General features: G+C 32.0%; 3 protein-coding genes and 1 long non-coding RNA gene across 9 annotated transcripts; 2 read left to right on the top strand and 2 right to left on the bottom strand.

Moving 5' to 3' along the window:
• Positions 1-9,322: 9,322 nt before the first annotated feature.
• On the top strand, positions 9,323-56,677 carry LOC146997602 (lysosomal proton-coupled steroid conjugate and bile acid symporter SLC46A3-like). Of its 3 annotated transcripts, none has more exons than XM_085815173.1 (6): positions 9,323-9,416; positions 23,815-24,885; positions 40,759-40,926; positions 42,087-42,170; positions 45,621-45,777; positions 51,521-56,677. In XM_085815173.1, exons 2-6 carry the CDS (start codon positions 23,913-23,915, stop codon positions 51,642-51,644), a joined length of 1,506 nt encoding a protein of 501 aa, XP_085671299.1. In that variant the 5' UTR covers positions 9,323-9,416; positions 23,815-23,912; the 3' UTR covers positions 51,645-56,677. The 3 variants fall into 3 exon arrangements, with proteins under 3 accessions (XP_085671299.1, XP_085671298.1, XP_085671300.1); XM_085815172.1 differs by having other exon boundaries at positions 40,690-40,926; XM_085815174.1 differs by lacking the exon at positions 40,759-40,926.
• An 841-nt stretch (positions 56,678-57,518) lies between these two features.
• LOC118198240 (proton-coupled folate transporter-like) lies at positions 57,519-86,322 on the bottom strand. Of its 2 annotated transcripts, XM_035369868.2 has the most exons (5): positions 85,078-86,321; positions 79,173-79,415; positions 73,997-74,080; positions 73,215-73,371; positions 57,519-57,876 (listed from the first exon to the last, which is right to left on the bottom strand). In XM_035369868.2, the coding sequence occupies exons 1-5, from the start codon at positions 85,961-85,963 to the stop codon at positions 57,744-57,746; spliced, it is 1,503 nt and encodes a 500-aa protein (XP_035225759.1). In that variant the 5' UTR covers positions 85,964-86,321; the 3' UTR covers positions 57,519-57,743. The 2 variants fall into 2 exon arrangements, with proteins under 2 accessions (XP_035225759.1, XP_035225760.1); XM_035369869.2 differs by lacking the exon at positions 73,215-73,371 and having other exon boundaries at positions 57,734-57,876; positions 85,078-86,322.
• Positions 86,323-93,365: 7,043 nt separating this feature from the next.
• LOC118198238 (uncharacterized) lies at positions 93,366-96,747 on the bottom strand. Its single transcript, XM_035369866.2, has 3 exons — positions 96,467-96,747; positions 94,146-94,208; positions 93,366-93,871 (listed from the first exon to the last, which is right to left on the bottom strand). Exons 1-3 carry the CDS (start codon positions 96,662-96,664, stop codon positions 93,806-93,808), a joined length of 327 nt encoding a protein of 108 aa, XP_035225757.2. The 5' UTR covers positions 96,665-96,747; the 3' UTR covers positions 93,366-93,805.
• A 1,956-nt stretch (positions 96,748-98,703) lies between these two features.
• On the top strand, positions 98,704-105,874 carry LOC118198235 (uncharacterized). Of its 3 annotated transcripts, XR_015040711.1 has the most exons (3): positions 98,704-98,841; positions 99,329-99,613; positions 105,378-105,874. It is a non-coding gene; the product is annotated as an uncharacterized LOC118198235 (long non-coding RNA). The 3 variants fall into 3 exon arrangements; XR_015040710.1 differs by lacking the exon at positions 98,704-98,841 and having other exon boundaries at positions 98,850-99,613; positions 105,643-105,874; XR_015040709.1 differs by lacking the exon at positions 98,704-98,841 and having other exon boundaries at positions 98,850-99,613.
• The last annotated feature ends 23,639 nt before the right edge of the window (positions 105,875-129,513 follow it).

Below are 129,513 nucleotides of genomic sequence, written 5' to 3'. Positions count from 1 at the left end.
CATTTAGGCATGCTGAAAACTGAAGAAAAAGTTAAACTTTCTTCTTATTGTCCAAACATATTGTTGCGTTTTTCTTTTCTGACACTAGTTGTTACGCTATTTTCTTCCTTCATGTTCGTACGGGGTTCGTGTCGGAGTGAACAACGATGACACCTTGATGAAGTATCGAAACACAATTTATTTAGCCAATATTAATCAGGACAGCTCCAAAATCTTCTTTTACAGTCGTCGAAGATCTACTATACACTCGCTGGAACAATCAGCATCATTGTCAGGCAATAACGGTGGAGATAGCTTCACTACAAAGCACCAGAGTACAGCTCTCGACTCTGATCAGTTGTTCTCGGAACTCCACGTACTCTCAAGACTCTCCGCGCTACAACTCGCGATGTACTCGACGACATACAGAGCACAGCTCCCGACTCTTCGGTTCAGTCGTTCCCGCAGCTCACCACGCTCTCTCGACGATGCACTAACCGCAATACACTACGAGACTCTTTCTGTGCACTCGACGACCCACTCGGCACTCGCTGGCCGGCTCTCAACTCGATCGTTATCCGCGCGGACTAACTAGATGACACACACTGACTCGCCCTCTCGACGAGACACACACTCGATACTAACTAACTCTCCGCGTACCAGCAGGGTTTATATAGCTTTTGGCTGGTGTTCGAGAACATTCTGGGCTAAACCCGTAAGAATTCGTTCCAGAAGGTTCTCCATTCGTCCATGGCATACCGACAATTTTGTCGCCAAATGGGCGATTTCCAGCCAAATGTGGCAACCCGGCTTTCCCTTGCCATTTTATGGCAACCCTAAATCTGCTTTGCGGGGAAGCCATCTTACCGCGCCTGTACATTTCGTAACAATATCTAAAGGTGTAGAAAATTATTGTAGAACATGCGAAAAATGTCAATTAAAAGTCCGGAAAGACAATCGGACAAAATTCCGATTATTTCAATTGCTCGCGCGCCATAACCATTTCATACAGTAAATATAAATATTATTGACAGTAAATATACAGTAAATATAGCACAACAATTGTAATAACTAATATTTTTTTTTTTTTCATTTTAAGGCATTTTATTAAAATCATGTAACTTAGAAAGAGTTTTTATACATTTTATTTGGTAATCATGTAGTAGAAAAACTACTGCTTTTATTTAGTTGTTTTTTTTTTTTTTTTTTTTTTTTTTTTTTTTTTTTTTTTTTTTCCAGATGGCGGAATTTAATTGGTTGTTATTTTAACCATTTGTATCACTTCTTTTTCCAGCCATCTTACCACGCCTTTTCTTTTATACTTTTATTTCACAGAATGGAGGAATGAAAAAAATAGATCTTGGGAAAGATTCTTTTTAACAGCATATTAAAGATGAACCCGTTGCGTAACCTTTTTCCACTAAAATCTTCTGATTTATCCTATGTCATAAATTGTCATTCAACTTGATGTAAAAATCCTCCGTTGTTAATATATATACAGCAACTAAAAAATCGGATTTTCAAAAAAACCATCCATATACAGTAAACTGTGGTATAAATTCAGTAAAGACTTCATTCGAAAATCTATCTCTTGTGTTAAGATAGCAAATTTGCAGTGATTAGTTTGATTATTAAGGCATTTATGAGAAACATTTAACACTAAATAAAACAAAATCTATGTCGAATCTTTGATTCCTGTTGAATAATGCACATTCTTCACAAGCACATATGTGTAAAACATTCCACGAAAATCGAGTCGGAAAAAATGGGCTCAGAAATTAATTTGAAGATCTGACCAAGCAAGCAAACTAACAAATAATACCATATATAAGTTAAGTTATGGGTTATTCAATTATGGCAAACCACACGAGGGCTATCTGCCTAAAGGAAGGGATGCCTTCGTGGAGGACTTTCTAAGGGAAACTGGCTCTATACAAGTTATACATGGGGAAAACCACGAAAACGCCCATGCAGCCAGCCCGTTCGCGGGATTCGAACCTCGGACCGAAATACCAGCGTTCAGCGTCTTTAACGCTCGGCCGCTGGTGGGCTATATATAAGTTAGGCATTTTGGTTTTAAAAATTATTTCGATATTATTATTTATTTTCAATAATTAATTTTTTTAATTTTAATTAGCAATAAAAATTTACAAAACAAAACAATGTACACTTCTCTCTAAAAGGAACAGCATGTTTTTCAAAGCTCATCATTACAAAAATGTCAGTAACATTTAAACTCACAGTTTATATATGCATGACAGTAATGAAGTTTAAGAAAATAAAATGCAAAAACAATAGCTACTACTTTTAATTTATAAAAATGAATACTTATGTAAGAGTTGCAGAAAATATGCAAAAATTGTAAATTTTGTTCGCGATTGTTGGTTTTCAATTGTTATGATGTCCCAATTACATTATGCTTCGGCTACGCGGGACGTGACGTCGAAAGGGACAATTCTCAGAACCCTCACAATTCCAAGAAACCCACGTAGCTAGGTAACAGTTTCACTTACTACAAAGACTTGTACGCCAAACACTAATCGATTATGGCTCAGACTGGGATCAAGTGATGCTTCAGAAGCAGAACCTTCGTCTTATTGTATTGTCTCTACCCGGGACAGAGGTCCGGCCGAGAAATTTTTAGTATGGTTTGAAAAAATCCCGCGTAGCCGCAACATAGTTTTCATAGCTAGGTGGAACTTCGCTTCAGGCGGAGCTCTTTTTTCTAGGAATCCTCCTGGTTAAATCAGTGCCTCCAGAATCTCATTTCTCAGAAATGTTCCGTCTAGCCGGGACTGTAACCAAGTGTGATAACCTCTTTAGCAGTTTCGTTGACAATATCCAAGAGAGTCTGTCAATGTCCTGGAGGAGTCGTTTGCCCGATTAGTTGAGGTGGCGGGGGATCGGATGCGTGAAAATATGGATGTCACAAGCTGATGCTACCAGACGTCTTAATGTCTCTCGTAATGTGGTCTACGTACTATGGAATCAGTTTGAATCCGAGGATTCTGCGTCTAAAAACATGTTCTAGGCAGACCAAGAGTTGTAACACTTATGGGAGACCGTTATTCAGCTCTTTCGAGCCGAACGAGGAGCAACATTACTGTGACTCAACTCATGTCAGGAACAAGTCAACAGGCAACACGAACAAGAATATCATCTACTACAGTGCGCAAACGCTTTCACAATGCAGTTCTGTATGCGAGCCGACCAGTTGTTTGTGCTCCCTTCACCCGAGAATACAGAGGGGCCACTTTATGTTAGGCAAGGGAACATGTTTCTGGAACCAGGCAATAATGGGCGTTTGTTCTCTTCCCAGACAAGTCCAGGTTCCTATTGTTCCATAGAGGAACATTGACCAGTGTGTGATATCGAGAGGAGATCTTTGATCAATATGTGCGCCTATACGCCGCTGCTATTGTTCCTGGATTCATTCTGATGGATGACAATGCGCGAGCACACAGAGCTCGGGCTGCTAAAGAATATTTGAAAGTCACGGTATGGAACGGATGGAATGGCCAATTCAGTTCTCAGACTTGAATTCGATACAGTATCTTTGAGATTACCTTGGATTTGGATAGGTTGCTGATTTAAGTCCTCCTTCACGGTCGGTAGAGGAACTTGAACAACAATTACTCCGTGCCTGGTCGCTGCTTTCAATTTCACTTATTGACAACTATATTGACAGCATGGAACGTCGCTCCCGCCAATGTATTGCAGTTTGGAGTGAACAGATTCCTTATTAGAATCCATTTTTGTAATATTACTACCACATTTTTCCTTAAGAAACTGTGATGTGCTGTTTCTCCAAGACTGGATTTTTCTGCCAAGACTAAGCATCTTAAGTCCCATTCATTAAAGAATTGTGTAAGATTCTGTACTGAGTACTTTAAGTTACAATTGAATGTGAAGAATCTTAAGAAATAGTAAGCGAGTAATCGCTTGAGTTCGTGAGACAGTAACCAAAACTTGAAAAGTGTTAAAGACCTTTTATTATTCAAAGAAGGTTTAACAGAACTCCGTCTTGGAGTTTTACAATAAAGCCGACACTCGGGCTTGAATGTAGGAACTATGAATTAAACTAATCTAATCTTAACTAAAAAGATATAGCCGAAGCTATCAAACTTTTAACGGTGTTGGCCACTTAACACTAATTGACTGCGAAGCTATCAAGGGCCTAAAGTACGGCCAAGCGTAATAATAGTTTAAGAGAGAATAGCCTAATAAAGCGGAAGCTTGCTATCCAGAATCTCTGGTTCTCTCTAACTAAGACAGTAGAACTTCGCGGTTAAATGCAGCTCTTCCTCAATTTGCATTAAAACGTGATTCTGAAACTACGTTTTGGCCGGAAGTTGTATGTTGAAATTAAGAAGCGATAGGAAAGGAACTTTAACTCAAAATTTAAAGGTTAAGAAAATTGACATAATCCTTACAACTGTTTAGTGAGCATATCCTCTAAATTTCTTCTTTCTATGTTGCTTCATTGTCAAATAAGACACACATGCTATTCCTTAACTTTTGAAGGGCACTGTATTTCATATCATTATTTAAGCTTTTTTTTTTCTGCTTAATATTTACAAAATCATTGCATTATAAACAAGAACATTAGAGTCTAGAAAGACACAATTTTAAATATCTAAGCATGAGATGCTATCATGAGCATGAAACGTAAATTTATGCATGAAAAGTGTAAAAAAAAACGAAATTTTCTTATGTTTATGATAAATTCTAACTTTCAGGTAAAACGTATCTGTTTTAGGATTTAGTTATATAGGCCTAGCAATTATACATCAAAGAAAGACCGCTTTATTAAGAAATGAAAACATATGACACTTGAAAAGTGCAGGTTTTAACTGTTTATTTACACGAGAATGGTTTTTTAGATAAATGTATCGGAAAACGTTTATGCAAACATATAATGTTTTAAAAATTTCATAAACACTCTTCATAATGCAAAAATAATGAAAATCAATTTTAAAGAATGGCTAAATGTATGAAGAATGCTTAAATTATACGTAGATAATAGTGTTTATTTTTTGCTATCATAAAGTGTTCACAAAAATTTTACAAAAGTCATATTGCGTTAAAAAACGTCTTGTTCTCGCTTTTTTGTTTCATTTTTGAAGCGTCGTTGAATACTATAACAGCTACATCTTTTTACATTCATATAAGAAATCATTCATAAAAATACTAACAAGTGAGTCACTCAGTTTACAAGTACAAGATGTAAATTTAATTATAAATAAATATATTGCATAAATATTCTTATGAGTCTTTTAGTAACATTCTGTCTTCTGTGACTTACTCTACAACAATGATACATTATCTAGCACACGTAACATGTAAAAGTAAGTTTTTGTTCATTGCTTATGATATTCGAAAGTTTTTCGATCAGCAGTCGGCTTTTATACTTGAAACCAACATAAACTGGTAACATTAAAGCTATATATACTAGCTCTAATGTTACCAGTTTGTGTTGGTTACACAGTATACTAGTATAAATCTACAAATTTTCGAATTTAAATATGCATTTTATTCTATTTAGAAAGACTCTATACAAACTCTTTCTGAATGTTTACCAGAGAAATTTTATTTTGATAATGTCCGTATCAAATTTTCAGCATCTGGTAAAACGTTCGATTCGTTCTTTCATCCGTTTGATATCGGAATGAGAACAAAGTAAAAGACAAGTATTTATAAATATTATTTCTTCTGTTTGTAATCGTGTCAGATTTGTAAAACGATTTTATTATGAAAATTTAGTTTATAAACAGTCCAGCATTATTTATTATTAAAATCATTCTTTCAGATTTATGCGCGACATTAATGTCCAACAATCGCAAAGGGTACAGTAAAAGTCTAAAACTCGTACGACAAAACGTAAACAATAGCTTACGGATTGCTATTATCATTGGCGAATATCGCAAATATCAGACATACACTTGCAGTCACAAGGTTATTTTCGATAAATTTATTCAGTATCTGATAAAATATTCATATCATTTCAGATAACGTCTTGAAAATCCATAACAAAGAATACGGAACATTATCAACAATATCTAAATCAGATGACTTCTGTGACACAGCGAACTATGATGTCCTGATACCTCCTACTCACTTGAACATCCGAATTATCTTCCCTCTCCATCTTTATTGTAGGGATATCTTACCATTCGATTATGTCTACAAACATATACTTGCAGACATATCCCTCGCTAAATTGATCATCCAAGTTCAAACTGCATAAAATACATTTCCTTCCAGTTGAAATATTTCATTATTGCGAATTAAAGTCTTAAAATGTTATTAAATATGCTTTTATGTTCTTGATTACTTTTGGAAAGGAACATAAGCATTGTATTAATTCGTGCATATGATCCTTAGTTCTTCTCAACGAATTTTTTTGCTAGCTCAGTTTCCAAGTGCCCCGGGCAGGAAATTAAGTCAGAAGATACCTTCTTTAAATTTCCACTTTTGTTTCAGTTTGCAGTAGTTCCTGTATTTGAATTCATTGTAGAATATGGAATCTAAGTCTTTCTTTCCAAGAAGGTACAAAATGAACCAAGGCCGGCAGTTGTGCATTCCCAAAGGTACATTAGGTATCGTCTGCCGTTGCTAACTGTTATAAGCTCCACTCCAATATTGATGGCAAACACCCCACGAGCGGTTTGAGGATCTCTCAACCTTCTTCCCCTACCTTGAAGTACTCGAGAAGGCTTTCGACTCGCCGTGTCTTTTTCGTCCCCCTCTTCCCGCACAGACATTATACACTAATATACATGCTTTCTCCAGGATTCAAGGCTGGACCCATCGGTACGACAGTCAGCGTAATTAACCACTGCATCGACTGGGCGGCTTTTTGACATGTCTTGTGAATAAAAATGTGACTAAAATATTCCTTTCTAGAAGCTTCATTGAAGCGAAATTTCTCCGGAAAAAAAAATTATTTTAATCATGAAATAGTTGTAATTTGTCTTTAGCTTATAATCAAAACACCAATATGTGTGATTAGTAATGATTTATACAAAATATTTGAAATTATTTCAATTAAATCCTTAGTTCTTCATTTTTTGCAGTTTTTGGATCCTTAACAATAGGTAACGGCTACATAAAAGTTTACAAAAAATTCTATTTAAACTCTTTTTTCCCTTGAGGAGACGGTACTTTAAGAAAACAAAATTGATACATATTAATAGTCATTTTAGCTAGTTATTAATTGGCAAATCTAACAAGAATGATTGAAAATATTTTGTACTAATAAATATTCTGTGTTTATAAATCACTTTGAATAACCATTTCTAAACAGTTTTACGCAGTTGCCTACATCTGAAATAATACACCTGAAATTTTTATGAAGTGAACAAAAAGTTTCAGTCTGATATCAAATGGTATAGTTTGGCTTTCAGTCTTTATTGGAGTAGTGTTTTACTACCCATGCCAGAAAAGCAATGACACATGCATACGAATAATTAATCTATGCCAAGGACAGTGGTTCAAAAAAAAAAAAAAAGCGAAAAAGCGCATTTAATGGCGTAGTATTATCTAAGTAATTAAAAAAGAGAAATTATAATGATTCGCCTCGGTGCATTGCACGTAAAAAATAATTGATTAATATAAATCTCATTTTTTATATCAGAGACATTTTCCCCTCATATTTGCCAAGAATATATTAATAAGATGAAGTGAGCAATTTTTTCGTAAAAAAATAAAAAGGATATTATTAGTTTCAAAACTTAAGAATAGTTTTAATACAACTTAAAGAAAATTAAGTATATGCATCTTAACCACAAGCATTTTTCAAATTCTGTTTTTAAGACTCAGTAGATGATAACATAAGTTAGTAATTAAAAAAATGTATGAATTAGATATTGCAAGGGTAATGTTACACAATAGGGATAATGAGCTGCTGAAGCCACGAAACAGTGGTAGTTCAGAAGATCTCTACTCCAAGTACTAAAACAGGCTAACAGTATGAGGTTTTCACAGCTTTTCTTAGTAGGTTAAGTAAGGGCCAGTTATATTCTATACATTTTACCTGTTCTCTTCGAACCTGTTACTTCCATATCCATTGTACTGACATTTGAGACCGCCTGCTTGGCCAGGCTGTCAGCCCTCTCATTACTAGTAAAGCCTATATGGGCTTTAACCCAATGTAGCTTAATATTTAAATAGAACTCAAAGTTTCTAAATAACTCTTAATTTCGACTTCTATGTATTATTAATTTAATAATTAATAATGCATAGAAGTGTATCTAATTTAGTAAGAAAAGAAGTTTAGGAGTTTGAATTAGTTTAGAAAGTGTATCTATCCACTGTATATGAAGTGGTGTATGTGTCCACACAATATATTTTACATGTTCTTTACTTCAGAGTAATTGTGTGTGAAATATTTGCTTAGAAAAAACATTTCAGAAAATAATTTTTTTTGCATGCACTATTCGAAATCAAGTAAAGCAACTTTCGTGATTTTATGCTTCATATTCATGGTATTTAAACCTTAATTAGAATCCTAGCGAATGGAGTGGCTGATTGGGCATTTTCATATTTTTCCTTATAAGTAACATAAGTAAAAAATATTTTACCTCCGAAACTCCGGCCGCCAGCGGCCAAGCAATAAATTTGCTGAACACTGATAGTTCCACTTGGGTTCGATTGCAGACGAATAAGGTGGCTACATGGAGATGTTTTTCCCATCTGTAATCTAGATACGAGCCAGTTTTAATTATAAAGTCCTGCACCAAGGCATCTCTCCCATTAGGCAGATAGCCTCGCATATTTTGCCATAACCAAATAAACCGAACCAACCTTCAAACTTTTATACACAGGCTTCCATTCCCTTAGGCCAAAGCCTTGGTGTATTTTAACGCAACATAAACAAAACAAATAGTCAAGAAAAGAAATAAAACAAAGAGCCTGGTAAAATAAGTGAAACTTCTAATCAGTTATCCTGCTGTGTTTGATTCAAATATAGGTCAATAACGCACTGCTGCAACTAAACAACTAATTATTATTAAAGATAGCAGTGCATGTTAATAACGCAAATGTAAGACATGTCATTTATAATTCATGCATTTGCTGTAAGAGGAATTTCAAAGTACGTTCAGTTTAACAAAAATTCTAAGAATTGTAATAAAATGCTCCCGGAAAAAGAATTCGTTCAAATTTTTTATCACCTTTATGGAATTATTCAGTTTAAATCAGGATATTGAAGCACAATCTAAGAAACGATAAGACCTCCCGCGGTAGTTTTAAGACAGAAGTAAAATAAAGTATTTATATGTTTGTTAAGAGAACAAAACTTAATGCTTACGTAATATAAATCTTTATCTGCTTTAAATTATGGCTGAAATATGTCCACTGTTATCTGTATCCATTTTCCATTCATCTTTTTGAAAAAATACGTAGAGCAAAGCATGTCTTGTCGCCTTCTAACACAGGTCAGTATTTTGTTTCCGTAGTATGTGATTCTAATTTATTCACTGTTAAATAAATATGTTGAATGCTCAGCACTATCTACGAACCAATTATGAAAAAAAACCATCAAACTAAATAGGAACTTACGTAAATTGATGAAGAATGAATCGCGCTTCGGGTAGACTGCGTACTTCACTGGAGTGTTATAACGTCTGTAATTTCAGTGTTATAATTCTTAAAATGTGTATACGTGTTTTGGTATCAATCACATATAAAAACTTGCATTTAAAGGCTTAAATATCAAAAATGTTACATGTCCCGCTTTCTTAGAATAAATATGCATTTTTCAAAAATAGTAGTCATAGTAATAATAATAATGTTTATAAAAAATATTTTAAAAAGTATTTTGATTGTATTGTTTTTGGGTTGAAATACATAACATTTTATACTTGATTAATAATTGTTTTTGTTAGACTCATTTATAGCATAAGTATATAATAATTAGAGTAGTAATTTTATCGAATTTCTGAGATTAATTTCGCGAATTTTGGGGAATTTTTCTACCATTTCACAAAGATAACTGTTTCCATGGGTTCACGAAGATGCGTTTATTTATTGAATAAACTTATAAATTTAGGAAATATTTCTATATTTTTTTCAGATTTCTGTTACAACTGTTAGATTATTTTTGAATCACTTTTCTTTAGTTTCCTCAAAAGTACATATAAAGTCCTCTAAAATGGGTAAATTAAGAATTTGCGAAACAGAGCTCAAGCGTTCAAAACCTATCGAAAGATATTCGAACGCAAAAATAAAATTTTAAAAGCAAAAAAAAAAAAAAAAAAAAAAAAAATTAAAGAAAGAAAGATTACTAAAATGTTGAAATAAAATTAATATGAACCAGAAATGTTTTAGTCCTTAAAAATGAATAATTTTTAGGCTATGAAACTACATTAATTTTTTTCACTAGATTATTTTTGCAAATTATGTTAGATTTTGGGGAAACATTTTAACACGCACATGCATGAAGTTTCATAGCGGCATTAAATTAGTGACTGTCCATCCAGTAAACCTACTTTTCATGTTTTTTGCATCGTGAATTAGGGTTGACGTGAAAATTAATCGTGAATAAAATTTATAGTTTTCTTAATACTTTTTGAGACAAAAATAATAACAGGTTGACTGTATTAAGACAAGTATTTCCTGGTTCAGTAAAAAATGCAAGGCAAGAATTTTATTAATTTTGTAAACAATATACATAAATATGTATTTAAAAAGTCTTACTAGAAAAGATATATATGTCTGTTTACAACGGTACTGTAAAATTATGAGTAAAAGTGTTTGCTTTATTTTAAAATGCTTATAAAATCCTCATAAACGTGCATGAAAGTTTCATAATGACCTATGCACATGTAAAGAATATTTAAAAAAGATAAGCGCATTTAAACAATAACCCAAATTTAACTTTTATTGCATACATCTCAGTCCCCTTATCTCATACTTCTAAGGATTACCTGCACATGTATTTTTATTTGCCGTGTTTAGTCCAAAGAGGCTTTGTCACTAAGAAACTATTGTTTTTGTTTTGCGATTTTGCGTCGAATCACTCTGAATGTCCGTTTCACTTTACAAACTGCTGCCACCAAATATTATCGACCTGTATTATATTTGAAGAAATTAAATAATGAATCATCTTCATAAATGTATGTTTCTCGCATTGTGATAAAACAACGGTACCTAGCGCCATCAAATTTTGAATGACGTAATCCTACTGAGAATTTGGGCATCTGGAAGCCCAAATTTGAAATTTGGAATTTGTTTTATTATCAATTTCACATTTTGTAAAACTTTAACTAAATTTTGATTAGAGAACTCAAGTATTTCAAAGCGAAAAATCACAACGTTGTACAGAAAAAGCATTTTTATCTCCAGCGCGTGAGACTGTGTATCAGAAATTCTAAAGAGATGCTCAATTTAAAATTATTTGGCGATATTGCTCTTGAACTTAATTTTATGGGTTAAGTGTGTGAAGAACATGATATTTAATAAGTAAAGGTAACACAAAAAATGTTAAAAAACGCCACTTTAGGCGTAACTCAAAATCTGAAACCTTTCAGTTTTTTGTTTGTTTGTTGTTGTTGTTGTTTGTTTTAAAAATGCGCTTGGTAAATAGCAAAATATACGATGTTATTTAGATTTTCGAATACATCATCTGACCATAGTCTCGTAGGAAAAAGTATATTTTCTAAAAAATATTAAAATTTGATACTGTATATGCCTAAAATTACGCAGTTTTAAGCAATAAAACATTGCAAAATATCGTACTATTTCTTTAAATGACCTTTAGTTAGAACTTTCTAAAAGGAAACAAGCATCGAGACGAATGAATGCATTTTAACCTAACTGACAGTAAAAGACAATTTATAGAAACTATGCAAATTTTATTTTTTTTTCTAAAAAATACCTTTTGTGTGCAAATTTTCATTATGAAACATACTAAAGGAGCGGGAAATCTCTAAAACGGGGTTGAATTAAAAAGTCACTAATTCCACTCAGGACTTAATAATTTAATTTTAAAACTTGTTTAAATTTTCCTTGAAGGTTTCATGTATTTTAAACTTCCTTATAAGATAAATATTGTAAGAAATTTATCAAGATAAAACTTTAAAAGAAGAGATTAATCTTGCAATAAATTTGAGCACTAAAAAATGTCTGTATAAAAGCACATGTCTAATCGTCAAGTAAAGTTTTACGAATTGCGTAAAAAGCAAACTCTTTCTGACCTGCATAAGGGAAGTAAGACCAAATTAAACTTCCAAAAATAGATTTTAAAATTTTGATTTTAAAACATAAATAAATATGGCTGATTCTAAACATAAATGACATGTGTAGGTTTTAAATGCTTTAGCATTCAAACCTACACATGTCACCTACACTAGTGAATTAAGATAAATATGCCTCTTTTTTAAAAAAGATAATTTTTTTTAATTTCTTTTAAATAGATTTTAACTGAGATATATCAACATTTTTTTTTCTAATTATCAACCTCTTTTAACATTTCCTTTCAGAATTATGCATGTTTGCAATAAAAATACTTTCAGACATTTGAGTCTGACGGAACATTTATTTGAGTACATTCATAGGCAGGCTGAAGCTTCGATAAATAGTTTTTCTGGTGTAAAATCGGTCATCAAATTAAAATAAAAAGTTGTCATCAAACTAAAAAAAGATCCGAATAGAATCTTTCAATAATCTTAGTATTTACTTCGACATCTTTTTTCCCCCATGGTCAGCTGAGCGTCATTCTTAATAGAACTAAATTCAAATTAAATCTGAACATTTTTATTGAAATTGTTATTAAAAGCGGAAAACATGCTCCCTTCCCTTCTCCAAATAAGTTCAGAGACTGCACCAAAAACGTTGTCTAATAACAAAATATTTAGATAATACGAAAAGTGAATCTGGTTTTGAAAATCACTGAACAGTTGTTCGCATCTCCATATTTCCATTTCAAATACATACCTGGCAAATATTATTCTAGATAAAAATTACATTTTTTAAAATTGTTACTCATTTTTGATAGTTTTATGCTAATATGAACGTACTACAGAAAACTTTAGAACAATATTTAGTAATCGATGGACAAATAAATATCAAATGAAGAAATGACATATTTGTAAATAACATAATCTGTTGTATTGAAATTATTAAAATTTATATAAGCATCAGACGACAAATGATTATTGCGTTTATTAATATTTAATATCTTATAGAATTTGAGCACTTGTATATTCGTTCATTAAATAAGTGTTAAAAGAAATATCTTTATATAGAAAAATAACTAATTCTAACTTTTTGATTGCCCCAAATCAATGACTTTATTTTAAAATTTTTTAAAAAAATGCCCTTTTTATATTATTCCATGAAAATAAAGTTATGATGAATCAGTATTTCAGAAACACAGATTTTTCATTACATTCAAGTTAATATAATGGGAGAGAATTATGCTTGTTTAAAATTAAAAATCAAAATTCAGTCTTAAAGGAACGCTGATCTTATAGGAAAATTCTAGGTAATTTGAGAGAGAATGACGCATTTTATCGAACTGATTTCGAGTTATTGGTAAAATACTGTATTTTATACGAAACATTACTCAATTCAATAAAATCACGTATATATGAGTTTAAATCTTTCATAAAACTGTGAACAGTTTTGTAATTCCTTTTTCAGCATTAATTTTTTTTTTCAAAATAACGTTGCCCGTGCTTAAAAGATTTATGTATTTAAACCTAAAGCATCTGTAAAATCAATTAAAAGATGGACTTAGTCCTGAAGGAAAAAATGCATCTGTATTTGAAACTTTTAGCTTTCCAGAGAAATTTTTATTTTCTGTCTCACAGAGTTCTTCAGTTTACATAGCGCAGATGATGAACAAACGCTGCATCTTTAGTAATAACTTTTGACAAAAAATAAACAAATAAATATAATAAAAAAAGAAGTGAAGAAATGATAAAATATATGAAAAGGGCGTACTTATACTAGCCTCTGCTAACAAACTAAATCTCAAAACTAATTGCTCAATAAAATATAATTCCTTACAGATTACTAACCGAATTTCAGCTGAAAGCTATTTTTTGGCTTATTCATTTGGCTCAATATTATTAATCAATTAATCGTCAGAACTCTCATTGCCTCAAGCGATGACTGCGATTTCAATATGCACAGCCAGAATCTTTTTTTTTTTTTTTTTTTTTTTTTTTTTTATTAATTTTCTTCTATTACGAACTCGACCATGTGATAGCACTACACATACCCCGTGGAGGACGTTTTAACTGGAACTGGCTTGTATCCACGTGAAAACCACGAAAACGCCCATGCAGCAGCCACTCGAATCTCTGAACTATTCGTGTTCGGCGGCTTTTATCGCTCGGCCGCTGGTCAGCCTTCCGAATTCGATTATAATTAGAATTTTGTTAACACTCTCCTCTCCCTTATTCCATTACCATCTGATTGAAGAGGAAGTATGACGGTTAAAAGAGAAAAAAATGGGTGTAGTTTCTTCTTTTCTTTTACTTTTTGGACAGGGGGGAGACTTATTTATGTTTTTGAAATACTTCCTACCTAATTCCCAGAGCAGGCTTTCTTAAAGCATATATTTGACTGCATATCGCAAATATAGTCTCTAGAAGTACCCGCTAAGTAATTACTTTGCAATTTTAACTGATTTAAATAATTTTTGATTGACCTCAGTTATGATTTCAAAATCAGTCATTTATCAAATCAGCATTTCCAAATGGAACTTAGTTCATACCTCATAATTCTGTTACGATGAGTACTGTTTTTCAAAAAAAGGTAACGTCTGTCTGATGCTTTGATGAGATCTTAAAAATTTAATTCCATTAATTAAAATTTATACTGAGATTTACTGTCGATTTGATTAACATTTACAGCACGATTTCATACGACTTTTTAAAATTTTCTCCTAATTACACTTTTTGAATAAATTGTACTTTACCCCCCTGGTTCAAAATTTTGATAGGATATTTTAAAAGTTGAATTCATAAAAATAAAAAATAAAAAACTTTTTCCTTTCCAAAAAATCAAAACGTTACTAACAAAAACCCGTATAAAAAGCAGCAATTCAGCTAACGAAATACCTATTTAGTAGAGTAGAGGTACACGGCGTAAGCAGGATAGCGCTAGCAGAGAGCATTTTAGAAAGATGTGCATTGGACGCTTGCCAAGATTCATTTTCCGTTCTGAGAAAAGTAATATTTATCTTTCCATAACAAAGTGACATCCGGCTTGAAACAAAGGTTACAAAAAATGACAATGCATCAGCGATTATATAAACCCTTAAACAAAGGTAACAGTCAGCATTCTAATGGAAATTACAACAAAAATCGATTCATTTTTAGCTCTTCAAACTGGGTAGATTCTTTACCTGTACAGCGTAAAAATAAGCTTAATTTCCTACCAAGCGCTCAACACGCAAGTATACAAACGACACACAACTTCTCTTTTTTTTTCTCTCTCCCTCGTTCTTTTTCCCCCTTTCCTCCCCATCGTGGATTTAATGTTACGATTATATTGTGCCCGTGAAATAAGAAAGAATGCAAAAAAATCCCTTAAGAATAGCCCTGCTTAGTAATAAAGTAGTTACATATATTACTCGACTGTTGCCCATAGCCAAAGAAAAACGGCCCCAAAATGACGCGTTTAGCAAGTAAATGGTCTAGAAATAATGAGAACGATCAAGAAATAATGAGATCACTGTCCCTTTGTACGAAGAACATAATCTTGAATTGTGCGAAATCATCGGAGACGAAAATTTTAATTTTATAGAAAAATTAAAACACCAGAAAGTAACTGAATATTTCGTCAATATTTTTAATAGCTTTTTTAAATATTCAAGTATAACTTCATATGCATATTAAATAATGCTAATAAACAAGATATAAAAAAACTGTCGATAAATCGTAGAAGTGATACTGATTTAGGTAGACATATATATATATATATATATATATATATATATATATATATATATACTATACATATACGAAATCACATATAATTATTAGCCCAAAGAAGCATTATTCCAGGGCTATTAATCTCAAAACGGGATTTTGCGTTGAACCACCCTAAAAGACTGGATCACTTTTCAAATTGTTTGCACGAAATATTATCGCCTTGTTTTATAATTAAAAAAAATATATAATGAAGAATTTGCATAAAGGTATACATGTTTTTCGCATTCTGGAAAAAACAAGGGTACCTAGAGCCGTCAAATTTTGCATAACATAGTCCTCCAGCCGAACCTGGAAATCCGAATTTCGAATTTTTTTTTTATCTATGTCATATTTTTCAAAACTTTAAAGAACTTTTGATTAACAAACTCCATGATTTCAAATCAAGCAATGGCAACACTGTACGGGGAAAAAAAAGCATTTTTATCTCCAGCGCGCAAGACTGTCTGTCAGAAACTCTAAGTTGTTTTTAAATATTTTTAGCTAAAAGGAACATTAGCGTCCAAATGATCTCGAAACGTGTATGTGTATGTAAATGAAAAAAAAAAAAAGCCTCTTCGGGCGTAATATATATAATCTCAAAGCTTTCAGATTTTTAGCCCAAAGGAGGGTTAGCTCAGAAGGGCTCTTAATGTCGAAACGGGATTTTGCGTTGAATCACTATGAACGGCTATATCGCTTTTCAGATTGTTGCCGCCAAATACCCTGTGTTACATTTAAAGAAATTAAATAATAAAGAATTTGCATAAATGTATGTATATTTCTCGCTCTGTGAAAACTCTAGGGCAGATAGAGCCATAAAATTTTGAATAATGTAATATAGTTTAAAATTGAAACATAATTATATTTAAAATCTCAGCCATATTACCTTAAAAATAGCATGTGAGAAACTCCACAATGATATTTTTCATTTTCACATACACACACCAAAGTTAAATAAGTAAATAAATAATAAAACGCAATTTCAGATTTATGCTCGAAACGTTATAGTAGAAACTTATAGTAGAAACTCACTTAATCAGAGAGTAGAAATTTTGCTTTCAACCTAATAAATTAAACGAATAAAGTAGTGATAAAATATACAAACAGACGTAAATCTGAGACATTAAAATTCAGATTTGAATACTCCATTTATTATAATTAAAATTATAAATACACGGTTTAGTAATAAAAAAACATAAGTCCCTTTGGATTATGCGCGCTTTTATCAGTGTGGGCTTTCATCAACGTGGGCTTATATCTATGTGGGCTTTTAACAATGTGGGCTTTTATCTGTGTGGGCTTTTATCAATGTGCGCTTTCATCGCTGCGGGTATTTGTCATGTGGACAATTATCGTAGTGGGCTTTTTTTTTGGGGGGGGGGCTTTTGTCGTGTGCGCAATCGTCCAGTGGGCTTTTGTCTGGGAACCGCCCAGATGATATTTGCGGTGGTCGGAAACTTTCGTTAAAACCCGATATTTTTAGCCCAAAGGAACATTAGCCCAAATTCTCTCGAAACGTATATGTGTATATAAATGGAAAAAATGCCCCTTTGGACGTAAGATAAAACTGAAAGCCTTCAGAATTTATTTTATTAAAATGTTTTTAGAAAACTTCGATTTTTTTTTTTTTTTTTTTTGTCTTCAGCAATCTTGAAAGAGTTGATCCCGCTTGTAGTTAAAATATTGTTTATCTACGTTCTTATATTCTCAATAGTTGGCAAAAAAAATTTTCTATGATAAATGATTTCGTAGTATTATCTGGTAATAATTAGTTTGCCAAAAAATATGGTAAATTATTGGGTGTTGCAACCCCAGCGAAAAACGTCAGTTATCATATTACTGATTGTCAATCAACATCTTTCATTTCCAAAGTGTATTCCTCTTTATCTTTAATGCAAATAACCTCTGAATGTTTTGCCCTAATAAAGAATAAAAAGAACAATAAAGAGGGCATTTTTACTTCTTTGTACGAAATAAAGGATGCATTGTAATCTCGACAAATTTCGGATATCATATTTCAACCAAAATATCGTTTTGACTGCTCTCAAATCCATTTGAATGATTTTGCATGAAATCTGTACGAACGGACAGAATAAAGGACTCATTTTTCCAAAACGATATGTAAAATGGATTCATAAAAAATTTTTTTTCGTGACGGCTGTACGTACGTACGCATCTCAAATAACTCAAAAACGATTAACCGTAGAAAGTTGAAATTTTTTATATGGGACTGCTATAACATCTAGTTGTGCGCCTCACTTTTTCGTTGCAATCGGCCGCACTAAACGTATATATATATATTTCCCCCCTTTACACGGTTCGGTGAGCTCTGCTTTTACTTCCTTGTACGAAGTAAAAAGGAAGTATTGTAATCGTGAAAAATTTCGGGTATCATATTTCAACGAAAATATCCATTTTAACCGCTATCAAATACAATTTAACGATGTTTTTGAGTCACATTATAAGGTATTTCTCCCACTTCCCTAGCGTGCCTTCGTGGTGTAAAGGTAGCACGCTGGGCCGGTATTCCATAGGTCCATGGTTCGAATCCCGGTGAAGGCGATTGTTAATTTTTCATCTCTCCGGCTTCCAAAAAAATACCTAATGTCTCTACAGTGGCGCCTGAACTAAAAGGGTTGTGAATGATGATTCTCCGCACCCAGGATTTGGCAACTAGATCCCCTAAAACCCTAGTCACCCTTTAAAAAGGGGAGTATATAAGGTATTTCTCCCTCTTCCCTAGCCTGCCTTCTTAGTGTAACGGTAGCATGCTGGGCCGGTATTCCAGAGGTCCGTGGTTCGATTCCCGGCGAAGGCGGTTGCATATTTTTCATCTTTTCTGCTTCCAATTAACCTAATGACTCTACAGCATTATAAAAAAATTATAAAACTGATTTAAAATGAATTCTGAAGAGAATATTTCGTGGCGCCTGTGCGTGCGTACATTACGGGGGAAAAAGGGGGAGAAGACATTTCTAGTTCTCCCGTTCTACTGGACCGATTGACGAGATTCAAACTGCGTTTTCCATGTCTCGAAAGAGCGATATAGGATATATATTAAATTTATATATAGCATTGTTCAAATGTGCTATATATAAATTTATATACAGCATTGTTCAAATATTTGGACACAAAATCAGAGTTTTTCCAAAATGATATGCCAATTGGTTTCCATATTTCGATTCTACGGCTCAAATTATGCCAAACTCCCAAATTTTGTAAAAATCGCAAGAGTAGTTTTTAGAATATAAGCTCTCAAAATTTTAGCTCCTCAATCTTAATTCAGTTTTGTACGTATTTATTAATACCTCTATTTTTATGAAACTTATTTGATTCGTTCTTACACAGTTCGAAACTTAGGTTCATTATAAATGAAATTCACCCATTTTTTATTATTTATTTTCCAAATTTGTATTTTTAAATAATTTTTAAAATTTTTTGGAAAATATTTTGAATAATAACCTGTAAAATTTTTACAATTATCTTAAAGTAGATGTATTTCTAAGCATACTTTCGAAAAATTAGAGCTTTTTATTACAAATTTCCGGAGATATACGTGAATTTATATATTGGCGCATTTTAAAATTTGGCATATTTGTTGAAAGCGATAATAATGAAAATGTGGTTTACGCACTTTGTTAAAATTTTTTGAAAGTAGGAACGACGTGACATTTTATCCGCTCCTGCACAATGAGAGAGAAAAGACAATAGGTTGCCATATATTAAGAAGTTCGCTAAGTGAATTATCCTTGGTTCAAACCGAAAAAAATGCGCCAAATTGAATTTTTGAGTTTTTCCGTAAATTTTGCACCAGTAAATTTACAAAATTTAAGATTTAGGTATAATTTGAGTCGTAGAATTGAAATATGTAAAAAAAAAAGTTTGGTGTGTTATTTCAGAAGCCCTATTTTGTGTCAAAATACACCTATATTAGAACAAAGCTGTATATAGATCTAATGTATATCCTAAGTCGCGCTTTCGAGACATGGAAAACGCAATTTGAATTTCGTCAATAGGCGCAGTGGAATGGGAGGTATGGAACTGTCCCCCCTTTTTTTTTCGCAGTGTACATACATACGTCTGTGTGTGTATGTATCTCGCATAACTCAAAAGCGAGCGGTCTCACAGCGATGAAATTTTGTATATAGGACTGCTATAATGTGTAGATGTGCACATCCTATTTTGGTTGCAATCGGCCACACCCAAACTATATTAACTTTGTTACTCGGCTCAGTAATCTCAGTTTCTGTATTCTTATATGTTTTTAAATCGTGCATTTCTTGTTTTAAAATGATAGAATTATGTTGTTCCTATCATCCGGTTAAGGTTTTCATACCTTTGGTAAATCTGCATGCATTATTTGCAATTGTTATCAACAATTTAAAAGTTGTTTATGTGCGGCTAATTATTTTTACTATAGCAGCCATGTTTGTTTACATTGGAAACTTATCAGAATAGCTAATTTGTTGCCATTCTAGAGAAACTAAGCTTCGCAACAACAAAGATAACGCCTTCTTTTATTATAGCGACTTAAATCATGCTTAATCCATTCTGGAAATTATTCGAGGAAAGAAGTGTTTAAGATTTACTTCGTAACGTTTAATATAGATATTTTGAATTTTTATGTATTTTTGCCTTGTCTTGAAGTGAGAACTGAATTAATTGAATGAGAAATACTGAATTCTATATAAATTAATAAATTATGATGGGACTTGGTTATTAGCTTGAACATTAATTAGCTTTATTATTCCTTCCTTTAAATCTTCTATTTCAGTACATATATATTTTATTCTGATTATTTGGCTATAAAAAGTGCTTCTTATTACATTTCTAGAGATATTAGAGTTCCAATTAATTAGTTTAATAGTATTAAACTGGAAATTCCTCCTTTTATCATATAATTTAATTTTGCTGTGTTTAATTTATATATATCCACACTGTTACTCAAGTTGGTGAGCTCAGTTTTTTTTTTTTTTTTTTTTTTTTTTTTTTTAAATATATATATATATATATTCTTGTTGGCAAACTATGCATTTTTTGCTTTAAAAATGATTGAATTATTATGTTCTTATGTTCCGGTTAAGGTTTTTATTACTTTAATTAATCTGCTTGCAATAGTTGTAGAATTATCAATAATTTAAATGCTGTTTTAGTGCGGCTAAGCTTAACTTAGCAGCCATGTTTGTTTATATTTGAAGCCTTGTAGAATAGTGATTTAAGTCACTTTCTGCACATTCAGTGTCTTCTTGGCGAGTTGACTAAAAGTAAACTTTCAGGTTTGTGCACTGAAAAATCTGCCTTTTTGCACGTTGGTCGAATTGCTTGTTTTTGCGTAGAAACTCTAATTGTAAAAACTGTTTTAGCTTTATTTTGTGCTTTATGTTTTTTTTAATTATTTTTTCAATTTTTAATGAAGATAGTTTGAGGTTTTATGTATTTTTGTCTTGCTGCCAAGTGAGAACTGAATTAACTGAATGAGAAATATACAATCGCTTCCAAAAGTGTTCGAACACTTCAAGAATTTGTAGAAAAGCTGTGTAGCCCGGAATTAAATTCGAATATAATATTTTTTCATATCACCTCTATGCAATTTTGAATAAAACCAAAACTTTCTTTTTTTTTAATATTGACCTATTTCTTTTACTGAAATTGAAAATATAAGGAGTCATACATAAAACACGCCAGAAAAGTTATCGTACACCAAATTAATCAGAGTATAATTTCATAAATAAAATTATAGTCTAGCACTTTTTTGTTTTGCATTTAGTGACGTTTAAAGTTCGTTTGGCTTTATCCTTTGCTTGCTTATTTCGTTATAATTTAATTAACATTTAAAAATTGTCGTAGTCGTAAGGGAACAACAAATATCACTCGAAAATTGATCATTTTTCATCAGAAGGGTAGAAAATGGATCCGGGATGTCGCTAAATTAGTAAATTTATCCCATTCTACGGTGCTCTACGTGATAAAAGGCTTTAACGAAGAAAATCGGATCGAAAATGAAGTAAGAAGACATCATCTGGCAAAGTTAATTCAATGTGATCAGATATTTATTGTGAGAAAATATGTGAAAAATCCACGTTTGAGTGCTTTAATTTCTACAGAATATACTGAAACATTTCCTACTTCAATTTCACCTGAAACTGTTCGACGAGCATTCAGGTCAGTTGAATTACATAGGCGCTCTGCTTGAAGAAAGTTTTTTGTAAGTGCAAAAAATAGAAAGCTTATTCTTTCCTTCGCAAAATCAATAGTAAATAAGCCCAAAGTGTATCGTAATCATGTCTTATTTTCAGATGAAAGCAAATTTAAAATTTTTGGTTCCGATGGGCATATAATTTTATGGAAAAAAAAGTGAGGAACTTAATCCCAAGATTTTGGTTGGTACAGTAAAGCATGGCGGTAGAGGTGTCCTTGTGCCAAGGGGCATGTCATCATCAGAATTAGGTAATTTAGTATTTATTGATGGCATAATGAACCATAACCCTCTATTTAAATATTTTAAGAGGTAGTTTAAAATTATCCTCCCAAAATTTGGGTATTGGAAACAACTTTTTTTATCAGGATAATGATCCTAAGCACGTGGCCCTGAACGTTTGCCTTTAGTGTGTCTATAATTATCCACGAGGTCTAAAAGCACCACCTCAGTCACTAGATTAAAACTCGATAGAACGCATTTGGAGAAAATTACAAGTTAGAGTACGAAGACACAAATTAAAAACATAAACCGAACTAAAACCAGGAATGATGGAGGAATGGGGGAACACTAATGCACATATTATGAAAAAAAAATCGTGAACTCTATGGCCAGATGTTTGAAAGCTCTCATAAGGGCTGCAGGATATCCCACAACGAACAGAAATACTACAATATGTGCAGATAATCTACAAAGACATTTGCGGGCTAACTTTTCTGCTACTTTGTGATCATTGATTTATCCAAAAAAAAGTTTTAGCATGTTCATAAAATAACTAATGTATTTTTGTTAAGAGAAATGTATAGATATTAAAAAATTCTCATGCTCAAATATTAATTTTTATTAATGAATAAAGCAATATTTTACTGAAACTTGTAGTGTATGATTATTTTTGTGAGCCATGTATCTCTAATGAAATTCCAGGAAGTAAGGTTAAATGAAATGCAGCAGAAAATGCGAATAATTTAATAGGCAATACAAGGAAGTCACATGGTGGCCGCATCAGATTTTTTTTACTTTTTACTTTCAAATTTTTTTAGATTTCCGCATTTACAATTATTCAGTGTTTTCCTCTTCTGTAATTTTAGTTTACCTAGTTGTCTTGTTCTAAGTAACTTGTACATTCTGCTTCTTCAGAATTTTAAATTACTAATTTAAAAATGTTCTTCCTCTTGTTGCAAAACTTTGACGTTTTTTCTTTGTATATTATGTACATATAAAATATCTTTCTTTAGCCTTTTAAAATTTTTAACTTACTTTAAATTTTGTATTAATGTACTCTCGTTTGATTATTTAAAATTTAAATTTTAAAAAGAATTTTTTAATGTTTTCTTTTGGAATTTATCCAGACTTAATTTAGGAACTTGGATGTTCCTTTACAAAGACCAAAGAATTATCAACTATTATTTATTAATTATTATTTAATGGATAATGTTTATTGTTTTATTTTTGTATGAATCCGTTTTTACTTAAGTTTTGTATTTTATGTTCTTGCTTCATTTCTTTTCAGTTTATGCTTTCGTGTTAGATAGTTTGCCACTGTTGTTTGACATTAATTCTGTATATTTCATTCTATTTCTCGTATATATACAAAGTGGGAAATTTGTAGTTTTGAGTATTATAGTTAAATATATTTCTAGCACAAATTTGCCATAGTTTTCATTGCTGTTGGATTTTCTGGACAAAACTTCATGTTCTTTATTTTTCTTTCAGAAAGATTGTCAGAAAGTCATCTAATTTTAAGCCCTGACACGGTTTTAAACGCAAAAGAAAAACAAGCAAGTATTATCACTGATTCGAATACTTCATAAATGTCTCCCGGAAAGAAAATATCCATGAAGGAAAATCCACCAGAAACAATAGAATTGAATGAAACAGATACAGTGGATGAACCTATCAAATTCTCTGAGGATAGTGGCAATAAAGCAAAGACTACTGACATTATAATTTCTAAAGCAGCTATTATTTTATCAGAAATAAAGGATTTAAAGATAGAAGTGGTCTTATTCTTATACATGTTCTCTGCCGTTATGAGATCAGTTTCATCTACATCTATGATTATAGACAAGGTATGTCTCTTTCATTTGCACTATCCAGAAGAAATATGTTCAAATCTTGGAAATTACACAGATATAAACATAAAAGTTGAAAAAATGGCTAACAACTACCAAGTAGGACATACACTTATTCAGATGTTACCGGCTGCAATTCTTGCTTGCTTCATAGGTGCGTGGAGTGATAAGTATAGCAGGAAATTGCCAATAATTTGTGGTCTCTTTGGTATAACACTCGATAGCCTAGGAGCTGCTCTCTGTGCTGGTATCTTCTCTAGTAGAGTAGAATATTATCTCCTTAGTGCTATATTTACAGGAATTTCAGGGGGAATCATTAGCGTTCTCACTGTCCTCTTCAGTTTTGCTTCGGATGTGACGACCCTCGAGAAAAGGACCATGAAATACACTTTCATGGAAGTGGCTTTCGGTTTGTCAATGCCCTTAGGACAACTTGCTGGAGGATGGGTTTTCAACTATTATGGTTATGTAGCTGTGTTTTTAACATCTACTGCGGGAACGGTTCTCACTTTGGTTTTGGTCATTTTCCTGCTGAAAGAAACTAGAGGTTTGGAAATTAAAGAGAGTTGGAAGACAAAGGTACGGAATTTGTGGTCTACGGATTCAGTAATCAGCAGTTTCAAGGCAGCAGTCAAACGCCGACCCAACAAAGGAAGAGAACAAATATTGTTGCTGATAATGGCAATGAGTTTTGCTCTCCTGAACACGTCGGGTAAGTCCTGTGCAGTTAGAGTTTTCTCTTAAAAAGCACTCGTTATAACTGGACGCTTCTTCTGATTTAACATAACCTTCCATGATTACCGAAACAAGTAAACTGGGAATGAAATGCTTTCAAAATACAGTTTCCAAGCTCTTCAACCTTTTTATCGTATTATTTCGATTCTTGAATGCCAGCCATTAGTTTCAAAATTTCAATACCATGCCTCCCCCCCCCCCAAAAAAAAAGAAAAGATTCCTAGAAAATTAAAAATAGTAAAATGCAATTCTAAAATATCCTTCATTTATCAAATACTTTTATTGGCAGCAATAATACTTATTTATCAAGAACTGCCTGATTCATTACTTCCTTCTGCATCAAAATCGAAACTTGATTCTGCTGAATTATCACTAACTGCAGCTTAATCAAAGTAACGTCGATTTCACTATCAAAATAAAGTATGATCAATAATCACCAAAATTGCCTTTAGCTTCAGCTGAAATCCAAATTTACATGCAATCTTCAGATTCGCATGTTCTGAGAAAATGATTAGCAAGTTCAGTAACATATACCCGATATTTTTAAGTTCGAGTTCTAAAACGAGACACTTTATGACCAACAAGAAAAACAACACACTTATCACAACCTCCAGACTATATATATAAAAACTTAAAGCATCTAAATTTATTTTTAAATTGGAATCAAAGAAAGGCAATTCCTCTACGATATTAATAATTACGATATCGTAACGATATTAACATGTTTCGTTCTCCTGGTCTCTTGGTTTATTTGAGATCAAAAACAGAAAGAAGATTCAATTAAATTTTCATTTGAATTAAATGAAAATTTATATAAATACGAGTATTTTTTCGGTTTTTAATCTCAAATGAATTAGAAGAACGAAACGTGTTTTCAAAACATATTAATCGAGTTTTATGAAGCTTTAATTCATTTTTTCTTGATGAGTTCTGAATTGGAGTTTCATTAAAGGGAGATTAATTTTTATTTGTATAATTTTGTATATTTGCCCTTCCGCATCTATATTTTTCGAGTTTGTTCTACTATGAATTCTTATTTTAAATTTGATTTCTTTAGATATTGTGTTAAACCTTTTATACACGGTTGCAATTATTAATATTGGGGAGGAATAGCCTTGCTTTTATTCCAATTTAATAATAAATTTAGATGTTTTAAGTTTATTCCACTTCAAACCTGCAGTTATAGCGCAGGACGGGTTTAATTTTTATTTTTTTTTTTTTTTTACCCTCTTATTATGTTTCTTTTTGTGTGTGTATATATATATATATATATATATATTATTCCAGTTGCAGTAACTACATTACATCCATCTTTTATAGTCACCAGCCTTCGTTCTAAATCCTAATTCATATATAATATAAAGCCTCATTGCCACACAATAAAATAGAGATTACACATTTATAAATAAAATCCAGATTCAAAAATGAGATAAAAGAATAAAAAAGACTATCGAGAGAAGTTGCGTTCCCCCACCTCTCTTCAGTTCCTCTGGTGAAAAAGACGATGACCCAATTCTTGCTGAAAGCAAGAGAGTGTCGCGACAGCTTCGTTAGACCATCATATATATAGTATATATATAGTCTTCTGAACACAATAGATATCAGGAATATAATAGCTCAAAAATATAATATAATAGCTACATTTTTGAGCAAACTCATATTATATAATAGTATCTAATAGCTAATGACGTAATATTTCTTACATGAAAGTTGTATTATTTTTCAAAAATAGTTTCCAAGCTGTTTATAGCCATTCTGACAATTTTAATGGCCTTTTTATTATTATTATTCCTAAAATTCCCAGCGGAAAATTTTCATTTGGGATTCACATTCTTTTCTGTTGTACTTTTGAGATGATTTAAAGGTTGAAATGGCTAGAGTTGGCTTATGATATCCACGGAAATCCTGATCAAATTACAAACGTTTTACGATGCCATGAAGATGATCTGCGATTGTAGTGTGCTATCGATGCGAAGACATACACCTTTTAAAAAATATTTGCATGGCTTAATAGATGTGCGGCTGAATACAGTAATTAAATTTCCTGGAAATCTTCTTGAAACTGTTTTCATTAAGCTAATTTCCAGCGGCTTCGAAACCCAGTAAACACAAATACAGGAAGAAAAAAAAGCGTAATGCGTAGAATTCCTATTAGATTTAAATCGTTTCCATCTTAATATGGATTTCCTGTTTTGCACGATATCAAATAAGTTTCTAAATGTTTTTAATGTATTCTCTGAGAATCTTTTTACCCGATATTTTGTCTTTAAATTAACTGTGATTTTAAATCGCAGTCTTTCATATACCGAATCCTTAAAATGTTACCGTTATAGGTTCACTTTTATTTAGCTTTGTGATCATTAACTTCTTTCACAAAGCAAACCTTCTATATTAACAACATTCTTCCGTGCGACTCCATAACAGAGGTAAGCGATTATCAACAGAATTATTTCTTACACAGTTTAAAATTGTCGTTAAAGTTTACTATAACAGCAGAAATGAAAGCCTTTGTATAAACGACACAATCTTTAAATGTTTTGCTTCATTTATTAATAAACAGCCAAAACAATTATACACTTCTAAAAATTTAGACCACAAGAATTTTAAAATAAATATTGCTAATTTTCAGCAAAAATACAATCCAGAAATTTGTTTTACTCTGGTCTGTTATGAACAAATAATGTCACATGCCATTTTGAATAATGATGCATTGATTTGAATGATATAAAGTGTTTCAGAAAAATGAAATGACCAAATATCTCTTTAAAGGCCGGCCCTCTCTAACTTACGAGATAAATTTAGTAAGAAAAGGTTTCAGTTGCGATAATTCCAGTTTCGTGACACCACTAAATAATTTTTAAAAAATGCAAAATCAGAATTTTTATGCACTTTTCATAAAGAAAATTCGATTTAGTAATCCGCCCTTATTATACTGAAGTCTTTTTAATAGGGGAATAAAAGTGTGAAATAATTCAGATTTTAATGGTCTCCCCAAAAAGCTCTTTTAACGTTTATATATATATGATTTATCAATAAAAGTGATCTAGATGAATAGCGAAACATTTCATAGGATCCCAGATGAATATATATTTAGATTAACATGGGAACGTTGCATATCTTCTGTATATTTGCAAAGTGAAAAATGTATAACGTAATTCTATTAAAAAAAGTAAAGTTTTTAATTAGACAAATTATTAATTTTTATTTAAGTCAATCTGATTAAAAAGTAAAAAAACAATACTAAGAACTGCATCTATTACTTTTAAAGTGGTTAGCTTAATAATCACAGATTAAATTTGAAAGACAAATGTCTTACATTTTGCCGAATGGCAACAGACCGGAATGAAAACTGAAACAATGCAGTTATAGTAGATGCCAGTTTAAAGTGAATCAAATCAAAATCGTGTCTCGAGACTAAAAGCCCTTCTGGGCATTTAAAAAAAAAATCTGATGGATTTTTAGATTTTAACGGTCGCTCAAAAGGGTTTGTTAATGTTTTTTACGTGTTGACTGAGCTCGCAAGTCTACCAGTCTGCTGTTGCACTCACTCCTGCTAACTATAAGTTTTGTCTTTTTACTTTATTATTACACATCGTTTTCTTCGCACATATTTCATATACTATTCAACAGTAAAATCATAAAAATTTTAAATGCAGATGTTTAGAATTCCCGATGCAGTGTTAAATGTTGGCATACATTTTTTATTTTTTTTTTCAGCTTACCCCATTAATGTTCAACTTTCTTAGTAAGATGGCTTACAAAACATTGTTGCTACAATCCACATCCCCCTCATCATCCACAAATGAGGATTTCATGCTGCTACACCAAATTTTTACCCCTTACGAAAAGTCTTTTTTTTTTTTTTTTTTTTTTTAATTTGTAAACTAAATAGCTATTTTAAGTAGTATTTGTGCAAGATCCCAAAAAGATATAACTAACACTACTTTGAGTAATTTTAATAGCATGAGAATAAAATTGTTGTTTGTTTGTTTAACCATTTCTCCTTTAAAATATATTTCTCTCAGTGACATTATTTTTCATGGCAGTCGTTCAAAATTTACTCTAATTTATTTCACAAAAACTTCCTGTGAGACCAAAATTTCCTTAGTTCTAGAAACTAGATCATATTTCTTAAGCTAAGACCATATTTCTTCAATCAGTTGTCCAAAGAATATTCAATCACATAATATTTTAAGAACATCCTCTGTAATGCTGTTTATTATAAAACATTACAAACAATACAGCAAACATTAGAAAACAATACAACAATTTTATTAGCATTTATCAGCTACTAATAAGCGTTAATAATCAATCGTTGATAATTCACTAATCATCAAATCTTTGTCAGCATTAAGAGTAAAAAATGCAGCAGCAGCTTAAGAATAAAAAAAATAATGCTATTTCATTATAAAGAATGACATATAAAGAAAAAATAGAAAAGAATTCTAAGTTATGTTAAAATTTCATTTTCGGCTACGAAATGGGGTTTCCAATCACACTGATTTTAATCATTCACTCATGTGGACCAATAAAACAACTTTCACTGTTTCCAATCATTGATTAATGACAGCTTTAATCATTGATTCTTTCGTATAATTTTTATTAAACTCTCGGGAAGAAATGATTTATTTTTATTCCATGAATATTGTAACTGGTACGTGTTAATTCTTTATCAATCGGCGAACTCGGAATAATCATACTTTTTCCGTATTGAAATCACAGAAATTCCTGACCTCATTTTTTTTTTTTTTTTTTTTTTTATATATATATAAAAGGATATTTTTTAGACTCTACCATTCTAATTATAAAAATTAATTTAACTCTTACTTACCCATATAATAAAAAATATTGCCACATTAAAACCGCAATGCTTTTAAAATACGTAACAATTTAATTCGACTGGATTAAATTGTTATTATGGAAGATTCTTGCAAAAATGCGGCAATCTGTAGGAGCGCCTGGCGGAATTTGCAATTAAAGATGAAAATGCTTTTATTGGTGTTTTAAAAATGCACAGAAAATTTTCAGAATTTTGTATTTAAAAAGTTAGCTTGAGATTTGTCTGTATAATCTCTCTTTACTGCTTAGTGGAGCCTTAGAAGTTTTGGACTGTACCAGGAAGTCGACAATGAATGTGCGCGGTCGTGGCGCCATCTGCCGGATTTTCTGTAATTACGCTGTGGTCGAAAGCAGCTTATCTATTCCCTCCTAAAGGCTAGTAACGATTTCATAAGAGAAAGGTGCAAACACCGGGACATCTGTGTCGAATGCCCTACCCCTAATCGAACAAATTAAGTCATTCTTAATTTTGCACAGCATAAAAGTTAAAACAGTAATGTAAAGTTGGCGTGAAATGAGTTTTTTTTGCTAAATTTGAAGCCAGAATTAAGTGAATAGATGAGTTAAATACTTAATTTTGAGCCGAAAATAATAGTGAGTGTGAACCGGTACGAAAATGAAAATGCAAAGCATCTGAGAAGCCGTTAGAGCTGATGACAGAAATGGTGACAGATTTCCTGAAGGATGAAGCAGAAACAAGAAGTAGGTGCAAATCCTTCGGTGAATATTTTAACGGGGAATAGAATTAAAAGATAGGTAAATAGAGTGTAAACCCGTTAAATGGTAGCGATTACATGATCAAGATACAGGTAATTTGGAGTTGTTTTTTTTTTGGGAGGGGTGAACTTTAAGTTGACACTGGTACTGTCAATAGGCATAACAAAATAAGTGTGCATACATAAGTAAAGATAATATACAACATAACATAATAAACAAGGAGACAATATATAATACATGCACTCAGTAATATACAGGTAACAATAAAAGAAAACATTAATCAATATTTTCATTTAGTATTGCCATAGGGCGTTTATAGTTTGCAGGATCATGTCGTAGTTACAGATTTTTATAGCAGGGTTTTGATTTTTTTTTTTTTTTTTTTTTACTTTTGAAAAATTTTTGTTCTGATTTACAATATACAATTTTAAGCTGATTCATTTTGAGTTCAAAATGGGTATGGTTAGTACGGATGTACCACGGTAAATTTTTTATTTGTCTTAGTGTAGAATTTTGAACTGTTTGGAGCCTCTTACAATCAAATTTACAGGAATATGCCCATACAAGGCAGGCTTAACAGAGCATGGGGCGCAATACGGATTTGTAAATGAGTAACTTGTTGTATATGGATAGAACGCTGTTTCGAGCAATTAAGGGTAAAAGCTTTGCTTTACGAGCTCGAAACTTATGTAAGAAAGATATGTGTGGGGTCCATGTGAGAAAATAACTGAGAACCACCTCGAGATAAGAGACCTTCTTAGCTCAAGAGATAGGTGCTCCGTAAAAATGCACGTTCTTATTAATTTTCTTTTTCTTGATAAACAAGATGGAATGCGTCTTGTCTACATTAAAAAGGATTTTCCATTTTTCAACCAAATCTCAAGTATGTTTATGTGATCTTGTAATGTTGTATGACTGGTCCAGTAAATGCACATTGCGTCAGGACTGCTGTGTCATCTGCGTACATTGCGAGTGCCATGTTGGGTGTGGTGATAGTGTTGTTCATGTAAATATTAACCCTTTAACTTTCAAGTTATTTTGATGATTTGGGTATACAAATTGTCAAATTTTTTTATTGGAAAAACCAAATGTAGCCGAAATAAACATCTCCCGATATATATTCGGGTATGACAATACGATGCACTCAAAAAAAAAATTACCCCGAGAAATACTCGGGCGTGACATTTTCGAACACCAGTGCTGTGCCCGAGATAATCTCGGGCATGACAGTTAAAAGGTTAAAATGTGTGGGTGCCAGGAGAGACCCCTGGGCTACACCAGCTAAAATGGGATGACGTGTAGAATGGGAACCTAAAAAATGAACGACAAAGTGTCTACCGGTCAAGTAGGATTTAATTCTGTTTGTGATGTACTCTGGGAAACCCAGATTGTGTATTTTGTATAAGAGTGCTTCTAGCCATATACGATCATAAACCTTGGAAATGTCCAGAAAAATTCCTCCTGTGATCTTTTATTTTTCATTCCTTCTGCTATCGATTCTACAACTCTGTATAACTGATTTGTTGCACTGAGATTCTTTCGAAACCCAAACTGAAGCAGGATGAGGATATCGTTGTCTTCAAGGTGCATTCAGTTTATGCAGAATAACTGCTTCAGTTATCTTCTTAAACATGACAGGAGGCTGATTGGCCTGTATGAATTCGGTTTATATCGTGGTTTGCCAGGCTTTAATATTGGGGTTATTGTAGCGAGTTTCCAGTCTTGTGTAAAATGTTGCCACTTCAGAATCAGATTTATAATTTTGACGAAAACAAACACAGTCTTTGGGAATTTCTGTATCATGTGGTTTGTGATCTTGTCGTGCACTGGGACTTTCTTCTTCTTGAGTCGTTGGATGTAATTAAGGACTTCCGATGGCATGACTGAGGGTATGTTGTCAGTGTGTGGATTGGGAGAGTAATTGTTCTGAAAACTAGTGATCATATTTATGTTGTTGGGTCATGTATGTTGTGAAGATGAAACTGAGATTCCAGATGCTGAGCAATAAGTTCTGCTTTCTCAGTTTCAGTGCAATGGATCCTTTTGGGTCTTTAAGAGGCGGAATGTTGTTGCAGCATTTCTTATAGCTTTTTACTAAACTGTCAATGTCATTCCAAAGCTAGTGGCGTTAAGAGGAGAACTTTCAAGAGGGGAAGGGAGGGCAGCGCATTTTTGAGGGTTACATTTTTACATGAAACATTATGTTATCGGTCTTAAATATGTGAATTGTCCAGGTAAATTAAGTATTTTTATACTTAGATAGATTCTGAATTGCCGTACGGAATTAAATTGAGAAACAAAACAATTTTTGCTTCAGATATATGCAAACAAATTAAAATGTAATTTCAATAACTATATACCTTTTTCACTCCGAATTCTTTTAACTCAAAATTTTTGAATGAAAAATACGAAAGTTCACTCAATATAATCACAGTGACATTAATGCGAAAAAGTTCCCCATGAAAAGAGAAATAATATGTCAGAGTTTTATTTGCGTTATTACTGGGGAAAACGAAACAAGGAACGTGTAAGGGCGGTGCTTTTGAACTTTTGAAGTTTGTTTTAAAATACAAACTCAAGATATTGTAATACTACTGAGAACTTCCCTCACAGTTGCTGTGGATGTGAGAAGGGTTTCCTAAATAAAACTCCATTAAGAAATTTTTGAATCTACAAATGTAGATTTCTCATTTAAGGCTATGCTGTTTACAGAACAGCAACTGGAGTAATCAAGTGCATCTCTACAGTGCCACAATGATTTTTCGAACAACAATAACAATGATAATAATAATTTTAAAATGTTAGAATTAAAATTTTACGTCAAATATAAACGCTTAGTCTTAATTATTTCCCTATGGGACATTTTAACCTTTTCTAGTTTGCTTGCGTATCGGGAGAGATGCATATTTAGGAGCTGCCCGGGACGGCAAAAAAGTCTGAATATGTCACTGTGAAAAGATTACAATTAGAATTAACCAAGTCAAACCCAAAAGTGTGCAGAGAAATCAAGCTGAAGGTTCTGATTTTAATAACTTTTAAATGGCATTATTCAATGAAATTCAGAGAATCTACTCAAAAAATTTTAACATGTAAATGTATCATTTAAAGCTTCCAAAAAGATATTCATAATGTATTTTATGTTGTTTCCAAAAGATAAATAAAATGATACAGAAACAAGAAAGTAAACAGACTAAAAAGACAGTAAAACAAACTAAATTTTCCATTAAAAACGGCAAAATGTGACTAAATAACGGGCAATGCGTCTTTATTTAAAATTCTCCATGATGTCAAAAGAGTGGATCTTCGAAGTTTCTTCCTTGCTTTTCTTGTCCCCGATATCGTCGAAAGACAGCAAGCATTGTATTCTCTCCATTGCTGTTATCAATGCTGATTTCTTATTTCACCGATTGATTGTGAAGATTGATGTAATGCCACGAGATGACATTAAAAAATCTCGGAATTATCATTACGAGTAAAACAGCCATGCTTTTACATGCAGAATATTTTAAACACTTTAAATTTCTTGAAAAACTGTAATGCCTGAGAACCTATTCACAACTCGGGGGAAATTTCCGATGCAGTAAAATATGTTACGTTGGTAAAGTAACTCTGGCTTTTAAGAATGTTATCATATTAGCTTACAGAAAATTTACGAAATTATTGTTTTTCCAAAGGAAAATAAAATTATTATTTGAGAGCTTTAGATGGGGTGCCGGGATCGAACGACAGATGGCGTAGATGCCAATGGATGGAACTTTTATGAAAATAAACTCAGACGAAGTCGCCATAAAAATAGCATTATCGAGGCGGTTCAATTCATATTTTAAATGTAAAGAATATTTTTTAAAATGTTTGATCTGATAACCCATTTTCTGGACTGTATATCTGCATCGTGATTTCTATGACAGAAGGACTTTTCGTAAAATTTCCCGGGTTATTGATTTCCATTTCTCTTCCACAACTTTATGGAGTCCAACAATCGTAGTGGGTGAAATATCAGAGGACTTTGCAGGCATGCGTTGAAAAGGTATGTATGCAGTAATTGTATCAGTTTTCATTTTGTCAAGATGTAGAAACATTAGGTACTTTTTTGGACGCAGGAGAGATGAAAAATGAGCAACGCCTTCTCCGGGAATCGAACCGCGGACCTCTGAAATACACGTCCAGCGTACAGACCACCACACCACGAAGGCTCGCTAAGAAGGCGGGAGAAATACCTTATATACTCCCCCTTTTAAAGGGCTACTGGAGTTTTTAGGGGACCCAATCGCCAAATCCTGGGTGTTGAAGAATCAGCATCCACGACTCTTTTAGTTCGGGCGCCCCTTTAGAGACATTAGGTATTTTTTTGGAAGCAGGAGAGATGAAAAATAAGAAACACCTTCGCCGGGAATCGAACTGCGGACCTCTGGTATACTCCACTAGCGTACTGACTACCATACCACGAAGGCTCGCTAAGAAGGCGGGAGAAATACCTTATAAAGAAATGCAGTCTTACTTTTCGAAATATGACTTGTTGCTTTGTCTTGTTGAAGCTTCGCTCTTTGAAAGTCACTGAGATGAAGAAATGAAATTTCACCTGTAAATATCGGATGCCATCTTTTATTGAGTCGTAAATCTTCGTTTTTTATTCTATTTATTGTTGATACAGATGTATTTAAAGAATTTACAACTGATTTCTACCTAGGCGGAATATCTGGTGCTACCAACAATTTAAATTTAGAAACATTAGAACATTTTCGGGTATTCCTTTTGAGTCTTTTTTTCCACGTAGAAATAACGATCGAAGGTTTTATACATTTCAGTTTCCTTTGGAATCTTCTTTCCACGTAGAACTAACCATCGAAGGTTTTATACATTCCAATTAATAATGTTTCTTATTTTGCATTTAAAAGTTTTAATACTATGCATTTCACAACGTTTTGGAATAGGAATATTTCTCTTCGGAAAGGGCGACATAACCTTCAATCCACACCTTTTGACATGCAAAATTTTGCAAGGAATATAAATTTAAAAGTACGCAAACGATATTTATCATTTCAAATAGTACTGTATACATACAGATTTTTTTATTCAAGCAGTAAATTTTTTAAAAAGGATCATCGCTCATCATCGAAATTGTTCAGCCAACGGAAAGTAACTTTATTTAATTTCATGAAACTACTTTTGCACGCCTTTCAGAAGTCCTGCAAAACTTCAACTTGAATCTTCTCATTTTGATTTCGAAATAGGACTACTTTACAGTGTATTTTTATGGACATTTTTTCGAAAAGTAACATAAAACCGTTTTTTACTTCCTTGTACGAAGTAAAAAGGAAGTATTGTAATCGCGAAAAGTTTCAGGCAGCATATTTCAACGAAAATATCCATTTTGTCCGCTATCGAATGCAATTTAATAATGTTTCTGCGTGATATCTGTACGTAAAGATAGAATAAATGTTGGCGTTCCTCCAAAAAAATTATAAAACTGCTTTAAAATGAATTCTGAAGAGAATTTTTCGTGGAGTCTGTACGAACGTACGTACGTACGTATCTCGCATAACTCAAAAACGAGTTGCCTCAGAACGTTGAAATTTTGTATATAGGACTGCTATAACATGTAGATGTGCACCTCGTATTTTAGTTGCAATCGGCCGCACCAGACGTATATAAATATATTTATACACTGACTGCTAATAAGTATTTGGACACCTGTGATAGAAAAGAAAAACTAACTTAATTCAAAACCAATAGTTGGTAGAGCCTCCACGAGAGGTAATTACAGCGTGGACCCTCCGGGGCATACTTTCCACAAGTCATTGTATGACAGCTAGTGGTATATTCTTCCACTCGGCTTGGAGAAGACATAGAAGTTCCTTCGCCAATTTTGCACGGGTATTGCACCCTTGAATTCGGCGATGCAACTCGTCCCAGAGGTTTTCGATAGGGTTCAGGTCTGGACTCTTGGCAGGCCAGTCCATTCGATGAACTCCATTGGCACCATACCAAGGCTTGGTTAACGTCGAAACATGACAACTGGCATTGTCGTCCTGAAAGTAACAGGGGTCCAACCCGTAAAACTGCCACAACGTAGGAAGCACATTATCATCCAAAATAGTGCAGTAGGCATCGGAGTTGAGCTTACCATGAATGGGGACCAAGGGTCCCAGCCCATACCAGGAGAAACACCCCCAGACCATAATTCCACCTCCGCCGAACTTGACTGTTGGCACAATGCATTCTGGCAGGAGACGTTCTCCAGGTAGACGCCAGACCCAGACCCTGCCATCCGAACGGTAAAGGGTGAACCTTGATTCGTCACTCCAAAGAACCCGTTTCCACTGATCTACGGTCCAATTTCGAAGTGCTTTGCACCACATTAACCGAGCAGCGCGGTTGGACTTTGTGATCAAAGACTTATGGGCAGCAGCACGACCGTGAAAACCAAGCAGATGTGCTTTCTTACGGATGTTATTCATTGAAACAATACTCCCGGATGCCTGTTGAAACTCCTCGCGGATGAGGGCCATCGGTTGGGTGTGGTTCTTCCGAATTTCTCTGGACAGCACTCGTCGGTCTCTATCTCCCAGTTTCATTGGTCTGCCGACTTGGGGCACATTCCGACAATCACCGCTCACCTTCCACTTCTTAATCACATAGGCCACTGTCGATTTTGGGTACTTCAGACCGCTAGATATGTTCCTTAAGGATCGGACACATTTGTGATACCCGATAATTATACCTTTCTCGAAATCAGAGAGCTCCGAACTGCGAGGCATCTTCCATGCGACTAAAGCCGATGCTGTTTCCTACACGATATATACCGGCGGAGTCCGTGACGTACCTTAGGACCACAGATATCGTCATTCGCATAGGTGTCCAAATACTTATTGGTAGTCAGTGTATATATATATCCACTCTGTTACCAGGCTCAATGATCTCAGTTTCTTTACTCTTATATGTTTGTAAATTGTACATTTTTTGCTTTAAAAATGATTGAATTATGTTGTTCTTATCTTCCGGTTAAGATTTTTATGCATTTAGTAAATCTGTATGCAATATTTTTAGAATTATCAACAATTTTAAAGTTGTTTAAGTGCCGCTAAGCCTAATAATTTTTCTGATGGCGTCCATTACTTGTTTACATTTGAAACAGCAGGATAGTGGATTTGTTGCCAATCTAGAGAAACTTTGCTTAGCAACAACAAAGATAACGCCTTCATTTATTATTGCGAATTAAATCATGCTTAATCCTTTCTGGAATTTTTTCGAGGAAATTAGTGTTTAAGATTTACTTTAATTCTTAATACAGATATTTTGAGTTTTTGTGTATTTTTGCCTTGTAACGAAGTGAGAACTGAATTAATTGAATGAGAAATACTGAATTGTCTGTGAAAAAACGTTTTTTTTTTTTTTTTTTTTTTTTTTTTTTTTTTCGAAAAGCAGCATAAAACCGTTTACTTTTTTAAATAACAGTAAGCGACACTTTCCTACTTTTCTAGTAAAGACCACACACTCATACACACACAAAAAGCTTTTTTCCTGAGCTCGAGAAGTTGAAAAATCTTGTAACCCATGATAAAGCCTTTCTTGTGAGCAACTCGGGTTCATAAATTGCTGTCACCATACCCTGAGAGATGTCTTTTAACTTTTATTTGCATGAACAATGAGTTTTAATGCATTTAAATTTTAATGTATAAATTTTTCGATCTTGTTTCCCTTTGAACGCAATTCACTTGATTGTTAATCTATTTCTAAAACTGTAGATCCCAGTCGCCTTGTGAAACATCTTCCTGGTTGTTGCTTGAAAAAAATGCAACATTTTTTGGTACGATTCAAGAAAGCCCAGATGATCTTTCTAAGTTACTGGACAAGATCCGAATGATACAAAAACATGCTCAGCGATATTCCTTTGTATCCTTCCAATTGTATCTCTTCTTTACATTCCTTCCAATACATGACGATCGCTTGGTATAAAATCTTTGCCTTTCATATCCATCTTACTATTCAAAAACTCTTCTTTCTAATAAAGTATTGTCTTGAAAACTCTTTGCAACATCTCAGATACTTCTGTAGCAAAATTTTCCTTGCGAAAAAAAAATTACCGCATTTTGTTTTCAAATATTTAGCCATTTTAAGATATTGTCACAGCAAAAATTCTTTATTCATTAAAAATAAATTTCTTATGAATTATGGACTGCTGCTAGATGTCAATAAAAGTCATGACATGTTCTAAAAAGGCTTTGCACGCTTGTTTTTTAAATGAGTCATTTCCATTATGTTTTGATTATAGTAATATTTTAATATATTATAAAAACTTTTGATTATATCATTTTAAATAAATCATTTCCGATATATGTTGAGTATTTCATAGTAATATAATATAAAATCCTCTGTCAACTGGACCATAAAAGAAACATATTCTTTAAAAATTAAAAAATAAATATTCTTCTAGATAATATTCCTTTCAAGGAACTTAATTAAAAGATACAACGGAATTCCTTATAAGAAAAACATTCATTGAAAAAGCAGACTAATTTTGTATTTCAGTGTTCCGAATTAAAATATTACAACTAGAGCAAACTCGTTCGTACAACTCGTTCGTTTAGAAATTTCATGAATAGCTTATATGAATGTTTCAGCAATAATATTAAGATCGAATGCCGCCCATATGGTATAGTGGTTAGGGGAGTCTTCTGTGGTAGCGAAGGGCTCGGGTTCGAATCCCGGAGAAGGCATGGATGTTTGTAAATGTATAGTGTCTTTTCAGCATGGGAGTACTCTAAATATACAGCGAGCCCAAAGTTCTCTCGTGTGATTCGATGGTAGGAGAAAGGGGTGGGTGACCCTCGAACGTTCCCTCGGGGTGCTCTCCCTCAAAATTGTGTTGGAAGTAGAAGTCTAGCCTCCTTGAGTCTCTGGCAACCATTTTTCCATGAAATACAGGAACAAGACAACAACACTATATATATTAAACAACAACAACAATGTGTCCGATGTATTAACTCTGACCGGCCAGGGGTTTTACTATGAAAGTACAAATTTCCCAAAACTACTATAAGAAACAATTATTTTCTTGATTTTAATGTAAAACTTCTCTTGGCATTTTTGAGATACCTGGATTTGGGTACTTTTAATATATCTTTTAATATATTGCCTTAATTTCTTTGACATATTTTAATATGCACGTATATATACGTCCTTACAGATAACGCAAAAAATATTTTAGGCCGTATATATACGGCCTTGCCGGTTAGAGGGTTAAAAGATCTTTTTAAATTTATTAAATAAACAAATATTTCTAAGGCTATAATTATCTTAAATTTGGAATTAGAAATTATTTAATGCCACAGATTCTTTAGAAAATAGGAATAAAATCTGAAGTGAAAGATGCGCACTAATTTGTTCAAACTTTCGTGTGTTTCCTATACATGAGGTTTCCTTGCCTTAGGAACGTTATGAGAGATTTCAAATCTGATTAAAAAGAAATACAAGTAAAATCAAATATAAGTATTACATTTCACTAAAATGAGCCGCACATAATAATCAGTTAAGTTTTTCATTTATTTTGCTCATTCGATATTTTAAAATTTCCTGAGATCCAAAAAGCACTTGAAGTAACTATAGTAAGAAACTAAGCTATTTCAAAATATTTTTCAGTTCATTCAAATTATATTCATATATCCGTCTTCTCTCGTTTATGAATTATACTGATAGCAATGACAGAGAAATGCAGACAAAACCTACATAATCAAAAATATCATTATCAATTATTAATTTACATTCCCGGTAGGATTTTGTGACAACGTTTATTGTAATTTCTAAAACATTTCTTGCATTTTGTTAAGACATCACAAAAACTTTAAAAATTTTTATCTCTCAAATAATGTGTACCTAGTTAATAAATTATTGCCACTGCATACTGAGTTTCAATAAGAGATGATGAAATAATGCTGCATAATATAAAACTGCAATATTTTCTAGTTAAATGCATGAAAATGATTATTTTTCTTCTCATAATCGAGTCTCCAAACACTAATTACAAAGTTCCGAAATTTCTATCACGAGGATTAAGCGATGGTTTATAATTTACAGCAAACTTGTATTTATATAAATGATTTCTTTTTTATTAAGTTTAAAAGAAAAGCACACAGAGATTTCCATTAAATCTTTCCAAAAGCAACTGTTGCGAAATAAGTTTATGTTTCAATAAATTAAACACCTCTACCTTACTTTGAAAATATAGGAGGGGCCACTATTAGCTTCATGTACGTCCATCATATGTACCAATGGGATAACACAACTTTCTCAACAGTATCTGCAATTTTCAATGTCATCAGTACACTGGCTGTGCTCATTGCTGTACCCCTCTTCAGACGATTCAAGTTGAATGATCCAGCCTTGGGAATTGTTGGCACAGTTTCCGTTTTGCTCAAGAATGTCGGAACAGGACTTGCAACTTCCAAAGGGGTTTATTTTCTTTGTAAGATATTTTCACACCTTTCGTTTATTCTTTTCTCTAACTATTATCCATCGAAAATTGTGCAAAACAGCAACTCTAAATTGGTGTAGATTTTGAATAAACAGGATTTATGCAGAATTAAGCAGAAAGAAGCTGAGAAATAGAAGAAATTATGCCGAATTTTTTTCTTACTCCTGAATACGAGTTATCGTTGTCAAATCGCCCAAGAAATCGATAGAGTTTTATTCAAAATTTGTGCCAAAATAAGGTTGCTGTTTTGCTTAATTTTAAACTTTACATGATTTTTTTCATAGTACATTGGTTACACTAGTTTCTCTTCCAATATTCCATTTAATTTTTATTCTAAACAAAAGTCAAAATTTTTGGTTCTATGAAATGTGTTCTATGCTCGTGAATAAAGGAAAATCATTAATAACTGGTAATGAAAAAAATTATATTATCATCTTCTAAACTATCCTAGATATTTTATTTCGTTATATGAAGAGCAAATGCTGTCAATGATTTGATTAGAATCCATTAAAAAAATTATTAACTTAGCACGTGACATACCAAATATAACTAATTTCCTACATTTTTTTTTTTTTTTTTTTTTCCTGCTCAAACGAATACAATTTAATTTAATACGAAAAATAACTAGCAGTCAGCAATAACTCCCACTTGTTAACTTTAGTGCTTTAGGATAAATTATTTAAAAAAAATTTTCAACTTAATTTTGAATAGTTTTCTTTAATTATATTATATAAAAAATTGTAATGGCCTTATATTTTTGTTTTAAGTATTTCGTTTTAGGTACTTTAAATTTGTTTGTACTTGACATGTTTATTAATCTATTTCATGAATTTATTTTAATAATCTTCCAAATATAATTCAGAAATATGATTCTGTTGAAACGTTTTCGGCTGCTCCTGGGAAAAGACCAAAGAATTTTTAACTATTCTTTATATTACATTAATACATTTTAGGTTATATTATTATGTTATTTTGTTTTTGTTCTAATTTTGAGTTTTATTCTTTCTGTTAGCTAGTTTTCTATAACTTTTTATTTAATGGTTACCTCTTGATTATATATATGTGTGTGTGTGCGACTTCATAATAATTTGTCTTTTTTTATAAATTGTCTGTTAAAATTATTTTCTAAGAAATAATTGAAAATCTTTTAGCGAACTTATTGGGATTATTCCAAGGTTTGAGCACATTAGCTGGACGGGCAAGGATTTCAAAAGTAGCTTCCAAAAATGATTTAGGTAATTACAAATTTAATGAAATTACATTAGATTTTTGATTTTCTGAATATATGAAGTGAATAGAATCAAGATATATACAGACAATGGAATATTTCGCATAATCGATGCCTAAACTTACAAGTAGAAGTTTCAAGCAAACAATTCATTTATTATTATTATCTTAGTTATCTTATTTAAATAGAAATTCCTTTTCATATATTTATTTTATTTTGAATATTAAATAGTATCATTCTGCAAAACGAACGAAACATTTAATGGAATAAAGTCTTTTACTATGTAACGAAACTTCGCTTAAACTGTGGAAAATAGCAAATATTGAAACAGTGAGTTCAAAAACCAAAGCAGATCAATTTTATTACGTTAATTAAATTAAAATTTGAAGATTTTCTTTTAATGCAATGCTATGTTTAAATTTCCCCATAAGCTGCCAAAATGGCTCAAAGCTTACCTTTTGATATCTAATTAACATTTTAACATGAAAAAACTGTCCCCTCTAAATTATATAAAAAAAGAAAAACACTTATGCCATATTTAAGCTATTAACAAGTGAAACTGAAATAAAATATACACTCCTAAATTAGGGACAAACTGTTCAGATTCGGTGATTACAATTTCAATCTTTAGTACACTACTATGAACTCTCAAATCGCACTCCACGCAATTAAATTATAAAAATTTGGTACTGTTACTTCGGATGCAATTTAACTGCTATTCAATGTTATCAAACATATTCCCGATATTATTGAAACAAAAACTTAATTTTCGAAAATATAAGTTACAGCGAATGAGCGAAATCTGGAAAATGTGGACATTCTCCGGTGAATGTCAGCATTCACATAGTTGCTTGGCCGAAATGTTTGCTAAATATTCTTACTTCTCACTTACACCGGCAAATGTCGATATGCACCATGTACTGATAGTGATTGTTGAATAAAAGTATTCTTGCAACGTTTTTAAATCATACTTTATTATCAAAACATATTATGATATATGTCAAACTAGGAGAAAGCTTAAGTAAGAGCATATGTAAATAAATCGTTGAACTTAAAGCGAATAGTATATTCTAAAAGAGAAACGAAAACACCACTAATAGTGAATTTAATTATGCGATTGACGTTATGCACTCATTGTAATGTCAACAACTTAAACTTTTATGACACATTGAATTGCATAAGAGTTTTTACAACGCTTTTCTGCCTGTCGTCTTCTCGTTTCGACATCCATTAGAGCATATCTGTATTTGTTGAAATATATAAGTGATAGTCCGAATGTATAAGAATATAGCCAAATATTCGGTCTTTCACCGACGTATTTGGTATGCATTGACACTCACCGGAGAATGTCGACATTCTTCAATTTCGATCTTTTACGATAACGTATAAAATAAAAAGGTCGATCCGAAAGTAATCCACAGTCCACTATAGTTCTGTACTGGTACGTAGAAGATAGATGAAATTTTGTAGATAGAAGCATTTGTTCTTTACTATCTGATCTGTTCCTAATTTTTATTCCCTGTTATTTACAAGTACCTGTATGGATGATCATCAGCGTGACACTCATTACGTTAAGGTGCAATTATCGAATTTCTCTACAAAATTTCCGGGTATAATTCAGTAACTTCGATTCATAGCAAGAAGTCATTATCTATGGAAACAACATAGTAGAATCAAAGTATAATATATGTGTTGATGGCTTCAAATGTTTTGGCGTGGCGATTGCAACATCCGGGAGAACTCACAGTCAGGCAGATTGGTTAACAGTCACAACCGATAAAAAGGGGTCAGTCATTAAGGAACTCATCCTAAATGCGAGATACATTACTACCAGATAGTTCATGGAGCACACAGATGCGACAAAAGGGTCTGTATTCACGGTAATCTAATGACTGGGATAACAGAAACATTTGTGCTAGTTGGTTACACAGCTTTTGACGATGAAGATGATGCAGATTAGGAAGAACGCATGTGAATATCTGCAAAGTTTTTCTGCAGGTTGTCCACAATACTCTCAAGGAGTCATCAAGTGTAATAAAACCTCACTGTTTCATTCCGATCTCGAGGGTAAAAGGTGTGAGATCTAGTGTATTTTGCAAGCATAAGATGGTAACTAGACCTACTTAGAGCTCTTACTTGGCAACTTCTGGCACAGGCGGGAAAATGCACACAAAATAGAAAGGGTGTAAAGGACCCTTTATTTATCCCAGCTGTATAACAAAAGGCACGGACTTACGTGCTTACACAAAACACCGACCACTTGAGGTAGGAACTTAAAATTTAACAATAAATTTAAAAGGCGAAATGTTGCTTACACAATTTAATTTAATCTAACAGACTGACTCAGAAACCTACACCGGCGAAATACTAACTAAAAGGCCAGAATGCGTAGCCGCTACTAAGATTAACAGCTGGAGGACAAAATACCAAACGTGCGCTTCATTAGTGAAATCACGCTCTGTCTAACTTTTTCAATTTAACAGTTTAAATACTCTTCTTCGCCTGCTTAATTTGCATCCTGGTAAGGAAATGCGAGGGGAAATAAGAGAATTCAAGAAAGGCTCGAAAATTAAAATAGTTGTTATTAAAACTAAACAGAACCCTATGAAGGTAGTCGAGGGAATATACGTGTATTCATATTATGGATACAAAGGATGTTGTGAAGCGGCAAAGTAAGCAGACCATATATTAGGCGTCATTTTCAAAGGTCCAATGCTTGTATCTTCAAAATTGTACTTCTCCTCATGCTTACTTACTGAGCTACAGTAGATTATGTGTTACTTTTTGACCAATCTTTTGTATATATACATACATATACATATAAATGTGTTCTACCTAGTATTTTACAAAGAAAATTTCTAATACATGTTCTCAAATGCAATAATATGTTCAAATTTTTTTCCAAGAATTACCGTATTTCCTCACATGTTGTCCTCGCGTATTCCTTCCCTCCGGTTTTCTAGCTATGATTTATTAGAAACTTCTAACTTGTTAACTAATAGTGTTAAATTTATACACCAAATCAGAAAGTAGTAAGTCAAAAAGAATATTATTGAAACTGATGTCTATGAAATACATAGCATAATAGTATTAGTGTGTCTCTGTGTGTGCTATGATTTTTACTTAAGCTATCCCTTGAAAAAGAGCATATTTTTTATGCATATGCACTGCATATTTTTCCCCTCCCGATTTTCAAGCGGTAAAGCTAATAGGAAAAGGAATGAACACGCTAATAAATAGTGTATATGTAAAATTTTCAATTGTTAAAGGGATGCTGAACTAGAACTCGCAATGTAAGCAATATATTTTCTGCAAGAATGAATCTGAAGCATAAGCTATTAATCTCATCTTTAGTTAAATAAATTTGAAAATTTTGACTATTTCATGAAAATTATCGTAATAATTCATTAGTAAAGAAAATAAAACTGTTTTATTTATAACTTCTGAATCTTTACAGGAAAAATATTTTCATTCCTAATCACAGCAGAGGCTCTTCTGCCTATCCTAGCGACATCTGTTGTATCACAAGTTTTTAATGCTACTTTATCATTTTTTCCCGGATTAATATTCTTAATCCTTGGAGGTCTTGCCATACTACCACTTGGAGTGTACATGTAAGGATTTCTTCTTTCCTTTTTGTTTGTTCTGAGAGAAATCATCAGAGAATTGGTGTCTCGAAAAATGTAAAAGGAATCTAGCCTATTTTTGAACTAACAGATGTACATTGCGTAAAAAAGGGGGCTACGGGACAGTTCTATATCTTCCATTCTACAGGGCCGACTGACAAATGCCTAGGTATTTAGTGCGAAATACCTAGGCACAATTTTGGTGCGAAATTTACGGAGAAATTCAAAAATTTGTCTTAGTCCAATTTTTTCCGTTTGCGCCAAGAATAACTAACTCCCTTGGCAAACTTCTTAATATATGGCAACCAATTTTCCTTTCCCTTCCATTATGGCAGAGCGGAAAAAAAAGTCACGCCTTTTCTACTTCCAAATAATTTTAGCAAAGTGTCTAAACCACATTTGATGTTTTACCGCTTTCAACATATATGCCAAATTTCGAAATGCGAAAATATATAAATTCACGTATTACATTTTCGGAAATTTTAAATAAAAATCTCTAATTTTTTGCAAGTATGCTTAGAAACACGTCTACTTTAAGATGATGGTAAAAATTTTATAGATTATAATTCAATTTTTTTAAAAAATTATTTTAAAATACAAATTTTTAAAATAAATCATAAAAAATGGGTGTATTTTATTCGAAATGAATCTGAATTTCGAAATGTGAAAGGAAGAATCAAATAAGTTTAATAAAAAAAGAGAGGTTAATAAATATATATCAAAATTAACATTGAGTAGGAATAATTTTGAGAGCTAAATTTTTAAAAACTACTCGTGCGATTTTTACAAAACTTGGTAGTTTGGCGTAATTTTAGTCGTAGAATTGAAATATGGAAAACAATTGGCATGTTATTTCAGAAAAAGTCCGACTTTGTGTCAGAATACCTATATTAGAACAATGCTATATATAAATCTACTACATATCCTAAGTCGCGCTTCCGAGACGTGTGTGTGTGTGTATGTGGTTATGGCAAAGCCTCGAGGGCTATCTGCCTAAGAGGAGGGATGCCTTCGTGGAGGACTTTCTAAGGGAAACTGGCTCGTATACACGTTACACATGGGGAAAACCACGAAAACGCCCATGCAGCCAGCCCGTTCGCGGGATTCGAACCTCGGACCGAACTACCAGTGTTCAGCGACTTTACCGCTCGGCCGCTGGTGGGCCCTTCCGAGACATGAAAAACGCAATTTGAATTTAGTCAGTCGGCCCAGTAGAAGAGAAGATATAGAACTGCCCCTCTTTTTTTTTTTTTTTTTTTTTTTTTTTTTTTTTTTTTTTTTTTTCGCAGTGAAAGGCTAAATCAAAATTTTTCAAAAATAAGTTATTATTTAGAAATAATTTTACTATGAGAAATAAATTAAATTGTACATTAGTTGGCCAATCCCGGCAGGCAAAAAATAAACGAAAAATATAGCATCTGGTTAAATTTTAAAAAAAAATGTCAGAATTAAGAATGCGGCTTCATGTGGCCGCTACATGTAAATTTTAATTAAGAGTTTTTAAAATTTTATCTAAAAGATTTTTTTTTTTTTTAAATTTTATTCTATAGCTTTGAATTTCATCATTTACTGCTTCATTTCTTAGTTAAATGTCTGCAGAAAAATTCTATTTGGCCTAATTTTCTCTTTGATATAGTATATTTAATCGCGTAAAAATTATGTACAAATGTAAACCAAATATTTATTTTGCGACTTCTTTTCCGTCCATTAGTATTTCTCAGTTCTAGACTTTCTAATGGGATTTACGTGAATTACATGCAAAGTGGTTGGAACTTTCTGAAATAGATATCATTTGAGTCTGACGCCAAAAAAGATGGTAACGTAATTCTGTACGTTATTACTCGTTTTTGATGTCCAGAAATTTAATAAAATTAAATATTGCTTCTGTGTGACATTTTCTTGTCTCCCCCACTTACACGAGGAAAATTATACATTTTTAATCAAAATCTGAGTCTGCGCAAAAAAAAAATACATTTTTTTTCCTCTTATAATTTTGAAATTAAAACGCTGGCGTATATTTTTCAGTTTAATTTCATTACTATGTAAATCGGATAAACTTACATTTTTATACTTTTTATTTTTTGTTTCATTTTAATATGTTACGTTTATAGGTTATATTTTATGTATTTACATGTTATATTTATATATTTACATATTCATATGTTTTACTTTTTGTTTCATTTTTATATGTATTTGCATGTTGTATTTTATACATTTACATGTTATATTTATATATTTACATATTATATATTTTACATATTTACATATCATATTTTATATAATATCACAAATCTTTTTATTTTAAAAGAAATTACCCCAATTCCATTTCCGCGCAAATACTGCTGAAAGTGAATCAGATATAGACAAACAAAAAAAGAAAATATTTGAACCAAATCCATTAAGACGTGAAAGAAATGATATTAATAATAATAAAATCCACATCTCCCCATAAATATATGAAATTCAACCAATATTCATCAAACCAGTAGAATACAGAGAAAGAAAAACCGTTCTAAATTATTTGATTCTAACAATTCACCCGAAAATTCTGAAACCCTCCTCATCGCAGTTGATCCCTAAATATAATGAAATACCACACAAAAATATCTTTATGTATTAATGTAATGTCCAAAATAGGAAAAGAATAATAATTAGACATATTTTAGTGAAATAAAGGTAAATAAAATATAATTATAAACTTTACATAAAAACTAACAGAGAATTGGAAGGACCAACCTTCCAGTTCCTTATGGAACTAGAAGAAAAATAAGAAAGCGCCAACCTTCCTTATGTGAACGAAGAAATAAAAGATCGAAATTCAAAAGAGGGCGCCAATGGTTGTTAGTTTGGAGTCGTTGGCGAAACTAATTGGCGATGACAAGTAGAAATCACCCAAAGTCGAATTTAAAGCAAGTAATTTTTATTTTTATTTTTATTTTTTATTTTATTTTATTTTATTTGTGTGTGTGTGTAATTTGGAAAGCAATCAATAAGAAAAGGAAAAAAGAAACAACGATTAGAAAAGAATAAATTCTTCATATCATGGGCTTATAATGACGACTAAGAATAGAGTAGGCGCTCTGTTAATAAAAGTATAGTCAAGAAAAATGTACAATAATTCAAATATATACATATATATACTATATAACCTTCTAAAACTTGCTTCTTTATCCTTATCAATTAGAACTTTCAGATAAAAATTCATTACTTTAAAAAAAATTATATGATGTATACTATTCCAGCTTTTTTTAGAAGGCAGTTAATGAGGTTAATTGGAATCTCATTTTCTTGTAAAATTTTAGTAAGAAGAACTATTTCTTGTTTTTAATGATGGTTTGTAACATAATAACTCAGTTTTTTGTTGTACTTGAAACAGACAATTATTTTAGACTCTATTGTAGGAAATTTTTGTTTAGCTTGTTTAAAGACTTTGTGCAGTTTGAGATCATCAAAACTACTATGAAGAAAGTTGATAGTATAGAAAAGTCTTTTATACTTGAATGAATTACTGTTAAATTAAAATTTGATAAAGTACTAAATCTTTGATGATGCTATTTCCGGTAAACTTATTTTTGAAGAAATTTTGAATTATAAATAGATGCCTGTGAGGGAATGAATAAAGGTAATCAAGAATATTTTTCTTAAACCTGAGCATATCAAACATTTCCTTTAATTTTGATTGTAGTAAAGTAGTATTTATAAGAGTTTTAACTTTCTTCTTTTGTTCTCTGGTACCTCTTCGTGTTCTCCTGCTGAACAACACGGAACTGTTCATAAACTGTAGCATAAAAATCAGATTTATTATTTATTGAAGAGTTTAATCCATATGGATAGAGCATTGTTGGGTGTAAAATATAGAACTTAAAATGTTCTAGTTCCTTAGTAGTAGAATTAATACTATTTATATTGATTGCAAACATTTAATGTGTATTCTATGGTTGTTGATCCTAAAACTAATATTATTTTTAGTTTGTCCAATGTAAATAAGATTGCAGTATTACAAGTTATGAAGTAAATATAATTAAATGTTTTTCAAGGCGATTGCTGTTTTTTAGCAAGTGGGTTGGTTGTCTGGAGTGCCATTATGTCTACAGGTAATCAGTTGGAACTCTGACATTCCATTATTTCTATATTCTTGATACCAGCAAGTATTAGAAGTACTTAGAGATTTAGCCTAGATTACAGTAAAGCTTTTAAAGGAAAAATTAGTCTTTATTTTGGTGTGCAGGCAAGCCTCCACATTTATTCAACGTCAAGTGTGTTCACTGCGACCGCTGAATGACAAGGCGAAATTGACGGCTACAACCAGTTTCTCTTCCGTCTGCTGTTGGGCTCCGAAGGTGTAGGACGGCCTTCTGGCTGTCCTCATCCTGGCTTTTCTTTTGCGTCCTTCTTTTTTGACTGCCATCTCAGCTGCTGGAATGTAGAGCCATGGCATTCAAGTAAAGAAATTCGAACTGAAGATACAACTAAAAAGATCTATATACCTATCAACTGCCGATAATTATTAATGTTCTACAATTTAAAAATCTTCGAAAAGAATTCATGTGCCAGTGCTAGAACTTTCCGGATGATATAACTATTCGCCTTGTGCTTCTTCAAAAATATATTGTAATAACTAGCTAAATTTCCGCCGTCAAAAAATTTGACTTTTTTTATCACGAAACTTTGCTTTGCGTTGATGGAATGAGATCTACTTTGATTGGAATATTACGCACATCTCGTACGAGAGGTTAGGATTCAAAATGGTAGGACTATTATTCTTCTGTCTTGCGATATTCTTAATTTATGCTGGTACTGATTCAAAATTTAATGATGTTAAGGTGTAATAAATATTAATTGATTTGTATTATTTGAATTGTCATCCTTTGGGGGTAAGTTACTTTAATTTTATATTTCTTCCAGATCCCACACCTCATTTATTATTTTACACTTGGCTAGTTCTAAACTCCAAGTTTTTGTTACACTATTTGGAAATTTGGATTTTTTGTTATTAATTTCATTTCTTTGTGGATTTGGATCTGCATTTCTCTCTTTTTGTTTATAATTATGTTTTATATATTTACATTTATATATGTATATAAATATATTCTGAGGATTGGCAGCAGCAACTGTGACAAACAAAAATGTCGTTTGCCGCGCATAAAATTTATCAAGCGTATAACATAATTTGTATATATAACTAAAATTACCTATAAAATGATAGTTTGTTTTTATTATGATTAATTTATATTATGTATTCAATATGTTTTAAAGCAAGGTGAAAAAGTAAGATATTTTTAATTTATTATTTAGTCATGCACTAGTAGTCCAGAATGCTGAAAAGTGCTTACAGACGATATATGAGTGATAATTATTAAAAGTTTTAATTTGATAAATGATTAAATACTACATCCACATTTTACACAGCAATCTAAAATAAAATTCAGAGTAATACATCTAGAAACTGTAAAGCTAAACTTTTTGAATGTTAATACAAGCAGTTTGACTTCGTAAATCACGAAATTCCACTTATAATCAGTTAATTTAAAAATGAATACTGGGCCCTTAAACTAATAGGCTTAATGCGTTTTTAAACAAACAAAGAAGGTTAGATTATCCTTTCAGGAATAATTGTAGGCCTATGTGACACGCATAGCTTCCATTATTAATGAAAAAATTAAACACGTTTTAATAGATATGTGTAAATGATTTTCAAACTAAAATATATTTCATCATGCTTATTTTGCAGATGGGTTGCGCAGCTTCCAGCCGTTAATTACGAGGAAATGCATAAAGATTCTGAAACTGGAGACATTTCTGCATCCTCAACAGTACCCATAGACGGCAAATTAATTGTTTCTCAAAAAAAATAATGGAAATTTTCAGATAAAACTTCTTCGAAAATGGTAGTACTCTTCTACTTTTTAAAGGATGAAATTTTGTAAAATATTTTTCAAGAAAAAAATAGATCTGAAAATTTATTTTCATGTTTATGAGATTTTGGACACCTTTACAAAAAAATTGATTTGTTAACTGTTACAGAAGCTGAATGTGTTGAACCAATTCATAAGACAAGTGTTATGACAAAAGGCAAATAAACCTGGCAAGAAATATACTTTCAAATTCTCCTGGAAAGATTTGAAATTGAAGACAATTGGGAACACTTATTAATATTCAACACACTAGGTCAGTGGTCGGCAAACTTATTAGCCAAAGAGCCAAATATGAACATACAACAATTTTTAAAAAAATTGGGAGCCAAATCTGCTTGTATAGTAAACTTTTATTACACTAAATAAAACTAAATTATACTTAATAAATATTTATTAATGCGAACAATGTGCTTGCATCTCCTTGGAAAGTTTGAGAAAGTCAGGTTTGTATGTTGTTGTTTTTAATTTTAGGCATGATTCCAAGTTCTCATCAGTAAGACGACTTCTCAGTTTACTCTTGGTAATGTTTATGCTTGAAAAAGATTGTTCGCATATATATGTAGAACCGAAAAGGGAAAGAACAGCAAACGAGCGCTTTTTCAGCTGATCGTAGGCCCACGAGCGGTAAAGACGCTGAACACTGGTAGTTCGGTCCGAGGTTCGAATCCCGCGAACGGGCTGGCTGCATGGGCGTTTTCGTGGTTTTCCCCATGTGTAACGTGTATACGAGCTAGTTTCCCTTAGAAAGTCCTCCACGAAGGCATCCCTCCCTTTAGGCAGATAGCCCTCGTGTGCTTTGCCGTAATTGAATAATCCAATCTAATCCATTCAGCTGATCGTAAGAGTCAGGAATACTATTCCAAGCGTTGAAAATGATCATGTCTTCCTTCTCCAGGTCATTCAAAGCAGACGACTTGTGTTGTGAACTAAGATCGCATTTTTTCTTCTCCAGTATTTCCAATTCAACACAAAGACATTCGAATTTAGAACGCCATATCTCCTTGTTTTTTAAATCCAGAAATTGTATTTCAAAGCTACCAATGTCAATTTCAAAAGGAGAAAATTTCAACTCGGTTATCAAGCATTAAGAGGATTTTTGACAAATGCTAAAATTGTTCTGCTCTTTTTAAACTCCTGAAACCTGCTGAGCAATGCTTCCCTCATATTTAAAATTATTTTTTTAAAATGGTGTTTATCAATAGAGGAATTATTTTCTTGGCGATGCTTCAGCAGGCTCGGAAAGTGAAACAATGTTTCCCTTTCAAAATCCTGTGCAAAAATAGATAATTTGTTTTCGAATGTTATTACTTCTTCTAACATCGAAAAAATTAAGTTTCCTTTCCCTTGTAGTTTACGATTAAGCTGATTTAGATGAGACGTAAAGTCTACCATGAAATAAAAGTTTTGGATCCACTGATCGTCTGTTAGTTCTGGATGGTAAACGCCCTTCTCAAGGAGAAATGCTTTAATTTCCGGAAAAAGGGACGCGAAACGTTTTAAGACGTTCCCTCTTGATAACCAACGTACCTTGTTGTGAAGCAGAATATCAGCGTACTCACTCTCCATTTCAAATAAAAATTCTTTGAATTGGCGATGATTAAGAGCTTTAGCTAAAATAGAGTTGATATTGGTAATCACTAATTCCATAACTTTACAAATTTCTTCCGGAAATGTTTCCGCACAAAACGCTTCTTGGCGAATGATACAATGGTAAACAAGTATCTCGTGATTAATTTTTTCTTTCAAAATAGCAACAACCCCTTTTCTTACGCCGGTCATACTTTTGACCCCATTGAAATCGACACAATTTTATCGAGGGGAATATGATGTTTATCCATACACTCAATTATAGCATTGGCGATATCTTCTCCGCGCGTCTGACCTTTGAGGGGCAATAATCCTAAAAGTTCTTCTTTAGGGCATGAATGAGACATAAATCTTACAAAAAGTGAAATTTGCACTGTATCATTTATGTTACAAGACTCGTCAACTGCTATTGATAAAGCCGAAACCGATTTCAGATTTTCGATATGCTGGGTGGTTATATTCGAACACATTCTAATTGTTCTATCTTTAATGGTTTTGGCTGACAATCGTAACTCTTCAATTCTTTTCTGAATATCTGTTTTGCTCTTAAAATCCCTAAATAGCTCTTCGGATGCATTTATATAACAATTTTTTATGTATTCGCCGTCTGTGTACGGTTTTCTCTCTTAGCAATCTCTTGGCTACAAACAAAACTTGCCACATTAATATTGCTGGAAGATTGCATCCAGTTATTAAACACAGAAGTTGACGACTCTTGACTCTTCTGAAGTTCCTCAACTGCTTTCGGCCCACCAGCGGCCGAGAGGTATAGTCGCTGAACACTGGTAGTTCGGTCCGAGGTTCGAATCCCGCGAACGGGCTGGCTGCATGGGCGTTTTCGTGGTTTTCCCCATGTGTAACGTGTATACGAGCCAGTTTCTCTTTGAAAGTACTCCACGAAGGCATTCCTCCCTTAGGCAAATAGCCCTCGAGGCTTTGCCATAATCGCACACACACACACACACCTCAACTGCTTTCTTCCTTGTATCACCGGTAGGATATTTAGTGTTAAATGACGCGTGCTTTCTTGTAAAGTGTCTCTCTAAATTTGACTTCTTGTTATGCGCGAATTTCTCCTTACAAATAAGACATGTCGGAAGTCTTCTGAAGTTTTGAATAAACGCAAAATTCTCGGTTCACTCAACTTTAAATTCGCGGTTTTCATCTTCCGTTTTTCTTTGCTTTTTTTTGGTAGCCATATTAATTGGGATGCCTATAAAAATATTCCAAATATATTTTTTTCTAAAGCCACCAGTAAAAAGTTATTATGATTATTAAATTGATGAAAATAAAAATTAAAAAAATCTTTTTAAAAAATACTATTTTATTAATATATGTAACTGCACTAAAAAGAAAAAAAATAATTTTTTACATCATCAGAATAACAAAACTTTTAATATGACCAAAAATGGAACAAAACTTCCAACATTTGGCTAAAGTTATCGAAAAATCGATTAGAAATTTTGAACCGGAACCACAAACATGCATAGCAGGTGTAATAAAATCGTATAAAAATACCTGTAAGATGTGCAGCTAGATTAAAAATACACCAACTTTTTAATAAGACAGGACAACGGCTGGTAAATAAGACAAAACTGTTCACACTGCAACTGCTGCTCTGTGATGCCAATTTGTATCTTCACTACTTTATAAAAAGCATGCACGCGCATGCCGGTAGCTTGTACATGGTTTATGTTTACGTTTACGAAAACTAATAAAATTAAACTCAATGTTCGTTACATATTTTTACAACAATATAAAATTTTAATTACCTATCTATCTTTTTACTCAAAATTATACATGTTCTCGATTTATAGAAGAATTTTAATTTATCAAAATAAGATGTAATTTTTTTCTTACCAAGTTTTTTTTTTTTTTTTTTTTTTTAATGAAAATATTATTGCGCCTTCCTTGGATATTTGTACCAGAGCCGCACTTAAGGAGCCAAAGAGCCACATGTGGCTCTGGATCCGCACTTCGCCGACCACTGCACTAGGTGATCAGAGTCTTTTTAGACTAGTCAAAAAAGACAGGTTATTTTTATTTCAGTAAATAAAACTCATTAGTTTTTTTCCCTTTACTTTGATAGGATATCTAGTGCATTATTAAGGTATATGAAATTTTAATACCATAGCTAAAGTTAGGATTTTTGAATGGTGCTCGGTATGGATTAAAAGTAATTGAAAAAGTTTCATTCTGATGCTTCTTTCCAACATTTTAAATTAATAAATTTATTATTTTTATTGAGTTTATTATATTTTAAATTAATAATTTATTTATTTAATTAATTATAATCAATAAATGAATTTTTCAAAGTACAACTATGAAAATTTTGAAAAGGACTTTTTTGATCAGTACAATGAAAAGCGAACTCAGTAGAAAAATGATGCATATGCGAATATTAAGATCATGACGTCAGAGGATACGTTTGGGCACGCAAAATGCGAGTAGTTAGAGCGCGCAGTGCAAGGCCATTTACGAAAGAGAAAGGAAGACATGTTTACAGGCATTCTTCTGCAAGTTTAAGTGTGACTGTACGTGCAGTATGGCTACCCGAAAAAATCAGGACGCCTTTGCGCATGCTAGAAACATTAATAAGCTTGAGAAAGGGTGCAGATTGACGTCTGTCGCCCAAGAGTTTGGAAATGAAAAAGTGATATTTCCTGAGTCTGGAAAGGCTTCCAAATGAGAAGTACAGCTGTCAAAATAATTGGTGTTGGTCGGCCAAGGAAAGCAACAGTGATTGATGACCGATTTATCGCGCTGCAGGGGAAATGGACACCTCATCAATGGAGTGACGTCCGCTTTACCGATGAGAATCGTTTCAGTCTGGCAAATGATTTTCGGCTCGGGTTATTTGGAGACAGGGGTGTTTGTATGGAAAGGCATTATGATGGACGAACGGACGCAGCTCCACATTTTCGACAGAGGTTCACTGATGAAGTTTTCATCCCCCACCAATTTCTTTTCCCGGGTGTCATTGCTCCCGACTTTGTTTTTATGCGTCCCGACTTTGTTTATGAATTACAAAGCAAGGCCACACAGGATTCATGCTGTTGAGGAGCTCCTGGAAAGTAAAGAGATCCACATAATAGTTTATCTAGCGTGTACACCTAATTTAAATTCCATTGAACATTTATGAGATACTTTAAAGAGACGCCTAGCAGTACGATTTTATCCTATCCTCCGGAGAACACCAGACAACTGAAATATACTCCAGAAACTGTTAGATAATCTGGAGTTGAGTATCGACAAACGGTGCAACGCAGCCATTGCAGTTAGGAGAGGGCATTTCCCTAACTATACCTTTTTGGTTAGTTGTTCTCTCTCAGATTTTTATACCAACGCCCATTCTGTCAATAAAGCCTTTTTCTATTCGTTCCGTACTGTATGTGTCCTATTCTTTTTTTTTAATTACATTTTATCACCCTATAAGTACTACATTGTGCCGCTGTAATATGAATTTCATGTTTTAAAGATGAATTTTTGAGGAATTACTTCCAAAATCTGAATAGTTGCATAAGTCTTTTCCACAAAAGTATATAAACCGTTACAAATAAACTAATTTTAAAAAAATCCAAATAAAATTAAATCATAATTTAAAACAATAATAATGATGCAATGTAAGCAAAGAATACCAATTTGAATTCTAATGTCACAAAATGCCATACATTAAGAGAAAGATTTTGTTATTATCTCAATATTTCACGTAAATTGCGTCCTCTGTTAGTGATATTATGTAAAATACTCTAAGTCATAGCATCGTAAGCTATACAGAAAATTCAATAAGTAGTCTATCTTTACTATAAGCAAAATGTTGTCAGTGGCCGAATGGATGAGTCATACGCATTAGTTCGTCACGGAAATCAGTTTCCGAAGAAAGCTCTAGCTGTACTGGGTATTAGAAGCATTTCGCTATGTAACGAGAGCAGAAATTAAGTACTTTAAAAAAGTTATCCATTAAGGTAACCTTTACTAAAATAAAAAGCTTTTGGGTGATTTCCCTTAAAATTTAATTGTTTTATTAACATTTAGTCTGTTAGTATTTATCCTATTTTACAGTGGTAATAAAACATGTTCCGTAGACTAATAAACAAGAAATTAGTATCAACAAAAGTTCTATGAAAAAAAATGAGACATTAATTCACAGATACTGTGCAAGACTAACTCGAGTACCAGAATATTAATAAACCACGCAACTGCAAAGTTATTGCTCTGGAATAAATAACAAATCATACTTTAATACATCTGCTCACATTATCCTACATTGTACACATTTTTATAAAAACCATATTTTACATAATTTTGAAAATTATTTTTAGAATTTCCACACTGGGCGTCCAACAAACAAGGGGAAAAAATTCAAATTTCTAACTCTGCGTTTTAGAGTACAACTCCAGAACAAAGAGAATACGTTCCACTTTCTACGCAATCTTCTTAGGTTGTTACATTTCATCTGACTGAGGTAGATTCGGAGTGCATCGATTCCTCTGACTCACTAAAGGATGGCTGACGAGATTTTATTTTCACCTTCCTGTAGCATAGCTGGAAAAGATGTCCTGTGTTGATAGACATCATCTGAAACCTAAGGGATATAAAAATAGCAAAATTTCAGCAATCGAAATACAAATATGTAAAAGCATCAAAATGAAAACGGAATTAAATTTAACAATTTTTAGGAACTCAGTAATGTAATCTAGTCTGTAGAAAGTAATCCTCTTCTCTATTTTTGCATTAATACCACAGAGCTCTTTAACTGAATGCGAATCTAGCACCTCACTCTAGTGATTTGTCCGGAAATATTTTCTGCTCATCACAAGGGACAAAAGTTTGATTCACAATTAAGGGGGCACAAGACCTTTAAATCTTCAAAAAAATCGATTTTCAGATTTTTACATTTTATGAATACATAAACATTTCTGAACAAAATGCAAAAAACCGCGTTGTAAAATTCGCATTATTTCTTGAGTTATGAAAGTTTATATCGTACAGTAAATAAGCGACGCTCGTTTAAAGGGACAAATATGGTGGTTGTTTGCATTTTGGTTACCCTGTATACAAGCTCATATTTTTATTATTATGCAAAGAAATATTTAATACTGGTTTTTTTTTTTTTTTTTTTTTTTTTTTTTTTTAATTTCCTTTGCGTGTAGGAGAAGAAGGATGACAACTACTCAACTTCACTGCTGGTAGTTTGTTTACATGATAATTCTTATTACCACGCTGCTAAATCTAACGTCGTTTGAGGGTTTCTGTTTCGGTCTTTCATATCAAGTTTGTTCTACTGAGTAAACGTTTATGTAAAGATATTTGTTTTCAAATTTAAAAATGAATAATAATATCAAAAGAGCTTCAAGTCAAAGACCGAAGAAAAGGAATAATTTTTGGGGAAATCAGTGCACAAGAATTAATGATAAAGATGCAAATGTCTCTGCATCAGCAAAAAACTTCTAGATCATTTAGTAGTATCAGATGACGGCGAATTTGAAGGGCATGCAATCATTGATAAAAGTTTATTATTTTCTGGATTAGAAGAATACTTATGCTGTCATATTTGCCATAATAAAATTAGTATTACTTCTGAAGTAGTATATGGATTAACCATAAAAATAAATATTTCATGCTGCTCTTGTGGAGTACTAACATCTATAAGAAATTCCAAGCTTGTAGGTGAAAAACAAAATGTTTCTGATTTAAACAGAAGATTTACTTTAGCAATGAGGTATATTGGAAAAGGATTGACAGAATCCAGAACATTTTGTGGAATTATGGATCTACAGCACCACCTGTAACACAGAAGTCATACGAGTCATACGTCATGCTGCTATACGTAATATTGCGGAAAATAGTATGAAGATAGCAGCTGACGAAGAAATAAAAATGACTGGTTCTTCAGATTTGACTGTCAGCGGAAATGGCACATGGAAAACCAGAGGACATTCTTCACGTTTCGGTGTAACTTCCATTATTGGTGGCGAAACGGGTAAAGTTATTGATCGTTATGTTTCAAGTTCCTACTGCAAAGGTTGTGAGACTGGAAAAAAATATATCCTCAAAGGAAAGCTATTTGAAATGGAAAATGGAGCACAACAAAGTATGCAGTAAGAATCATTTAGGTTCATCTGCACAAATGGAAATGAATGATATGTTAAATATGTTTTCGCGATCCGAAAAAAAGTATAATGTTCGTTGCGTTAATTATATAGGTGATGGAGATTCTAAAACTTTCTTAGCCCTTACGAAGGATAGCCCGTATAATGTTCCGATTTCGAAGATAGAATGTGTAGGCCACATTCAAAAACGAATGGGTGCCCGTTTGAGGAAATTAAAACAGGAATTCCGTGGCAAGAAACTGTATGACAAGAAACCTCTTAGCGGTAAAGTTCGACTTACGGATGTGCTGATAGAACAAATTACATCATATTATGGTAATGCCATTAGGAAGCATTCTGACAATTACCATGATATGCAAAAAGCGATATGGTCTATTTGGTACCATAAGCGTTCAAATTATAATGAAATAACTCATGACTTTTGCCCCGACGGTGTTGATTCTTGGTGCGCATACAAAAGAGCAATTGTAAATGGCACAAATGAAAACTTTAAACACAAAAATTCAGTTCCTATAGCAGTTATGGATGCTATAAAACCTGTATTTAAAGATTTGTCCCACCCAGACTTGCTAAAGAGATGCATTGGTGGTCGAACGCAAAATGTGAACGAGTCACTAAATTCATGGATCTGGACGTTTTGTCCGAAAACAACAAACAATAGTAGGAAAATTGTAGAAATTTCTGCAAATTTAGCAGTAGCCATCTTTAATGATGGAAAACAGGCAACGCTGTTCGTCGTGAAAGAACTAGAATGTGTACCTGGAGCTAACTGTGTAGCATTTGAGGCAGAAGCAAATAGAATTCGTATTAAATTCGCACAGAAACGAGCCCAGGGCAATACTTTAGAGGCTCGAATTACTAGAAGAAGGGAAAAAAAGGAAGCTGATGAGCTTCATAAACAAAATGGAGGAGTAGTTTATGCTTCTGGCGCATTTTAAATGTGTTTTGAAAAATAGACATTAGAGAAAAGTGATATTGTATCTTTAAATTCGATTTTCTCAAATTGATAATTTCAAGTTTGCGCGCAGTCTTATTATCAAACCATATATGCTACGCCTATAAAAATTTAATTGTGTATGCTACTGTTGTTATTCTGCATGCTAAAACCAAAAAATTTACATATGTCAATATATATATACATATATTTACCTTCAAAAAGTGATAAAAATTACATATTTTTAAATTTTAAAAATGTTTTCTTAATTTTTCAAATTTAAGATTTGTTTTTTTTATATATTTTGGTTTTACATTAGAGGTTAATGTATTTCGAATATATTTTAACCAAAAATTGTTTTCTATATGCAATATTTTCAAATTTATGATGCGTGCAACATTTGACAATTTTTATTTACATGTCTCTTATGTACATTTTTAAATTTTTAATTTACGAATTATTTATTTATTTACAATGTTCATTTCATTTATTTATTTCATTTCCAAATCTATTAAAGGTATAAAGTAAAAAAAAAAAGTATAACTTTTTAATTATATAATATGAGTTTTGTGTTTTCGAGTTTGAGTATTTTTATGATCGTTTCGACGAGCCCAAAGGTCCTGTGCCTCCTTATAATGGTCGCCGCTTTTTCGGATGGCCCAGACTGTCCTTTCCCCATCGATGACGAATAGCTGATAGCTTTGCGCTTTGTAATCGATTACGAAGCTTCGATACTTTGTTTACGTTTTATGTGGAATTGTGGTAAGATTGTATATGGAAAATCTTGCGGAATTGATAAGGACCGCTCTTCATATGTAATTTTTTTTTCTTGCTGTATACGAGAGTGGACGCAATATGAATAAATCTCTATGCTACAGTCAATTATTTCCATTATTCGAATTAATTCATCTTGAGAACTTTAAAAGTCTTAATAAACAGAAACTTACTCATATTGCTGATACAAAAGTATTGATATACTTTGTTCAATTCTCTTGTTAATAAAAAACAGCAATTGTGCATGTAATTACAGTAAAAAAAAGTGAAAATTTATATATGTCTGTATTGTTGCCTAAGTAGTAATAATGCATGATTATAAAATAAATATTAGAATCTACTGAAGTAATAATTACATATGTTAGAACACAAGAAAAGAATCTGAATTTTTATTTATTTTAGTGACCCGTATTTTTTTTTTTTTTTTTTTTTTTTTTTTTTTTAATTATGTTCACAGAGTTCTTTTTTAAGTTTCCCCCAAACAGCAGAGATGCGTGACCTAAATTTTGTACTGAACAACACAAAATTATGTTCAAAGAAAAATTAATAAATTCTGCATTGCCTAGGATTGCTAGTTAAAAAGAAAAAAAATCATGTTTTCCATTTCTCCACATCGAAAAATTATACTGGGAGGGGGGGGGGGGAGACACCACTTCATTTGGCATTTGATGTTTTATATCAATAAAAATCCCATGGTTTTAACCATTGATTCTAATTTTAATCCTTCTTCATTGTTAGCTTTTAAGGAAATTTGCTTCTTATTTGCATTTTAGTCTCTTTCTGTCAATAGTGGTATTAAGGATTTGGTTTTTATCATTTAACCATACTCTCCAGTTTCTTTCTGTTGCTTCTCTTTCCTTACACCCAGTGTGCATGCCGTGCTGAATGCATTATTTCAGATTCAAAATGTGTAGACAGAAAACTGTACCAGGACGACAAAAGTGGTAATTTAACAACATTGGCATCAATTATCCCCTCCCTAAGACAACCACTTCCGTAGAAATATTTTTATAGCAGCTGTGTCTGGCTGTCTTACATATGGTTCACTGTATTTTGTGATTTAAAATTTATTAGCTCGTTATAATACTGATGCAATTTAAAGTTTTTTCTTAGTTAGTTCAAACATCCCATGTTATGGATCAAAAAGTAGTATCTTATGATTATTAGTCATATTATTAAAAATTTCAAAGTGGCTTTTGGAAATTTTCTTCCTTACGCAATGATTTGCAGTTTGGCAAAAAATCTTTCACAAGTTGGTCTTACTATGGGCAAGTATTGAATTTTGTTTCCGAAACGATAACCAGTAATTTTGTTTAGAGTTAAAAATCATTTCTATGGTATATGTAAATCTTTTTAGTTTTTAATATATTTCAAAAGTTCCTTGTCTTATGCCATAAGGCATGTGTAAAATAAGCTTATTTCCTTGTATTATTATTATTAAACCATTCAGAAGAAGCCTTTCTGATAATTAATCACTGAAACTTACGCCGTACCTTTCTGTTAATTAGAAAATAATTTTGGATAATAAAATAAATGTATTAGAAAATTATTATATTATTAAAATATTTTTAAAAATATATTAAATTAATGTATTAGAAATCTCTGTAATTTAAAGCAAGCTTTCGTTCTTCAACTACATGTCCATTTCCGATACCCAAAGGCTAATTCCATCATAATAACTTATCTTTTACCCGGTCATTATTCAGTGAAACCTTTCTATTTGAAAATTCTGTGATTGAGATATTCAAATTAAATACATTAGGCAATTTGTGTTTATTATCTACATTTGTTTCAATAATAATGTTTTTGTTGGCATTAATTTCTCCAAGTAATTTAAACATGAGGTTGTTTAAGGCCATTTTTTATCTATTCATTTATTGAAATATTTACATTTATTACTTCTTATATATTAATATTTACATTTATTACTTCCCCCCCATTAGATAATACAAGAATTTTATATACTTATAATTTATGGTATAGGCTTGTATATATGCAATATGAATTTTTTTTTTTTTTTTTTAATTTTCCAGAAGAAAAAAATTCTTATCTTCTACTTGTTATCTCATTATCGGATTGTTTTATAAGGTATTTCTCCTGCCTTCGTAGCATGCCTCGGCACATATTCGGGAGGTCCATGGTTCTAGTCGCGGAGAGGGCATTGCTCGTTTTTCACGTCTCTCAGCTTCCAAAAAAATCCTAATGTCTCTTCAATGTCTTCTTCAAAATAAACAAATAATCTGATGGAATGAAAATATTTTGGTCATTAAAACTGTTTAATCACTGCTGTTTACATCTACATTTTTTTTTCACATAATTTGAAGTTTTCAAGTAGTTTGAAGGTTTTCAAACTAAGTTTCAGAGAAATTTTAGATATCGTGCAACTCCTCTGGGGCATCTTCAAGTTAAAATCAAAATTTAAAACTATTTTTAATATCACTGGACATGCAATAGAATAAAAATATTTCTTTAAGTTTTTGTTACAAAAAATATTAAGCAGATCTGTTTTTATGATTAACATTATAATGAAATAATGATTTTCTTTTCACTTTCTGCATAAAATGTACAAATTTTTATATTTCAATTCTTTTTTAACATTTATTTTTTTGAGGATGGAAATGCTTCTCTCTAAAAAATTACAATTTTAGAGTTTTTTCTGAATTTACAGATTTGAAGACAGTTGGATAGAAAAGCCACAATTTTTTAAATGGAGGAATAAATACAGCCCTGGCTTTTGTTATGTTTTATGCATTTAATAAATTTCCGCCCGACTGTTTATTAATTCTACCTAACACAATTAATTGATACTTGTTTCTAATATAGAATTTTAGCATCAATTCTACATAATAACATGAATAATTTTTTTAATTGAATTTTATCAATATTAACAAAATACTTTGGCACTATGAACTGAGAATTTTTTCCTTGACTTTTATCTTTCACTACTTTAGGAACTGGTCATTGATTTACATCTATAATAAAAGAAATAAATGCTTGTATGAGTTTTAACATATTGTTAAAAATGCAATAAACTTCAGCTCCTTTGTTGAATGAATAATGTTAAACTCCCTGTTAAGTATTTTTTTAGCATCTTCTATGTAACAGTATAGACTCCATGATTATTCCTTAAAATTGGAAGTATCAGAAATAGATGTAAATATGTATTGTCTTCTGCATTAACTTACAAAAATAAAAGTGTGAATATCTGAATGGAATTATATGGAAAGAGCTACAGGACGCTATGTTGTCATGATGCTCATTCTACTATACAGGAAATATCAAATCAAACAATAAGTGCAGGAAAAGATTCAGTAAGAGTATATACCCTCTTCTGAAACAATACATTTGGCTGTAGTTGTTCCATATGATATTCCTATACAACATCCCAAAATCTTGGTAAATAACTTTCTAAACCAAGATTACAGTGTAAAAAAAGTAGTGGGAAAATGTTATAGTCATGTAACTGGGCTAACATACATAAAAATTAAGCAGTGTTACAAGTGTTTTTATCTTAACTGCCTGTTACAACCAAATAACAAGCTATGAAAAAGAACATGTAGTGTCAGTACAGCTGGATGATCCCTTTTACAGAGTTGCTAATTTGAAAACAAGTTAACCTGTAAAACTACCCTTCATACTGGTTTGCTTTAGATTCATTTGGTAACAAATATGCCATTAAAGTCTGTACCAATCAATCAATAAACCTTGTTACAAGCAAGTTTTTATTTGCAGGATGCTGTTCATAATTGGCTTTCTTTTGGTGGTATAGCAACAGCGAAGGGAGAAAGATTCCGGGTAATTTAAATTCAACTAACATAGCAAATTCCATTCTTCTGTAACTTTATAATTTGATACAGCTTTATTTTTCAGAATTTTATTCACACCACTATTTCATCCATTGCAGACAAATTCCACAAGTGCATATTTTAAAATTAATTTCACATTTAAAAAAGTATGATTTGTTATAAAAATAAAAATGAGTTATAAAAATCATTGTAACTTCGATAAATACACACACACACACACACACACAAAAAAAAAAAAAAAAAAAAAAAAACGTACAAAAATGGTGATGCTGCTTATTAAAAACTGAAGAATTGTTATATGCACATACACATGGTTGACACAGTTTGGTGCATCCTGTGAAATTTGTTATGGTAATATGGTAGCAAAAAAATTTTTTTGTTATTTTGTATTAAAATTATTAAGGTTTTGACGGCTATGCTAAGTTACACAAAACAAGGTAACTACAGTAAGAGCTATGTACCTTAGGTAAAGGATGCCTTTAAGAAGGTATTTCTATGAGAAATTGACTTGTATTCACATAATACATAAGGAAAAACAGCTATCCCATTCACCAGTATTTGTACCTGGATCAAACATCCAATGTTCAGCTATCTTATCTGCTAGCCTACTGGTACCAGTCAAAATAGACAGTAATGTAATATTATACAAGCTAAGTAGCATTGACTTATACATAACTAAAGAAATAAATACACTTCAGAAAACCTGTTTTAATTATAAGATTATTTTGAGAAACGTTGCTCGTTATAAAACTAAAGAATGGATTTTCTTTACATACTGACTGTTAAATTATTATATTTCAAATCAACAGACTGCATTTATACAATAAGACAGGATGAAAAATACAGTAGTCATTGAGGCAATTGTTGAGTTTCTGAAAAAACAATAAAAATTTTCAAATCTATCATAGTATACCCTGTTTAATGTTTAATATAGTATGGAAGGTTTTGTAAAGCATCAGCTATTTAAAAAAAAAAAAAAAAAAAAAGCATGCAATAGCTGTCAATGAAACCAAATAAAAATCAAACAGAGTTCTATTACACGTTATGCAACAAAATTAATGAATATGATTGTCTATAAACATTTTTTTCTTTTTTTAACTTGGACCAGATCTGGAAACATCAACTAGATCTTAGGCAATAAAATTAATAAAAATTTATGTTGATAAATACTTAAGAACAAAATGGCCAAACTTTCAACTAGATAACCAAATAAAGTGTTTGCGTTCTAGAGAATTTTATTTACTTCACATACATACATACATTATCTTTACATTTACTTTCATAACTCGTATGATATATAACATACTCTTATCATCGAATGGTTATGATTTTCTATAATAATAAGCAAATTTTTTTAACAGTTTCTACTTCGTGTCAGCAAAGTATTCCTTTAAATTGCAAGGTTTCGCGATATTAATTTTCCTTCTGACAAAGTTTATACACGAATCCAAACATTAAAACCTTCGTAATCGATAAACAACGGCCATTTCATTATCGGTGGCAAAAAGCTGCCTATCGATAGTAAAAGGACAGTTTGGGCCATCCGAAAAAGCGGCAACCCCTTATAATACCCTGAATTGAAGCAATACGCTAAATTTCCTAAGGCTAGAAAAGCTACAGAGCAGGAGTGATCCCCATCCTTTTTAACCACGTGCGTCCATTTCACCATTGCTATATGATCACCCCTTTCCAAAACTCGAAACATACATATAATTTTTTTTTTTTTTTTTTTTTTTTTATTTTTTATTTTTTTTTTTTTTTATTTATACGACTTTTAGTGCGGTTGATTAATTCACCAAGAAAAAGCACAAAAAATGTTGACAAATACCAAAACATGAATAAAAGTAGGTTTTATGTTCATAAACTAAAACTAAATATGTAAATAAAAAGCTGAGCGAATTCTCGCTCCCCATGAAACTATTTAAGTCCCCCCCCCCAAGAGTGAAATTCTCTTCTAGCTGAGAACCCTACTGCAGAGTTTACAAAAATACCGTTGATGTTTTATTTTTCGATGTGAAAGGGACTATGAGTGAAAAATATTCCCTAACTCCAAGGTCAAAACTTACTATGATACTTTGAAGCGGTTGAGATTAGCTGTTCATCATAAATGATATCAGCAAACGTAAGATATGAGAACTGTTGATTAGCCACGAATACGCACAAAACTACCATGCCCTGAAAGTGCAAAAGTTTTTGCCGTAAACAAAAGTCGCAGTGGTTTCCTTAGTACCCTCCCGAGGTCGTTTGCGGTACTCGCTGAGATCCATACTCTGACAGACTAAGTTTTGGGAGTACAAAGCACATAAACATAATTTTTATCTGGCTCTCTTCCTTTCGTAGTTTTCTACATTTTTTTTTTTTTTTCAAATACCAGAATAGGTATAACTAGTTTTTAAATTATTGGGATGCACAATAACTTCAATACCTGTTTAAATACATGCACATTTTTAACAAAAAGTATCTTAACTTCTTTGACTAATAACAGAAGTAATTTTTTTCAATGATATTGAAATCTTATTTGATATAATAAGCTAATTAAAATTCGCTGAAAGTATATTTTTAACATTGTTTCCTTATGATGGTTACATTCGTCACAACAATCCTTCACATTCAACAGAGAAAGAACGTAATAATGTGTTGTTGCTATGAGTTCAAATGGATTTAATGTACAGTTTCGGTAGAGCTTTCAGACTGGTAATTATAATGAAATTTTACTTGTAAAAAGTGGGCATAATAACGAATGGCGTTGTAATGAAATTTTACAGGATGCTTGCCTTAGCATTGAGATACTTGGGTATCATCTTCCAAATCACAGAAAAAACTTTAAACGAAAGACAGCATTCTGTAGAGAATTTTCTCCTTCCTCGATGCATTTAACAATCCAAAGAGTGGGAAATCCAGAGTTCGAACCCCGGCCAAGGCATGCCTGATTTTTGATATTTCCTATTTCGGAAGAAGGATAATAGACTCTAAAAATGGTGCCCGATCTAAAATGTAGTAGGCGATGATTTGTTACTACCTGTACTTGACAAATGAACTTCTTCTCTGGTCGCCCTTTAAGTGGAAAAAATTTCTCTTTCGTCATTTCTTTATTGCATACCTCCTTGGTATATTAGATAGCAAATCCAGCTAGCAATCAGGAGATGCAAGGCTAGAATCCCGGAAAGGACATTGCTGAAATTTCGTGTTTCTTGTTTAAAAAAAATCCTAATAGTTCTACTATTTCTATAATTTCTATTTTCCTGAAAAGACCTAACAAGGCTTTTTTCAAATCGAATAATTCATGTGCACGCGATATTTTAACAGCTTTAGAAGCTTTTCTTAAATAATACAGTCTAGAAGAAGTTGTTATAGTTCCTTTAGTTAAGGCAGCTGAAACTAAAGTCTAGTATTTTTGAATTAATGAAAAGTTGTAATGACAAGTATTCTTAAAGAAAAATGTAAATTTTATTATTAAAAAATGAAAACTTTCTCTTTTCTTCATTTTGTGTCTAAATTATTTTTCTCTAAAGTTTTCCTGACAGGTTTCTAAACTTTCTTGGGACTTTTCTCAAGTAAAATTCAGCCTCTAACCAGATGCTGATTTAAATTAAAACTATGTCGGAACAGCCAAATATTCTCTATTTTAAATAATCTCTTTGAGTACTTTTGCTGGTAGTTCTGAGAAGTTCTTGTTTAGTAAACGTCAAGTAGCTTAACTATTTTCTAACTTCACGTTCTGCTTAAGTAGTTTTTAAGTAATATTACGCACTGTAAAATTTTTAAAAACTTTCCCACAGTCATAACAATTTATAAAAACATGTCGCAGCATGTTTCAAAAGATTATTCCTATCTTTATGTATATGTATTTTTTACATGACTGGCTTTTATTGAAAAATGATAAATAACACAAAATAAATTTGTATACTATTCATGTGCCAAATAATGTATATTTAATACAAATTCACTATAATATGTTCAAAGTTCTTTTCGTACTTACACTTATGTTTCGTAATAAATTTGAAATCTTAAATCCAATTCTGAAAATTATTCATTCTTTACAGAAATTTTCAGAAATAATACATTGTTATTGTCTGATAAGATATTTCCAATGTAAGAATTATCCCGAGGAGAGAAGAACAGGAGAATTTGTTGTCTATGCAATGTCTGAAGCCTAAATGCGTTTCAGAAAGCAAGTAGGGATTTTAAACATATATATACATATATACTGTTGCGAAACGCCCAGCTGCGGTAAGATAGCTTCACCGCAAAGCGGTTTTAGGGCTGCCAAAAGGTAGCAAGAAAAGGCAAGATTTGCCAGATTTGGAGCAAAATCTCCCATTTGGCGACATTTGGCAAGAAAATTGACAATACATCATAAACTCAGCGTGAACATGTACGCGGAGTAGGAGTATTTAGAGTATGTTGAGTTCTTTAGTAGCGTCTTGAGTTCAGCGAGAGCTATAGACTGAGTCAGGAGCTGTACATTAGTGCTTTGCCGTGAAGCTGTCTTCACCGTTATAGCCTGATAGTCTGAAGGCTACCTTGCTGATTGTTTCAGCGCGTTTGTCGTAGCTTTTGGACGACTGTAACGCGTCTTTGGAACTGTCCTGTATAATATTGAAATTGTGTTTCGATTCTTCAACAAGTGTTGTTATCAATCACTCCAAATACACGAATTCGTAGAATGCAACAGTATATAACTGGAAGCCTGAGCATTGATGTAAATGGAAGCAATCCTGTTTTAAATAAGAGCCATGAGAGTAGCACTGCATCTGATGAAGGATCCATTACAAAATGGAAAAGTGTTTGGGGCTGTTAAACTCCGAGAAAAATATATTCATATGTTTTTTTCAGTATAACAAGAAGTAGATTCATCGGGTTAGAGTCAATCCTTAAGGAAATGACTTGCAGAATTTTTTCGAGCATCATTCATTGTACAGTAAGCAAATTAAATCAAATTTTTACTTTTTTTTTCAAATACTATGACGAATCTCTACAAGGAATTTATAAGGTATTTTCTTTCTCCTTTCCGCATGCCTTCGTGGTGTAACTGGAAGCACGTTCGTCGCATATTCGGTAGGTCCAGAGCTCGAATCCCGGCGAGAGCCGTGCGGATTGTTTCAGTTTCCAAATATCGAAATTCCTAGCATCTAAGAAATATCATTCCTAACATATTAAAATCTCTACAAATAAAAATTTTATATTCAGTGTTCTTCCAAAGCTTTAATCATTTATAATAAAAATATGAGAAAGCGTTTTTGACCATACCAATAACCATCGATACATTCGAATTCAACGAGAATAACTATCGATGTATTTTGCTCCCAGAAAGCGAACCCAGGATGTGGCAGGAAATTTGCAACAATTTTATTTATTCAGAGATTGGTTGCTTGTAATTAATAGCCTGCAGATTAGATGAATTGAACAAGAAATACATAAAAGTTTTAGTCCGTTATGCATTTCATTTTACTCAATCTTATCATTTTCGTGAAGTTATAATTACTGAGAAAATGATGTCCAGGAATTCATAAATAATATTGTAAGAATGAAATTAGCAAGATGCAAATTTTAACAAATCAGAATTTTTTATGTGTAGAAGAGACCTTTGACCATCAGTTTTATTAATTACATTCATGAGCTAGAATATTACTTTAATTATCAACAACTTAGAAATGATCGAAAGAAGAAAAAAAGTAAAGGATAGGACCTTTTATAAAAAGTATCCATTCAAACAATTTTATTCATGAAATTTCGGATAAAAATATATACTTTATGAAAGGTAGTATATTATTTATATTACAAAAAGGGTTCAAATTAGTCCTTCAAAAATTTTGTATAATTCATATTTTTAAGCTGTAAATTATGGTTTACTAAAGACACAATTTCTTTCTGCATGGAATTACTAACAGCGTAATTTCTTTCTGCATAGAATTACTAATAGCATAACTTTTTTCCTGAACTGTTGCACTGTTTATTTGCCAGTCTGTAACTTAACCAATTATTTAGTCGTTTCCTGAAAACAGTAATCATTATAATAAGGAAATTTTAGATTTACTCAGATTTCGTATAAAATTCAAAATGAAATTGTATATAAAATCTTCGCCAATCTAGTGCTCACATGTCTGCTTCTATACGTTTTCTCTGAATTCTATATTTAACAAGGCATATTTGTTTATTTTCTATACAGATATCTTTCTTTATTGTCAACGCATGTGCCAACGAAAGGAAAATCTCCTAAAACTCTTATTACTAAAAGGCAAAGTTTGATAAGACAAACTGAGGGAGGTACCAACAGGATGAAGTTCCCAGTTTACTCCTTTCTTAAATTTTGTTGACCTAAAAATCCAGTGGGGAGGATGAAAACGAATAAGGTTGGACATTTTACAATTTTTCCTAAGCATAACTTTTATTCCGTGCCTTCAAGCTTGATACCTTATTAACACATTCTTATATTTCTCAATAATTAACCTAATCCCAACAAAAATCATCAGCACTGAAAAATCATAGATTTCTTTTCACTTGTTTCTTGGAGATCCCACAGATGTTTTCTGCCTAGAGGCCCAAGAGCTCTAATTACGCCGCTGATAGCGATTCTAACAAAAGCACTGTAATTAGCACTGTAATTGTATCAAAATAATGATTATGTGGATTAAAGATTGAAAAGATGAAACAGGGTGTATACTCATTAGCACCCTTTACCATCACTTCTGGTGTTGAGCCGGTATGATTATGAGGAACACAAACTTCAAACTTTCGTTTCCGTCGGTGCCTCCACACACCAACATATCGTATCATGATGCTGTAAGCAAAAGCGAGATTCATCGGAAAAGCCATTAAGCTGTTGATGCATCTAAGTGCATTGCTGAATGAAACGTTTTAGGCGTGAATTCCTGTTTTGTAGCGTTAAAAGAAGTCAAAGAAATGGTCACCTCTGTGACAATTCGTGCAGATGTCGTCGCAGTATAAGTGCAGATATTTGGTGCTGTAAACGTACCGAATTTTCTGGGATACATGGTATGTATGTACTAATATTAATAGCAATGTGGGCAAGACGTCTGTCATCTGGGGCACTGATGAGTGGAGAGAGCTGAGATTTCGCATGTCGCTTTGTGTAGCTATCTTGGATTCATTGATTTCAAAATCTGATAACAATCACTGGATACTAACTATAGCGAAAGCAATGATTAAATAGTGCTCTTCAAATCCTGAATCATACCCATAAATAACTTTAAAATATCAAGGATTTGATGCAGATACTAAGAGATAAAGAATTCTCTTTTAGCATGTGATGACTAGATCAACATGAAATATTGTGCATGAGTTGTTATATTGATATGGGCTTGCAGAAGGCCTCTTTGGAGTTTTATTACATTAACGGCAAGGTACAATGGAATGATATCAGTGAGAATTATTACACTTAAGCTAATCTGAAGCTAGTTGATTATGTGGCAAAATAGATGTGTTAAAGTAACTAATATGCAGGCAGCTGTAAAAACAAAATTTGTGTACTAAACAATACAAAAAAAATAGGATCCTTCAGCTTATATCATCTTGGCTACGGATGAGGTAAATAGAAGTTCTCTAAAAACTAAAGACCATTGGTCTATTTATATAGGATTCATTTTAAAGAGAGTTAGCTATCCCGTTTTCTCATCGGGAAGAAATGCACACTACCAGAAAAAAAAACGAAAGATGCGCATTACATAAGTTAGGTTTAGTAACTTGAAACATGATGTTATGTGGTAGTGTACGCTCTAAAGCTAAGTGGATTTCTGGCTTCAGTTTTCGAACGAAACGCATATCCTTGCGGATATTTATGAAAATATGTTTGGAAATGAAGTTTTCAGCTGTATATCATGGGTAGCATATTTATGTCCTTTAAATCCATGAAATATATCAGACGGAAATTTAGGAGGTGGACAGACAATCTGTTTGACTACGGATGAGGTATGATATGTTAATAGGATATTTCTCCTATACCATCGCTTTTATTTACCTTGTTAACAGCATGTAATTAAACTATATCATTTAAATTTCTGAAAAGAGCCTACAGATACCTTTTTGAATTCACTATACTTTGTTCCACAAAGGAAAAGTCTCTTCAGTTAACCAACGGGCATTTTTACTTTTAGCTATTTATCGTTAAGTTCTTTTGATAAAGGCGTTGAAAGCCGTTATTCAAGTGAGTGATTCGTCTTACTGGTGAAATTTGGCTTCCCTAATGTATATTTTGGATATTAATGATTTTCAGAAATTAGATTTAACATTGGAGACTAATATATTTATAAAACTATTCCAATTCGATTGTACTCACATGAAAGTGCAAAAGGGAATGATCAGGAATGTGCAAATAATTAATTCAGGCAGACAAGGGAATGTAGCACCAAGAACGAAATGAAGTTTCACGCGCAAGAAGTATCCAAAAAGGGTTGAAGAAACTTCGCTGGTGGAAAGAAAAAGAAATGCTTTTCCTGTAAATAAACAGAACGTTATAGAACAGAAACGTTCCTGTAAATAAACAGAACGTTATTTTTCATTAAGATTCATTTAATTGATTATTATTGCATTTATTCTCAAGCATAATTTTTAATCTATATTTTTGAAATTTTAGTTAAGACGAAACACATTTTAGTGGATGGTAGTGGTTGTCTATTTAAATTAATATAACTGAAAGAAACTGTGAGTGAAAGCTTATTGGAAACCTAACAACAAAATAAAATAAAAAGTAAAGGTACGTAGTAGTAAAGTCAAGTTAGTGTTTCAGTATTTTCCGAAAAAATGTATTTTGAAAATAATCCACCTTCTTTTCTTCTTGCCGATTCGATCTGGTGAAAACGATCGACTTGTTTCCGCTTTCGCATTTCATTGTAAGCAAACAAAAAGAAGGAAGGTTTTTGTGTATGCAAAGAAAATGAAATAGCTTTAGCTCTTTCAGTGTTTTGTAACATTCATTAAATACGCGAATAGATGACTTAATTCCACATACTTGAAATTAAAAAAGAAGCGAAATTTAAAAGTAGTGTATAAGAAATCAAATTTTAAATTTAAGAACAAAATATCAGTATTCTGCATTGATAAAATGTAGTTCAGTATTACCTCTCTCGTCTTCTCCAATTATTTTTGAGTATGAAGAACGCAGAGCGATTATCGCAAATGCTTTTAAAGGTGCCAAACTCAAAGCTAAGAAAAAAGAAATCTTTTATTTAAAACATACACTTCTAAAATGTAGTATGAATATTTAAACAAAAATAGTGCCACAATAATTTTAATTATGAAAAATATTACAATGAAAATACAACAAATCTTTAATATTTTTTTAACTTGTTCTTTCATGGGGCAATAGAAGCGCTGTTTTACTTTATCCAAAATAGATATTTCGAAGGGCAGGCAGAATATTATAGTACAAGATATATTAGCTCAGCACCTGACTTTATAGAAAATGTATAATGAAATCGTATTCTAAACTCCTTAAATAAAACATAAAAAAGCAATACAAATAAATAATATGTCTAGAAATGTAGGTTACGTTTATTTGATAACTGACTAAGGTATTCCTTCCCTTAAAAAGAAAAGATATTTGAGTTATTATTTCTATCTAAGGAAAGGCCTATCTTTATTTATTATATCTATCTTTATTTAGTAGCTCTCAAAATTTTAGCTCCTCAATGTTAATTAAAATAGATATATGTTTATTAATATCGCTTTTTTATTAAACTTACTTGATTCATTCTTCCAGCATTCGAAATTTAGGCTTAATCTAAATAGAATTCGCACATTTTTATGATTTATTTTTATAATTTTTATTTTTAAATATTTTTTATAATTTTTTCGAAAAACATTTTGTATTATAACCTATAAAATTCGTAACATCATCTTAAAGGAGATGTATTTCTAGGCTCACCTGCAAAAGATTAGAGTTTTTTATTCAAAATTTTATAAAATATACATGAATTTACATATTAGAGCGTTTTAAAATTTGTCTTTTTTTTTTTTTTTTTTTTTTTTTTTTTTTTTTTTTTTTTTTTTTTTTAGTCCAAAGGGGCTTTGTTCCTGAAGGACTATTGTTTTCGTTTTGCGATTTTGCGTCGGACTCATAAACGTCGGTTCACTTTTCAAACTGTTGCCACAAAATGTTAGAGTCCTGCATTATATTTGAAGAAATTAAATAATGAAAAATCTGCATAAATGATTGTCTATTTCTCGCATTGTGATAAAACAATGGTACATAGAGCCATCGAATTTTGAATGACGAAATCCTACTGCGAATATGGGCATCTGAAATCCCAAATTTGGAATTTGTTTTATTATAGATTTTATATTTTGTAAAACTTTAACGAATTTTTGATTTACAAACTCAATGCTTTAAAAGTGAGAAATGGCAACGTTATATAGAAAAAAAAATACTTTTATCTCCAGCTCGCGAGACTGTGTATATCGGAAATTCTAAAGATATGCTTAATTTAACATTATTTTGCGATATTGCTCTTGAACTGAATTTTATGGTTTAAGTGCAAAGAACATGATATTTAACAAATAAAGGTAACACTCAAAACGTTAAAAAAAACGCCCCTTTGGACGTAATTTAAAATCTGAAACATTTCAGATTTTTTTTTTTTTTTTTTTTTTTTTTTTTTTTTAGTCCAAAGGGATTTGAATTCCGAAGGACTATTAGTTTCGTTTTGGCATTTTGCGTCGGACTCATAAATGTCGGTTCACTTTTCAAACTGTTGCCACAAAATGTTAGAGTCCTGCATTATATTTGAAGAAATTAAATAATGAAAAATCTGCATAAATGTATGTATATTTCTCGTATTGTGATAAAACAACGGTACATAGAGTCATCGAATTTTGAATAACGTAATCCTCCAACGAATATGAGCATGTGGAAGACCAAATTTGAAATTTGAAATTTGTTTTATGATCGATTTCCTATTTTTTAAAACTTTGACGAATTTTTGATTAACAAACTCAAGGATTTCAAAGCGAGCAATGGCAACGTTGTGCAGAAAAAACATTTTTATCTCCAGCGCGTGAGTCTCTGTATCGGAAATTCTAAAGATATGCTCGTTTTAAAACTATTTTGCGATATTGCTGTTGCACTGGATCTTATGGTTTAAGTGCGAGGAACATGATATTTAATAAAGAAAGGTAACACACAAAATGTTAAAAAACGCCCCTTTGGACGTAGTTTAAAATCTGAAACATTTCAGATTTTTTTTTTTTTTTTTTTTTTTTTTTTTTTTTTTGAGCGATAATAGCGCCAAACGATAATACACACTTTGTTAAAATTATTTGAAAGTATGAAGGCTGACTTTTTCCTCGCTCGTTTACAATGAAAAAAAAAAGAAAAGAAAGAAAGAAAAGGAAAATAGATTGCTATAAATTAAGAAGTTTGCCAAGTAAATTATTCTTGGCGAAAACTAAAAAAAATATGCCACCCACATAACACAAAAACATCCTTATCCCAAGGATGTTGCTCGCGGGATATGCGCACATCCTCAGGACATTCCAGAATATCCCGCAAACCTCCTAAACACCTCCTCCCGAGTGCTTAATGTCACATCCCAGGATATCCTCAGGACATCCTAACTAAGTCCCATCGACAGCGTGCGGGATGTTATTAGGATATGAACTTCTACTTACTACATCCTCAGGACATCCCGGGATATCCCACAAACCTCCTAAACACATCCCATTATATCCTAAAAACATCCTATCTACGTCTCATCGACAGCAGATGAGATGTTATTAGGATTTAAAGTCCTACTTACAACATCCTCAGGACATCCCGTAATATCCCAATTTCCTCCTAAACTCATCCTCCTGAGTGCTTAATGTCACATCCCAGTATATCCTTAGGACATCCTATCTAGGTCCCACCGACAGCGTATGGGATGTTATCAGGATTTGAAATACTAGTTACAATATCCCTTTTTTGAATTTCTTCGTAAATTTCCCACCAAATTTTACAAAATTTAATTATTTAGACATAATTTGAGCCGTAAAATCGAAATATGGAAAATAATTGACATGTCATTTCAGAAAAAGTCCGATTTTTGAAAACGCAGTTTGAATTTCGTCAATCGACCCAGTAGAACCAGAGATATAGAACCAGTGGCGTAGCGAAGGGGGGCAAGGGGGTATATGATGCCCGGGTGTCATTCGCAGAGGGGTACCAAATGGTCTCCAAACAAGATTTTCCGGAAAATTTCAGTTTTTATTTTGATTGATTTCTGGAAAATATATTTAAAATTAATAATTATTGTTGTATAATTAATTATTTATTTTCTTGGTTTGTCTGATAAAATATTTGCAGTACATCAGCCAAATATCTCCGCATACAAAACGTTCTTTCTGACCACTTTATTTCTCTAAAATATATATATATATATATATATATATATTTTTTTTTTTTTTTTTTTTTTTTTTTAACGAAATGCGCATATAGCTCCCGCTTTTTATTTTAAAACGATAACACGACCTTGTCCCGAATTTCCCAAACATATCCAGCGTCCAAAAACGATTCCATAGTCTGGAAATGACATTTTTGGAAACTCCTAACACTTCCGCTACAATGGATTTCGTTTGACTCTCCAGTAAACGACTGATGGCCTTCCTGACTACCGATTCAACTAAGTCATCTTGCTGAGACGTCGTATATTCACTGCTACAGAGCATTCAACGCGTGTCAGTTGTTTTTAATCTCCTACTACAAAGGAATGCTGCAGGCCGGAAAAGCCCTCTGAAATCTTCCCTCTGAAAAGCGAAGATTTCGCAACTTCCGCAAAGGCATCAGCCGTAACAGCTCTGTCGAAAAACTTGAATGAAATTAGACAAACAATTCTTATGTAACTGCTATGGCTGATAATAACTGCTGCGACACCTTCAGAATTGATAATAAGAGGCCTGAGATGTGAGCTGGCATGTTGTTTCTACACGTTGCCAAAGTTCATCAGATATAACTGCAGTAGCTGTATGCCACTCATTTGCCAATCACGGACGGACCATGGCAAAATATCCGGAGAACGGGCGAACCGTGGCAGCAGTGCGATTAATGGGCAATGGAGAACTGTTGAACGTTACGTGCCACATATGATTACGTATTGTCCCATTGAAATAACCGCAGGAAGACTTGAAAAGAATATTAAAGGTTCCAAGATTTCAGAGAAATGACAGTGATTGTTGACTGTACTGATAGTGCATTAATAGAATACAGGTGTAAAATCCAGTGGCACCCCAAACTATTACTCCAGATGACGGACTGGTAAAAAATTGTATGATGGAAGTGTTGTGATGCATTGCAGCCGCATACGCATGTCGTGTAAAGTTAAAAGTAATGACAGCAATAGATGCCTTATAAAGATTTCATTTCTTGTGCAATAGATCTTTCTTGCTCTAGGATTCTTGATTTTGCTCTGCGATCGGTCATTGCCATATACAAAACATACCTGTCCTCATACCTCATCCGATGGCGTGACGAAAGGCTGGTTAAATATTATTCCTGTCTATGGTCCATTCCTTCTTCACCCACCGACTGCATAGTCGCATCACTGTTTCATCTATCACGTGCATTAATTTCTCGTAAAAATAATCCACAATCCCTATATACTTCTCGAATAATTGCCATTTTTTTCTCGAGAAGGCATATTGAAATTTCTCATGCAAAAGAATAGTGCGGCAACACATAATTTCATGAATTAAAATAACCTTCTTCCTTCCTTTTACAGATTCTAGGCAGAGTTATCGGCGTCAATGCTTTGGATATCTGCTAATACTATTTACATATTCTTTCGCGATCAACGTATAGTAAAGATTTCAAGCCTATTGGATGCCTTCATGGTATTCCATTTTGGATGACCAGCAGTATATTTTCAGAAGACAGTTTTATTTTACGCTGTTGTTTATGACAGCAAATTTCTTATCATTCCAAAATAATTAAATTTAATTATTTATCGATTAATCCGCATCAATGTAAACTGTGTAAATGAAGGGCAGAGAGAATAATATTATACTGCTATTGAAGGATCTAAAATTTTCGGATTGAAGGCTCTAAAATTTTCCAAATACAGAGAATTGCTCTGTTAGCCAATACAAACTATCGTAATTAGAAAGTATAATGCTAAAAACAATTTTATCAGCACACAGTAAAGTTACAAAAATTAACTTCCATAAATTTTTAAATAATGGTTAACTGAAGTAGAATGCATGAATGGAACCGAAAATAGTTTTAAAACTCTTTTAAAACTCAATTATTATAAGGAAAATGCCTTACCTACAATGAAAGTGAGATTATTGGAAGAAAATGCTGCAAGAGAGAAGTAGAGATAGAGGTTGATGAAGCCCAAAACTCCAAGAACTGCGTCGCTGATACGGTAAATGTATTGAGAGAACAAGATGACTACTATTTCAGAAAGGCAGGTGTAAATAGCAAAGTATTCGGTTACTCTCTTGTAGTTGATGATATTAATGAAGAGCATGGAATGATGCGAATTTGTCATCCTCACTCCTTCAATCACTACAATACGAACATCATAATCATAACATAGTTTAAAATTTAAAATTCAGGCACTGACTCTAAAAGGTATTTACAGTCTAACCTACATTAATGGACACTCCACTTTATCTGACTCTTCCCAGTAATAGACAATTCACGAATCCCCGGATCTTCGAAGATGCAAACCCATTTAGCGGACATTATTTAGAAACGGAGAAAAACTTGGTTTAATGAATGACGCCAACAGGAGGTTCGACTGTTCTGGGTTCGAATTCCAGAGAACGCACGTATGCTTGTAAATGCAAGTGCTAGGTATCGCATGGAGTGCTTAAAATACTGATGAGCCGAAATTCTTCTGGAGTGGTCTGGTGGTAATAGAAGAGTAATGGAGACCCTCTGACTAAAATAACTTGTATGATTGTAGGCAATAACAAAAATTTCCTGGGCAGATCCTTATCCCTGAGTATACAGTGATTTTGCAGAGTTCATAATTTAACGTAAGGAGACCTTAGTAAGAATACAATGTAAGAAGATCCTAAACTGGGGAAAGAGGGGTAAATTTACTAAGATGAAAATTAAGCGAGGAGATGTGTGAGAAACTTAAAGCAGTGAACTAACAAAGTGAATAATAATGTATATTATTCAGACTATCAACGCCAGCAAAAATTTGAAGTAACACTTGGAAATTTTCGTATGAAGTTGTACACGTTTTTAGTGCAGCCATATGCTAGCTTAGAATATTGATGACATAATTTAGTTTTCTCGGCTGAATATATGCTGAAATCAAGTCATAGTTTTCATGATTTCAGGCCTTGAATCGTGGCCTGAAGTGTTCTCCATCAAAATCAGAACGGATCTGCACAGTAAGTACGCTTGGCTGTACCTCTACGACAAATGGTGAAATGTTGAATATGTAATAAAATGAATTCATCTTTAAGTTCAGATCTCTATATGTAGTTGTATCCCTCTTTAAAGAACCCTCAAGAAACCAAGGCTTTTTACCATTATCAGGAAATGTCCGCTAAAGTGAAGTGCCTGTTAAAATTTCGATAGCATTCATTTCAAAATTAGACAAATTTTGTATCTGATTTCAAATTATAAAGGAATCTTTGAATTTATCAGCATGATTTTCTCATTTTCAGAATGATATACATTTCTATATTTTGGTGCGCATGATATTTCTAAAATGGTTTGTATTCCTTTATAATGAAAGAAAACTTTCACATTTTTAAAACTACAATGACAATTTTTCAGAAAATCTAATATGGACACCACGTGACTCCATTGTACGGCCTATTTAATACACATTTGTTGTCGCACATCGTTTAAATTCATTACCTCGAATTATTCTAACTTATTTAGGCGATCCCTTAAGAAAAGTTTAAAATGACATAAAAAAATTGCAAATTTTGAAATTAAATGTCGCGATCAATTTTTGTCGTATGGGAGTCAAACTTCTTATAATTTTATTTTTTGTAAGGAATATAAAACTTTATCAAATATTAGTATAGAAACCGACAGATCGCATTAAAAATTAGTTTTTATTACTTATCAAAAAAATTTTTTTTTAATTTGGCATTGCCAAAACGTGAAAATTTTTGAACACTTCGGTAATTGGATGTATACGACTACGACCAACGTTTGCAAAAATGATGGCCAGGTAAGGACTTCTAAGCCGGGTATGGGTTGGGGGCACACACACACTTATATATATAAGATAAAAAAAATGCAAATCAAAATTATAATTTAAAATCCCTCTTAGTTGCTCATTTTTAATTTGAGTACTTTTTCTTTAGTAATAACCTTCTCTAAACTTATCTGAAAGCGTGTTCCGCATTATGTCATCTTGAAACTTCTTTGCATATAAGTTTTAGCCAATCGAACAATTTTACTATAAATTTAACAACGAAGAATTTTACTATAAATATCTTTGCAATCCTACTACCCTCCCTGCCATTTACTGCTCGCAGAATGCATGAGCACAATTTCGTCACTTAAGCACACACTTTGCTGCATTTCTCATTGTAAATATTATTAATTTACACTTTATTTGTTTATTTGTTCATTTTTCTACAACTTGATATCGCTACATTTGCACACGTATGTTTGGGTTACGAATATTTTTCATCACCTCTTTGATAAGTGGTAATTATGTTAACGATTATCTTAGCTTGACTTCGCGCTTCGCGGCCAACGGGTCCTCTTTCCTACCTTGATCCGTTTCCCGGCTGGGATTTAGTTGATAGTTTACACTGTGATGTTCCCTAGGGATTAAAAGAACAGAGCTTATAAAAGCCGCAAGGCTGCATAAGCAATTCGCATTCAAGCATTCATACCCTCCCTCTTTCTCTGCCTATGCTTGTTGGCTGAAGGACAACTCTTGCTCGGCTGCTTTTGTCATTATCAAAATTGTGCCATCATCAAAATTGTGAGGTGCAGATTGCCCCCCATTGTGAAGTGCAACAAGTAATAAAGATATATCTGGAATATCAAGTGATTTTATGATTCTTTAAAAGTTCCCGGCATCTTCTGCTACGTAATTGATATTTTCAGTGATCTTCAAATAGTCAATCTATCCGAGACTGCAAAATTATGTCTTCCCTAGTCAAGCATTTTACTTACTAAATCTTATCATCACATAAACAATAGTATATAATAAAAGTCGGTTAAAGTTGTAAATATAATATATATATATATATAACGTTTGGTATTGCCAATTGCAATAAAGAGAAACGCACAACTAGATATTATATATTTGTGTATATATTACTGTGAAAGACCGAAATTGGAGAATGTCGACTTTCATCGGAGAATGTCAACATTCACCAAATACGTCGGTGAAAGATCGAATATTGCATTACATTCCTGTACATTTGGACCCTTACCGGTGTATGTCGACAATCACAGATATGCTTTGGTGTAGGTCGAAAAGAGAGGAGTATATGTACACGCTGTCATTGCAAAAAGAAGTGTTCCACAAATAAATGCAGTTGTAAAAGCAAGGGCCTCTTGTGCAATTCAAAGTGCCATAATAGTTTAAGTTGTTGCAATAAATAAGATTTGAATTACATAATTTAGAAAGTTTTTAACTTCTATTGTTTTCCTTTCTCATTTTGAATCTACTGTGTGTTTTAAATTCTTATGTTAAGTTCTTATTTTAAGTCTCAAGTGCGTTTTTTCGCGACTTAATTACGGAGAAGAAAATATAATATTCTTATATGTTCAACATTCAGCATTAGTACATGGTGAATGTCGACATTTACCGGTGAAAGTCAGAAATAAGAGTATTTGGAAAATATTTCGGACATACACCAAGCGTCTATGTGAATGTTGACATTCACCGGTGAAAGTCGACATTCTCCAGATTTCGGTGTTTCGCCGTAACATATATATACTATATATATATATATATATTATAGCAGCCCCATTTACCAAATTTCAACGTTCCAGGGCTAATCGTTTTTGAGTTATGCGAGATACATACATACGAACCTCATGAAAAAAATAAAACCTTTTCGAAACCAATCCGTTTTGGAAAAAAAGAGTCCTTTATTCTATGCGTAAATACAGATATCACGAAAAAACAAATCGTCCAACTGGATTCAGGAACGGTGAAAATGGATATTTCCATTGAAATATGTTACCCAGAATTTTTCGCGATTATAATACTTCCTTTAGACCCATCAGCGGCCAAGTGGTAAAAGCCGATGAACACTGGTAGTTTGGTCCGGGGTTCATGTCCCGACTGCATGGGATTTTCCGTGTTTCTTTCCATAACGTGGATACGAGCCATTCTCCTTAAAACGTCCTCCATGGAGCATCACTGCCTTTCTGTGTAGTGACTTAAAGCGGATCACGTAATAAATTAAAAAGACTTCCTTTATTTCATATAAAAAATTTTATGTGGAAACTACATGACTTTCTTGTAAGGCCTATTAATTTGATACATATGTTTGCTGCATTTTATTTAAACTTACTTCCTCGAATTTCATTACAGATACATTTCTCATTCAATTAATTCAGTTCTAACTTCGCTGCAAGGCAAAAATACATGAAACTCAAAACACCTTCATTACAAATTGCAAATTACAAAAACATAAAACAACAAATAGAGTTAAAACAGCTAAAAAAAAGATTTTCTCAATTAAAATTAGAGTTTCTACGCAAAAACAAGCAATTCGGAAAATGGACAAGGCTTACTTTTGGTCCCACTTGGCAGAAAGACATTGAACGTGTAGAAACTGACTTAATTCACTATTCTACTAAGAGTTTTGAAAAGTAAACAAATGGTGGTTCCATTAGGCTTAGTGTAACTTAGACAACTTTTAAATCGTTGATAATTTTACAACTATTACATGCAGTTAACTGTACGCCACGGAACAGGCTTATAGGAAAATACCATCGTGCCTTTGTGGATATTTCCGTGGAATTATTCCTAAGAATAATTCACAATGATCAGACGTTACTAAACCGTTATGCTATTATGCGTACCTATCACATAACGTGGTAATTGCACATAAATAACATACATTATCAATAGCTTTTCCAGGGGGATAGGCGTAAAAACCTCAGCAACTGAACAGGGACAGGAAAAAGTGGACGGAGCACCAGAACTTTGCATATGCTCACACCCCACAGGGCCCAAGAGGATCGAGTGGTGCAACACCAAGCAGCGAATGATCGCTGCTCATATCTCCAGGCCCGTCCCCTCCGGTGCGGATCAGGCCCTTCATCAGTATGCCCGGTATTTATTAATTTTGTACAAAAGTTACAGTTGGTACCATTTACAGTGGGGCATATAACACCGTTTACAATAATTTTGTTAATATAATCCAAATATAATATGATAATATAGATTGGAAATTAATAAATAAAGAATAAAATTAAATAAAAAGGAAATGATAGTTAAAGGAAAAAATAAACTTCATAATATAGTCTTTGAAAATCTTTGTCTTTCTATAAGTAAGTCTTTAAAAGTTCTTACTTTAAAAGTTTTTAAATTGAAAAGAGTATGAAACTGTAATTTACTTACATTAGTCGTATGAACTACAAAGTACAGATTAGTGATAAGAGCATTTAATAATAAATATATTTAATTTCAAAGTGTTTTTTTTTTCTTTTCCATTAGGTCACAACATATATTAATAATGACCTAAAAGGAGCAGAAGACCTACAGTAGTCGAATGGATAACTAAATAATCTAGAGAATAAAACCACCGACAACTCGATTTGCAAATGGCTGCATTGGGCTTTTTCGTGGTTTTCTATATGTGTAACGTGAAAGCATATCCTGTTTCCTTAGAAGGTTTTCCACAAACAAACCGCTCACGTGTCCTTTGCCACATGCATGATGTTTCCTGTTATAATAATTTTGAGAAAATACTTTATACCTAAGCATTTAAAGGTACTTTTCTGTTATCAACATCAGATTCAGAAATGTATGTATGTATGTATGCAATGGTATACATGCGTGAGTGTATACGCACACATACATAGGTACATGCATACACACATAAATACATACATACATGCATACATACATAAATACACACAGACATACATACACACATTTCTGAATCCGGTCCCGATTGCAGAAAAGTACACAGTTAAATTATTCATAAAATATGCCATTAAGTTTCCATAATTAGGCCTTATAAAATATTGATATATAGATTTCACTTACATCCATAAGCAACCATAATTGGCATTGCTGAGAATATGATTAACCTCATCTGTTCTCTACCACACTTCTTTCTCCATTTTCCTATTGAAGCAAAACATTCTTTCGTGTTAGATATCATGAAAAGTGTTTTAAATTTTTTTGAAGTTTGATGTCCTTTCCCATCAAAATTTCTGTCTTCAAAGAAAAACCAGATCCACATTATGGAAAATATCCTTACAGAAATAACATATAGAAAGCTGTCACGTAATATATCTTTCATAGGAACATTTTCGAAAAATCTAACACCAATTATTTCCCCCAACATATATGATACGTCTACTGTTGTGAACTTCAGTGTTCTGTAGTTTAATGAAGAATGATCTGACACGTAGCTGTACGTCATTGCAAATATGCATATAAAACTCCCGAAAAAACCAGAGAAAATTGTTGTTAGGTAAATGGACCACATGAAATATACCATAGGAATATTTCTAAAGAAAAATGATGAGACGTCCAAGTTTCCGCCCAAAAATGCCAGAATTAATGACAGTTTTCGTCCATATTTGTCACTCCAAGAGCATAAAAAGCACGACGAAAAAAATTCAGCTAAAATTCTCATTCCAATCATTACAAAGGTATGTGTTGTAGCAAAATCTAACACGTCTTTAATTTCAAAATACTTTTTCGTTAAATTGCCCTTATTTTGAATTGCAAAACACAGGTAAGTGTCATTATTTAAGTATTCGTTACATATTCTACGGTACAATAAGTTGTCCGTGTAACTGTTGCGAACAGAATTTCCGAATCCAAAAACTACCATCAAAATTTCTAGTGCAATGATTTTAATCCAATATGTATATTTTGCAATCTTTTCTTGACATACATTCCATTTTTTATCCTTGCTCATTTTTTTACCGCAAATCCTTAGGGTGTTGTATTAACCTGGATAAAACGTTCCTGCCATTGAGAAAAAGAGATTCATCCTTTTAAATGAATAATTTCTTTACTTTGGATACCATAAACTGAAGATTTGAGTATTATAGTGAAAGGTACTAAATGATATGCTCCTTAAATCCAAAAGTTTTAAAATCCCAGTTTCGTTTAAAATTTTAGCTGTTCTTTCCTTCATATCAAAGTTCGGCCATTTCAATAAAAATTTCAAAACTAAACACTTAATTTAAAATAGCAGTACTATCAGAAATTTTCTGCGTTGACTATTTGTTTATCCCCAGCAGATGAAGAAATAGATTTCGTTGCCATTAACTGGTGTTAAAATAATTCACTAAACGTGGCAATTACCAGCAACAGTTTTTATTTTCTTAAACGAAGTGAATAAAGTATTGTAATCGTGAAAAATTTCGGAAATCATATTTCAACGAAAATATCCAATTTCTCCACTCTTGAATCCATCTGAACGATGTTTTTGAGTTACATCTGTACGTACGAACATAATAAAGGATTCCTTTTTTCCATACCTGCTTGTAAAATGGATTTAAAGTCTATTCAGTTAGGGCCAAGCCCCCATGCTTGCCTTTCTTTCATAGTTTGAGATTGTAAAAATGGCAATATAGTTTTTTTTTTTTTTTTTTTTTTTTTTTTTTTTTCTGTAAAAGAGTGTTCTACGGAATTTTGAAAATAATAAAAGCATAATGCTTTGGAATGGAAGTTGTTATTTTATTTTTTAAGTTTACAAGGAGAAAGAAGAGAAAGGTTAGCTCTCGGAAATTTCGAACAATTGCTGACATCGGACGTGATCCATAAAAGAAATCAAGATTAGAATTGATTGATTTTATTAAATTTAATTTTTTAAGATTTTAAAGAATTTATTTTTATTGAAATGGAATCGTCAGTTTAGAAACGAAGCACCTGTCAAAACATCTTCTGCGAAAACAATTAATGCAATTTTGCAGGAATTAGAAATGAAAATTCCCGATGAAAAATCTGGGAAAACGAAACTTGTTACTTTAAAATGTTTATCTATTGAATTTAGTACATTTGATACTCAGATACTGAATTTAGAATTTTCTTCAAATGATCGGTTTGAAAGTGAATGGACAAAAGTTAAAGAGTGCAAAGAAAAATTAGATTTGATACGAGGGGAAAACAAAAGTAGGTAAACCCTAGAAATACGGTACGGCTTTGGCATGATTTTGAAAATTGTCGCCAATACAAAAATGACCAGTTTACAGCTGACCATAATGTTGCTAAATCTCGTGTTTACTATATACTAAAATTAAACCCAGAATTAATTTTCAGCCGCCAAATGGCACAGTCTATTGGCAATATGCCGCCAAATTTGAATAAACTGAAACTGAAATTACCTAATATAGAGTTAAAACAATTTGGTAGCGACATTAAGGATTGGTTACCGTTTCGGCGAATACATGAGGATAAGGAAATTCAAAACGGGGACAAGATGCATTACCTCATTCTAACGAGCGTACCCTATTCAAGACCACATGATATTGTTAACAGCTTTCCCTGCAACTGCCGAAAATTATGAAAAGCTTACAGAAATAGGTCGGCACTAAATCTCCGAAAGCGCACGGGGTCACACGGCACCTATGTGTATTAGAGCTACTAGAGATACAGGCTGACTCGTCAGCCATTTTGAATCTAAGCTTTAGGGTTGCAATTTAGGTGTGGAGCGGCAACTTTGGCTCTTTAGCGCTGTCCGCTAAAATTTAACATTCTAGAGAATCCGAATTTCACCTTTTTTCTGCATCCATATAAAAATGTGTGGCTTTTTCCCCTTCTTTTGTCTGCAGTTCAGATTCTTTCTCGTATTTCTTTTTTAAATTGCCAAATTTCCGTATGATTCAAGTTATTTTAAAAGTTTCTAAAACATTTTCACATATCATATTTCAAATTTGTATTTTTAGTTAAAAATACTTTCTTTTTGAATTCCTTTATTGAATTTTCAATTTTTTTTTTTTTTTTTTTTAAATACACGCATAATGTTATTCATCTCAAAATGTATTTTTTGACAAGAGCTTTCCCTCAACCACATTCTTAACATGGTTGAGGGAAATCCCTCAACCTCCATTAATTTAGGATAAGGTTTAATCTTTAATTCTTGTTTTTTATTTTTAATATGTTATTTGAATTTTGCTCACATGGAATCAAACGTCTATTACTGTAGCAAATTTGTTAAAAATGTTATTTTGTGTGTATTTCCAGAAAAAGCTGCTAAACACTTTATGATTTTAAATACTGATTCAGGATATACACCTTTAAATTATAATGCTTTTAGAATGGAGTGCAGAATGCTATAAAAATTACTTCAATGCTCAGATGACTGTGGGATTCATAGATTTAATAGAGTAAAAAATTCCATTAAATTTTTTTTTTTTTTTGGGGGGGTTCTTTATTTAGCTAAAAACAATATTAAAATAATACACACACAAATAAATAAAAATAAAAATAATACCTTTACATACAGAATTTACAGATACTATTTACTTATAAGTTTATTTGTTGTTGATGGTTACTTTTTATTATACTTGGAAAAATTATACTTACATACATATGCTCTTAATATTACACGATCTGAATATTTAAATGATAATTCCATAACATAATAAGATTCAATCTATATCACACCAAAGACAATACTTAAATCACAGTTCTTTTTATTAATTAATTTGCATAAGTAAAAACATAAAAATATTATTCAGCTTCAAATCTATAAAATAAGTCCTCTAGTAACAAACATATGACAAACACATATAGTGAAAATAAAGATAAATAAATAAAAATGTTTTGCTTTTTTGTCTAATGTAGTGCAATTCAGTCTATTATATTCAAATTTTATTAAAACATACTGCAGTAATTGAATTTTTTCCATTATACATCAAACTGCTTTATATAGAATGATATTATATTAGTTTTACTTTTAAAACTAATATAATATAATTAATTCTCATTTATATGCGGAGATGTTTGAATAAATGCAAAAAACCATCTGAATAAATCTTAGCCAACACTATTCAGATAGTATTCTTGTTTTCAAGGTATATCATTTTTATTTTGTTCTTTTTCCATTAAAGGAGCTAACCTAAGAGACTTATTTCATTTACATATATCTCATTGATATTATAAATATAGCTTAAACATGTTTTATGTGCATACTCAAAGGGGGGTGGGAAGTAAGCCTTGATTCAAAATCTGTTTTAAAGCAATAAGTAAATAAATAAAATACACTGGTTCTATTAGAATGTCAAAAAATACTGTTATGTATTCTATAAACAAATACAAATTATCACATCATACTACATAACCCTGGTACAAAAGAAGAAATGTCTGATTAGGAACATACTCTATTTATTTGGTAAAAAAAAAAAGAGTAAAACATATGCAACATCTCATTATGAAAAATCCTGCAAGCCATTACAATACTATAAGACATTGATTAGTAAGGTAAACATCAGTTGATCATTCTTTCACAACAGCAATAAATGTTTCATTCAAAATTCCTAATAACATGCCAAAACAGATTCACAATTGATGCCTCATTTAAGGTCACACAAAAGTAAATCCGATTTAGCTGACTATGAGATCTTCTATTGTAGAGGACTTTCTAAGAACTGGCTTGTATTCACATTACACATGGGGAAAAACCACAAAAAAACCAACCATGCAGCCAGCCTGTTCGGAAATAGAACAGAAGATGGAACTTCCAGCATTCAGTAACTTTAACCATTCAGCTGTTGGTGGGCCTAATTATTATTCAAAGAGACAAGCAGCAATTTTTCACTGACAACTACTCTACTTTTTTACAGACAGAACTGAACAGCAAAAACTTCTTAAACTCTTGATTAGATTCTAGTTTACTTTCTTCCTTTTAAAAGCAGGAGATGCAAAACTTTGCCGCTGATGCCTTTTATTTTGAAGAAGCTTCTTGAGACCAATGCCACGGGCAGTCAAATAATATTTTATTATCTTCGTTTTGATATTGCAACAGGAGGGAATATTTACCTTGCCTGCTTTCTTACAAATCATATTAACAAATTCCACATCCATAGTTACATTTCCATGTATTATTTCGTCTCAAAAATTTTGAATTATTTTTTCACACAGAAGGCACAATTTAAAAATTTCTGGAGGACATTTAAGCCCACCTAAATTTGCAAAATTAATTATGTACTGCTTATTTTCATCCAATGGAAGGAGTATTTTGCTCACAAACTAAGAGAAACTGTGAGCATGAATTACAAGCATTTTTCAAAACAGAATTTACTGCAGCCCCTGCAATATAACAGACGTTATTTTCCTCACTAAGGGTGAGATTCTGTAGAGATACATCAGAAACTTCTGGTATGGTAACAGGCTCTAAAGCTTTTTTCTCCTTCAGAAATTCAAATTCATCTTTTGCATAGTTTAATACATAAATATCTGAATTAGTAGCATAACTGGAGTTCTTAATGTCAGTTATAAACTGAGATAAACAGATAAGCTTTAATGCTTTCACAGCTTGCAAAGCACTTGGCCTCAAACCAGCTTTTCTGCATATCTGAGAAAATACATTTTCTAGAGCATCTTGTGTCAATCTGCTCGTCAAAATAAACTGAAAATCATTCAGAAAACATGCCTCTGCTAACTGTATGGCTGATAAAGTAGAAAGAATCAAACCAGTATGTAATGGTTTCCACCCTTTACCAATTTCTATAAGCTGTATGACATTAATAAATTCAAAAAGTAACTCAATTTTTTTGCTTTTATTTGTCACAAAAATTGAGTTCTTTCTACATCTAGAGGATAGCATTTCAAACCACTGACATATAAATCTTATCCACCATGCTGTTGTAAGAGCATTAGGGCTTATCTCTTTTAAAGCTACTGCCTTCTCCAATCACACAGCTGTTTTAATTGAAAAAAACCTCACAGCAGAAGCAACATTCATTTTATCAAAATGTGAGGGGAAGAGGTCTTCTTTGCTGAGATGATGCATAGTTCTCAAACCACAATTTTGGTTTGTTTCAGTAATCCAGATATCTTTTATAAATCCTGCAAATACATGCAAAGTAACCAAATTTTCTTTATTGCAAACATAACTGGGCAGTTTTATACTATGATTAAGAGTTGCAGACCAGAGATTTTTTAAAAGATGTGGCACATCTGCAAATACATAAATAATTTTGCCCTTAATTTCAGTAGTGAAATTATTTCTTTGGTTTCGAGAAACAGATATTCCCAAAGAATTCCACAGGCTTCTATTTACTGCTGCCATATTGCTAACAATACCAACAACATTAAATCCAACAGAATTGACAGCTTCGATAACATTGACAAGTTGTTTGAGCTGGCATCCTGTTACCTGTCCAGTTATCTCACGGGCAACCACTTGCTTCCATTTCAGCTTCAGACCTCTTAGTAAAATAACTAAATAGTGATTTCCTGCATCCTTTTGATTTCCTAATGTACATTTAACAATAAATTTACGTTTTGAAATATCAAAATCAGGATTGCCAGAAATCTCCATTTCATCCAATGATAAAATACAGTCTTTATCACTAGCATTCATTTTTTCTCCTTTAATTTTCAAAAGTTCAATCATGTCACTGATGACTTCAAAATTCATTTCAAGACCTTGAAGTCTTTTATTTAAAGTGCTGTATGAAGGCAGAGGAAAACCTATTCTGTGCAAGTAATTATAACCATGCTTGCCCAAGGCAAATCTAACTTTGAGGCCTTTTATTATTCCCCCGTTAGACCATTTTGCAATGCTTCTACGAGGAATTTTCAACATTGCTATTTGTTCATCTGAAAGAAATGTTTTCACTAATTCCTCATGCTGTACTTGAAGGTCATGAAGTTGAATTTCAGTGCTATGCCATTTTTTTAAAACATTAATTTCTTTTTTTTTTTTTTTTTTTTTTTTGGTTGCTCTAAGTTCTTTCAGTAATATTTTGTTCTGGCATTGCAGAAGCGAGATCAATTCAGTCTGCTGTTTTATAAAAATTCCTTAAAAAAACATCCTGGAATAAAGAAAAAATCTATATGAATAATCATCAAAGAAGGGGGGGGACACAACAAACAAACAAAAAAGATCTGAAAGGTTTCAGATTTTAAATTACACCCAAAGGGGCTTTTTTTCACATTTTGTGTTTTACCTTTATTTATTAAATATCAAGTTTTTTACACTTAAACTATAAAATTCAGTTCAACAGCAATATTGCAAGATAATTTTAAAATGAGCATATCTTCAGAATTCCCGATTCATTGTCTCACACGCCGGAGATAAAAGTGTCTTTTCTGTACAACATTCCTATTGCTCGCTTTGAAATCCTCAAGTTTGTTAATCAAAAATTCGTTAAAGTTTTACAACATATAAAATCTATATTAAAACAAATTCCGAATTTCAAATTCGGGCTTCCAGATGTCCATATTCACAGTAGAATTAAGTCATTCAAAATTTGATGGCTCTAGGTACCGTTGTTTTATCAGAATGCGAAAAACATACATTCATTTATGCAGATTCTTCACTATATAATAGGGTGATAATATTTGGTGGCAACAATTTGAAAAGTGATGCAGCCGTTTATAGTGTTTCAATACAAAACAATAGTCCTTCAGGGACAAAGCCCCTTTGGATTAAATGCCAAACTTAAACAGATAATAAATCCACAAAATAAAAATGCAACTTCCAGGTCTCTTTTCCTACACTGTAGTGGGTTTTTAATTGTTTTCAGCATTTTCTAGATTATTTTTTTTTATTTTCTAATATTTAAAATTTATTTCACTTAAAAATAGATTTTTAAAATTTATTTCCAGCTTTTCAAGGGATCGATTATCTCCATAATCATGAGCAATTTAATAACACAAATTATCAACTTATATCACAGCCTTCACATATGCTGATGAAATTAATTAAAATTAATTACAATTTGGTTGCAAGATGAGTCTAAAAGTTGTTTTTGCAAACAAAACTGAAATTTACATAGAGAATTTGCAACTATTGATGAAAATAATTACATTCCTTTTACCAAAAAATTACTTTATAGAACATTTTAAATGTATATAAGGAAGCAATTTAATTATACATTAATTATCAACTTACATCAGAGCCTTCACAAATAGATGGTATTTCATTGAAAAATGAGGCTAAAGGCTGTTCTTGCAAACAAACGTGAAATTTACACAAAGAATTTGTAAATGCTGATGAAATTAATTACATTCCTTTTACCCCCCCCCCAAAAAAAAGTTAATAGAAACATTTTGTATAAGCAAGCAATTTAATAATACACTAATTATATACTTACATGAGATCCTTCACAAATAGATGGCATTTTATCACAAGATGAAGTTGAAGCTTGTTCTTGCAAACAAACGTGAAATATATATATAAGAAATTTAGAAATACAGATAATATAAACTACATTCATTTTAAGAAATAATTATTTTACATAACATTTTATAATTCATAAATAGATAATAAATTGTTAACACTCAAAATTCAAAAATAATTCCATAGAACAACAGCCAGATATAGTACAGCTGTTTAGCAACCATAAGACAAACAATTTCATATTTCAGAAATCGTATAAAAATTCATTAATATATGTAAAACATATGACATTTAATAGCTGCTCAAATGAAAACATAGCATAGATTCTTTACTAGCAGCTGTTATTTAATCAGAAGGTAATGCTAAATGTTGTTGCAAACACACCTGAGATGTATTGCAATGTACACATTTGCAACCACTGGTGAAATGAAATAAAGTGCATGATTATGAAGATGGAAACATTTAAAATACTTCAGCAGCAAAATTTATTTCTCCAAAATATGAAGCTGAAGGTTGTGGCAAATGAACCTAAAAGAAATTATAATATATGAAATATGTGGAAGTGAAAGAAATTATAAACTCTGATCGGATACAAATAAATACAAATAATCATTACCATTTTAAAAGTAACTTTCAACTTATAAAAAAGCATAAATACATTGGACTGTTCATAGCATTCATACTTCTTAAACATAAGTAAATATTACGTTAATATATTTTTAAATTTTAGAAACAGTGTTAATACTTTTTAGAAAAAGTTTATAATACTAAATATTTAATAACTGTTCAAATGAAGACTTACAACAGATGGTTCAGCAACAGAAATCACTTCAGTTGATAAAGGTAAACTGTGCAGCAAGCCACCCTGAAGATGCAAAAATTATGAAACACATATAAGTAAGGATACCTGAAAATGCTGATAAATAAAATATACTTAATGTAATTTTAATAATAAATAATATAAATAATCCTAATAAGTTTTGTAAATCTTTAAACAAAACAGACAACATTCAGACAAGACATATAAGACATTAAAATAATACATTTAAATCAATGTATTATAACTATATTATTGTATTACTCAAGATTAAAGTTATTAATTTCAATATTATTTCTTTTACTTACTCCATACATATTTCCCTCTATTTATCTGGAATTTAAAATTAAGCAAAAAAGCAACTTTAGTTTAATACAAATTTTGATTTAAACTCTTTTGACTTTGAAGGCAATCAGATACAGGTTTCTTTCTTTTAGGAGCAAATTTGAAGAAACCAGACCCATGTATGACTGTCCTCGAAAAACTACAAAAACTTTATCCAAAAACTACATCAAATTGAGGTTTTATGCCTAATTTTCAATATATGATTATAATAACAAAGTACATACTTAATTATATATATAACAACAGCAAAATTTTAATTTTTTAATGTAATCTTAGGGACTGTAATTACAGTTTTATCACATAATACCTTAATTTCAAAATTTTGATTCTTTTATAAAGTAATTTAGTCCATTTGTAATAAAAACATATTTGGTTGATCTTTACAATATGGTAACTGGTAGTTTGGCGACATTTTGGAGGCGATAAAGGTTACTACCTGGGACTTTGGTAATAATGTGAGCAGTACTCAGTTCCGATTACGCATTATTTTGTGTGAGGGAAATCAGAGATCATGGGATATGTCATGTGATATTAATGGACGAATTACGGTTCTTGAATCGGAAAAGGGGGGAAATCGGGAAAAAATCTGGAAATTTTGTATTTGGTTTATTCTGTGTTGTGTGAAACAGTGTTCGTGAATTTTTGGATCCCATGGCCGTAACTAAAGAAAAGTTTATTGGACACGTAATCAAGATTCTGAAGAAGATTAGGTAAGTTAGTATTTTTAATTACTTGAGGATATTATTTTTATGCATTGTGTTCTAAATGTAAGGTGGAAGTAAAGGAATTTGGTATTATTGGGAAAATTGTTATTAGCAATGATTTAGTTTAAAGTAATTAGCATTGTAAGGTAATTTTTATTAATTTAATGTATGTGCTCATTTATATTTTAAGTAGTGTTTTTGAATTTAATTATATTTTAATTAAATGATAGTTATTTTGTGAATTTTATGTTTGTAGGAATTTGGTATACGTTATCAGGTAATTTCATATATGTTCTTTTTACCGGGTTTAAAGATTGAGAAAATTGTCATGTATTTTTGTGAAATTTTTCTAATTTATGAGAAAAAAGCAGTGTACATGGATGTTTTGAAGAGTGTGCGCAATGCCATTTTTGTGCAATTCTGGGATGTTTTTTTAAGTAAAAATAAGTCGACGTGTACATGGTTTAGTGATATTTTAATTAAATGATAGTTATTTTGTGAATTTTATGTTTGTAGGAATTTGGTATACGTTTAAGTTGAAGTAAACGTGCATGGAAATAATTTAAATATTTGATATTAAGTACTTGTAATGCTTGCGGTATGAATTCGTTGGTGACGTGTATAATGTAATAGATGATTTGGAGGTAAAAGTTTTTGGATATTTTATTTATTTTATATGTGGAAATGTTCATATTTGGAAAGAGTAAATACTTTTTCGCGATCAGGTAATTTCATATATGTTCTTTTTACCGGGTTTAAAGATTGAGAAAATTGTCATGTATTTTCGTGAAATTTTTCTAATTTATGAGAAAAAAGCAGTGTACATGGATATAGTGAAGAGTGTGCGCAATGCCATTTTTGTGCAATTCTGGGATGTTTTTTTAAGTAAAAATAAGTCGGCACGTACATGGTTTATGTGTATGTGTTATTTTGAAAAACGCGTAAGGAGTATGGTATTGTGCACTTTTCCCCAATTTTGCAGTGAATATTTGTCATGATTAAGTAGTTTTGTTAGATAAAATTTCTAGCATAAGTGTAATTCGGCTAGTAGATTGTTGGAAGAAGTGTTCAGTAGATAAAAAGAAAAGAAACATGTCTTTACTTCGTGAAGACAAAATGGCGGCGGGAAAAAAAAATAGAGGGTTGCTGTAGGAGAGTTGGTCGCCAAATTTTCGCCAAAAAAACGCCAAGTTACCATAATGTAAAGATCAACCACATATTTTTTTATGAAAAACCATAAAAATAAAAAACACATACATTACAAAAATTGGATGTAACTGAACGGTGCTTTGGTAAACCAATGCCTTTTAGACGCTGTGGGGTCAACAGTTGTGGAGGATTAGGCACATTGAAAAGAGTTGGCACAGCATTGGGCTTGAGTTTTTTATGCCCATCTTGCCTAGAGCATTCAAATTGATTTTCTTCAAAATGTACCTGCATATTTAACAAAAGCATGCATGAAATTTAACATTAAAATCAAAAGCACTAGTATTTAATTACAGTTACATATATTATATTAATTTAAGAATGTAATTTTCTGATAAATTTAAATTTTTTTTATGAAAATAGAACAAAATTTTTAAAAAGTAATCATGTTTGTAAAACTACTTAAAACATATTTCCTGCTCACACACTAAAAATAAATTTAAAGTACCTATAGTTAAAAATATAACATTAAGATTTACTACTACAATAAAGGATAATAATGAGATCAAAACGATTCATCGAATATTTAAATTAATATTTAACTTCTTAAAAATGTCTAAAAATACAGAATATATTTATCTTACTATAAAGAAAAAACAAAATCATTTATTATTTGGATCATACCATCCAGTTTTTAACATTGGCGCCAACTATCCGATTTGGCGACAATACATCAAATTCAAAACATAGAATGCTACTTTAAATCACCAATCGTACAGTAAAATTAAAGAAAAAGGCACATCACATTTCTAACTGAGCACAAAGTTTACATGAAATGTATGATACAAATTTTACAAACGGTATAAACTTTTCACGATAACAAAAGAAACAACATGAAACAACGATATTTTACTGCACAAACACATACACATTCCGCAGTTGATTTTGTACTTATAAAATCAGTTGATCGTCAATAAGTGACAGTTAAATGAAAATAAATATTTTAAAGTACCAAGAAGAGTTATTGGTAGATTAATTGTGTTAATATCTGTAATGCATTTCACCCAATAATTAATGTTTTGAGCTTTAATTTCTACATTGTATACTAAAAAGAAATTAATATTTACTTCTTTGTATATTATTCAAATGAAGAAAGAATGAATTTAAAAATGCGCACCTTTTATGAAATAAATGTGACATCTTTTATTGTTTGTGCCCAAACCTTTTAGGCCGAAATAGTTGAGGTCATAAACTTGGTAATTACGATTATTAACAGAATCTTAGTAAACGCACTCTACCATCGTGATTTTAAAGATTTCCTTGAGAAAATAGATAACTTTTATCTGGTTGCATATGTAGTCTCACTTTTATTTTTTGTTTATTATCTCTGTGTCTTTAAAATATATTGAAATCGCATTCTCTACATTGATTATATATATTCTTTATGAAAATTGATATTTAGACAAAATAATGCATAAGACAATTTAATAAACATTATATAACATTACAGAACTAATTCTAGAATGGCTACTATGTGGAAGGCTATCAAATACTGCATTTAAAGTAAATAATAGAAGCATATTTCTATTGTAGTTATATGAGAACTGAATAAATATGAGATTATAGTATAGTTAGTTATAAGAGCATATCTGAAATAATATTTTCACAAGCATACACATAATGTTTCAATACTCGGGTTTTCAAAGCAGAAAAAGTTGTAAAATAATACACATTCAGAAATAAGTGTCAAAAGTAGCTAGTTATCTGATATATATGTAGGGAAATTTTCCGTAACCGGCCCTTGGCTATGTTTTGGCCGCCATCTTGGATTTTGGGTTGCAACAATTATCAGGGTTACCATATTCTGGCGCACGTACGCTCACTTCCGATGTAAACAAATCCGCAATTTCGCCAAGTGCCGGTTATGGAAACATCCCCTATATGTAGATTATATAAGCAGGAATATGATAATTATACATATATGAAATCGGATAGAAAAGTAATTGCCCTGCGTTTTCGCAATAAACGCACATTACTCGACTTTTAATGCTAATATTTAGCAATATAACAGAACCAAATTAGCAATCAGATACCAAACAAATATAAACACATCTTAATCCCACTTTTCCCCATATATTTTCCTTTTCTCCTTAGCGCCTATTCCTCACATGATGTTTACTTCCGTTGGCATAATGAAATGTCGCCCATATTTTTAAAGGAGCCAAGTTGGCGTAAGGCTTCTATATAGAGGAGCCTTAAGTTGGCGCAACTAAGGCTGTTCTCCGGACTATACCCGTCGAGTTTTACAGAATTCCGCAAATCGGAACCCGGAAGTGTGTTCTACGTCATCACCGGATATGTACCTTTGATATCTCCGTTGGCAACAAAGCTTGGCGAGCATTTGGCGTTATTTTTTTCCCGTAAATTTTGCCGCGAGGTCAAGAATTGGCGCTAATTTAGTTCACGTGTTAATTAGCGAGTGTGAGGTGTGTATTTTTTGCGCCATTTTTCTCGCTTTCCTTCAGCTATTTATCTTCTTTTTTTCTATTAATAATTATTTGTTTGTATTTTGTTATATTTATGATTAGTGTTTGATTTTCATTTAATTTATAGTTGCATTTTATTTACAGCATATATAATTATTGATCTGTGTTTCGATTTGTAGTTGTTTGTTTTGCCGATATGCAACCAAAAAAGATGAAATTGATAATTGGAGATTCAATGGTTAAATATTTGGATGAATATTTACCGGCGAATCTTCTGAATTATGAAGTAGATTTACATTCTTTTCCTGGTGCAACGATAGAAAGGTTAAGACGTAAGATACCTTTTTGGACAATCGATACCATTTGATTTTGGTACATGTTGGTACCAACAATTCGAATGACAGTGTTGAAGATATTCTTAAAAAGTACGATTGCCTCTTTAAGGATGTTAAACGTTTGAACCCGAATATCAATGTTATCATTTCAGATATCCTATCACGTGGTGAAGATTTTTTCACAACTTTAAATCAGCGAGTAGCAGCTTTGAACCGTTTACAGGTAATTAATAGAAAGATTGTAGAAATTAATTCTCAACTTGAAAAGTACTGCCAAAATCGAGAAGCGTTTTTTATTTGCAGGTCGTCTCATCATTTTGGAGCTAAGTTATTGGCTAGATGAATTACATCTAAACCGTCTGGGGAACAAGAAACTTGCGGCAGTTTTCCTGGATAATATCAAGATTGTTTTGACTTCAAAGCCAGTTTCTACAAAGGTAAGTCCTTTTGTATTGCCTTGTGTTTCATTTACTACATTGGATTTTCCACCTCTGAGTGATTCTTTTGTTTCTGCAAGCCCTTCTTATCCTCTCTATTCAACTGTTTTAAAGCATGGTTGTGCTGTAGATGCTACTAAGAAGGCTAATTCTGATTTGAGAAATGCTGCTAAAGTTGCTTCTAGCTCTCGGCTGAAGAGGGTTGCTATTTCTGGTGCTGGATCTCGTTTTAAATGTGTTGTCCATGGTGGTGACTCTCATTCAAAGAATGCTGTTAACCACACAGATGGTTTTAGTTTGCATCTGCAAAATGATACCACCCCTGGCTCACATCCGAAAAACGTTGCCAACCCAGATGCTAGCTCTCGGTCTCTTTGCATTGCTGGCCATGGTGGTGGATCTCGCCCAAGGAACGCTTCTGTCCATAGAACTGGTTCTGGTTTGCATGTAAGGAATGGGACTAAACCTAGATGTCATCCTAGAAATGTTGCCATATGTAGTGTTGGCTCTCATTTTAAGTATGTCAATGGTTTTAGTTCACGTCCAAGGAATGCTGCCGTCCCTCGTTCTGGTTCTGATTTGCGTCCAAGGAACGTTGCTACCCCTGGCCTAAGTCCTGAGAATGTTGTCATTCCCGGTGTTGGCTGTCATTCTAGACTTGTTGGTGTCCGTGGTACTGGCTGTCATCCGAAGAATGCTGCTTCTGGTTTGCATTCAAGGAATAACGTCACTACCAGCCCCTGTCATAGAAATGGTATCCTTGCTGATGTTGACTCCTCCAGGCGTGTTGCAGTCCATGGTTCTGGCCGTTTTCTGAGGAGCAGTGCTAGTTCTACTGTTAATTCTTCTACGAACACTACTGTCCCAATTGCTAGTTTTCAGAAGAAACCAATTCGTGCTTTTGGTGATGGTTTGTGTCCAAGGAGGGATTTGACTGTTAGTGGCAGTTTGCATCTGAAGAATGCTGCTTCAGCTGTTTTGCGCCTAAGAAGTGTAATGGCCTACATGGGATCATCACTAAAGAATGCAGTCACTGCTGCTGGTTGTAGTGTACAGCAGGCAAGTGCTGTTTCTTTCAGTGATTGTTATCCATTGTATTGTGCTTCTGTTAGTGGCAAAGGGAGTTTAAAAAATGATTCAACAAATTTTGATATTTCACAACCTAAATTGTGTACAACAAAAGATGATTTTTACTCTGACTTTGCCTCTAGTTATGTTTTGCAGCAAAAGAACATTTCTATGACCAGAAAAAGCACTTCTTGTAGTTCAGGCCTAAGTTTCTTTCACTTTAATAAATTTTGTTTACTAAAAGATCATGTAGAAAGCAGTGAAATTAATTGTTAAGTGAGGAAAAATAAGTCTATGTGTCCTATTCTGACTGGAGGGGGGTCCGAAATTGACTGTAATGCACCATCGCTTTATCCTAGAAAATGTGATATTTGTAAAAAAACTATAAAACTAAAAATTCTTTTAATAATCATAAAAAAAATTGCAAAGAAAAACTTGAAACTGAAAATTTTAAACTTTCAATAACTTCTCCTCAGAGTAATATTCTTATAAACATTGATAATGTATTGAGTGCTAAAAAATTAGAAACCAAAGAATGTATTAGTGATAAAATAAAAATGGCTTATCTTCGTAAATGTCAAATATGCTTAAAAACTTATAAATCGAAGAATTCATTTTATAACCACAAAAAAAAAAAAAAATGTTCAAATAAACAAGTACCTGATTTAAAACAAAATTTTTCATCTGTTTACCCTCGGAAATGTCTAAATTGTAATAAATGTTATCCTTGCAAATTATCATTTTTTAAACATAAGAAATTTTGCACAGAAGTTAATAAATTGTATGTATGCTTCATACCTGATTACCATAAGTCTTTTACATATGTTTTAAATTTTAATAAGCATTTAGCAGATGAACATAATTTAAATAACTTAAAAGAATATTCATTTGAAACAATGAGTTATTTTCAAGATTGGCTAGAACTGGAAGGAACCTCGACATTTACTTCATTCAGAAAGCTTTCTAAAGTAACGAAAAATTCTAAAACTTCTCATTATTATTGTTGTCAGTTTACCACACAAGGTTATTCTGATTTTGAAAAAAAAACTAGTCGGAAAAATGAAAAAGGTACAGTTTCAAAAAGTGTATGTTGTCCGGTCAGAATATGGGCTTGTGAAGAAATGAATAAAATCTCTGTTTTTTACTTTCCTAAACATAATCATGAGCAAAAGTTTGAAAATTGTAAATATCAGCCATTGAAACAAAGTACGCGGTGTTTGATAAAAGCAAATTTACGTTTGTCTGTGCCTCCACAAAAAATAAGGGATATCTTACAAGATGGATCAGGAAATCGCGAGAATAGAAATAATTTCCCTGTAAAGGAAAGCTTTGTCTCCCGTAAAACTATTTCTGCTTATTCTAGATATTTAAACAATTCATTGCGTCCAAGTAGTGATGCAGTTTCTGTTAATTCAATCATTGAAACTTTAAAATGTGAAGCATACAATCCTGTGTTATTATATAAGCCTCAGAATAATTCAACTTTGTACGGTCCAACTGATCTAGATAATCTTCCAAATCATAAAGTATCGTTTGCTCTTGGTCTTCAGACGCGTGAACAAAAAGAAATGATGATAAAAGGTTGTACAGAGATTTTATGTATCGAATCTACACATAAGACTAACCAGTATGATTTTTACCTTCTTAATCTAATAGTACCTGATGAATTTGGTTGTGGCTATCCAGTTGCTCATTTCATTACTAATTTTCTAGATGCTGACACTCTTTATTGTTTATTTAATAGTTTAAAGTGTCGTGTACCAAATTTATATGTAAACTGTGTAATGACAGATGATGACAAAGTTACATATCCTGCATTTTCAAAGGTTTTTGGTCAAGATGTTAAGCATCTTTTATGTTCGTGGCACGTACGCCAAAGTTGGTTCCGGCAACTAAATTCTAAAGTGGTAGATAAGGAAGTGCGACAAAAAATGCTAGGAGAATTAACAAATATATTACATGAAAGAAACCAGATCACTTTTCATGATCAAATAAGTAAGTTTTTGAATGACTATTCTAGGAAAAGTAGAGATTTTATTGAATATTTTTCTGAAAATTATAAAAATAGATTAGAGGAATGGGCTTTGTGTTATCGGAACTTTCCACATGCATTTACTGATACAAACATGTACTGTGAATCTTTTCACAATCAGTTGAAAACTGTTTATTTTAAGAGGAGACATAATAGACGATTAGATATTTTAATTTCTACACTTCTGACAATTGAGAAAGATAAATATTTAAATCATACCTATAAATTATACACTAATGTATCTCCCAGAAATTCCATTTCTTGTTTAAGTAGGCATCAGAGAGGACTAAAAATTAGGGACAGTGATGTAAATAAATGCTCTGATACTTCTTGGACTGTTTGTTCTCAGACAAAAAATAAAATATATACTGTGCAGCGTCTTTTTGAAATTTGTCCGTGTCAGGATTTTTGCTTTTATAGATGCCCTAAAGTATCATGTGTCTCATTGTGTAGTCACTTGTATCACTGCAATTGCTTAGATAAATTGCTGTGCAAACATATACATAAAGTGCATTCATTCCTTAATAGACAAAATGATTGGGTGTTTAATCCCTCGGGGATTAATCTTGAATCGAATCAGAAATGCAATGAAAGTATGAAATCAATAAATGTGTATTCTGTTAATCATTACAATCCACAAAGTATTGAACAGAGAGTAAATGCATGTGAAAAGCTTGTAGAAGAATTACTGCAATTAATAAGACAACCAAAAGTCCAAAATGTCATGTTAAAGTGTGTTCATACAACATTAAATTCATTAGTTTCAGAATGTAGAGGAATTTTAAACTCGAATGAAAATTCAAGAGCAGTTTCAAGTGCATCATGTCCAGTTTCACCAAATCAAAAACTTAACCCACAATTGTTTAAAACTTCTAAAAAGAGAAAATTACAGAAATGTCAGCAGAATAAGAATCAAGATTTTAATGATAATGTAGATGACCCAGAAATAAATGAATGTGTGGAAAAGAAAATTAAATTTAAAGCCGTAGCATTTGATTTAAATGACAGTGATAAATATCTATGTGATTTAACCAGTGTTGATCAAAATAAATCATTTTCCCTTCCATTAAAATCTAGCGAAGATATTTCTAAAAGAATTTTACAAATTGGCTGCTATACTATCAATCGTATTGTTTTAAAGTCTTTAGATTCTTATATCAGTAAAAGTGAAGAATTTTTTATAAAATCGGTTTGTACAGATTTTGTTAGGGGGTGGTTATTTGATGTAATCATAAATGCATAATATTTATTGATTCCTGCTTGCATTGATTCTCATTGGGTTCTGATCATAGCAGATTTAAAGAAAAATACCTTTTATTTATATGACTCGTTAATAAATTCATGCAATCCAAAATACATAAACTTAACTAATAAATGGTCTAATGTAATTAACAGTGAGTTACAAATTAACGGTTCATGGGATATTCAGTGTCTACCGCATGCTTTACAAAATGATGAAAGCAGTTGTGGGGTCTTCATCTGTTATTATGCATTTCAACATGTAAATAAATTAGCCTTAAATCTTCCTTTAGATACCCTTCAATTTAGAAAATATATTTATAATATTTTAACTGAGAATGTTCCACCTTGTACACAGGAAAAGATAAATTTATCATCAGCAGAGCAAAACTTTTCAGTAAATGTTAGAATGAATAAAGATTTGATCAAATCATGTTTAAAAATACATGATATTGAAATTACACCATATATGTTAAAATCTATAGATCCTTTTATAAGTAATGAAGAAGAACACTTGTTTAAATCTGTATCTTCATGTTTTCGAAAAGGATGGCTCTATAATACTATAATTGATGCTTTTTTATTTAAAATATTAAACAGTTATGAAGATTTTGCCTTTGTTAAGTCTAATTTACAAATTCCTAAACCAAATTTTTGTATTAAAGATCCATTACTAACAAGATTGAAATCAGCGAAATTATTTTTTATCCCTGCAAATTTAAATTGTCATTGGATATTAATAATAGTAAATATTCCAGATATGGTTTTTGAATTTTATGATCCACAAAATAAATCATGTGGGCAAGAGTATCAAATTTTTAATTCATACATGGTGTGAGGTTTTAGCTAAAATATTTGCTACTAGCACTAAATGGAAAATAATTTGTCCTTCACATATTTTGCAAACTGATAATATGAGCTGTGGTGTTTTAGTATGCTACTGTGCTTATCAGAGGATTAAAAATCAAAGTTTAAATACGCCAGTTAATATAACTGAATTCCAGAAATTGATATACAAGCATATAATTTTAAGTGATTGATATATTTAAAGAAATTTAAATTAAGAAATGTTTTTCAGGACAGCATTCCATTCCTTTGGTGATGCTTGAAAAATATAAAGTATAATGGACAAATATTTTGCAATTTATCTGTTTCCATACAGTTTCTATAAAAACACCTTTTTTTTTTTTTTTTTTTTTTTAGTTTGCTTTATTTTGTAATGATGTTATATGGCCAATAAACAAATAAAAATGCTTATGTTTGTATGTAACTAGGTAGTATAAGAGAAAATTGTTAAAGTAGGCAACAATGAACCCTTTTGGCCAGGGTGATACCCCCAATTGTGGATAATAGAGAATAGTTCATTTTATGTTAACAATGCATTCTCGGGGACCTACATGCCAAAATTTTCTCTTATTTTTAAAGAGGAATCAGAGAATTTGTACTTAACACTTCATCCCATTGACTGTGAAGGATTTCCTCAGGAATGATTAGTGGTTCTGCACCAATTTTCATGGCCAATGGGATAGTATGCAAGTACTGCAAATTTTTCTGTTCATAAATAATCTCATATCTGATCTCAATCTGATCATTTTTAATATTTCAGGCTTATGTTTGCAAAATGAATAGTGCATTGTTTTCAGTGATCTTGGCTGTTTCACAATTGAATTTAGTCTTCTTTATTTTTCAGTAAACAATTGGCAGGAATCTGGTATGTATTTAAAAGTCAAGAGCAAGCTCTGCCAGGAGAATTTTCTGAAACTGAAACTCATAAATTTTTGAGTAATATGGTTGAATAATAATATTTATACTCTAGTCAAGGAATTTTATCTGATATGTCTTTATTTTCAGAAATAAAAGATGAATAAAAACTTTGTAAAATAATTATTATGTATTCTGAATAAAGTCTGGGGAAAAAATTATCCATTGTTGAATTATTTTTTACTGAAAATTGCTCTACATATTAGGAATTAGTCATATCTATGAAGCATAATATAAGTAGTGTTTCTTACAAGACATTGACTAATACATTATCCCAATTTCTTCTTAAATAAAATATATTTTCATTCTTTATTTCATCATCCATGATATCAATTGATTTTCATTGATTAAGATTAAAAAACACTATAATCACTTAAAAATGTGGACACTTTTTTTTTTTCGCTGGTTAATAAGAGTACTTGCATATTTGTTAAGTTTCAGTACGTAAAGCTGTATACAAATTAAACTTTCACACATTCCAATATCAAAAGAGCTACCAATAATTAGATATTTTAATTTTTCAACATTCAAAAACAAAGAAATAGGGGTACTTTTCTGTTTTGCCGGCGCAAGCGATAAAGTTGCCAATAATGGTACAACCGATGCCAAACAGAATATTCTCGCTGGTAACCTTTTACGCCTCATTTTCAAAACAAGTCGCAGCTTTTTCTTATCAGATTGATTGTTTTTTTCAATACTGGCATATAATTGCATAGAATTTTTATCAGATAGTTCAGCTTTATGTCTAAGGCCATTTTCGGTAATTAAGTCAATTAGAATGCAACCACAGTGCTTACCTGAAGCCGAAAATATAGAAAAGGTAAAGTCAAGGGTTAAATTCAATTCTAATGAGAATGCATTAGCGAAGTAAAGCACTGCAGTTTTACATAATTTCTGAGTAAGCTATTCGTACGAATTGAAATATTTCTTGCATACAAACTTGTGTTCCAAATTAAGATTTAACTTGAAATTAATGTAGATAATTACTGAGAGCATTAGAATTTTGTAGAGTAGTTTACGTGAGATGAGATCGCTTGGGGTCATGTGATATGAACCGGCGAATCAGGATGGTGAACCATGAAAGCATAGTAAATTCTTAAATTAATGTTTTTTTTACAAATTTATTGTCTTTATTTATTGGCTTTTTATAAAATTTTAAGCGATATTAAAATGTTTATGCCTTCAAAAAAAAGAATTCTTAAAACTAACATTTTTTTAATATTTTTTATGTGTATACTGTATGTTGTCGCCAATAAAGTCTGCTTGGCGAGATTTGCGCCGGCGAAACGGAAAAGTACCGAAATAGGAGTGAACTTGCTGCTAATCAAAAAGATGAATATACTGGTCTTATAATAATTATGAAAAATGAGTGCTAAAGTTACAGCCCATTTTTTAATTTTTAACTATTTATTGCAAAATAAGGAGGCTTAAAAGTTTGTGTGTCAGGCAAAGGGCTTGTGGTCTTTCACACAGAAGAGACTTATATTAAAGCATTCAGGAAATTAAATAATTTTAATTCTAGAATAAGTCTTATCATTACTTAATAGTTAGATAATGCCTATTATTATTTCCTGTCATTACAGAAGTACTTGCTGAAATTTCTTTGTTTCCCATTTGCATGGATGGTTTCAAAGAGTTGAATTTTCTGCAGAACTCTTAATATCCATAAATTGTTTGACACATTAAAAATAAGTGAATATTTGCTCTAAGCATATACATAAAATCCAGATTTGATTTAAACATTCATAACTAAAGAACAAACACTGCTTTTACAAAGACCATGTTTTCTCCCATTTTGCATCAGTTACAGTTATTTTCATGCACATGAGTATATTTTGAAGTGTTAAATTAATTATCATTTCTATTCTTGGATGCTCTATGACTCAGAAAATAAAACTTAATGCTAATCTGATATCTAATTATTAATCTACTAAACCAAAATAATGAGGTTCTATAGTGCATGAATTGGGCAAAAGTGTGCAGTTAAATTCAAACTTGTAATATTCTGTAGCAACCATTTGAAGTCACATTTCCTAATGTTTCATTAAACGGAAAACTTTACAATTCTAACACATTCAAATATCTCTTAAATTTGTATCATAATATAGTAGGAATGGTTCTTGGAATTAAGTGTTAATTATTTCATCAATGTTGAACTGTGCTGTTTTTCTCTCACAGCATGAATAAATGTGACTGATTATAACAGCAACTAATATTGTGATATGCAGAATAGGGGTGTAAAAAGCCTACAACAAGCAATTTTAAATATTGGGTCTAGTTGAGCACTATTACAGATTGAAAACGTCAAAGTGTCAAAAGTATATGGAATAAAACCTGCATTTTTAGAAAATGAGAGGTTTCATAAATGAATACTGTAATGATATACGTAAGGGACCAAAAAATATTTTTTAGATACGAGATACTGTTCTGTATTGGTGTGTATGATTTATACTGAGAAACATGACACAAAAATTTAGATCATTTCAGATAGGATTTCACCAGAATATTTTGTGTTATGGTATATCATTTGTCTATGTAGAAGTGATCTGTTCAAGATATAACTGTATTTGCATGCCAAAGATTACACCTGCAAAACATGAAACATATCCTATGAACTTTGCAAGGTATTAGCGAAACAAAAATAAGAATTGGTTTTGTTGGTGCAAATTAAATGCATTATACAGTATCAAGTACATACTAAACATTTTCCAGATTTTCTAAACTGGTAAGTAAAGACAAGAATACGTCCAAGTACAGTTTTAAAATACTACTACATATAAATAAAATTGTTGTGAACTGTTGAAAAAACTACAAAAAAAAATATAGATTTTACTATGTTAAACCACGTTGTGTTTATGGAGTATAAAAATTAACCGTGGCTTCATCACAAACTTAATATATCTATAAAAAAGATTTTGTACTTTTTAAAAACGTTACCATAGGTTCAATGCTATATAAGGTATTTAAAGTAGTGTTGTATTATACATAACAGCCAAACAGATGTGATTAGGGAACCTAGAAACATTTGTATAGATATAATTATTATATTCTTGTCTGTATTCATAAAAATGCTACAGTTAAGAACATGACTGTTATCTTTAATAAAATTCTGAAATAATTTAAAAGTTTCATATGTGCAGAGGGATATTTCTAGATCCTCTATTCAGGCATAATAATAGTTGTGTTACCTTTTGGACGTGAGATCCGAAAGCAGGAGTGCAGAATGGATGCATTTTGTACCAAGAATGGTAGTTACTAAGCACTGGACGATCAGATTTCTAAAAAATTTTGAAATCAAAGAGAACTTTTTGTACCTTAGGTGCAGTGACTGCTAGAAGCAAACCACGTAGTCTGTGAATAGATGTTCCAAATCTTCAGTTAATGTGAGGCTGTTTCCATGAGAAAGGTAGCCCCTACATAATTTATAACATTCGATCCAAAAAAAAGTTAAAGCTTGGTTGTCACTTGTTAACAAACAGATTCACTAGTACAGAGTAGTGCACTAAATTTAAATAGCATTTTTAATTAAAATTATATTGAAGAACATGGATGCCTGCCAAAGTTGTTCATCGCCAGAGACCTACAAGTTAAAGATCCCTGATATGTGATATTGCAGTAAATTTAGATACTTTTTAAAATTAAATCCAAGAATATTTGTACCCATGAAGATCACTACTGGCCTATGAATTGGCAGCCAGTGGAGATGAACGCCTACCTAGTTTACCCCGCGAACGGGCTGGCTGCATGGGCGTTTTCGTGGTTTTCCCCATGTGTAACGTGTATACGAGCCAGTTTCCCTTAGAAAGTTCTCCATGAAGGCATCCCTCCCCTTAGGCAGATAGCCCTCGAGCCTTTGCCATAATCACACACACACTACCTAGTTTACCGGTGTAAGACAGTGAAAAAAAGACTGAACAGATTTTAAAACTAAACTAAAGAACAGCAGTGCCCATTAAAAATATTGATGGTTATTGGCAGTCAGCCAAAAGGTTTCAGATACTGCAGATAATTTAATAACCTACATAACATAACACTCCAAAAATTTTGGAAAGAGTTAATGACTTAAAATAACAAAGTACCAGTTTTTATGAGAAACAACCAGTTCTTTGAGAAATTTTTGTTTAAAAATTGGAAGGTCTCTGCAAACAACAATGAAGAGATTTTAGAAAACTCTAATTCATACACTTTTTTCTTTGTCACAAAAATATTGACATCAAGTGATTCCTCTTAAAAAAAGCAGAAAATATAGCTCTGAACAGAAGTACATTTTCAGTATTGATCTCCTTTTCGAGAAAACCATTGTGATTAGGAAAGGTATTATCATTTTCTTCTAAATAATGATCAAGGCTGCAGTATGCCATCCTCCCCCAGAAGTTTGCGTAGGTGATTCGTTAGTGCAAAATTCTGGCGATTTCGTTCGTTTTGTTTGATTGCAGCTAAACATTCAAGGGCTCTCTGACTAAAGGGAGGGATGCCTTCTTGGAGGACTCTTTAAAGGGAACTGCCACGTATATACGTTACACATGGGGAAAATAAAGAAAACACCCATGCAGCCAGCCCATTTTCCGAGATTCGAACCACGGGCCGAACTATCAGTGTTCAGTGATTTTACCGCTCGGCTGGTGATGGGCAAATATAGTAAAAAGCATTTTTTAATATATAACGGAACATTAATGAAATTCTGACTTTTCCAAGTTTTGTTTTTTGGATTTCTCAATGCCAAACATTAAATGCCCTGCTACAACCTCTATTACAAAGAGTAAGAAGGGAAACTAATAAAAGACTTAGTCAACAAATGCTTCAGCATGGAATTGCTAATATTCTGAGACTAGGGTTTCCCTTATATGTCTTAACTAAAGTTCTCTTCATAGGGTTCTGTTATGATTTTAGATATGTATCTAGGAAGTCTGTCTGATGACGTAGGAATACAGATTTGTGGTTTCTGAACGCCTGGACAACAGATCAGTAACGGCCTTCACAGTATCATCTATTTTTACACACCTTACTTTTTCATTCGTAAGAAAAGCTAGAGAGGGAAACAAGTTTAAGTCTCTCACTCTTAAAGAAACCTTGGAACTCTAAATATGTCCAACATTCATATTCCTTTAAAAGACGCAAATATTGGGAATGGATCACTCTAGATTCTAAATGTATAAAATGATAGATGTAATGGCGTACATATAACCAGATCAGTGCTGTGAAGTAGCCTTTTAAGTTTGTAGATATGGGTTTACTATCTATCATTATGGAGGCATACGCAGTGACATACTTAGTAGCTCTGTTTATATATTTAAGTTCTTATCCTTACTTCCTCAAAGAGTCATTAAAATCATCGGTTAGAACGAATGATGCAGATAAGTGCTATCTTAAGCATTTTCGGTTGATATTATCTATGAGTCCATTAGAAGGCAGGTAAAATCGATACCAGATATATAATATCAGTCTGTACAGGTTGAAGACAGTAGTGAGCCAAACACATAGATGTTCCAGAAGGAAAGCATTTTTCGTCGGACATCGAAATGCACAATGTACTGGCAGTCAGCCTGTCCAGTTCTGCAAGAATTGATAGGTAGTGTATCTGTGGAGCCTGCCTTAGCAACCATACAGAATATAGTAAATTAAATAATTCGGGAATTTACAATGAATAAAATTCATTTATTTTTCAAATAATTCTTATACGTGAGTAGTACCGTCTTCGCGAGATGTCAGAAGACAGAGAGGGACGGTGAGGATGTCAAAAGGATTTGGAGTAGACATCTCATCTCGGAAAAGAGGTAATTAGGATACATGTAAAACGGTACAAAATTCCTAGACTGATCCGTTCTACCTTTTGAAAAGCGACTTGCTGTGTCACACAATCACATGTGATGTTTATGCAGTTCAACTACCTGAGCAGTTTAAGATAGATAAATACAGATTTCGGAAGCTTTTTGTAGGTCTTATAAGATAGTCCATGAGAATCGCATGCAAAACCACATTAAAACCTATATCTTGGATGATTGGCCAGAAATGACTTCTAGCTTCTAAAATTTAAATTATGGCTGATTCTAAATTGTTAAGGACTAATTTGTCTCTTTATGAAAACAAGAGGCATAAAGAAATAATATCAGACGAAACATGTTACTAAGAATTTCACTAAAACAGAGGGCTGAAATTCGGATGAGGCGACAAAGGTGCTCAGTTCTTTCCACCTATACTTTGGAGGTTTTATGAGACATTCACAGGCTGAATGATTAAGACTACTGAATACTAGTAGTATCACCCAAGTTCGAACCCATGCGAACGCTGGTTGCATGATAGATTTTCACAGTATTTACATCTGAAACATGAATTTAATCCAGTTTTCTTTAGAAAGTCCTCATTTCCCCTCAGCAGATAAGACTAGTATGCTTTCCCGTATTCAAATAAGCTATCCTGTTTCTCAGGAGGTCTGTCATTTCTTTTACATTATATAGATGGATCAGTGAATGCTCATGAATATTTCTGAATACACGCAAGTATTTTTCTGTAAGTACATGACCGGACAGACATGTTTATAAGATTACATTTCTGTGGTAGGTAAATAAATATTAATTGTTGCAAATTTCTATAAATATTTAAATTCATTTTATTCTTATATAGATATATTTCTTACATGCACTTGTAGATATTTCAATTCTGAGTTCAAAAATATTTAAACTGTAAAAATAGCTTAAATAATACGTTAAGTATGAACAAGTACGCTTCTAACGCGTCTTGCTGCTGACTTGCTTTTGAAGCCCTAAGACCAATTTTGTTACAGAACTCGTGCTGCACCATATACACTGGTTATCAAAATTAAAGGATAATGAGGAAAAAATATGCTTACTAAGTTAATGTTGCAACCAATGCCCGATGCTATAATTATTTACGTTAATTAACAGTGGCGTAGCTAGGGTGGGGCAAGGGGGACATCCGTCCCCGGGCGCAGCATCCAGGGGGCGGCAAATTGATGATATACATTTCAGAATGAAATGTTTTCCATTCTTGGAATACAGAAAGGGGGCGCAAAATCTTTAGGTGTCCCCGGGCGCTGAAAACCTTAGCTATGCCTCTATTAATTATATACAATTGAACACAAAATTGCATTTCCGCGCATACGTTAACGCCAGAAATATGCAAATTCGGTGACTGACAATGTGGTGCACAATGGATGCATGTTGGAATTCCGGTCTGTTGTACTGTTTAAATGGAATATGGTTTCTGAGAGTGATCAGTATTCTATAGTTATGGCTCAAAGCATCATTTAAGTGAAGGTCAAAAGTGGCGAAAAATTGGTATAATCGAGAGAAGTCAAATACAAATGGAAGTCGCAAAAGATTTGAATCTGGAGCTGCTTTTTTAAGCAATGAATCAGTTGACAGACAGCCTTGGTCAACGGCGACCAAGAGCAACAAGTGCATCAGAAGAGTGTTTTATATCCTTGTTCACGCGAAGAAACTGCAAGGGATTTGGTTTTAGAGCTTCATGCTGCGATAGGAACTCGAATTAGCCGTTCTGCTGCTGCACGAAGGCTTAACGAGGTTGGACTGTATGCAAGAAAACCAATGGTTTGTGTCCCATTCACTCCATCTTCCAGAGGGGCCCGTTTAAACTGGTACCGTCGTCATGTTCAGTGGAGCCAAAACGACTGATCCCGAATATTGTTTACTGAGAAGTCCACACGTAGTATAAACAGTGATTCTAGACGTGTGTTGATCTGCAAAGAGAAAGGAACACACAACTTCCCTTCTCTTGTCCGTGAAATATACCGTTTCCGCGGCTTAATGCGTACGACCAATGGTTGCATCGGAATCTTTCAAGGAGATTCTGTAACCGTTCGTAGATATGTTGACGAGCTACTGGAACCCCAAGTTAGACTGTTTAGGAGTGCTATTGGCCCAGAAGTTTTGCTAATGGATGAAAATTTGTGGCCTGGTCTAGTATATGTGGTGTAAGAATACTTGTAAACAGAAGATATCACTCAAATGTATTGACCACTTTACTCACCCGACTTGAGCATGTGTGGGATGCCTTAGCACGCCGAATTCGTCCACGGACCTTCCAAGAGCTGACAAATCCACTTTTAGATCATTGGCGTACAATTCTACAAGACTTCATCAACACTTTGGTAAAGTCTATGAAATCAAGATGTCGGATGTGCAAACTTGCCCTAGGTGACCATACACCATATTAATGAAAAAATTTTTCTGCAAGAGGGGCTTAATTTTCCCATCAATTTGCTTTTAATTTAAATATTTTGCGAATAATCAACTGCCAAATATTGTAATTTATGTTAACTAATGCTTTTGTACAAATTTCTATTAATAATTTTTAAGTATCAGCTACTTTTATTTCTGTCATTATCCTAAAATTTTGATGACAGTGTAAATACGGCTCTGAAAGACGAGACGAATTAGTTGTTAATCAGCTGTAAGACTTTGAGGTTTAAAATAATGTTAGCGTTTTATAGTTGATTCATGAGTGATTTGGGAATATGTAATATTTCTTATGCACTAAGGGGGATAGCTTAATGTCCACATTCTCTTTCAGCTATTTAATTTCTTGCTGCTCATCTGAAGTTACTGTTTAAAGAGACAACCATATGTATTCATATGTATATGACAAATGAGATTCTCGTATGTATTATGGCATATGAGACAGATGAGTATTGCCATATGTATATGACAAAAATCAGTTTCTTACAGTTGTTTATAGACCAGAAGACTGGCCTGACAAGTAGTTAAAGCCACAAACACTTGTAATTTTTCCTGAGGTTTATTCTGGTAGCTGGAAGAAACTGCTTGCATGCATTTCTGTAGATTTTATCTTGTGTAATGATGTATCAGCTAGTTTTTCTTAGAAAAATCTTCACAAAGCCATTCTGCTTGATAAACAAATAACAATATATTTTGTCACACTAAAAAAAAAAAAAAAAAAAAAAAAAAAATAGCCTAATCAGTTCTTTCCTTTCGGACCCAGAAGTAAAAGCTGGGATCATAGTGTTTCCTACATACAACATGAATATGAGACAGTTTCTTTTAGAAATTCCTCCACGAAGGCATCCCTTCATTTAAGCAGATAGCTGTAATGTAATTTGCTATATTCGAACAAATAAAACAAACAATTTAATGACTTCTGTTTCTACAGCATCTAGTCCCTCTCAATAGTTAGAATTTGCTGAATATTTTTTTCATGATGCATTCAACAGTGTCTCTAGTTTCCTTACAAAGGTCATTTCAAAAATAGACATTGCGCATAATACCTTTCAGCAATTCGCAGAAAACCATTTAGTTTTTTCTTTTTTTTTTTCTTTTTTTTTTTTTTTTCATATTTATGATGAATTCTGAGATTTTTAGCACATTTTTGCATTAGTCTGAATGAAGCAGGTGGATAGATAATTTATTGTGACAAATTATATAAAAGATATGCCTTTATGAGAAATTTTTTAAAGACAGTTAGCCTAAATTTCTCTAGGAATAAATGCAGCTTTTTTGAAGTTAAGTAATTTGTATTTTTATGGGAAAGCCTTGAAAACCATGTGTTTCCAATCTATTTATCTACTGGTTATTGAATCTGGAACAAACTAATAGCATTCCATGGCTTCAGACAACATTCTACCCATGATGAGCCTTTTTTTCTAATACAGTAAAACATGGGTAATTTTTTATTAATGGGTAATGATAAATGATGACCTTTCAGAAAATTTATGAAAATTAATACACGTATGTGTACAGTTGGTTGAATACAAAATGAAGAGCAAAATATTAATGTAATTTACTGTATACCATACACAAAATGTTATAGCTATTTCACAATAAAAAGGAATGGAAAAATTTATTTGAATAAACATTTTAATTTTAAAAATGCATAAGCCAGGCTATTTTCCATATAAACATTCATAGTATTGAGCAACTAATTGAAGTGGGAGACAAGAGTTCATATCTACTTTGTAACATACTTCTGTCACCAGTCTATTGATTGAACAATAAGCAAGTGACAATCAAAATCATCCATTATCAGTCAATGATGTGTGCTAATTTAAGTTCTTATTTATATGAAGTGACACCTGCTTGATTTTTACTCGCTAGAAATACTCTTTCATGTGAAATTAAATATCAAATTACGGAAGTTTATGAAGTTGACCTGTTAAAAATTCAAAATTGAGTCAGTGACATGGAAAGTTCTTGGGTGAAAGAGATGACATGCATTTCTAAGGGAAACTCGCTCGTATACACATTACACATGGGGAAAACCACAAAAACACCCATGCAGCCAGCCTGTTTGCCTTTAATATAAGGTTAGGTACTTTTAATATAAAAAGATTTTACTAAACTAACAGTCTCTATCTTTTTCTTTTAAATATTTTATTCCTAAATGAATACTGCTTTTTGGATTTTTTCATGTATTCATGAATAAATATTTTTATGCTTCAGTTTTGCATGCTTGGATACTGAGCTGCCATTTTTCGAAGTTAATTAACTAAACTATAATTTTTTATCTTTAGGTATCTGACACATAAAATTCTAGTAAATTAAAAAAAAAACTCAACTTTTATAATTACAAGAAACGCATAGTGAACTTTACGAGAATCTGTGGTTATATCTAATCTAATATTATTATAGATTTGTTTAATGGCTAAAGTCATGAACAGGTTTAAGAAATAATTATGTCTATACTTCTCATAGTATATAAAAAAAATAAAAATCTATTAATCAGACCTTAATATAGAAAATGCATAATTTTTGTAAACATACCAAAGGTTCTTCACTAGTTGTTAAACAAATAAAATCTGTTCAGAATTTTAATTCAAAATTCAGAAAGAAAATTAAATTTTGTGTGGTTTCTGCATATATGTGATTCATGCATATTAATGATTCTAACTAAAACTTAAGAAAAGCCTCCATTAAGAATAATAATGATGAACTTTATCTCTTACAAGAATCTCAAAGATAAATTTTACTATTTTATTACAAAAGTGTTACTTTATAACAGCTGCACATTTAAATAACCCCTATGTTCTCAACAATTTTAGTACAGAAATTATCTTTAAAGTAAGAACCCCGAAATTAATCTCTAAGAATTGGTAATTCAATCCAGGTTAGACTATTGATGCACAATTTGTCTTCATAATTTTTCCTATGTGCACAGTGAATATGAATGTTACATAATCTTTCACGAAGGAAAAGATTCCTCTTAAGCAGATAGCCTTTGTGTGCTTTGCCATAAATTGACTAAAAAATACAGCTTCATAAAATAAGTAATTAGGGAAATATGAATAAAATAGCCATCAGTAAATTTTTTAATGAAGTTTTTCTTAAAAAATAATTATATTTTCAATTTTAGGACAAGTACATTTCTGAAAATATTGAATGAACTGAATATTGTAATGAAGGTTCATTGTGTTCTCGATGAAATTAAATAATGCAGAATTTTTAATGTAATACTACTATATTGAATGCTTTAAACTCTTTAATTAAGTTAGCATAAAAATATTCAAATTAATTGCATTTTTATTTGAAATTCCAACAAGCAAACTTAAAACTGTAGTTACTTAAACTGTTTTTAAGTATTTTAAAATTTTAAATGCATTTATTTGCAACAAATATTTTAATTGTAGTAATTAGCTTTATAAAATTGAATTTTGATTCTTGTTTTTAATGGAAAGTCAAAATCCTTAAATAAGTATAGAGACAGACAGCTATGTATAAATATTTACAGCACTAGAGAAAAGTACTCAAAGAAACTCTGTTTCACATTAAATTTACTGGGAGTTAATAAACAATAACTAAACTTTGACAAAACAAATAAATTTCCATTAATTGATGTAATAAATAAACAGAATATCAGAATGAAATGAGTAACAATGCAAAATTTACGAAAATATGCATATCAATGCATGCAAATTATAAAAATAATGGATAAAAGTTTACAATTGGGTGAACTTTGTTTTTTGGGGATTCTTTTTTGACGCCAAGATCGGTGCCAGGAAGGCATAATTTCAAGATGGCCACTACACAAAACCAAAATAAGAAGTCAAAAAATTGCACAAACTCTGTGTCCATGTACACATCAATCTGTTTTCACTTAAAAAAAACATCTTAGAATTGCACAAACTAGGCATTGCACACTGCCTTAAATTTGTCCATGTACACATCAATCTATTTTCATTTAAATAAATTCAGGAAGCTAAAACACAGTTAAAACTATCATGGTAACCAGAAGTGAGGTTTCATCGGCAAAATTTTTTAAAAAATTGTCGCTAATCCATAGCTAGGGTTTTCAGCGCCCAGGGACAACTGAAGATTTCGCGCCCCCTACTGCTTGCCAAGGATGGAAAACATTTAATTCTAACATGTCGTAACATCAGTTTGGAGCCCCTTGGATTCTGCGCCCGGGGATAGATGCCCCCTCTAGCTACGTCCCTGCGCTAATCGAAGGGGCACCCAATTCTACACTAGAGCCAAATAATGAACAGTCAACGAGAAATATATACACTGCATGAATTAAAAAAGAGGGACAAGAAGAAGATGCATGAAATATGCTTTAGTTTTTTCCTTTATTTACCTTTAGTATTACAGCTTTTCAGTTATACAATGAATATTTAAACAATGTCTGGAAAGAATTAAAAAAGTCTAATTATCTGAGCCAAAACTGTTAGTATTGTGACAAGTAATATAAAATTATATAATCAAATTAATAAATCTGAATCAAGATAAGACAAATTATAATAAAAGAATATATAGAATTACAGGAAAATTAGTTTATTTGAAATATGAAAACAGCCTACAGTATAGCATCAGATTAAAACATTAGAAGGGTACCTTGGATTGTAAGAAGTTATTAATATAAATTAGAATATAGAGGAAAGGATGAAATGACAAGACTGGAATTTTAGAAAATTTGTTATTCAATGACAGATTACATTCTTTTGATAAGATGGACAGAAAGCTATTTTGAAGTAAGATCTTATTTGTTCAAAATGTTTTCTAAATCTGGAACACTGCACCACTAGGTAAGGTTTGAGACTGTATATCCCAGAATGAAAATATTAATTAAAATGTAACTGAAATAATAATACAGTAATTTTATTATAATTCAATAAATGCACAAAATTGTGAGATAATTACTTCAAAGTACATCAAATTTAGAACTACAGTATACAAAAGTTTGGAATACAAAAGATCCTAAGTGTGAAAAATGTGAATGAAAAGAGTACCAGCTACACAAAATTCTTTGCTGAACCTAGATGTATACAGACATTTTATGATGAAAAAATGATTTTTAAAACATTCTGATAGAAAAATATGAAACTCTTTGATGAGATCTAATGAAAATATCAACAGAATCAACTTGAAGATGTTTATAAGTTTTTGCAAAACAGTACGTTTTTTATGAAAAAATAAATAATATTTCTTAATTTCTTGTAGAGAGTTTTTATCCATAAAAATAAAAATCAAATATTATTGTCCTAGCAGTTTGTACATGTGGTATATAAATATTGTTAAGAATTAGTTCGATTTTCTATTCCTTATCATTCATTACAAATAACTGTTTTGCTAATAACCGAAATATGAAATATACTGTGACCCAAAATGTTGTTCTATGCCGTTTAATTACTTTTTCTTACTGTTATTTATTTCACTTAGAGTGCAAGTAGATGCGTAGCAATACAATAACAACAGTATTCAAATTATAATAATTTAATTCAATATAAGACACAGAGTAATATCATATGTAAATTTTCTGTCAAACATTGTGAATTATATGTAATAGGGAATGTTTACAAACTAAGAACAATATCTGTGAATTTAAAAATCTTCTGCCTAAAAAACACTCAAGAGTTTAATAGCTAACTCAAGAGTTTAATAGTTTTCCTATATCCTTAAAGTTCAAGTGCATACCATATAACAGCGATAGCAAATTGTTACCGATAACTGCTGTGCTTGTTTTAGTGATATTATTACTACAATCTCAAATCCCAACCAGATCCTTTTGATCTTTGCCGCCTGGTAAAGTCCACTTGAAACAACGGGTGTGGAAGAATGATCGTGGCGAGGGGGAACCGCTAGAAAGTGTGGTATTCATTCTTGCTCTTGACTGTTGCGGTGTGCGCTTCAAAAGTAAAGCACTTTTGCTCTGCTTATTTTTGTAGCTCATATTTAATATTTTAAAATATTCTTTTAGCTGTTATTTAAAATTTTACACGTTTCTTTTCAGAGTTTACGAGTTATTTTTTTCAGGTTTGACAAGTAAATTTTTTTTCAGGTTTTCCTTTCAGATTTTGCTGTGTGCGCTTCAAGTAAAAAATTTGTATTTAACTATTAGCAATTATGAATTTAAACACTTTCTCATTTAATTATTTAGCACATTCAGTTATATTTCTCATAATTCGAAACTTTTATCATGTTATTCGATGAGGGGTAGGGCTATGGCGCCCAGGCACCCTGGTGGTTAAGCACCGCAATTCAACATAGTAAAGCATTTTTACTCTGCTTGTTTTTGTAGCTCTTATTTAATATTTTACAATATTCTTTTAGTTGTTATTTAAAATTTTACAATATTCTTTTCAGAATATACGAGTTATTTTTTTCAGGTTTGACAAGTTAATTTTTTTTTTTTTTTTTTCAGGTTTTCCTTTCAGATTTTGCGGTGTGCGCTTCAAGTAAAGCATTTTTTCTCTGCTTATTTTTGTAGCTCTTATTTAATATTTTAAAATATTTTTTAGCTGTTATTTAAAATTTTACAATATTCTTTTCAGAATTTACGAGTTAATTTTTTCAGGTTTGACAAGTTAATTTTTTTTTTTTTTTTCAGGTTTTCCTTTCAGATTTTGCGGTGTGCGCTTCAAGTAAAGCATTTTTTCTCTGCTTATTTTTGTAGCTCTTATTTAATATTTTACAATATTCTTTTAGCTGTTATTTAAAATTTTACACGTTTCTTTTCAGAGTTTACGAGTTATTTTTTTCAGGTTTGACAAGTTAATTTTTTTTTTTTTTTTTAGGTTTTCCTTTCAGATTTTACAAGTTATTATTTTTTTCAAATTTACAATATCTTTTGCTTATCGGTAAGCTAATTTAAGATTTTACAATATTCTTTTCAGGTTTTACTTTCAGATTTTGCAAGTTAATTTTCTGTTTATTAAGGTGCTTAACTTGATTATTATTTCAGAAGTAATAAGGCATATATATTCAGCACTGTTTTTATCCTTAATTAATTACTGAGCGTTATTAAAGTTTGATTTTTTACTTTTTGGGTAACAAACATTTCCATTAATTACCTTTTTTTCTATGTAAAAAATCTGGTTTGGGAATACTTACTTCGAGTACCAATTTTTATTTTTCATAGGTACAGAAGAAACTGAAAAGTTTTTTTTTTTTTTTTTTTTGTTTCTTTGCAAAACTGTTTCTTATGCTTGGGTGATTTTAAATACAGCGTTATTGATATATATTTCCGTACAATAATTTTGGTTTTTTGTTGTGAATATTATGCGCTAAGCTATACAGCTGCTATTTACAGCATATTTATATATACACACCATGATAATGACTCTGTGTATTGACGTAATTTAAAAATCATCTAAATATTACTGTTTTGTTTTTTTTTTTTTTTTTTTTTTTTTTTTGGTGTTCCTATTTAGATTGCCATTTGTATTTTTCTGATAATTACAGAGTTCTTATGTTGTTAAACTAATAACACTAAGAATATTTTATATACTATATGCCATCGATAAGTTCCAGGTTTTGTAGTGTTTTTTGTGACTGCTCATTTTCTGTTAAAAGTAATTTATATAGACACATAAGATATTTTCATTCTGAACATAAGTTGGAAACTTATAATGAAAGAGATTGCACTCTGTGTAATGAAAGGTTTACTTCTATGAAAGAGTTGCATGACCACATAGATTCTGTCCATACAGATATAAGGTTAAATTTTCAGGAACTTATTTTTAATTCTAAATCTGAATTCGAAAATTGGAAAGAAGATGTTGAAAAAAGTAGTCAGTCCTTTTTTGCCAAACGAACGACTAACGTTTGGCAGATGGGACAATTCGTAGTTATTTCTTATGTAATAGAAGTGGTTCATGTAAAATAAAAACTGACAGAATACATCACGTGAAATGTGGAGGTTCAATTAAAATAGGGAAAACATGTCCTGCTGAAATAAAAGTGTCAGAGAAAGAGATCGGGGATATTTTTGAAATTAAAGTTAGTTACCAATCAGTGCATGTTGGTCATAGGCATGAAGTTGGGAAATTGCCTCTCTCAAAAACTGAAAAATCTAAATTAGCAGGTATGATGCAGCAAGGTATTCCAAAAGAAAAGATTTTAATGTCCATTCAAAGTAATTATTCACCAACAAAAAGAATTGGCGTTACTCACTTAAAAGATTTACAAAATATTTCTAGAGGTATTCAGGTAAATAATGAAATTGTTTTTGACACTAATGATGTAGTATCGGTGGACTTAAAAGTCCAGAAAATGAAAGCTGAATCTGGTTGTCCAATTTTGTTGTACAAGAAAGTTGGTGACGAACTGCCAGGTTTTCAAGGTGTATCAAGGGATGATTTCCTTTTAGGGGTTATGAATGGTGCCCAACTTAGGTTGCTGGAATTAAACAGCAGCTGTATTATGATAGACTCTACTCATGGTATGAATCAGTATGGATTTCAATTAACTTCTGTACTTGTCAATGATGATAATCATGAAGGTTTTCCTGTTGCTATTTTGTATTCATCAAAAATAACAGCACAAACTTTTATACCATTTTTTCAGCTATTAAAGATAGAGTTCCTAATCTTAAACCTAAGGTTTTCATGTCAGACGATGCTCCGGCATTTTATAATGCATGGTGTCAGGTTTTTAGTGAAGTTGATAATTGTCTTTTGTGTAGCTGGCATGTTCGCAGAGCATGGAATAAAAACTTATCTAAAATAAAAAACAGTGACTTAAGGTTAAAAATTGCAAATGAGTTAGTGCAAATAATGCACGAAATTGACATAGTGTCTTTCAAAAGAATTTCGGATATCTTTGTCACCAGCTGTTTGTCTAATGAAGAAACAAAAGCTTTTGGAGAATATTTCTACAAAAATTATATGTCTCAGCCTGAGAAATGGGCCTATTGCTATCGAATTGGATTAGGGGTTAATACAAATATGAAAGTTGAAAGGTGGCACAAGCAGCTTAAGTATGAACATGGTAACGCAAAGGTGATAAAGAGACTAGATTATTCTTTATCTTTGGTGTTAAATGCTATTGCAAGGAAACTGATGAATCGTGCAATATCTTTAGAACGTCATAAATTGACAACTAGGGTCACAGAAATTCGTAAGCGACACAGACAGAGTATGAGTATGCCTGAATATCAGGTAATTGAAATCGAGCCTAAGAAACAGTGGTCAGTTTCGAAGGCTGTTTGTTAGTTCAAGAGAAATTAGATTTTATGATGTTCGGTTTAATGATCCTTGTGCATGTAGCATAAGGTGTGATGACTGTAATATTTGTATTCATGCATTCTCCTGTACTTGTATTGATTATAGTATCCGTTTCAGTATTTGTAAGCATTTTCATCACGTATGTCAAAACCAGGTAACTGAAGTTCAGAGATCTGGTGTGTCAGAAAATAATGAGTTTCATTCAGATAATTTGGTAATTGATGTGACTGAGAGGGATTCGAAGCATGCCGAAGAACGTTCGGCGATAGTTAATGAAATAACGAGTGAACAAAATGCTGAAAGTTGCGAAAGTATTAGACAGGAAATAATGAAATTGTATGAGAATTTATCAAAGAATGTTGAAACTATTGAAGGTCTCAGAGCATTAAGGGGTGATGTGTTGTCGTTATATGCTAAATATCAGTCAAATTACTTTATTCCTGTATCCTCTACTAATAATCGAAATATAAACTCACAAAGGAGATTTTAGAAGATATGTGTGTTTTACGTTAAATAACTTCTGTATTTTATGTAATACGTATTACTTTTTCCTAGGTTATCTGTATACAAATTTCTGTGTTTGATGTTGTATGTGTTACTTTTTCATAGGCTATGAGTATATTATTATGGTATTTTTTTCTTGTTTGTAATATATAGAAATATAGCATATTTTCCAGTATAAAATTTCAGTTAACTTTTACTTAATAGTATGGGAAAGCAGATTTGTTTCATGCGTGATCCTTATAATACTTGAAAATGAATGAATTTTAATCTGTAAACAATTTTTTTTTTTTTTTTTTTTTTTTTTTTTTTTTTTTTTTGGTAACATTGAAATATAGCTTTGTTTTTCTTTTAGATACACTTTTAGGCACATGTGTGATCATATCAGACGACATGCAGTAGAAAAAAGTATGCATAAATTTTCCCATAATATTATTCCATATTGCTTTATTTGAAGTACTGGGTCTGCTTCAGTGAACCTTCATAAATATGCGTTTGAAATTTGACTATTCAGTGCGGAAAGTGGAGTTATACTTTAAAAAATCATGTTCCTTCATTTCAAAAAAACTTCAAGATAGTAATTTTCATTGTCATACTACATGTTATATCTCAGTGTAAAGGGTAACGAACAAAATAAGTTATTATGTGTATCTGTTTTTTAAGCATAATAGTTTTGTTCATTTTAGTAGTGCATGAATAAAAGATGGATAAAGACGATGGAATAAAGACATTCAATTTATCTAAATTTTTCATTGTTATATTGCATGTTATTTCTCAGTGTAATGCTTGAATGAAAGATGGTATGTGAATTCCTTCATTTTAACAAAACTTCAAAAATAGTATTTTTCACCATTATACTGTTTGTTATTTCTCAATGTAAAACGTAACAAGGGGAAAAACCGGTATGTGCATATGTTTCTTAAGCATGATCATTATTTCTTTAGTGATCCATATATAGAAGATGTTTGGTCAAGTTATAACAAATCTAATTTTACTAGACCTCCCCCCCCAGGTGTAGAAAAGTTTCAAGTGCCGAAAGTTTTTTTGCAAAATTAATTCACTTCTGATAAACTTATTATCATTCATTTTTACACATTTTACTACTGTGTAACTAATCTGTATTTATGGCAAAAAATGTACTATAATTTTGCATCTAGTGAGTAATATCATATGCTTCTTCTAAGAATATTACTTTAACTTTTGCCATAATTTGTGTATTTAAGGTATACAGAACTGTTATTCTGATATACTTAAAAGTGTTTAACTCGATCAATTAATGGATACAGATATTTGACAGTTATTTTTCGAAGATATTTGTCATGTCGGTTCTAATTATTCTTCTAATAAAAGTATGTTAAAATGTGGTGAATCATGAGACTAAATGATTTTTATTGTTATGATTTGCCCAGGCTGAAGAACGTACTTTCCGCCCGGTGGAAATTGTCAGCAAACTGTCCTGAACAGGCATTTTGTTGATAATGACTTCCAGGCTTATCGGTACCTCCTTTTGAGTGGAGGGTATGCAATTGTAGTACCCAATTTAAATTACATTGTAATTGTATTATGGTATTAATAAGTTATTGTAATTGCATTGTAATTATATTGTATTTGTGAACTCTAATTTCATTACTTTATGCGATTATGCTGTAAATGCATAGTATAATTGCAATGATATAATCTAATCACAATTACGAATTAATTATAATTCCAGTTATACCTTAATTAGAGGCCATTTTAATACTTATTTGTAAATTTTTGTGAAAAAAATTCCCATTAAGGTTCATTTGAAGGAAACTATGCACAAATACTAAAAAAGAAATGCTACATTTACATATTTTGTACAGTTACTTCAGCAAACATGTTGAGGCCACAAACAAGTTGGCACATTAATTGTGCCTACTCCAAAAAGCTTACATTTTTGATAACTTTGCACCAAGAAGGAAGCAGCAGTCTGGCTAGGCCAAAGCGTTTAACCTCCCAGCACGCGCGCTTGACAATTTTACGCGAGCACGCGCACGTCGTATTTTTCACGACAACTGTTACTATACCATTTTTGGCACGAAAAATGACAGAAATGAGTGAATGTTGGTAATAAATTTGTTAAAACATAATATATTAACTTTATTATTGTAAACTACAAATGATGTCACATTTAAATGATAATAAATTATGGTACTTTTCCGTTTTGACGGCGCAAACGATAAAGTCGCCAATAATGGTTTAACTGATGCCAGACGGAATATCTTTGTTGGTAACCTTTTACGCCTCAGTTTCAAAACAAGTTGAAGCCATTTCTTATCAGATTGTTTCTTTCAATACTGGCATACAATAATATAGAATTTTTACACGATATTTAAATTTTATCCCCTAAGACAATTCACGGTAATAAGTCAATTAGTTCTAAGTCAATTAGGTTCTAAGTCAATTAGAACGCAATTACACCGCTCATCCGAAGGCGAAATCAAGTGTTAAATTCATCAATTCTAATGAGAATGCACTAGCGAAGTAAAGCACTGCGGTTTTACATAATTTCTGAGTAAGCTATTCGTACGAATTGAAATAATTCTTGCATTTAAACTTGTATTCCAAATTAAGATTTAACTTGAAATTAATGTAGATAATTACTGAGCGAATTAGATTTTAGTAGCGTAGTTTACGTGAGATGACATCACTTGGGGTCACGTGATACGAACCGGCGAATCAGGACATTGAACCATGAAATCATAGTAAATTCTTAAATTAATGTCTTTTTACAAATTTATTGTCTTTATTTATTGGCTTTTTACAAAATTTTAAACCATATTAAAATGTTTATGCCTTCAAAATAAAAAAAAATTCTTAGAATTAACATTTTTTATGTGTATACTGTATGTTGTCGCCAACAAAGTCTGCTTGGCGAGATTTGCACCGGCGAAACGGAAAAGTACCTAAATTATTTTTAAATGCTTATATTAGTCAGGTGGAAAAGAAATGATGTATTTTATTATAGAAATTTAAAACTTTATTATTTAATAACTATATTTTAAAATCAAAGTTAGTTTTAATGTTCATCTGTCCTGTTGATTTATCATCGAATCGAAGATAACTTATCAGAAATTAAAATCTCTTGTAGCTCATCACAGCTCTCGTTATTTCAATTCCAGTGCCATCACTTGAGAACAATTCTTCCGCATTTGCATGGTGTCCTTTTTTTATTCCTATGGTATATAACAATCCAAAGTAGGCCATCATTTCCACTCAGTGCAGTCTCTATCTCTTGAGTATTTTAGCTTTTAGTAAACTTGTATATTTATTTGACATTCCAAAATTTCATCAAGCATATTTATATCAACTATTTTCAAAAATTTTCCTACTTTATCCTTTATAACCTTAGCATGGTGTTGTAGGCCAGGTTAATGCTCACAATATTCGTCTTTGAGCAGTTTGTATACTTCTGATTTTGCCACTGATTTTGTCTACAGTAGACAATTAAAATAATATAAAAGAAAAACAGAGAGATGAGACTAGTCGGAGTAAAATACTAGTCGGAGTCATGTTGAATTAAAATGGAAAGAGTTTAAAATAATACAGCAGTTCGGTTTAAATTATTCTATAGCAAGAAGAAATGCCTCATATGAACATACAAAATGTCAGAATGGTAAAAGCATGCAGTATCATTTTTTTTTTTTTTATTTGAACACTTTTAAAGATTTGATTGATGAATTCACATCAGTCAAATACTTTATTACTTACTCACCTTTGTCTATCCATATTTATACGTGTCTCACCAAAAGAAAAAAAAAAAAAAAAAAAGCTGAAGAAAGTTGCTAATGATCCCACCAGAGAAATCAAAAATAGGCTTTACATCTAAAATCATCCTGCACACTTTCAAGAAACGTTTCAATTTTTATTCTGACATTTATATTTTTATTTTGTTCAATCAAATGTCTCGTAAATCATTCCAACATGTCAATATGCGGTTTCTTGCAAGCAGGAAACACAGCAGTGGTTGGGTGAATATGATTGCTGAATAATGGAAGTTTGTTCCCATGCTAACGGGTTGGCTTTCTGCATATGTAACATGAATACGAGCATGTTACTCTTAGAAAGTTCTCCACAAGGGCAGTGGCACAGCAAGGAGGCGAGGGTTCTATCATGACCCGTGCATCTCTGGCAGAAGATATGCAAAATGGTCTCCAAGACAAACACGATTTTCTGGAAAATTTCAGTCTTTATTTTGATCGATTTCTAGGAAATATATTAAAAATTAATTTAATATTTCTATTATAATTAATTATTCCTTTCTTTCGTCCCTACCTGACAAAATACATTATAAATAATGTTTTCGCAAATCGGTTAAACATCTCCGTTTACAAAACGTTCCTCGTTCTTTCTGAACGCTTTATTTTTCTAAAATAGTGATATGTTTTTATTTTCTAAACGAAATGCACATATAGCTGACACTTATTTTAAAACGATAACAAACAATGCACTATAGTCTTTTATTATATTAGAAGCCCTTTGACCTTGAACAGTGGCGTAGATAAGGGTACGCAAGGAATGCAGTCGCATAGGGGGCCCATGAATGTCCTGCTGAACTAAATTTACATATTTAAACTTAAAACACGAATAAAAATCATGTATTCGAGTAGTTTAGTATACCAAAAAGTTTCCTGAAAAGTGTGTGTGTATATGTGATTATGGGAAAGCCTCGACGGCTATCTGCCTAAAGGGAGGGATGCCTTCGTGAAAGAGTTTCTAAGGGAAAGTGGCTCGTATACACGTTACACATGGGGAAAACCACGAAAATGCCCATGCAGCCAGCCCGTTCCCGGGATTTGAACCTCGGACCGAACTACCAGTGTTCAGCGACTTTACCGCTCTTTCTTCAAAGAAGGGGGGGGTAAAACTTTACCATACATATTTTCTAAAAAAATTGTATGTTGGATTGGCGCAGATTTTATATAGAAATTCGAAATATACTTACATGTAAAACCTACTGGATTTTATTTAAAAATCTCTGCGAATCTAAACTTTCTTCCCCCCCCCCCATTTTTTAAACACAGTAAATTTATTGGGGAGGGGGGCAGGAAATCTTTTTGCACAGGGGACCAAGAGTTCTAGCTACGCCACTGACCTTGAACTATTATTAATTCGGCAGCCAAACTGTAAGGATAGATATTTTTATTATGCATTTTTTAACATCAACATGGCGATTCAATTATTCGACAAATTGTTAAGAATTGAAGAGATACACAATATTCAAATTTTATTGCTATACTAGCGGGCTGCGGCCGAAACAAAATTTATAATTATGTTTTACATCTGTACGCTTATTCTTTTCAAGCAGCAATCAATTCGTAACTAATTGATTGTTGCTGAACCAGGAAAAAAAACTTTTGACACTTCAACAAGTTAACAAGCATGACGTCATGATTTAAATTTAATGAAATATAACAACTTTTTCTCAGTGTCAATAAAACAACTAATGTGGCAGTCAGTTATCCTAACCTGAAGCAAAAACAGGGCTAAAGTGCAGAATAGCCCACTTATTTGCTTGGCGCAGAATCGCCCACTTATTTGTTTGGCGCTTTTTACAACAGCAAGAAGAATTGGATTTTTGTCAATTTTCTTTGACTTTTTAAGTGAAAATAGGTCGATGCGTACATGGGTAAAGTCAAGGGAGTACACAATGCCATTTTTCTGCAATTCTGGGACGTATTTTTAATTGAAAATAGGTCGATGTGCACATGGATACCAAGTATGTGCAATTCTTAAAAACGCGGCAAGCAGTGGGCGATTCTGCGCTTTCACCCAAAAAAGTTGCCAACAGCAGCTCGTTATTTAAAATCTCTTTCATCCGCCTCCCTCACTCCTTTCACCCTTCTC

This window comes from Stegodyphus dumicola, chromosome 4 (genome assembly GCF_044657685.1).
Source record: "Stegodyphus dumicola isolate Sdum_Otavi_A_Nest chromosome 4, ASM4465768v1".
NCBI classification, from domain to species: domain Eukaryota; kingdom Metazoa; phylum Arthropoda; class Arachnida; order Araneae; family Eresidae; genus Stegodyphus; species Stegodyphus dumicola.
This window is presented reverse-complemented; position numbering and strand designations above follow the sequence as displayed.

Coding starts and splice junctions, on each gene's coding strand:
- LOC146997602 (XM_085815172.1), top strand. CDS start 23,913: ATGTCTCCCGGAAAGAAAATATCCATGAAGGAAAATCCACCAGAAACA. Junction 24,886..40,689: donor TGCTCTCCTGAACACGTCGG/GTAAGTCCTGTG, acceptor TTGAAAATATAG/GAGGGGCCACTATTAGCTTC. Junction 45,778..51,520: donor CTACCACTTGGAGTGTACAT/GTAAGGATTTCT, acceptor CTTATTTTGCAG/ATGGGTTGCGCAGCTTCCAG.
- LOC118198240 (XM_035369868.2), bottom strand. CDS start 85,963: ATGAGCAAGGATAAAAAATGGAATGTATGTCAAGAAAAGATTGCAAAA. Junction 74,081..79,172: donor TAATCTCACTTTCATTGTAG/GTAAGGCATTTT, acceptor CTTTTTTCTTAG/CTTTGAGTTTGGCACCTTTA. Junction 73,372..73,996: donor AATTGGAGAAGACGAGAGAG/GTAATACTGAAC, acceptor GTTTATTTACAG/GAAAAGCATTTCTTTTTCTT.
- LOC118198238 (XM_035369866.2), bottom strand. CDS start 96,664: ATGCTTTTGTTAAATATGCAGGTACATTTTGAAGAAAATCAATTTGAA. Junction 94,209..96,466: donor TTACATCCAATTTTTGTAAT/GTATGTGTTTTT, acceptor TTGCATCTTCAG/GGTGGCTTGCTGCACAGTTT. Junction 93,872..94,145: donor CTGTTGCTGAACCATCTGTT/GTAAGTCTTCAT, acceptor AATTTCTTTTAG/GTTCATTTGCCACAACCTTC.